Source organism: Microtus oregoni, unplaced genomic scaffold (assembly GCF_018167655.1).
Source record: "Microtus oregoni isolate MIOR12 unplaced genomic scaffold, Mior012 000198F_ref0000285, whole genome shotgun sequence".
NCBI classification, from domain to species: domain Eukaryota; kingdom Metazoa; phylum Chordata; class Mammalia; order Rodentia; family Cricetidae; genus Microtus; species Microtus oregoni.
In genome coordinates this window covers 288,138-411,397 of record NW_024544857.1, presented here as the reverse complement: position 1 = coordinate 411,397, position 123,260 = coordinate 288,138, and the positions used below count along the sequence as shown (strand labels likewise).

At 39.1% G+C, this 123,260-nt stretch overlaps 1 protein-coding gene and 1 non-coding gene across 2 annotated transcripts; both read right to left on the bottom strand.

The window, feature by feature from the left end:
- Positions 1–36,359: 36,359 nt before the first annotated feature.
- On the bottom strand, positions 36,360–101,346 carry LOC121445485 (DNA polymerase alpha catalytic subunit-like). The gene is made up of 26 exons (XM_041647621.1): positions 101,245–101,346; positions 96,100–96,224; positions 92,992–93,088; positions 91,056–91,136; positions 82,444–82,559; positions 81,924–81,986; positions 80,969–81,061; positions 80,470–80,557; positions 80,006–80,207; positions 79,741–79,919; positions 65,692–65,804; positions 64,459–64,575; positions 63,109–63,183; positions 62,170–62,308; positions 60,112–60,266; positions 54,104–54,188; positions 52,927–52,988; positions 51,405–51,494; positions 48,372–48,488; positions 46,968–47,143; positions 44,531–44,660; positions 43,978–44,097; positions 41,987–42,086; positions 40,094–40,218; positions 36,947–37,096; positions 36,360–36,551 (listed from the first exon to the last, which is right to left on the bottom strand). The coding sequence occupies exons 1-26, from the start codon at positions 101,285–101,287 to the stop codon at positions 36,390–36,392; spliced, it is 3,003 nt and encodes a 1,000-aa protein (XP_041503555.1). The 5' UTR covers positions 101,288–101,346; the 3' UTR covers positions 36,360–36,389.
- Positions 40,717–40,845, bottom strand: LOC121445487. The gene has a single exon (XR_005973938.1).
- Positions 101,347–123,260: the final 21,914 nt, after the last annotated feature.

Here is a 123,260-nt window from a genome sequence, read left to right as displayed (position 1 = left end):
ACTTTGAAGCAATAATTTCTGGATTCAAATCCTGGAGCCACTATTACTAGCGTGTGATTTTGGATATGTTATATAGCCTCAGTTTCTTCATCACAAATTGGGTATGGCGTTATCCATTTACCAGGTATGTTCCTCAGAAGCTAAATAATATGCAACCTACAGAACAGTGCTCAACACATAGTTAATAGCTGTGCCCCTGTGAGCTATTATATCATTAATCACAGCTCTAGCTTTTCTCCTTCATGCAAAGACACTACCTGTTTCCCCACAGGGAAGGTATAATGACACTACCTAAAAAGTCAGAAGCAGTTCTATTTTTATAAAACTATGAAAATTATATAATTAGGAAAAACAACAAAAAGTACAAAGCTAACATCCTACAAAATTTTAAGATATATATATATGTGTGTGTGTATATATATATATATACATACATATATATTTCAGTCTTCAAATCTGTGAGTAGTTTTCTATACACTTATATGCTCAAACTCAGTAATATCTATATCTGTTTGTACATATGAATATATACACATATATACAATATAAGTATATATTGTGTTTGATTCTAAAATTTACAAAATGTGTTTCTCCTCCCCCCAAAAATTAAAATTTGAATTAAAAACCACAATACTACAGAGCAGCAAAGATGAGAAAAATTCAATTGTCAATTAATGGATGAATAAATAAAATGTGATATATGCATACAATGGAATACTATTCAGCTTTAAAATGGAAAATATCCTATCACAACTACAAGACACTAAGTGAAGCCAGACAGTCACAGAACACAAGCACTGATTCTATTTACATAAGGTATCTAAAGTAGTCAAAATAAGAGTCAGAAGAAAGAATGGGAGTTTGTAAGGACTAGCGCAAGGAACCTGTTATGCAATGGGTAATAAGATTGTTTTAAGATGAAAATATTGAGATGTTTCAAAACATGAATATAATTTGTAATACTACATATGTATCTTATGGCAGACTTTGTTGTATGTTTTTATTATAGTAAAAAGAGTACTTAAAATGAGAAAATAATAGTAATTTAATATTTCGTTCCATTGTCATAAGACGACACAAACAGAATGCTAAATATTAAACCTCTAACAAAAATTTCCTTACCCCCAGAATTCAAGTAGTTTAAAGCACATACAACAAAAAGAGTTGTTTAAACTACTTTACTGTGACCAAAATATATCCAGATATTGTCCAAGTGAACAAAATATTTCCTAAACATACATACAGCATGAAAGGTTAGAAAGATTTTTTTTCCTGGCCAAACTTTGTATTTCACATAGTACAACAGATGTCCAATTTAGCTGAATTCAAAGAGAAACAACTGTGTGGAACCTATTAGAAGTGTTAATTTGAAAATACGTCTCAAGAAAGCTTAGAATTCAATAAAATGTATGAAAAAGTATTTGTCTTAACCATCAAATCATAACAGTACTATTTATTAGTGACTGACATAATGATCTCCTCTGAATTATTAATTTCCAAGGATTAAACAAGATTTGCCTGAATTTAAAGGAAAAGCAATTATGGTTTGAAAAAAAACAAAAAACAAACAAAACAAAACAGAAAACACAGATCAAGCCTGTCTTAGGTCTAGATCACATTCACTCACAACTTAAAAATCACATTGTTTCTGGTTAAGTTTGTTGTTGTTTATATTTAAGTAGTTTCCAGGCATCACTCGTACTACCAGTTGACACAATTCTCAACTGCAAATTTATTAAATGTCATAAGCACCTGAGAAAATAAGAAATAATCACATAAAACAGTGAGAATAAACCAAAGCACTTTTTCTATCAGAAAATGAGGCCCTACATTCTGTCACAATCATTCTAGGGGAGCTGTTTTGACAGTCATCAACAGCAAATAGAACTCTATCCCCAACCTATATTACAGAAAATTTAAGTACAGTTTTGTAAACTCTAGACTATCCACAGATCTATAACAAGGTTGAAAATAGCACAAACTACTCTCTGTGCATGCTTTCCTATAGTTTATAGGGTGTTTTTCCTGAAGAGTTTTTCAGCTCTTACCTATTTAGGAAAGGAAAAGGGGGGAAAAGCTATACAAACCAGATCCACCCAAAAACAAAGAAGGGAAGAGAAAGAGCCTTTAAAATAACTGTGCATGTAATAATTGTGTTTTCCTACTTTACCCCCTCCCTTCACTGAGCATTACATTGTCAGCATGAGTCTTTCAGATGACTTTTAAGTGGCAATAAGAGAGTAAGCATTTCTGTTTACTGGGTAAAAGGTAGACAAAAAAAATCTGCTCAGACTTTGTGAAGACTATAGATGGAACAGACGAAGTTATTTAAAACAAATGATAAAACCTATTAAGACATATGGACCCAGAAAACTTTCTTTATAGATAGTCATTTTCTATGATGATTTAGTACTTTCCAATTACTACAATAGTGTTTGGAGCACTACCAGATTGGTGAGATCCAAGCAGCTCTCCCTCTGGAAGGAAAACTCCTGGGTTTAATTTCATATCAGTCCTGATTCTGGCTCCATCAGATTCTATGGATTTACTCTTTCTTCATTTGTAAAGTGAGAAGGCTGGATTATAAGGTTCTTTTCATATTAAGTGAGTCTACATGCCTAATATTTATTAATCATTTAAAATATCTTTCACTGCTAGGGATGTAACTGATGGTAGAATTCTTACACAGCATATTCAGGGCCCTGGGTTCAAATCCTAGAAATGCAAAACAAACAAATAAACATCATTCATGTCTATTATTTGAATAATTACTTTTGCAGACTTTTGTATTCTGTACTTCAGTACAAGGACAAGAGAAAACACATTCTGCTGAGAACAGCTTCTCTGTTCTTCAAACTTTGAGGTTCTATTAAAATCCTCCTATTGAACTACAAAGCTGTGGGTTTTTATAAAGTTTGAAGATTAAAAGAGGATGCAAAGCCTTCATAAGACACTAGGCTTAGCACACCAGCTCAAAATACATGCACTACAATCCCAGGCCTTGAAAGTATCAGCCTTTACCACAGTGCCTGTATGTATCAGCATCATGATTCCCATGATGCACCTGTTTGCTCCACATTGAGGCTGAAAAAATACTGAAACTCAAAAGGAGTAAAACTAGAATGACTGCAGCAGAACAGCCAGAATAAGATTCCATGGGTGTTTTGTCTGCAATTTATTAAACCACCTGGTCCACAGATGTTTCTCTGAAACATATTAACCCTTCTTGCTCACAAATCAGTGATTCTTTGGGTAACTCAGTGTACAGCAAGGATGTCAGCTAACGGCTATGTACTATAGTATGTAGATAGGCTGATCACAACGAAAATGCAGCAAGGCCAGTATTTCACTTCAATTATTAATTACCAAACAACACAACTAAGGACAACCTTTAACATTAAAACCATGGGCTAGAGAATTTTCTTAAAAAACTTTTATTTTTCCAAAGTGACCTCTAATAATAGGTTTTATAAACAAAAAATTAAAGGAGGGAAAAGCTATTTCATTTAAAATTTGAGAAGTAAAAATGTGCACTTATCAAACAAGTTAAATAATAGATACGAAGTAAAAATGTGCACTTATCAAACAAGTTAAATAATAGATACGGTATAAATACATCAGGTTAAAATCCCACTAGGTATCTAAAAATAAACAGTTAAACCTCTGGCTTTCAAGATAATATCAAGTTTTGTGAAAGAATCTCAAAGAATTTCATATACGTCATTAATTCCCATAAACCCTTGACAAGTGTGGCAAAAAGCCAATGCTACAAACATTATAAATGAGAGGCTCAGCACAAAACAATTACAAGATATGTCAGAATTATTCAGCAAAAAAAGAAAAAAAAGGATTAAGTTCTCAATTCAGGCTTCTAGCTTCACTATTATGAGGCTACTTTTTATTAGCCAAAGGGCAAAGATTCACAATTCATCATGACAGAAAAGTCATCTCAACTCAGTGTATTTAAGTTCTTATGGCATGTAAAACAATATGGACTCCACTGCTCCTTCACAGATATTTAGAATACTGATAGTAAACCTAGAGAGTGAGGTGCCTGGCACCCAAAAATCCAAAGTAATAGCTAAGAAGTCTATCCTCAGCCCTGGGTAAAATATAAGGCCATATTCAACAGACAAAGCTTGTGTGTGCTTTTTTTCATTTGCTTTTGTTTTTTGAGAAAAAGTTTTAGAACTTGCTTTGTAGTCAGGAATGACCTTGAACTCACACAGATCCACCTGTCTCTGTCTCCCAAGTGCTAGGATTAAAAGTGTGTGCCACCATGTCCAGCTTTTGTGCGTGCTTTCTTAAAAACCAGCCTGAGACACATTTTGTTGACAATAATTTTCTACTTTCTTATAGATTTATGAAGAAAAAAAACATGCACCCTCATTTCAAATCATTACCTACACACCTCCCACTAAGGAATGATCAGTCTAACATACAAGTTATGCTATAAGATTGAATGAAACTGGGGAATGGACTGATGTCAGGCTGACACACAACAGATGAAAGAAACAGGGAACTGGAGGTAGGCAAGGATTAGTAGCAGCAATCCTTCAAAAGATGCACTGAGGCCTTACTGCATGTTCTGTGTTAATCCTGAATATTCCACTTAGAATCACTGAACCAGTCTAGACTTGGAAGTATATTTAGAGGTCACTCAGTCTAAAGGTCTAGTCTATCATACTACTGTAATGAGCTAAGACTTCTACTTGAATTCTTCCACTAGAGCAACTCTACTTCTGAGTAGGGCTAATTGGTGGAAAGTCTCTTATTGTCAGTTCTTGTGGGTTAAACACATTTCTGCTTTCTAGAGCTACACAATAGAAATATCAGTGCTGTCATTAAAGGACAGTTCTAATACTATAAAGCAAATGAGAGGCTTGCTCATTACACTTCATTGGCAGTATGAGCTCATTCTACCTATCTCCAAAGTCTATGAGTCGTTCATTCATTCAAGAAGTGTGCATAATGGATGGAAATAGAAAACACTATCCTGAGTGAGGTGTCCCAGACCCAAAAAGATGAATATGGGATGTACTCACTCATAATTGGTTTCTAGCCATAAATAAGGACCACGGAGTCTACAATAGGTGAACCTAAAGAAGCTAAGGAAGAAGGTGAACCGAAGGAAAAACATATAGTTGTCCTCTTCGCTAAGGGAAGTAGACCAAATTTCCGGGGAGAAAATGGGATCTTGGGGGTGGGTGGGATGGGGGTAAGGGGAGATGGGGAGAGAAAAGGTAGAAGGGAAGGAGGGGGGGACCTGGGAAACGGGAGAATTGGGATAAAGGAAAGGTGGATAGGGGAGCACGGAACCACAATTCTTAGTTAAGGGAGCCACTTTAGGGTAGGCAAGCGACTTGACCCTAGAGGGGCTCCCTAGTGCCCAAGATGAGGTTCCCAGTTGGTTCCTTGGGCAGCTGAGGATTGGGAACCTGAAATGACCCTATCCTAGAGCAATACTGACGAATATCTTGCATATCATCATAGAATCTTCATCTGGTGATGGATAGAGATCGAGACAGTGACCCACACAGGAGCACTGGACTGAGCTCCCAAGGTCCCGAGGAGGAGCAGAAGGAGGGAGAACATGAGCAAAGAAGTCGGGACCACGAGGCGTGCATCCACCCACTGAGACAGAGGAGCTGATCTATGACCGAAAAAGCATGGGATAAAACCGGACTCTCTGAACATGGCGAACAATGAGGGCTGATGAGACACCAAGGACAATGGCAGGGGGTTTTGATCCTACTTAATGTGCTGGCTTTGTGGGAGCCTAGCCAGTTTGGATGTTCACCTTCCTAGATATGGACGGAGAGGACCTAGGACTTAACACAGGGCAGGGAACCCGGACTGCTCTGGGGACTGGAGAGGGAGGGGGAGAGGAGTGGGGGGAGGGGGAGAGGGGTGGGAGGAGGGGGAGAAGGGTGGGAGGAGGGGGAGAAGGGTGGGAGGAGGGGGAGAAGGGTGGGAGGAGGGGAAGGGAAATGGGAGGCTGGGAGGAGGTGGAAACTTGTTTTTTGTTTATGTTTTTTTTTCTTCTTTTCGCAATAAAAAAAAAAGAAGTGTGCATTATTTTCCATCTAAGAGAAAAATTAGCAACTTCTACTGATCACTTACTAAGGATTACATTTACAGTATTTCTTCTCAGTGCTTCACATTTAATAACTTAATCTCCCCCCCCCCAAGAAACACAATGCTTGTATTCTGTTACTTCCCATTTTATTACCAAGGATATTAGTACAGAATAATTAACTTTGTCTAAGTCTATATAATAATAAACAACAGTGTGACCTCCAAAGGAATGTTCTTATATTCAAAGAGTCCAGTCTGATAGGAAAGAACTAGTACCTATCACTCTCTTATTTTGTGGCACATCTAGAAGGCTCCTCATATTTTAAGGTGTTTCTTTATAATCAAAATTTCTACAAACAGTATCCTTCAGGACAGGGTCAAAATTTGCCAAAAAATCATAATATAGGTGTCTCCCTCACTTGATAATTCTTTAATAAATTTTTCAGGGCATAGTTGCTGTGTAAATTAGAGATCTCCAATTATAACTGCATTCAGTGCACACTGATTTGGTAAATTCCAAAGACACCATGAGAAACTCAGATCATTTAACAAAAATCAAATCATATGATCTATTTACTCAATCTATCAAAGGTAGAAAACCAAAATTGGCTGATCCTGTTTTTCTTGTTTGTCTTAGAAGTAACAGTTAATTATGGTGATTGTAACAGCAAAGTTACATATTTCTGGAGAGAGTGTAAATCCAATGTCAAGCAATTTTAAAGAATATTTTAAGACCTCACATGCTTTAACCTAGAAATGGCACTTTTGAAAGTTCACCCCAAGGAAATCATCACTAATGCAAACCAAGATTCATGTTTAAGATGCTAATTGTTGCTCTAGAATAATGTTCTTGTACATTGTAAAGATTTGTCACTCATACTGGTCTAATAAAATGCCAAGTGGCCAGTAGCCATGCAGGAAGTACAGGCCAGGTGACCAGAGTAAAAGATTCTGGGAAAAGGAAAGGCAGAGATGCAGTTGCCAGCCAAATGCAGAGGAAGCAAGATGAGAATGCCTTACTGAGAAAAGGTACCAAGCCACATAGCTAAAGTATAGATAAGAATTATGGATTAGGCCAGGCAGTGGTGGTGCACACCTTTAATCTCAGCACTCAGGAGGCAGAGGCAAGTGGATCTCTGTAAATTTGAGGCCAGCATGGTCTGCAGAACGAGCTTCAGGACAGGCTCCAAAGCTAAACAGAGAAACCATGTCTCAAAAAAAAGAAAGAAAGAAAAGAAAAAATGAACTATGGATTGCTTTAAATTGTAAGAGCTAGTTAGTAATAAGCCTGAGCAACGGGCCAAATGGTTTATAATTAATATAAGCCTTTTTGTGTTTATTTGGGAATAAATGGCTATCGGACCATCTACAAATTGTGGTGCTATTTATATTATAAAAACTACAAACAAAAATGTCTTCAAACAGGCTTATGAATAAATTATGTCTCCTACCTAATAAAATCATGTTAAAAATTGTTTTTAAAAAATTATTAAGTATAAAGCAATATAACTTGTACAGCCACTTTGGAAATCAGTAGAGCAGTGTCTCAGAAAACTGGGAATCAATCTACCTCAACACTCTGCTATACCAATCTTGGACAGATACCCAAAGGATGTTCAATCATGCCAAAAGGACACTTACTCAACTATGTTCATAGCAGCATTATTTGTCATAGCCAGAACCTGGAAACAACCTAGATGCCCCTCAACTGAAGAACAGATAAAGAAAATGTGGTATACTTATACAATGGAGTATTATTCAGCTGTAAAGAAAAATGACAACATGAAATTTGCAGGAATGGATGGCACTAGAAAAACTCTTCCTGAGTTAATGTGGGAATTCCCCTCTGTATCCTGTGAATACCATTGGTTAATAAAAAAACTGTCTTGGGCCTGTGATAGGGTAGAGTAGAACTAGGTGGGGAAAACTAAACTGGACGCTGGAAGAAAGGAGGCAAGAGTCAAAGAGAAGCTATGGAGCTGCCACTAAATACAGACATGCTGGAACTTTGCAGATAGGCCACAAGCCTCTTGGCAAAATATAAAATAAAGGAAATTGGTTAAATTAAGATGTAAAAGCTACCCAGTAAGAAGTTAGAGCTAATAGGCCAAGCAGTGATTTAACTAATTCAATTTCTGTGTGGTTTTTTGGGGAGTCTGGACAGCAGGAAAACTAACAAGCAGCCTCCTACTACACTGAGTGAGGTAATCCAGACCCAGAAACACAAACATGGTATGTACTCGCTCATAAGTGGATACTAGATGTAAAGCAACGGATAACCAGGCTACAATCCACAGCCCCAGAGAAGCTAGGTACCAAGTAGGACCCTAAGAGGGACGTATGAATTGTCCTAGGAAGGGGAAATAGATGAGATCTCCTGGGTAAACTGGGGGTGGGAATAAAGGGGAGGGGATGAGCATTGGTTGAGTAGGAAGAGGGATGGAGAGGGAGAGCACTGAAAGAGTTATCTTGATAGAGGTAGTCATTACAGGGTGAGGGAGGAATCTGGTACAAGGGAAATTCTCAGGAACCCACAAGAATGACCCCAGCTAAGATTTCTAGCAATAGTGGAGAAGGTGCTTGAACTAGGCCTCTTCTGTAATCAGATTGGTGACTCCCCTAATTGTCTTCTCAGAGTCTTCATCCAGTAGCAGATGGAAGCAGATGCAAAAATTCACAGAAAAGCACAGGGCTGAGCTGAAGTTCAGTCAAAGAGGGTATTATATGGGGTGTGGGTAGGGGGGGGGGTCAAGATTAAGACAGGGAAACCCAGAGACAGCTGACCCAAGCTAGCGGGAGCCCAGAGACTCTAAACTGACAGCTGGGGAGCCTGCATGGGACCAAACTAGGCCCTCTGCTGCTAGGTGACAGTTGTGTGGCTTGGTCTGTTTGTGCCCTGGCAGTGGGAGCAGGATCAATCCCTGGTACATGAGCTAGCCTTTGAAGCCCATTTCCTATGGTAGGATGCCTTACTCAGCCCTGATACAGGGTAGAAGGACTTGATCCTGCCTCAACTTGATGTGCCAAGCTTTGGTTGACTCCCCATCTATTCCTAGGATGGATGGGGGTGGAATAGAAAGGACGTCCGGGGAGCAGTAATAAGGGAGGGAGGGGGAACTGAAGTTAGTATGTAAAATGAATAAAAACTTTAAAATAAAAAATAAAATTAACAGCACTCGGGAGGCAGAGGCAGGCGGATCTCTGTGAGTTCGAGGCCAGCCTGGTCTACAAGAGCTAGTTCCAGGACAGGAACCAAAAGCTACGGAGAAACCCTGTCTCGAAAAATCAAAAAAAAAAATTAAAAATTACTAATTATAACGATTGCTTGGTTTAATTTAAATAGCCAGAAATTCTACAAACATGAACTATATTCTACATAGATTCTGGTTGAAAAAATATTCTGGTGAACATTCATATGTGCGCATATATGCAAACATAGGAAAAGTAAGCAAAAATTAAATTTTAGATCATGGGTAACTTTTATTTTCCTTTATTTTTTTCTGTATTTTCTAGCCGTTTCACAATGAACATGTAATAATCCTATGGAGATAACAAGTGGAAACTATGGTGATGAATCATAGGAAGCTGCTAATATTCAACTGTTTTGGATTTTTAAAACTTACAGTTTCATGGAATCCAAACTAATATTAAACTCAAACAGTTCAAAAAAATTAACAACACTGGTTTTGGTTTAGGTAAAGTAATATTAATCCTTGGTGAGTACTGTAAAATGCCACAAAACAATTTAGAATTGTATAACTTACTAGTTGCATTTTTCTATTATTTGCCTTTAAGAAAACAGAATCAACATTCTCTATATTCACTCTTCCAGAAGCAAACCCTAAAATTCTAATATGGTTATATAATTGGTATCTCAAATTACAAATTATGATTGACCCTGCTATTTCTGTCCTGGGAAAAGACAAAAACTGAAACGTCTGTTACCTTTTATTGTACAAGGTGCTAAAGAATCCCATCTTTAGGTCAAACACAATGTCTGAGTGCTGTTTAGTCCTGTTTACTAGAAAACCGACACTGTGAAACACCCTGACTGAGTTTCGCTTCTTGTCATCCTGATCTGAATGTGATCAAAAAGATCTGAAATTATTCTGTTAAGTGAAGAGGGTTTTTTTTTTTTTTTTTCGAGACAGGGTTTCTCGTAGATTTTTTGGTTCCTGTCCTGGAAATAGCTCTTGTAGACCAGGTTGGCCTCGAACTCACAGAGATCAGCCTGCCTCTGCCTCCCGAGTGCTGGGATTAAAGGCGTGCACCACCATCACCCAGCCATGAAGTGGGTTTTAAGTATGGCAAAGCCCAGAACATTTGCTATGCAGAATTCCTTAGAGATTACCTATATCTGTTTCATAGTCCTATTTTTCTTCATAGATTCTATATCAAAGATAAGGCACCACATTAGGAACCACAACTGTCTTGAACATTCTAGTATAAGATGTAATACCTATGAAAAGAAAATGAAATTTGTAAAAGAATACTTCGTTACTTGAAATATTTTCACCTACCTTGGACTCTGATGTCCATTTGACAATCTAGTTATAGTTATCCCTCTTTTCATTATCACTGGGAGGAGATGGCAGTCTTTTATTTAAAAAAAGAGTTATGCCTCTTTTCATTATCACTGGGAGGAGATGGCAGTCTTTTATTTAAAAAAAGAAAAGGAAAAGGAAAAAAAGAAAGAAATTAGTTCCCTTGCAGTCTTTTCCCAAAGGATTGATAGGAGCTTCTGGCAGGAAGATTTCAAATTCTGTTGCCCCATAGCAAAAGACTTTTGGGCAGGAAGCTTCTCAACCTGTCGGTCATGACCCATAGATGGTTGAAAGCCTTTTGCAGTGGCCGCCTAGGACCATCGGAAAACAGATATTTGAACTATGATTAATAATAGTAGCAAAATTACAGTTATGAAGTAGCATACGGTTGGGGGTCACAACAACATGAGGAGTTGTATTAAAGGGTCACAGGAAGGTTGAGAAACACTGCTTTTGAGTGTCAATCATATAAAGAGAACTCTGCAATGTGAATGATTAGTAATCAGATAGCTCCTGAGTAAATGACTGGGGTCAAATTAGGACTTACTCTACTCTTCTTAGTGGAAGAAGGGGCAAAAGAGAGGTATAGCTTGACTTTTAAAGTAAGAAAATAAAAAGTCATAGCTATAGAAACAAGATTTTTTTTCCCTTACCAAAACCCAAAACAAACAAACTACTGTTGTGAATTTAGATTACTAGCTAGAAAAACAGGTCCCCAAACTGTATTCCTAGCTCATGACTCCTCTCAAATTTCACCTGCGATGACACCATATCAAACTTCTCTGAAAAAAAAAAAACTGGCAATAACCTAAGAATTAATAGAAATAAAATTGAGAAGTATTCTATGGACATGTGCATCATTCTGTAGTTCCCGGTAGTGTTTGTCTTTCTCCTTTTCTTTAAATATACTATATCCACACACTATGGAGAGTGTTCACAGGTCAGTACCTTTACTCCCCCCACGACCTCTACTCCTAATGCAGTCTTCAACCAGGGTCTATAGTGCTACTTTTGTATTCTCAGAACTCAATAGTAAATCTAGCATAGGCAAGCCATGAACTGAAGTGAACATGGCCCTTAAAATCTTCAATTTTAACAAAAAGTTCTCTATTAAAATATAGTTAACAAAAAAAAAATCTGATCCAGCCTTTTGGTAACTGTATCAACCAGTAGTTATCAAGTTATCATCAATACAAATATTTTTGTCTATGTTTCTTGTATTTCAGAAGAGTGGTACAGATTGTGAGAGGTCGTGTTCATTTTAGCTACTCAAAATAAAGAGACCTTGGCAATTTACTTAATCCCTTTGAGGCTTTATCCTCATTTGTAAAAAGGGATAATATCCTCTACCACAGGGTTGCAGGGGATTAAATGAAATTGAGTAAGTTCTCTATATGGATAGCAAGTGGGCTCCCAGCCAGAAGCTTCCTGGCATCTACTTCATCCAACCAGAATGTCTTTACCAATCACTGATTGCTCTTGTATGTTTCCAGCTCTTCCACAGATCACACCAGTGCACTTCAACTTACATCTAATCAAAAACTCAACTTTCACCTCCTTCACATCTCCTTCCCTTCTCACTTCAAATCTTGTCATAAGCCACCAATGCCAGAGGATTGCAACTTTGGCTCTTGAGAGATCCAAAGGTCCTGCATTTAGTTCTAACATGACTGCTTAAAAAATATGAGATGAATTGGAAGAAGGTCAAGCTCCTGGTTTTACATTTAGGACTCAGGTGTAAGCAAATTCAGAAAGCAAGAACACTTGTTCCTGGAAGGAAGCTTTATACTTCCCATTGAAGGAGTATTGAGACAATCACAGGCAGAATAGTGAAAACCTGAAAGTGGAAAGATTAACATGAACTGGGAGAACAAAAATTAACCCAGCCAAGCAAGTCTAGTACCAGAACATATTTCACTTAGCCCCCCCCAACCCCCATAAAACTAATTAGTTCCAAGAAAATATGTCACTTGACATGATTAAGAATGAGAAAAGCTAGGCATGAATCTTACACAAAGTAAAGAAACAGTAACAGAAAAGAAAAAGTCTATAAATCCTACCAAATTTAAAAAAGCATGGGATCAAACCAGACTCTGAATGTGGCAGACGATGAGGGCTGACTGAGAAGCCAAGGACAATGGCACTGGGTTTTGATCCTACTGCATGTATGGGCTTTGTGGGAGCCTAGCCAGTTTGGAGGCTCACCTTCCTAGACCTGGATGGAGGGGGGAGGACCTTGGACTTCCCACAGGGCAGGGAACCCTGACTTCTCTTTGGACTGGAGAGGGAGGGGGAGGGGAGTGGGGGAAGGAGAGGGAGAACAGGGAAGGGAGTGGGGGGAGAAGGAGGGAAATGGGAGGTGGCAGAAATTTTCAATAATAAAAAAAAAGAATTTTTTTTTTTTTTTTGGTTTTTCGAGACAGGGTTTCTCTGTGGTTTTGGAGCCTGTCCTGGAACTAGCTCGATTCAAGGCTAGAATTTATGTATTTTTCATGACACTTCTGATAATGTAAATGAAAGTACTTCATTATTTCTTTGTTTTTTCTTTTTTCTTTCAAAATACCTTCTACTATATCAGTGATCACGTGAGTGTAGTTGTAAGTCATTACAAAACGGACCCCATACACTGTTTCTTTTGCCATTTTCAATACATTCTGGCAACATTCCTCCATATTCAATACATCTTTTCTAATAAAAAGGCATATAATTAATCTAAAAAAAACTACTTAGAAAAAACCTGGAACTCTACTATGTAGAACATTAAGAAAAATTAGAATGGCAAAGACAGGAAGGCAACAGGCCCTATTAACAAGAAAGAATATGACTTGGTAGCTTTAACATATTAAGAGGTCAAAGATAGGACAGAGGGATAGATGACAGAGATAGAAACAAATTATCACACAGGTACACTTTATTACACTGCAGTAAAAGAATAAAGCACTATTTCCGGGCAACAAACACTTTAGGAGCTTAATATTCACTGTGTAGAATCCTTAAAAGTCAGTGAGTGTCTTGAAATTTCACCACACAAACTTGCGTCACCACACTCTTTTGTGTCAGACCGTTTAATTATCTTCAAGACTTAGCATAATTGGAGCCTCAGTCTAAAAATAGGCTATTTTTTTCCTTTGCAATCTGATTGGTAAATAAAAGTTAGGGGAGTTTTTATCTCCTTCATTTGTTTTAAACAACTCCTCTTGCTTCTGCTCATCAAGCAAAGATCACATGAATAAATTTTCTGGATACATTTGTTTATTCTGCTTAAGGCAAACAAACTGTGACCTTCACCATTATATTAGCTAAAGCATGCCACAAACAAGCTACAAAAACAAATGTTCCTGAAGCCTTCAAGATTTCAGGTGTCGACATCAATGATGGCATTTAATCCCTGAAGACATAATGTGACAGAAGGAAGCATTCCTCCACTTCCCTCATCTTTTCACCTTTGTATCCTTTTCCAATCTTTGTTCCTGCAAGAATTCCATTTCAAGCCCTCATTAATTATAATCCTTCAGTTTTCCTTATAATTGGCATCAAAGGAAATAAAAACAATCAATCTCGGGGGGGGAGAGGATCTATAAAGTAATAGTAAATACTAACTGATCGAGGATGACACGTGCTAATACAACCCACACCCTTTTAAAAAACAACAACAAAAATGGCTGCCAGCACTGTGAATACATGACACTATTTCTTCCAACATTCTAACACCTCTGACATAGATAAACTCTAAGAAAACACAACCAATAAAGCATGGCAGTTAAGAATGAACCAACTGCCTGGGCAGTGGTGGCACATGCATTTAATCCCAGCACTTGGAAGGCAGAGACAGGTAGATTTCTGTAAACTCTAGGTCAGCCTGGTCTAGTGAGTTCCAGGATAGCCAAGGCAGCACAGAGAAATGCTGTCTCAAATAAATTAAACCATAGTTCCATTATTCACTAGCACTGGGACTTTGGACAAAACACCTACACTTTCAGGTTTCCTCCTCTTTAAAATGGTGTTAGGGCCAGAGAGATAACTCAGCAGGTAAAATCACATGCTGTGGAAACTTGATGGCCTGAGTTTGATCCCTGGAAGCCATGGTAGACCTCTACAAGCGCACCATGGCACATGGGTTCTATGTGTGTCTCTCTCTCAATAATAAAATAATTAAAAATAAAAAATAAAAGAGTTAATAGCACAAAGCCCCAATTAAATGGTATCATAATCAAATCCAGATATAACACAATTAAGAACTGGTTTCTATCATTAGGATCAGGATAAAGCTTTCATGAAAGGGGCAGGTAAAAACATCCTATACCCATACAGATTGTCTCAGTTCAGTGCAATTCACTTAATAAGTGAAACATTTCCTCCACCTCCACAAGCTTCAGTGAATAGAAACCACATTTTTTAAATAAAAAAAAAAACCTATTTTTCATCAATCTCACAATGAAATGACTTCTACATTTTGTACAAATAGAGAAGGGATTCCGGACTCGGTTTATTTATCTTAGTAGTGTTTTATTGTTAGTGTAAAACACTTAACATGGTATCAGATAAAGATCAAATGCTAAAGTTATTTCAGTTATTATTATTCTTAATTTAACTATTAAAATACTATTATAAATGGAGGGGGAGACCAGATCTTAATTCTATTTTTGAGTTTATCATAACTGCCACCAAATATAAGTCAAGGGCCACATTGAGGTGAGGGGGAGAACTACTACATTCCAAAAATAAAAAAAAAAATCAAGGAAGCAATAGCATAATACCTGATTATTACTCTATTTTTTACCTGCTAATACCACCTCCACATAACTACAGTGGTTCAAATTAGTAACTAATAAATGGCTTACACACTTCTCAAAGAATAAACAACATATCATGTGCTAGCAAAGATGACCAAAGTATGATTACAACAACAACACTAATTTGAAGAAGTTTCCCACTACTACTCTTTTGTTGGCACATGTAAATTCAAACAGACAAACATGAAGACAGTGATAGTCAAGTATGGTGGCATATACCCAGTATTTGAGAGTTTGAAGCAGGAAGATCATGACTTTGGGGAAACCTGGGCTACTTAGCCAGATCTATAATAGAAAAAAATAACAGCCAAAAGCTTCAAAGAAGACCCAGAAAGCAAAGAATCTCTATCAATAATCTCTATTAAGTGAAATTTTAAAATACTAATTGATTTAAGCAGCCTTGTCTCAAAGATCAGATGACTTTCCTCTATGTCTAGTTGACAGTCTATGCCTAACAAAAGTAAAAGCCAAAAACTAGGTGGCATTTACACATTAAATCATCCACCTCTAAAGTTCTATAATATACAGTAATGCTGCTATAGGTATGGAAAGAGACCATAATTAATCAACTCAGCTCCTTTAATAAGCACAGTTAGTTCCTGTCATCCTTTGATCCATAGTCCAAGTTATAAAAGAGCCTAATAAAAAAATCTTTTTTTCTTCAGCTCCTTTTCATGAAGATTGATGTGGGAGTACCTAGCTGACTGGGTGCTACCACCTTTGAATGGTCCTGGGCTGTCTAAGAAAGCAAGCTAAGCAAGACATGAGGAAGCAAGCCATTAAAGCAGTCAATACTCCTCCATAGTCTCTCAAATTGTTCCTGCCTCTAGGTTCCTGATCTGTCTTCCCTCTTAACAGACAACAATTATAAGGTGAAACAAACCCTTTCTTCCCTAAACTGTTTTTGGTCATGGTGTTTTATCATAGTAATAGAACCCTAAGGCATTAACTCATTTAATTCTTCAACAACCCCAATGGGTATTAAGTTACCCTTATTAAAAATGGAAGTTGAGGCTCAGAGAGGTTAAATAGTTCATCAGTAGTTCTAAACCAACCCAGGAAGAAGCAGAGCCTGGACAGAGAAGGTGTTGAGTAAAAGAGGAGGGTGTCTGAGGCCTGTGGGGCAGAGCCTGGATTTCGACTCAGCCCAACAGTTAATTTGCTCTACAACTTTCCCTCACTCAAACTTCTTAGGCATAAGCCAAAACTTCTAATCTCTTAGTACAGCAATTCAGCTTCACTGTCATGACTCCCATCAAACTGAAGCACTAACAAGAAGATATCTATCATAGTCCTGTCTCTAATTTGGTGGACATTTTTCAAAGCAATCAACGCTGCTTCTCTGTGACAACTAATCACTACCTACCCCCATGAAACATTCTTCCTTGACTTACTTTAACCCTTCTCTGGCTGTATTTTTATATACAGCTTAATTCTAAGCCCTCCCTCCAACACCACCAAGTTGTGGACCCTTATGCCTAAGTTCTATACCCACTTTCCTTTTTTTTCCCCCCAAAAATAACTTTATCAATCATTTCTTTCTAAATATCTTATGTAGGATTCTCCTCTGTATGCTGTGAATATATTTTATTACTACTGGTTAATAAAGAATCTGTTTTGGCCTATCGCAGGGCAGAATAAAGCTAGACGGAAAATCCAAACAGAGATGTATAGAGAGTAGGCAGAGTAAAAGGGACACCATGTAGCTGCCGAAGGAGAACACCAGAACCTTACTGGTAGGTCACAGCCTCACAGTGATATACAGATTAAGAGAAATGAGTTCATTTACAATGTAAGAGCTAGTTAGGAATAAGGCTAAGCTATTGGCCAAACCATGTTGTAATTAATATAATTTCTGTGTGATTATTTGGGTCTGCGTGGCTGGGAAACAGAAAAGCAGTCTCAGTTTACACATATCCCTGAGTCCCAAACTTATACCTTGACACTGCAAATTAACACGTCCATTACAGAATACAATTGGTCAGGTGAAATAAATTCTAACATTCTATAGCACAGTAGGGTAACATGGTTGACAAGAATTAATTGAATGTCCCAAACTACCTAGTAAAGAATTTGGAATGTCGACAACACAAATAATAAATATCTACAGTACTGAGAATGCCAACAGTCTTGCCCTGGTTGTTATATATTATATTGAAATGTCATATTGTACTCAAAAAGTATATATAATTATGTCAATTAAAATAACAATATTTCTTGAAATTTAACATGTTCAAAGTCAAACTGTTCATTGTTCCTTTGTCATGTCCTAAACTTGATCATCAGTACTTCAGTCCTACCAATTACCTGCAAAAAGCCAGGAGCTGACCTTAATAATCTATTCTACCCTAAACTCTATATTTCAGTCACCAAGCCTTTGACATTTATATTTTAGTTTTGAAATTATAATTGATATCATTTCTTCATTTTCTTTCCCTCCCCCTACTCCTCCTAATATCCCCTTGGTCTCAAAAATCTGTGGACTCTTTTTGTTTGTTGTTACATGTACATCCTCAAAGAAGCTTCTCTTAGAATGGAGACAATTACAGAAAACCCCAAGGACTCAAAATACGGAAAACAAGACATCATGTAGTACTCAGTCTCTAATGACATATCTACAACACAATTCCTGCAACTAAAGCTCAAAGGCCATTGCAGAAAGATTGTAAGAGTCAGAAGAACAAGAAGTTTGCTGCAAGATTGTCTCTATAAATGTCAGAGAGGTTGGCTACACCAGGGAAGTCTTATCAACATGGCTGCCTAAACAAGACCTGAACATCATTTTTTTTTACTGGTTGTTTTTCTTATATCCCTCTTATATTCTTTTCCCCACCAACTGTTCTCATTCCAGTGAAGTTACTAATGTATGTTGCATAGAATATTCTGATAACAGTCTACTAATTAGTTTCCCCTCCTTCGGTCTTTTTTAGATTTTTATTTTATGTAGATGTGTGCATTGCCTGCATGTATGTCTGTGAATCAATTACTTGGAGTGCCCACCAAGAAGACATGGTATCCCCAAGAACAGAAGTCAGAGATTGTAGTAAACAACCATATGAGTCCTAGGAATTAGCCTCTTCTCCAAGAGCAGCCAGTGTGCTTAACCACTGAGGCATCTCTCCAGCCCCTTGCTCTACTATTTTTTATTTAAAAATTTTCATAAATATATTTGATCGTGTTGCCTCCTCCTCTAGTTCCTCAGATATCCATGCCACCTCCCTACCCACCCAACTCTCTCTCTTAAAAAAATAAGTCAACACAAAAACTAAAATTAAAAAATGCCAAAAAAACAAACAAAAAGCCCACCACACACACACACACACACACCATGGATTTCATTTTGTGTTATCCAACTACTCCTGGGCATGAGGTTTGTCCTGGAGTGTGGTTGATATACCCAGTATCCCACCATTGGAGAACACTGATTTTCTCTTTCCCAGCGAGTATCATGACCAGTAACTTCTTGGTTAGGGGTGGGACTTTGTGTCTTTTTTCTCTTCTCTGTCCTGGGACTTTGTCTCGTCTCTATGTATGTGCTTACAGTCTCTGTGAGTTCATTATCAGTCCTGGTATATCTGGAAGATGCTATATCCTTGGAGTCATTCACCACCTAACAACCTTTCTGCTTGCTCTTCGACACAGATCCCTAAGCCTTAAGGGGGAAGGCTTTGACAAAACCTATTTAGGGCTCAGTGCTCCAAAGGCTTTCTCTGCACATCACACATTTGTGGGTTCTTGTGTTAATTCCCATCTACTGTAAGAAGAAGCTTCTGATACACCCCTCCACTCTTAACCTTCTAACTCAGCCATACTTCCAATCCACCACAGGATCTTACACATGGTATCTCTCATCCTGTAATGTTTGTTCGTAAAAATTTTCACTTAGTTCACTTTGATCCACACTCTAAATCTCAGCTCAAATTCCCTGGGCTCACAAATTCTTTAAATTTTCATTCAATGCTATGGGTCATTGCCATTAGCATTTATGTTTCTTTTCTTTGCATCTTTTTTCTTCAGTTGCATAAATGTACATTTGGCCATTAATCTTGAATACTTAAAATTTACCACTGTCTTTCCAACACCAACACAAGTCTATCACCTAGTAGGTGTTCAATATCCTGCGTGATTGCTTCCTCTGGGTTTCCATGAGAAACAAGACAATGAACTACACTAAAATAAAATACTTCGCACCTGCAGCCTACTATAAAATAATCATGCTCACCTATCCCCCACTGACAAAAGAAAATGCATAGGCTGAATCACTTGCTCAAAGTCCCACCATGCAAATGAATGGGTTAGTGTAGTACCCTAGATATCTATTCCACGAATGCCTTGAGTACATTTGTTTGGATTTTTGTGCCTATGCAAATAAATAAAAATCCTCCTCTTGTTTATTATTAAGTTATTATGAGTCTAGTCTCCGAAGCTTTTGCTCTTGTTTTATTTCATGCCTGTGGGTCACAAGTAATGTCATTTGTCTCCATTTCTCAAGTGATATGCATTCAGTAAATATTACTTCAAGAATTTCTGACTATAAGGCAATAACAAGCAACTGAATTAAATATATCCATCTACTCTAAGTCCTCCTTCTAAAAATAAATTATTTCCCCAGTCAGAACACTATTAAAAAAGAAATATCAAGACTTTTTCCTATGATGAAATTACCATCTGTCCATTGTATTGTGCCACAAAGTCCAGCAGAAATAGAACATGTGCTCTACCCTGTATAACAGTACTTAAAAGTATGACATATGGCCTCAAGAACAATGTACATTATTAATAGACTATGCACATATTCCTCACAGCAACTATCACTCTTTCCCATGGGAAAACACACTACCTTCCTACAGGGGGCTGAAAATGTAACTTGTTTCTATGTTGGCAGTAGCAAAGGGCCCCTGAAATAAATATAGACAAATGTCTGACACTTCAAACTATGAAAGAAACTTAATATCCTTGCTCGAGTTCTATCCTCAGTCAGCATTTAGCATTAAGGCACATAAATTCCATCACTAGCCTGAAAATACAAACCTTATTTTAAGTATTAAAAAAGGCAATAAAATAGGTAATTGCCACCCCTAAATATATAAAAACCTAGCAATGAGAAGAATTCCAAAGACAGCAAATAAGCCATTTCTGGAAAGCACTTGTGCTTTGCTGTTCTTTAAAAAATATGAACAGGGATTCACATTACTATTACAGTCTACTTCATATTGCTTTTTAAAAGAGGAGGGAACTCTCTAAGGGAAATTTCAGATTTAGAGATTCTACCACATTTAAGTTTAAAAGGCATTCAAGTCAATTCAACCACAAGAATAAAAAGGAAACAAGGACAGCTGTACAAATCAATGTTAGCACTGAATGTGAAAGGAAGTATAAAATTACGAAAAGAATGATTATATAGGCCCAGGGATCTCTGGCTTAAATTCAAACCACTTACACACACACACACACACACAACAACAACAACAACAACAACAACAAAACTCTCACTGCTTTCTAAAACACTATTTATGATCTGGCAAAACAGCACAGGCTTATACTGCCCAGGGAAAAAAATAGTCTGGTAGTATCTGCTCAATCAGCCAGTCATGAGTTATAAGCACAATAAGTTTGTTTTGTTAACATGGAGATACCTTAAGTGGGTCTGATTACACTATTGCGAAAAAGCAGTTAAAGTCATCAGACAGTACAGGCTGCCTAAAGTAAGTTCTTCCAATTAGTAATAAACATACTCTGTGTGGCAGAAGTAGAGTGTAAGGATATCATTTACATTATAGTTGCAAATAATCTCTCATGTGAAATCCTTAAGGTTATTGGGTGTTATCATGTCATTCATAAATCTTACATGACAAATAAGGAAAGAAAAGCCTATGTGGAATCAAAGATCAATACTGCGGATTTTCAGAAATTTTTTTATTTTGATTTAAATAAACTTGTGAAAAGAAGATAGGGTATGGGAGAGAAAAACATCTATGTCACTCCCTCTTTTCTAAATAATATTAGTCAGGAAATAGCCTATACAGACTGACTATAGAAACAGACAATTAACTCTACTCCAGTTTCCATGCCACTGGTGAACAGTGGTTAATAACTTCACACTTTTCTTTTTGTCTGTTAACAAGGAGGGAACAGCACTTTTGAAATCATTACTGCTCTGTCATCTTGGTTTGCTGCCAAAGTAAGGAGCTTTAGAACACCTGTCAAATAACACACAGCTTGTGAAAAAGAAACATAGACCAAAATAGGCTGAAATAAAATGTTCACATATGCAGAAAATGGGATGAATTTAAGTTAACAGAGAGTCATTCATTCTAAAGAAGATTGGAGAAGAAAGAAAGAGATTTCCACGGTCATGATCTATGTGATTCGAGTCAATGTAACAAAATTTAATCTCAGGGATCAGTAACAATGACATGCAGCCAGTCTGATACTATTTCTCTCTTACCCATATTCACAGTCCAAATGTTTTCTGTAATTCTAAGGTCAAAATATCATAGCAAAAGTATTCCATTTGTGCCTTCTCAAATAAAACTACTTACTACAAATGTACAAGGTACCCATTTTCTTGTACTGAGTATCCTGGCTATTCTTATATACTCAAAACAGGCTTAAATATCAAGACTCTACATAAAAAAGTATCACCTCCATATCAACCCATCTATAATTGCAGAAGCACAAAGATGAACATGACCTAAGAGTGAGGACAAACAAGGATCCCTGCATGGGACGTGGAATAGGTAAGACACAAACACATGTAGACTGAAATCTAATAATAGAAAATCCAATATATAGTTGGGAAAGGGCACAGTTTCAACTGAGAATATATAAAATTCATGAATGAAAGCCTGGAGAGGCCAAACACAACTAGAAAGCTGAGACCATGCATTAATACATTAGAGTCAGTTGATAGTAGAAGAAGAATCCGCCTTTTCTGATAAAGATACTGGCATATGGGCCCATGCCTGAATTCTTCAAAGCTCAGGTCAGACAATTATGTAGAAATTATGAAAAACTTAACTAAATGCAAAAGAAATATATGAGAAAGTTCCTAAGTGGTCTTCTTGATGAAGCCTTCTTACGTTCACAAAAACAGCTCTATTTGCACAGGTGACCTCAGTCAGATAAGGTTTCAAACCAGTCTTTCTCTTCCCACATGTGTGCAGCTTGTAATCTCCTAGACTTGATCTTTAAAATTAATGAATAACTAGAGGTGCTGATTTCTAACTATTACTAACAAAAAAAAAGTCATGCTACATTTGTATTGACTCATTTTTTTTCTTTATTGGGCTACTTTGAAAGAAGTACTCAGTGTTTTAAATTATAGGGATTGTTTTAAATGAAGCCTAAGTGTAGTCCACTTATTTATTTCTATAAACGCAATGTTGTGTTATATCAGAGACTAATATATATGTATTAGTTATGTTTAAGTGTATACTGTTTATTGCAATAAGTTTATATAAAAATGCAATGGCTTTGTTTTGTTTGCAGTTATGGGGGTTGAAGGAAGGGACTTGAATAAGCAAGGTAAACATACAACCACTGAGCTACAACCAGACAGATTTACTCTAATTTTTGTCACTAAATTTCTCACAAATTATTAAAAATCTACGTTGTCATAATCTGTACTAGGCTCTCAGGGAGTGTTTTCAAAGAGCTTCCTCTTCTCAACTTGACATTTAGCAACATTACTTTCACCAAATTTTTGGAAAGGATTCAGCAAGGGAAAAAGCAAAGGTTTAGAACAATATACCAATACAAACGACCCGCAGTGAAGACAGCACTTATTTGATGTCAGACGATTATTTCTACAAAATTGAACTGTACATAAGAACCTAGACAAGTTTATGCTAAGGACACTTGCACTGCATTTCATATAGATTACCACAGATTCTGAACTAACTAGTAGAGTAAAAAGAAAAAAGTCCCGACAATATATATCATCAGTTCTAGAGAACTACAAACAATATAGAACCTAACATCCCTAAAATATGCCAAAAACAAATTTCTCTGTCTTTGAATTTTAGAATGCAAACAACTTCAAACATGAAGAGTAACCTATACTCATCAAAAAATACTATTTTTCTAACATGAATTATAATCTACAAAAGTGCACTAAGCCTTCATTTTAGCTCTCAAAGAAATTCTCATATTAACCTAATAGTTTTGTTTTTGTTTTGTTTTGTATTGATTTTGTTTTTCAAGACAGGGTTTCTCTGTAGCTTTGAAACTCACTCTGTAGACAAGGCTGGCCTCAAACTCACAGAGATCTACCTGCCTCTGCCTCCCAAGTGCTGGGATTAAAGGCTTGTGCCATCACCACCCGGCTTGTTTTGTCCTTTTTAAAATCAAGAACTAGGCACAGTGCCATGTATCTGTTAATACTTAACCCTGGGGAGGCACTATAAGGCGGCCTGGGATACATACCAAATCTCAGACGAGCACGTGCTAATTATAAGACTGTCCTAAAATAAAATGAAAATGGGGACTGGCTCGGCAGTTAAGAGTTGATACTACTCTTGAAGAGGACCTCAGTTTGGTTCCAGTACCCACGTCAAGTGACTCACAACTACCTATTAATCCCAGACATTGCCTGCATTGGAACCTGTGCAAATGAGCCTCTCCTCCTCACACACACACACACACACACACACACACAATTACAAATAAATCTTTAAAAAGTCAAAATGTTAACAAGAATGTCAAAAGGACTCTTAACAGTAGCTATTACAATTCTGAAGACAGAATAAGAACTCTTCCTTCTACCACCTTTAGCTTCCATGGGTCTGGTCCAGCAAGAAAATGCCCCAATCTGCTGTATTATAGGTGACAAAACATACATTTTTAAGGCTATAATTTCACTTCAGGCTATATTTAAAGAGCCTACAACATCTGTAATTTCTTATGACCAAAAGATTGATTTTCTTCCTTTTTAATACCTTCAGTATAATTTCCTATATTTTCACCAATCATGCCTGACTATGTTTGAAATGAGTCACTCTTATATTACAAAAAAATTATCTTTTGCCACAGAAGATGGCAAAATTTTTCTGTACAATGGTAAATAATATATATTTTAGGCTTTGTGGCAATTATTCAACTCCAAAGTTTGATATAAATACAGTTAAAGATAAATGGGTATGATTGTGCCCCAATAAAATTTTATTTTTTTAAAAAATAGGCAAATAGGTCTGCCAATCCCTGGCCACAGAAATAAGTTCAATAGAGCCACAAAGAATAAACCAGACAAATATAATTAGATCACTAAGTTATCCTCAAAACAATCTCCAGCAAGACTAAAGATCTAAATAAAAAGGCCAAGTTTTGCAATATTTAGAAAAAATTAGGGCAATATTTGTCTTTGGAGGAGAAAAATGTATTTTCAGAATAAGCTTAGAAAGTGAAAAGAAAAATATCAAATATATAGTGTTAAAAAAAGATGTTTCTTCACAGTGAAAGACCATAAAAAAGCAGCAAGAACAAGCCAGACTAATTTTAATACAAATAACCAAATGTGATTCGGTTTTTGAATACCTAAGAAACAGTAAGAGACCTACAATGAAACAAAATAAGACATCTGTGTTCATATAGGCAATTCAATAAAAAAAAGAATTAATAAACATGAAAAGAGATCCAACTTTTAATTAAGGAAACAAAAATTAAAATCACATGATAACACTTAACACTAATGAGACTGGCTTAAAATAAAAATTTGGCCAGGCCGTGGTGGCGCACGCCTTTAATCTCGGCATTTGCGAGGCTGAGGCAGGTGGATCTCTGTGAGTTTGAGGCCAGCCTGGTCTACAAGGGCTAGTTCCAGAAGAGCCAGGGCTACACAGAGAAACCCTGCCTTGAAAAACCCCCCAAAATATTCTATCTAGGTATGGTAGCACAAGTTTGTAATTCTAGTGCTTAAGGGACTAAGGTTAAGAGGATGGCTATTTCAAGATTGCCCTGGGAAAAACAGCAGTGTGGGGTACCCAGAGAGACCCAGTAACAAAACCAAGTAAACAAAGCCCAAATAATAACAAGTGTTGACAAAAACATCGAATAATAAGAATTATGTGAGTATATTTATAAATACATGATAAGTGCAAAATCCTTGAAAAATAAACAACAAATTTCAAAGACAAAACTGCATATCAATCTCTAGATTACCATCTGAACCTGTGACTGAGAAGGAATTGTGTTGTGGATCTTGTCAAACATGTGAACTTAGTTAGCTATTTGATAGAATTTAGCTTATTATGGTAAATAAAATCTTATACATGTCACATTATCCACTATAATCCTGCTTGTAACAAAAAATAAAAGAAATGAGAACTTGGGAATTCGATATCTTGGATAAAGTTAAGACAATGATAGTATCACATACTTTTAATCCCAATAGCAAGAAAGCAGAGACAGGAGATAGTCAATATAGGCTGAAGAATAAGTTCGGCTTGCTTAACATATTAAGATCCTATCTCAAAGAACATGGCGAACAATGAGGGCTGATGAGAAGCCAAGGACAATGGCACGGGGTTTTGATCCTACTTAATGTGCTGGCTTTGTGGGAGCCTAGCCAGTTTGGATGTTCACCTTCCTAGATATGGACGGAGGGGGGAGGACCTTGGACTTTCCACAGGGCAGGTAACCCTGACTGCTCTTTGGACTGGAGAGGGAGGGGGAAAGGAGTGGGGGGAGGGGGAGAAGGGTGGGAGGAGGGGGAGAAGGGTGGGAGGAGGGGGAGGGAAATGGGAGGCTGGGAGGAGGCGGAAACTTGTTTTTTTTTTCCTTTTCTCAATAAAAAAAAAGAAAAAAATAGTACAGAAAGCTAAAAAAAAAATATAATAAAATTAGCCACCTTACCAAAAGTAATCTACAGATTCAATGCAATCCACATCAAAATTACAATACAATTCTTCACATAACTAAGAGGGGCAATTCTCAGATTCATACAAAAAAACAAAAAACCCTTAATAGCTAAAAAAATACTGAGCAATTAAAGAATTGCTGGAAGTATCACCAACTCCAACCTCAAAAACTGCTTCAGAGCCACGCAATAAAAACTGCATGGTATTGGCACAAAAGCAGACACATTGATCCACAGAATTGAACTGAAGACCCAGACATAAATCCACACACCTATAGAGTCCTAATTTTTATAAAGAAGGCAAAAGTTCACACTGGAAAAATAACAGCATCTTCAGTAAATTGTACTCGTCAAATTGGATGTTTAAATGTAGAAGAATGTACATAGACCCATATTTATCACCTTGCACAAAACTCAAGTACAAGTAGATCAAAGACCTCAACATGAAACCAGATACACTGGACCTAGTAGAAGTAGGGAATAGCCTTGAACTCAGTGACAAGAAAAGACTTTCAGAACAGAAGACTATTAACACAGGCAATGATATCAACAATTAACAAATGGAACCTCATGAAACTGAGAAGCTTCTGTACCACAAAAGTCACTGTCTTTCTGACAATACAACAGTCTACAGAATGGAAAAATATTTTTACCAAGTACCTATCCTATAAAGGGCTAATATCCAAAATACATAAAGAACTCCAAAATCTAGGTAGTAAGAAAAGAAATTACCACATTAAAAAAATAGGGTATAAAAAAGGAAAGGAAACTCAAATGTCTGAGAAACACTTAAAGAAATACTCAACATCCTTAATAACCAGGTAAATAGAAATAAAAGTACTTTGAGATTTCATCTTACACCACTGGGAACGGCCAAACTCAATAACATAAGTGACAGCTCACATTAGTGAGGATATGCAAGTAAAGGGAATACTTATTCATTGCCGATGGAAATGCAAACTTATACAGCCACTACAAAAATCAGTGTGGTGGTTCCTCAGTAAGATAGGAATTGGTCTACTTCAAGACCCAGCTATACAACTCTTTGGCATATACACAAAGGAAGCTTCATTCTGCCACAGAGACACTTACTCAACCATGGTCATTGCTGCTCAATTTGTAACAGCTAGAAACTGGAAACAATCTAGATGTCCCTCAACAGAAGAATAGGTAAAGAAAATCAATGGAGTATTATTTGGCCATTAAAAATGAAATTTGCAGGAAAATGGATGGAACTAGAAAAAAAAATCACCAAGTAAAGTAACCCAGATCCAGAAAGACAAATAGGATATGCAATGATGAATAACCAAGCTACAACCTGTAGAACTAGAGGCTAGGTATAGAGTAAGGGTCCAGGCAGGGCGAGGGAGAAAGAGATCTCCCTTAAAAAAAAAAAGGAAAATAGAATAAATGGTTATGGATGAATGGGGAGGGGAGCCGGAAGTAGAGGATCAAATGGAAGAGGGGGAGAGATGAGGAAGACGAGAGAGAAAATACAGAGAGGGCCAACTAAAATTACGGGCCATTTAATAGATTGTATAGAAATATAATGCAGAAGTTTCTAAAATATAAACATATATGAAGGTGATCTAAATTAAATCACCAAATAATGGAGAAGAGCTCCAAATGGCTAGCACTTGTCATTAAATGAAGCCTCCAGTATGGAACTGAGTTACATCTAATTGAATTTTTGGCCAAACGGGTCCCATTGAAATACCAAACAACCCAGGCTATTGTCAAGACTATAAGTTGCTCTCTATAAGCGGATGGGAAGGCCCCCACTGCTGAAGATAACGCCTATACAACTCATTGAATGTGGAGAAGTTGAACCCATAGAATATGGGGAAGTGAAATAGTGCCTACACAGAGCTTTCACTCACAGATGCTAGCATCTTTGGTACAGGAAGGTACTCTGGACACTAACAAAAGAGAAATCCAACCCAGTCACAAACCCTTTGATCTACAATGGTGTCCTGCCTGCAAGATAAGCTAGTGCAACGATGGCACAAAGACTGTGGAAGTAGCCAACCAATATCTGATTTGCCTTAAGGCCCACTCCAAAAGATAGAACCTATACCTGACACTGACAGCCTAGGACCTAGGGTAAAACCAAATACTACTGTTCTAAAAGAAGGTAGCAGTAAAGTAACTCCTGACAACATACTGCTATACGCATTGATCAGTGCCTTGCTTAGCCATCATAAGAGAAGGTGCCTCCTAACAACATCCTTCTATACGTGGAGAGCAGTGCCTTCCTCAACCACCATCAAAGAAGCTTCTTCCTATAGCAGATGGGAACAAACACAAAGACCCACAGCCAGACATTATGCAGAGAGTGAGAGACCATGGAACCTATAAGGGATTATCTCATTAAATTCCTCCCCTCAGGTCTCAGGAAACCCTGGGAAACAGGAGGTAGAGACAGGGTAAGAAGCAGAGGGGATGGAAGACAGGTGAGGGTAGAAAAAAACAACAAAGAAAACAAGGCCCTCTAAATCAACATAAGCAACACACATGAACTCACAGAGCCTGTGGCAGATGGGGTACAAGGGCTGAAAGAAGTGGACACATGGCCCCATCCTTAACCCAGAAGCTATCTCCATAGATAAGCACTCCTGTCTCAGAAAGCACTGTCTCGAAAAAAAATAAAAAACAGGTATTTTTAATGAAAAATATTCGAAAACTGAAATATTCACTTATTTCCAAGTAAAGGCAAAGAACTCTTAATAATTAAAAGATCCTCTTTCATCACAAACAGCAACAAAGGCAAAAGCCTTGGCCAGTGCCGTTCTCAAGGACTCCTCACTAGCACTCCTTCAATCACGGGAATTCAGACAGCCCAGCCTAAATAGTCTCTCTAGTGATTGGCTGCTTTGTTTTTCTGATCTTCAGGTTGAACCCAAATATCTGTCTCTGGGTTTTTATTATTCATCCTACAATGGTAATGTTTGCATACAATGATTTGGATACATGTTCTAAATTGCACAGACTTCAGTTCTGAATACAAGTGAAAACAAGATCTTCTACAACTGGCTGGGAAAACAGGCTGGCAATGACTCAACCTGCAGGAGAGTAAAATAAAAATGCACGGTCAACTCCTGAACACACTATTTGAAATTGCAATCAGAAATCCAGACCGAAAGTTGTTTCCTCAAGAACACAAATATAAAAGAAGGCAGAAACAAATTAATGAGTAAGTACTGATTATTTTATAAGGACAAATATCTCTGTTATGTTTACAATTACACAATGAGTTTGCTTAGAAATCATTTAAAAATGTTTTAAATTCCTCAATTTAAGAAAAAAAGTATTTAGAGAGGCAAAATCACATATCATAACATTTCCAATTTTCTTTCAAGTTACCTATGGTACTATTACTCAGAAAGTTATGTGTCTCCGTGATCAGAGATATGATTTATTCACCTAATGGAAAAATTACCTAATATAAATTAAATGATTGTTCTTATCAATAAAACTTACAATGTAAAAATCATCATTTTAAACACTAAATCTATTAGACTATTACAATCCTTTGGATCTCTTTTAGCCTTTATTTAGTATTTTCAAAAGTAGTAAGAATCTAAAATGTGAAGATATTTAAGACACTAAATGGCCTTTACATTATTGTTCACAGAATATCTTTAATTGATTAATGATCTTAGGGTGTCTATCGCCATCTAGTGAACAATCACTTCAATTACTACAGCAGATATTTGACATTTGATAGTTGTCTTCATGGTTTAAATATTTGTGCCCACTCAGTGTTACCACTCAGGTTTATCCAATTTCTCTTTTTATGCCTCTTCATACACACATTGAGAATAAGAACGAATACAGATGGTATTGTTTCATATTAACATCTAAGTGTCTATAAATGAAGTTTCTATATTTCTTCCCTGGAAATGCTCACTTAATTATTTTTAAATAACTAGTATACTGTGAGGTTCCTAAGTAAAATTCTTTCAACAGCAACTAATTCCTCTAATATCAAGCAATTAAAAATTATGGGATAGTTGAAGTGAGAAGGGATGAAGTATGAAAGATAAAACATGTAAAAAGACAATATTGATGCCCATTTGACATAAATACTTTTATTATAAACCTGTTTTTAAAAGTACAATTAGAAATTACTTAAGTATTATAGCAACCATATTACATAACAGAAATTAACAGGCCACCAAAGGCAAATCTGCATGATTCCAACAAAACTCAGCACACACAAAATCTACTTAAAAATAATACAGGAGGGAGGACATCAAGGCCATACCAAAACACAAAATTTTATGACTCCCTAGACTGTGCATTAATCCATATCGAAATGAAAACCCTTATAATCTTTTCAAAGGCATGTGACCAGGATCCCTTCTCATTTCTATATGAACGTTAATTTAAACAGGAAGCTTAGATGCAAAAACCTTGCAAGATCTTCAGGTTATTGCATTACTTTCTCCCTCTCTACCTTATGACCAAAACACCAGTTTATTAAGATGCAAAAGTATTCTAAAATCTCAAATTCACCACTCCTACCTCTTTAACAATTAAGAAATGCTTGACAGGTATATGCCTGCAATTATAGCACTTAAAAATCTTGGGTTCAAGGTCAGCCTATGGTATGTGGTCATATTCTGTTTCAAAACATGAATGAAAATCTTTAAAAACAAAAGACTCCACAGTATATAGGAAAATGATGGCAAAATAAAACAGATTTTTCACTAGACTATTTATCTGTCAGTGTTACTAACTACTACCAATATTTTAACAATCATTATTATTTTAGTAAATAACTTCTACAGAGATCTTCGGATCTTCCAAACTAAGAATTGGCAGAGAATAGGTGTATTCTATACTTATTGCTTCTCATTAAATTCACAGTAAGGACATAACTACAACTGTAGAAGGTATTGTATATAGGAAAGAAGACAGATGAAAACAAAAAGGGAGAAAACAGAAACTAAGACTTTGAATCCATGATTTATTTCTAAATTTTTCTGAAATTCTTTTTTAGTGAAGTAAGCTCGGAAGTTTTATATTTTACTTATTATATATAATTGCTATATTTTATAAAACAAAAAGTAAAAATTTAGCTTAGTTCTGTTGTTGAACAACAAAAAGTAAAATTTGAGTTTTAAATTCCCTATTAAAAATCTAGCTAAAAGAAAATACTGCCCCTAAAATACAATGGATTAGGGGAGTTGGAGAGATCATTGGACAAATTTGGGGCTTATCATTATCAACGGTGCCCTTTTAAGCTTGTGGATTTCTGAGCCAATGCAGAAAATGTAACAACAGGGATTTCTCAACAGCAAGAGGCACACTCCAAGGGAGTAAATTGTCAACTATTGCCTCTCGTGAGAAACTTAAGAGTAACCTTGATCCAATCTCAATAGTCAACCTATGTATTATCACCCAGTTGGGGCATAGTGAGTGCATTTCCTAATACAAAAATAAGATGGTATTCTATCAGAAGCCACTGGATATATATACAGAAACAAAATTTACATAATTTTGAGGTAAACTTAGCCTAAGAATCCAAAACATCTTTCTTTCATTTCAACTAGCCCCTAAAAATACCTATATATTTCTTATGTAAAAAAGAAAATAAAAGGTCCATGTTATGCAATAATTGATATTGGAAAGAATGACTGTCTAGGAATAAGGATGAAGACAAAGCAGAACTACACTTGCAAAAACTATCCTTTAAAGGTGAACACAAATACAGTAAAAGACTTAGAATCAGGAAAACGCGGATTCAATTCAAGGTAGCCTCATCTACAAAACAGAATGCTATTATATGCTAAAGGACTCTGAAGTGTTTTTGATATAATAATGCACAAAACAGCTCTTAACACACCATCATTATTCAATACATGCCTTGTTCTTTTCCTCTGTGTCCTAACCCACATCTCTGAGACAAAACAACAAGAGCAAAATGACTTGAAATATCATGATGTGTGCTTCATGTCACAACTGGATATTTACTTTTCAATATGGTAGTCACTCTCCACATGTTACCTATTCACGTTTAAATTCATTTTAATTACAACTAAATAAATGTAAAAATCCAGTTCCTCGTCTAATCAGGAATAACCAAATAAAAAATGTTTACCAGCACATGTGTTTAGAGGCTATTATATATGGATAGCACACATAAAAATCATTTCCCTCTTAAGTTGTCCTGGAAGTACCAAGTAACAAGCATTTTAAGCTTTTCAGGCCACAGAAGACTTCATCCTGACTACTCAACTGTACAACATAAATGAATGGACTTGGCTCCATTTCAATAAAACCTTAGTTATAAAACACAGATAACAGGTTGGGATTTGCCAATATGATACCTTGACAATCATGACTCTAGAGTTTGAGTCCAGATGCTCAGTATGAGCACTGTGAACTATGTTTCAACTAAGAAACCTTAAATTCAATGCAAGAAATCAGTATCTTAATGTACTTGAATTAAATGTTTAATATAACCATGTTTTTACAGATTATACTGGTGGGAATGCAATCTTGTGCAACCACTTTGGAAATCGGTGTTTCGGTTTCTCAGGAAATTCGGGATCAACTTACCCCTGGACCCAGCAATACCACTCCTGGGAATATACCCAAGAGATGCCCTATCACATGACAAGAGCATTTGTTCAACTATGTTCATAGCAGTTTTATTTGTAATAGCCAGAACCTGGAAACAACCTAGATGCCCTTCAATGGAAGAATGGATGAAGAAAAGTGTGGAATATCTACACATTAGAGTACTATGCTGCGTTAAAAAACAATGACTTCTCAAATTTTGCATGCAAATGGATGGAAATAGAAAACACTATCCTGAGTGAGGTATCCCAGACCCAAAAAGATGAACATGGGATGTACTCACTCATAATTGGTTTCTAGCCATAAACAAGGGTCACGGAGTCTACAATTGGTGATCCCAAAGAAGCTAAGTAAGAAGGTGAACCAAAGGAAAAGCATATAGTTGTCCTCTTGGCTATGGGAAGTAGACAAAATTGCCGGGGAGAAAATTGAGATCTTGGGGGTGGGGTGGGATGGGGGTAAGGGGAGATGGGGAGAGAGGGGGGAGAGGGGGAGAATGGGAGGAGCTTGGGGAAGGGGGAGGATTGGGATGAAGGAAGGTTGGATGGGGGAGCACGGAAGCACGGTTCTTAGTTAAGGGAGCCACCTTAGGGTTGGCAAGAGACTTGAACCTAGAGTGGCTCCCAGATACCCAAGCCGAGGTCCCCAGTTAGTTCCTTGGGCAGCTGAGAATGGGGAACCTGAAATGACCCTATCCTAGAGCAATACTGACGAATATCTTGCATATCATCATAGAACCTTCATCTGGTGATGGATGGAGACAGAGACAGAGACCCACACTGGAGCACTGGACTGAGCTCCCAAGGTCCCAATGAGGAGCAGAAGGAGGGAGAACATGAGCAAAGAAGTCGGGACCACGAGGGGAGCACCCACCCACTGAGACAGTGGAGCTGATCTATTGGGAGCTCACCAAGGCCAGCTGAACTGTGACTGAAAAAGCATGGGATAAAACTGGACTCTCTGAACGTGGCGGACAATGAGGGCTGATGAGAAGCCAAGGACAATGGCACAGGGTTTTGAACCTACGTAATGTGCTGGCTTTGTGGGAGCCTAGCCAGTTTGGATGTTCACCTTCCTAGAAATGCACGGAGGGGGGAGGACCTAGGACTTATCACAGGGCAGGGAAATCTGACTGCTCTTTGGGCTGGAGAGGGAGGGGGAGAGGAGTGGGGGGAGGGGGAGAAGGGTGGGAGGAGGGGGAGGGAAATGGGAGGCTGGGAGGAGGAGGAAATTTGTTGTTTTTTTTTCTTTTCTCAATAAAAAAAAAGTTAAAAAAAAAACCTCTACACAAAGCATTAAAGCAGATTAACTTAAAATGTTTATAAAGTGAAAAGTATTTAATGGTAATTGTGATATAGATATGAATAATTTGTATTAGTATAGATTTTGCTTTATTGATAGAGATTTAAGGTCAATTTTGTTATATGTATATGCATATTTCTGCTATTGATTAAGATATTGTGATTGTGTATTCATTTAAAAATGTAATGTATAATTAGAAATATAGATTGTTAATAGATAATCATAATAGTCAAGTTTGTAGTGATTTAAATTTAAGGTCAATTTTGTTATATGTATATGTGTTTCTGATCTTGATTAAGGTATTGTGATTGTGTAGTTCATTTAAAAATGTAATGTATATAGATTGTTAATGGATAATCATTAATAATAGTCAAGTTTGTAGTCATGTTAGTTAAGATTTTCTAGATGTACATAGATATATTTTAGATAGGCATTCTTCATATTTTTCAAAGATTATAGAATATGGCATTTTAAATGTTTTAATAATTTAGGGCTTTTCATGACAATGAGACACGTCTGCTCCTGGCAGCACCAATCTACTTCAAGAAGAAGATGGGCATTGAAGAGGCACCTTATGGAGTTTTGATAGCCATTTGGGCAAGAAACTGCTCTTGCCTGGACTATTGCATAAACTGGACACAGAGAACCCGCAGAGAGAGGACTGCTGAACTTGCCTAAAGGTGAGATGATCTTTCGGGGTTCCTGATTCATGAAAGAGTCTGCAAGACATTCTTCAGGACACAACAGATAGTGACTGAACTGACTTTGAAATGTCCTGCTTCATGGAAATGTCTCTGGATACCATGGGCCTGTAGGCCAAAGATGGATGCCCCAACGGTACAGAGGAACTTTGGGTGACTGTCCAGGCAGCAAAATGTCTCTGTCATTTCTAGAGTTTGAAAGTTGCTTATTTCTTGTTTGCTTAGGTAATATTATATCCTTCTGGAGTCTTTGATGGAGTTAAAGAATATATAGATAGTTATAGTTTTCCTTAGTTATGAAAAAAGATAAAATAGATGTAAATATTGTAACTTTTACTTGATAACTGTTTTGTTATATGTAATTTTGCTATGTTAAAGTTAAAGCCTTTTTTTTGTTTAAACAGAAAAAGGGGAAGTGATGTGGGAGTGTCATCTATCAATCTGTTGATTTCATTGGTTAAGTAATAAACAAACTGCTTGGGCTCATAGCTTAGAACATAGGTGGGTGGAGTAAACAGAACAGAATGCTGGGAGGAAGAGGAAGTGAGGTAAGACGCCTCAGACAGAGACGCCATGCTCCCAGCTCCCAGACAGACACGATTCAGCTCCAACCCAGGATGGACGTAGGCTAGAATCTTCCCAGTAAGCGCACCTTGGGTGCAACACAGATGATTAGAAATGGGCTAAATTAATATGTGAGAATTAGCCTAGAAGAGGCTAGATAGAAATGGGCCAAGCAGTGTTTAAAAGAATACAGTGTCCGTGTAATTATTTCGGGTAAAGCTAGCCGTGCAGGCGGCCGGGGTGCTGGGGATGCAGCCCCGCCGCTCTTATTACTACAGTAATTGGTCTATCATCTGTCATCCTCAAGTCAGTATGTAACTCCAGCTGTGACATAGACCTAGAATTCTGGATTCATATGCCCAATAACTTATTGAAAATGCCTAGAGATTTATTACTCAAAGACAACACGCAAAAGACAGAGTTTTTGATCCTGTTCTTTGTTTTCTCCCTCTTAGTAAAAAAATATAAGGATCTACTGCTATTCTCCTGAATTCTAAATTGCTCTCATATTACACAGTAAACTACCCATTAAAACAATAAAAATTAGCTCCTATGTTAGCATGACTAATCCAATCTAAATCTAAGCTAGCCTCCAGGCATTCTCAAGGTTGCCACCATCTGAATTATCAGAAGAATGTTACTTCTATTATACTCATCCTAAATAGTTCTATACTTATTCAGTTGTTTTCCCAAACTATCCTCTCTTCAACTCAGGTACTCTACTTTCGTCCCATTCCCCCCACAAGTCTGGGTCAAATACAAGCTTTACATAATGTTTCACACTCAATCTTTATTGCCTAGAGGAGGCCTGGCATATAGACATTCAATAACTGCATACACACGTGCAGAACTGACAAATTCTTAATCAAGTGCCTATTTGTCTCAAACTTGTTCTAAACAAGAAATATTTCAAGCTGTAAAAAAACAGGTAACAAACTTAGTTCTCCCATATTGCAGCATATATTTACACATTTATTAATGTGAATTTTATTTTGCCATTTACCTCCCTTCCTTTGCAAGTCACCAAGGCAGCCAGTGGTTTGGCATAAAATCTGCTGTAGGAAAATCCCAGACAACCATACATACTGTTTGCCGTGAGCTTCAAAGCCTTCTGTCGGATGTCATACTGCAGACCAACAAAATGACAAAAGATAAACAACAGTATCTGTAGATGCTTAAGCATCACATTGGATATTTTTCTAGATCACAATAAGAGGGAGAAACTTTCAATATCCAGGGGTAAGGGGAATACTTAATACTCAATCTGTCTCCCCAGATTCATCTTGCCCTACCCTCTTAGAAGGAAGTACATAGACTACTGATTTCCCAAGATTCTGTAAGATCTTGCTCAGATATGGCCTTAGCAGCTAGAGAAGACTTCAATTCTGAGGCAGTCTAGTGCCTCTGAATGATTATTATCCAAAATAAAACAAGCACACCATACTATTAATCCCACTCCTCAATAACCAAGTGATAAAAAGTGAAACTGTCAAGCAAACATGCTGCAGTGAAAAGATTTACCTGAAGAACAAGGTCTGAATTTAAATCGTGCTGTTTCATTAGCTGTTTGACTTGTTTTCTCCGCTCTACCAGTTTCCGGATCTCTCTGGGCAAAATGCCCATATCTAAGTTTGGATCTGGCAACTCAGGGATCTGTTCTTGTTCCTCATCCTTAAAAACACACAATAGAAACTTCAGACAAGTTAAACATTAATAAAAAATAAATTCTAAAGTAATATTTGACAATTGCTTTATCCCATTACCACACCTTAGAAATCTTTCCTGTATGAGGAAATCAATAATTTAGATTTACTGTAAAAGGATGGAGTTTTACAAATGTGGAGCAACATGATTGGGAAAATTGGTTTTAAAATACAGCTGTTAAGAAAAATTCCTAAGAATAAAAAAAACAGCTAGACTCTTTGTTTTTTAACATTTGTACAACCAAACAAAATGCTATAGAATGTTTCACAACAATCACTATAAATGCTTTTGCTGTTAAAAATAAAGAGGTTATATACTAAATCAGCAAATCTCTTTTTAAGATTTGGATCACATTTAAATAGGTCATGACATTTCTAAAATTAATTCACATATACACACATATATATTACACATATTCCTTAGTGTTTATGGAGTACCTTTTACCTATAAATTGCTTTGCAATCACCAGAAGAATGGCAACATTTTAGAAAGGCAATCAGTAGTCTTCTTATATTAAAATTTACAGCAGGAAAAAGCAGGGAAAGCATTAGGGCTTTTTTCTCAAGCCTCCATTAATCCTATTAACAGGCTGCAAAGAACAGCCAGGCACAGTTACCCTTTGAAAGGCTCAAAATTAAAAATAAACCTTTTGGCTTAAAGCATGTCAAGTCAATGCCATTTGATAACCCAGTCTTTTAAAAAGTATGTGATTTTATAAAGATCAATATCATAAAATAAGTAGCCTTACAATACTAATAAGGACCTATTGTTTTCCAATATAGCACATGATGATAGCAAACCTATGAAAGAGACCTTGGTATATATTCCACTGTATTTCAGCAACTAGAGTCATATAAAAAGTAATTGAAAAGATTCTTGGGACAGAAAATTTATAATTCATCTGAAGCCCTACCACCACCTACAGGGTGAAACTACCTGCTCTGAAAACCAAATGAGGTGCTGCACATGAAAATGATAAAGAATTCATAAATTAATACACATATAGTGTTTCTGAAGATGACCTCTTGGATCCTTCCACTCTATTATATATCCAGAAACCAAAATGAAAAGTTCAAATAAGCAAAACATTGGTAGGCATCAGTTGTGAAAGCAGCAAGAATAACTGTCACATTTCTTAGAAAATATCAGGACACAGCAAAAGAGTATCAGCAGCAGTTGCTAATTTGGGGGGTTTGTATGTCCAATACTTTCTTTGTAAAATTATCCTCTAATCCCACAGAGAGGTCCACTTTTAACAGTCAGATTTATAGAGAAAGAATCCATTCCTGTGGAGAAAAGTGATAGAACTAGGGGTGATGACTGACTCAAGCAAGTCTATCAGATACTCTCTTCTAGGAATATGGAACTAGAACTAAAAAAAACAATACCAGACAGTTTGAAACTAAAGGATATATAAATTCAGAACCTGGAGGACAAATGGGGAGAAAGCAGGGAGAAAAAGAAGGGAGGGACAGATGGTGAAATGGATAAATGTGATGAGTAATAATCCTATGCTGCACTGAGACAGGATTATTCTAGAAATACGGACAAATAAATCTCAGAAACAGTATGCTAAGTGAAACAAGCCAAACACATGAAAAATCACACCCTTTATGATTCCATTTACATAGAATTCCAAAGTAGGCAATTTTACAATCAGAAAGATTCGTGGTTGCTGCTGAGAAGACAAATCTCCAATAGACGATTCCAAACTCATGATCGCACACATGGCCTAGGTTAAGTTCATTAAGTCAAAAAATAAAACAAAAAGACATGAATGTGGGAAGAGGGGCTTGTAGAGAAAAAGGATATAGGAGAGGGTGTGGATGAGAGCAAACAGAATGCATTATATATATTCACAAAACTGGCAAAGAACAAATTAATAAAAATCTACAGTGAAAAAAATTAATGACAGACTAGAGCTGGGATGGATAGAGGAACTTGTTAGAAGTGACAGCTACATGGATTTTGTGGAATAATCGAGCTGAATGAAGCAATGGTTTACAAACTCTATGAAGACACTAAGAACTAACACTGCACACTATAAATAAGCAGACTGTTTAGAAAGTGAATTATATCTCTACAACATTGTTTTTTTAACAAAGACACAGACCAGTCTAAATCTCTTTTTGGTTGGTCCTCCTTTTTGATGACAATGAAAGAATTTAATTAGGGCTGGAGAGAGAGTTCAATCAGCAAAATACTTACTGAAAAAGCATGAAGACCCAAATTTGTATCACCACAATCGAGGAAAGAGCAAGCACGGGGCCAGTAGGAAGGTAAAAGATTTTTTTTTGTGGGGGGGGGGGGGAGCGGGTTCAAGACCGGTTTTTCTATGTAGCCCTGGCTGTCCTGGAATTCTCTATAGACCATGCTGGCCCCAAACTCAGAGATCTACTTGCTTCTGCCTTCCAAGTGCTGGTGTTAAAGGCGTGTGTCACCACCTTTTAATGTACAAGCCTCACAGACTAGTTTGATCCCCAGAAACCAGTGAAAAAAGGGATAAGTCCTAAAAGTTATTTTCTAACCGCCACATCAACATTTACATTGACGCACAAACAAAAGTAATGAATAATAATGAATATTTTGTAAGGTCAACATGGTGCTACACCCCTATAAACCAGTTAGGGGATGTGAGACTGACACAGGTAGATCCCAGGACCTCACTAGCTAGCCAGTCTAGTAAAAACGATTAGCTCCAGGTTTAGTGAGAGACCCTGTCGCAAAAATTTAAGGTGAAGATTGACAGAGGAAGACACTGGCTGGCAGTCAACATCGAGCATTCGCGCATAACACATTTGCATGGAAACACACATGGACACATGAACATATCCAAGAAAGAATGTTGTTAATACAACCATTCAAAGGAAAGAGAAATAACTATGATACTAAGCCCTTTGGCTCTTTTACTTCTATAAGGAATACCTTTAAAATTGACTTCAAGAGCCCCAGCTGAATACAAACCTCTGCAGCTTTTTGCACCTCTGAAGCAACTCTTTGTACTGTTGTAAAACAAATGTTAAATTCCTGAATGATGGAAGGATATAAACTGTTGAAATCCAGGAGCAAAATGAACTTGTCATAAAAACCTAAAACAAAAAAGCCACATAATATCACATAAAAGTCAAAAGAAAAGTGCCATAAAAATACCTCACTATATAGAAACTGTATAACATCCAGCACTGTAAAGCAGATAAAATGGGGGGGGGGGTTAACTACAAATCTATAAAATGACTTAGATTACAGTAAAATACACATCACAAAAGAAAGAGTGAAAAGACTGCCTTTCTTGAGAACCAGTGACAGTGACAACCAGCCTGCTCTCAGGCAGTTCCAAAACATGTCATTATTATGTTCAAAAACCTTCCCTTGTCAATTGTTTTAGAAATTATCATGTTTGAGTCCAAAAAACAAACACAGTTAAGTTTAAGTATTCTTTCCCACTATTCTCACCCCACCATAAAAAAAAATGCAGTAAGTGGTTATACTGCATATATATCTTTTACAACCTCACCTTCAAGGAATAAAATTGTCAGCACATTTACCTCTACAAAAACTGTTTCAAATCAATCAAGAAATGGATATATAAATGTCAGTAGTGGGACGATCGACCCTTTCTTCTCGTAAAAGGATGAAAAGACAACTACTATATTTCTCTAGGACATTTATAAAAAGTTATCTTCACCTTGAGAAGAAACTGACGATATAAATGTCCACTGAAACAGAACTGCAAACTTGCATTGGTAGTAGACAGGGTTTCTCTTTGGAGCCCATCCTGAAACTAGCTCTTGTAGCTCAGGCTAACCTTGAACTCACAGAGATCTACCTGTCTCTTTCTCCCGTCTCTGTCTCCCGAGTGCTGGGATTAAAGGCATGTGCCATCACCAGCCAACTTTACTCCTCATCTCAGTCCCACTTACTCCCTCTGCTCTTCTGTGGTAGATACCATCATCTCCTTTTCATAGAAAAAGAGACTGGGGTAAAAGAAATTAAATAGGCAGCACCCAAACCAATATCTAACACCAAAAGTATCATTCCTTGTCATCACAACTAATAAAATTGTTTGTAAAAAATGTCTTCTCCTGAGTTACTTGATAAAATTCACACTAAATGTGAATATACATAATTATACTATTGAGTATACACACTTGCAAACAACTAAGATGGTCTGAAAAACAGGAAAGATGAACCTCTAAACATCACAAACCTTATCTTTCCCTTCTGCACAACAAAGAAAAGGCACTTTCCTATTAAATTTTAACTCAGTGGTTATTTTACTTTCATAAACATTGTTTTCCAAATTACCTGGCACACTGGGCAAAGATGAGGACATTCTCACATAAAGAAGGAAAATTAGGTAATTCTACTACAGGCTGAACAGCAATCTCTATATTAGAGCAGAGACTGAAACTTGAGTAAAGACCAAATTTGAGATATTGCGTATATTTTTCTAACACCTATAAACTAACAGCATTCTAAATAGCTAGAAAAGTAATATATATATACATATAAAAGATAAGTGAAATTTAAGTTTCAAGGTATATAAGTAAAGCTGTGTTGACATATGGCAAAGAATTCATACTAATTCCATGTTAAGTAACTAGTAAACTAGATTTCACATGTGTAAAGATAAAAGATAAAACTAAAGTCATTAAGAAACCAGTTTGCTTACCTCCAATATAAAAACAGATATTTACATTACAATTCATGGCAGTAGCAAAATTATAGTTATAAAGTAGCAATGAAATAATTTTATGGTTGGGGTCACCACAACATGAGGAACTGTATTAAAGGGTCACAGCATTGAGAACCATTATCTTAATACCAGGGGCAAACCAAACTGCTACCAAGTCTTACCAACTTTGGGGTCCAAAACCAAGCCTCCAGCATAAGCCGCTTTCTTACGTCCTTTCTTATATTTATTGGTATCTCCATCAATTTCTTCATCTTCATCTCCCTATTTCAAATGGAAATAAAACATCACCAGCTAGCAACTAGCTAATGAATTATAATACTGGGTTACAAAAAATATTTACTTTTACTTAATGGTCCTACCTATGCAGGGGAAATCTATTATCATATTACATTTATGGATCCAAATGAATGCCAAGCATGGTAGTTTCTTAAGTAAATAACCAGTTTTCTGAATTCTCTATTTAACTGTCTCTGGAATCCTAGAAATTTCATTTGAGGGCTAGGGATATAGCTCAGCTAACATAGTGCCCTCCTAGCACTTACAAAACCCTAGTCCCATTACCAGTACCACATAAAACCAGGTGTGATGACACATACCTGTAAGCCTGGCTTGGAAGGTACAGCCAGGAGGGTAGTAAATTCAAAGGCATCCTCAGATATACAAGAAGCTAGAGGACAGCCTGAGCTAAAGTAGAACATGTTTAAAATATATGTATTTTTTAAAAATGAGCAAAAAGAAGAAAATTTTATTTTAAAATCAATAGGTATTAAAATGTTTCGTGTTACATAAATGTTGAGATTGTAAAGGAGTTTTACTAAATTCACTACTCTGGCTGGGCAGTGGTGGCATGTGCCTTTAATCCTACTATTCGGAACAGAGGCAGGTGAATCTCTGAGTTTGAGGTCAGCCTAGTCTACAGAGTGAATACTGGGATGGCCAGTGCTATACAGAGAAACTCTGTCTCAACCCCCCCACCCCCCAAAAAAACACTAATCTTATATTTATGATGAAAAAGGGATAAAAATTCTTCTGATTCATTATCATTATTCTAATTATTATTACTTTTATGATATGGGGTCTTGGTGTGTTGTTCTGGGCTCAAACAATCCTCTTGTCTCAATCTCCCAACTCTAGCAAGTACCATCATGCATGGCTGATTGCCATTATTAGTAGGAATTTCTTAAAATAACTATGCCCACAAAATGAAAAATCCACTTTCAAGCAGTTTATTAACAGTCAACATTCAATACCTCTGCAGAAGTTAAATAGATCTAAATTAGTATTTGCTGTACGATTTTCAATAATGTGCCTAAAAATAAATGAAACTGAGTCACACGCTAACACTCAATTCCCATTCTTAATTCCTATCAGTACTGATAAAATGGAAAATAGAGTAAGTTTTAGTTCCAAAGTCATAGAATCTACTTCAGAAACCTGACTGGTGTCATAATCGCACTAGTAGCAGGTTGTGTGACCCCAATCCGAAAATCTAAAGTTCAAAATCTGAAGATTCTTAAGTGAAAATTAATGACTCTACGAGCAGAAATTAGCACATCATCACATGTACCAGGAAGTTTAAATATTATAAAATCACTTTCAGTTAATACAAGCACTCATACACACAACACACACACACACACACACACACACACACACACACGTGAATCCCCAAATTAATTTTGTGTTTAGAGATATATTCCCATCCTAGGGTTTCTCATCACATATATACAAATGTTCCAAAATAAAATAAATAAATAAATCTAAAACACTTCAATCCCAAGCATTTTGAATTAGGGATACTCAACATATCTATAAACTACAACACAAAAACCAAACCTCAAAGGCTAAAGCAACAAAAGGTTTAACTGATATTTAGTTCTGGGTAAGTCTTAGTGAGAGCAAATATTTTCTATATCAAAAAGTCTAACAAAGTCCTCCAAGACATTTCACAAACAATTTTGCCTTTACAGAGAAAAGTAGAGAGGGAAACAACCACACAGACACAACAGAACAAGCTCAAGAATAATCCTAATTTACAGAAAATTAATTATAATTTTAGAAGCAGATGCCAAAGCAATTTTTTAAAAGGTTACCTAGGCAATAAAAAAGGAAGGAAAAGAAAAGGCAAAGTACTATACAATCTTGTACCCACCAGTTTTTGCTGAGGTTTTCTGAAAATCTGCTTGTCAGGCACAATATAGTTGTTTTCATAAAATGCATGAAGCAACAAGAACTCATTTCGTTCAGATCGTCCACCCATCAGTGTTCTGGACTATTAAACAGAATTTTTAAACCATTGAGCTTAAAACCATCACAAACAAAAGCAATGTTGAGTCAGTTTATTTAATCATGGAACCTCCTTCAGCTTCTCAGCAACAAAGGTTACTTTTTCTAAACTATCTAGCTTTCTCTTTAAACATTAAGGGAGATAAAGTGAGCTTAAAATACTGTCAGTGTATCACTCCACTAAAAACATCCAGATGTTAGAGATAAGATCCTTATGTTCACTCAAATCTCTACATACTGCACCTGGCATTCCTCCCCTTTTCCCAACCAGTTGTTGCTTTTACAAAAGCTCAGCTTTCAAAATCCCAGCTCCTCATTTTATAAGCATACATTTAGGTTCATTATCATATAACAACTATCCCAAGAAAACACTGAATCCAACAGGAAATGCTTTTTCCCCCTTTCTAAGTTAAATTTACCATAATGTTCCCAGCGATGTTAGTGATCTGCAATGCTAATGGAAGAACATTTAGCTCACACATGATCTGCAAAATGAATCTGGCATCTTTCCAGACTTGTTCCAACAGGTACAACAGATGAGAAGATTCACTGTACAGAAAAGTAAGAATGAAACAGAATCAAGCAATTAAAAGATACAATGACTGTAATCAGAACTTAAAATATTACAAGGAATTTTTGGTGTATGTAACTTCAAAGCAATGGAACCTTGGCTTCGGAAACTATTTAAAATAAAGAGGCTAAATAATTAGAAATGCATTTATACCACCAATCCCAGTATCCTTCTCTCAACAAAAAAAAAAGAGCGAAATTATGTGTTAACTATAGCTTAAAATTTATCTAGTGTTAATCATAACCTAAAAACTATCTAAATTCTTTTGTTCATTCAATCAGTAAGTATATATTACAAGCCAACTATGTATCAGGCACTGGGTATGGCCAAAGGCACAAATTCCTGTCCTGGTGGGGGAAACACAGTATAAAAAAAGAAAAATAAATAGATAATATTCATACAATGGTAAATAAGTGTTAAAGACAAACAAAAGGGTAAGAAACAAAGAAAATTTAAACTTTCAGGAGCAAAAGCTGAATTTTTACATAGAGAGCTAGGGAAAAAGTCATTGAAAAGAAAGACCAAGAAGTGACAGGACAAGCCATTATAATAGATGGGTATTTTAAAGAACAGCATTCCAAATAAAAGCACAAGACTCTGAGTGAAGTTGATATGGCTGGATCAGGGAATAATAGATAGAAATAGCAGTAAAATAACTTCAAATCAACACCACAAAGACACAGTGTACAGGAACTAGTAAGCTAAAGTAAAGACTTTAAGTAAAAGTAATATCACTAAGAAACTTTGATTAGACTTAATTTGAGCAGGATTACTTTGGTCCTGGATTAATTATGAAGAAAACTGAAGAGGGCAACAAAATTAGTACATAAACCCACTACTATGATTTGATATTATTTGGTTCATTTGAAACTGGGGAGTGGCGTTTAATCCCCATGATAAAGTACTATGGGACATACAAGGATAGACCCTCAGACCTTGATGTTATTAGTACCATCAGCTACCCATGAAGTGCTATGAGGATGAACACACATATACTAAAGATGAAGCTATTGAGTCTCCATGACTGAACACTGGTAACTTTATAAGAAAGATTAAAGGTTATAGACATGTATGTACTTTTCACCAAATGATACCCTAAACAATTACACAACTCTATCAGAGGAGATCCATCTATCTTGGACCTCCAGAATCATATATCAAAACAAACCCTTCTTTTTCATATCATCCAAAATGTGGTATTATCAACAGAAAATGGACTAAGACATTCAGTGATTCGGAGGAAAAAAAGGAATATGGTAGCTTAGGGTAGGGTAGGTTCAGTGAAAGTTAAAGAAGTACTAGGAGCTTTATTTAAAAAACACGGCTGAAAAAGTCCATTGATGGATCTATTGTGGGATGTAAGACAGAGGAATCATTATTGTGGGATGTAAGACAGAGGAATCAAGGATGTCTAAGAGGTCTGAGGTAGAAGATGACTTTGAAGACTTTCAGAAAGTTGTAACATTCATAACTGTCACTGACACAGTTATGAAAGACTAAAAACAGAATCTAGGAAGAGAAAAAAACAGTTCAGTTTTTAACAAGCTGAAGATTCATACTAGATATCAGGTAGGTAGATGAATCTAGAATTTGGTAGGATGTTTAAAACAAAGATATACAGGTAGGAGGCAGTAACCCCAGTATCTAAGCTACACATCAGCCAGCCTAGAGAGGAAAAATAGTAAGAAGTAGATGAAGAACTCAGGAGAAATAGCTTAGAAAAGGGCTCAAGAAGCAGAAACTATGCTTTGCCTACGGGTTTTTTACCTTTCTTTATCTGTATCTTTCTTTACTTCTTACTCCATGACTGGCATCCTCCTCTCCTTTTCTCACTCCTCCCTCCTCACATTCTTCCCTAGATTTCTAACCTCTATTTATTCTCTCTGCCAGCCAGTAGCACCTATTTGTCTCTCCTGCCTAGATATTCAGCTCTTTATTACACCAATCAGGTGTTTTAGGCAGGAAAAGTAACAGTTTTACAGTTAAACAAATGCAACATAAAAAAGGTAACACATTTTTGCGTCATTAAATATTTCACAGCATAAATGAATGTAACATATCTTAAAATAATATTCTACAATACAGGTCAACTGGTTCCATTAGAATAATTCAAGAGATAAACTAATTTAAAATATGAAAATAATGGATATGATGGAATTGGTATAAAGATATTAATTTTCTGCTCCATGGCGACTAGCTGGTGTACCTCCAGTCTTAAGACAGTAGTAGCACCTTACTGTTGCTCAATTCAAGAAAGATGAATTCTAAGTAATACAGGGTCATACCTATACATGTTTCGTATATTTTCTGTTGGAATTACAATCCTTTCAGTTTTCAGAATCTGTTGGACAAGTTCAGATAAATGGTAGCTTTTACAATGAATCAATTCTTTTGCTGAAATTTCCACATCACATATCATTCGGCCACAGGTAGCGTTTCTTTCACCAAATCCACTCCGGCTCTACAAGGCAAAAAAAAAAAAAAGAAAAAGAAACAGAAATCAAAACAAATCTCAAGAAGAGGCAAATACTGAGAACAATCTGTTCTAACCTATTTTGGAAGTGTCCCCAAAATAACAATATTAAAATTCTCCTTCCACTCATAAATCAGGTGCTTTTGAACACCTACTGTATATCTGATGATGCAATAGGTACTTAGTATATCACTGTGAATAAAACAACAATTCCTAGTTATATAATTAAAAATTATACAATGTAATCAAGAAGTCAAATGGTTTTAGAAGGCAATAAGTACATGGCAAAGAAGATATCAAAGAAGGGTGAGGGACAGAGAATTTGGAGGGACTGTATCTTAGAGTGATCGGGGAAGACCTTACCAAGAAGATGCCATATAAAGAAAAACTTGGGCTTCACATGATGGTTTATGCCTTCAATGCCAACACTTGGAAGCCAATGCTTGGGGATTGCCATGAGTTCAAAGTCAGCTGTGTAGTAAGCTGCAGCCACCGACTCCCCTCCCATCTCAAAATAACAAATACCCAAACAAACAAAAATTTCAAAGGGGGCAGAGAAGCAGCAGCTAAACAAGTATTTGAATAAATGCTAAAAATGACCTTATTACCTTAAAGATATAAGCAGAGGTAAAAAGAGGTGTAGCCCCAACTCTTGATTCCTAAGAATAGAGTTCTCTAGAAACCCTTGGCATTATAAAAGGTACCGATTCCTAAATTCTCTGCTGAAGCAACATGTTCACTTTAGTTGTAACCTTTAGGTAAAATAAGATTTCAAGCATAAGCACTATCACACTTAGTAAGAAAATGCTTCATTCAAGAAAGTACCAAAGCCCATACATGCAAGCATAGCAAGATCTTGTCTCAAAAAGAAAAAAAAATATTAAGAGGCTAGCCTGAGCTACAGGAAACTCTTAAAAAGCAAACAAACAAATAAGAATAAGTGAAAAGGGAGGAGAGAGGGAAAAGGAATATAAACTTTCCATCATTAACCAGCAGTATTTGGTTATGCTGTAAAAATTTAGAGGAAAGACAGGGTAAATACTAACTTCCTTCTTCACACTGCCATTGTAGGAGGTTGAGAACCATGACATGCAGTGCCAAGCAATGTTTTATTTATTCAGTTCTGGTATTAAATCAATTCCTATTCAAAAGACAGTGCATTCCCCAGTCGCTACCTCATATTTAAAAACCAAATAAAGTGAAATTTTGAAATTACCCCAAGTTTTGGCATGTTGGATCGCCTCAGTCGACCTATCTTGGACCAGTAAGGAACTTTGCCAACATTAATTCTTTGCAGAAGCACTTCCATTTCAAAACCACAAATATTATGACCCTAGTCAAAAAAAGACAGCCAATCACATAACAAATACAAATTAGATAATTTGTCTTCAAATGCAGAATTTCTTTAGCCTTTCCTTCTCTGGTCTCTTAACTCAAGAGCTTACCTCCAATTGGGGTCCTTTCTCCTTCAGTATCAGCAGTATTCATTAGTCTTGACATTAACTAGGCTGCTAAGCAGATTGCTGATACAAGGTTCATATGGTGTCTTTTAATTTACTGCTCAAGTCTTACAATGTTGGAGGCAAATGCAAATTGTAATGTCCCATACCTTTTACATGATCAATAAGAATTTAAAAACAACAAAAAAACTGTGTTGTATACATTTACATAGGACTTCTAAGGAACTCAAACTAATTTCATTAAAAACTGAGCATGAACACAACTGTGCTGGACCTTTAATCAGTGCACAACAAAATATAAATACTAGTAAATACTAGGAAACAAAATTAAACAGTAGATAAGTTATGGGACTATGGCAGGTGGTGGTGGCGCAGGCCTTTAATCCCAGCACTCGGGAAGCAGAGGCAGGCGGATCTCTGTGAGTTCGAGACCAGCCTGGTCAACAAGAGCTAGTTCCAGGACAGGCTCCAAAGCTACAGAGAAACCCTGTCTCAAAAAACAAAACAAAACAAAAAGTTTATGGAACCAGAGACATGGTTTAGCATTTAAGAGCTCTGGCAGCCCTTCCACAGGTCATGAGTTCAATTCCCAGCAACCACTTGGTGGCTCACAACCATCTGTAGTGGGATCTATACCCTCTTCTGACATAAAGTCAAGAGCACTCATATACATAAAGTAAATAAATAAATCTTTAAAAAAGAAATAATAAGTTATTTAATACAACCTGAGTTTTCTATAATTTCCAATTTATATCATTTGAATAACATTTCTAACATAACTAGGTTTACTAAAAAATCAGGATGTTTCAAATAATTCAGATCAATAAAACAACATTTTATTGGAGAATGAACGAACTAGTAGTTGTGAGGGTCTGGAGAAATGGGGAAATAATGCTCTAAAGTAGTGGTTCTCAACTGTCCTAATGCTGGGACACTTTAATACAGCTCCTTATTGTGGTGACTCCATGCTACTTCATAACTGTAATTTTGCTACTGTGATAAATTGTAACGTAAATATCTGTGCTTTCCAACTGTCTTAAGCAATCCCTGTGAAGGGGTCATTCAACCCCTCCAGGGGGTCGCAAACCACAGGCTGAGAACCACTGGTCTAGAGTTTTAATTTTAAAAGATAAAGAGCAACAGAGATAGCAATATTGGAGGTGGTGACAAATGCATATTATGAATGCATATAGTACCAATGAATCTACATTTAAAGGTGGTTAAAATGACTAATTTTAGGTTATAAAAAGCTTACCACTACATGAATGTACATATACTGTACATATTTATGTACTGCCATAATATATAGATATATAAAACATATATATCTTATGTACTGCCGTAATATATAATATAGATATGTATACATATATCTACATATTTATGGCAGTTTATTTATTAATAAAGGAACAGAGGGACAGGACAAAAACTTATTTCCAAATTATTATGGCTAGGGTCTCATCTTGCATCTGGATCTGTCATGTACTTCTCTCTAATACCTTAGGCTGGGTATCCCAGGCTCATAACATCTACTTGTCATTCAAAAGACTGTTTTTAAAGGGTGGTATGGGTCTACTGCTAAGTCACAGCACTGTATATAAAATCTTTCTGGCACTTTAAAGAAAGGTCCTGAAATAATATAAGGTTATACAGACTTTGGCAACATTCCATATACAGATATAAGCTACACCACTACCAGCTAAGGTGTCCAACAGGAAAAATGAGGTTGAAGACACAGTAAACAATCTTTTTTTTCTCTCCAGAATGGATTATAGAACCTTGGATCTGGGCTTTCCACACAGGAAGCACTCTACCACTGAGCAATAACCCCAGCCTCTCCATATTTTTTTCTCAAATATCTACTTACCTCTATTCTTACATCACAAGTTGTTGATGCAACCAAATTAATAATATCACATTTAAAATATATAGGAATTGGTAGCCTACCCACTGCTTTAAAAAATATAAAATCAGATTGATCCAGTAACTCAGACAAAAGAAAAGAATTAGGATCAAGAAGCCTCTTAAACTAAGGAAGGTCAGAGAATACACAAAAGGAAAATGGGCTTTACTACAAGGAAAAGGTACGAATCAACAATAAATTACTACCTTACAGTCCAATGAGAATACAGTAAATTGCCAAGATGAAAAACAAATCTCTACCCCTGAGCTCTCAAAGGAATCATAAAGATCCACTGAGATCTTAAAATATTTACTTTTGTATTTGTAATTTATCCCAAACCAAGAAAATCAATTAGAACCATGAAGATATTGGCAATTTACACATATTCACTTATCAGTGTGCTACAAGAACTAGCAATTTAAGCCAGGCGGTGGTGGCGCACACCTTTAATCCCAGCACTTGGGAGGCAGAGGCAGGCAGATCTCTGTGAGTTCCCAGCCTGGTCTACCAGAGCTAGTTCCAGGACAGTTAGGACTGTTACACAGTAAAAACCTGTCTCAAAAAAAAAAAAATCACGAATCTAGCAATTTATACATATTCGTTTACTGAAGTGCTACTTTGTTAATGGAGGTAACTAAATATCCTGAGCTGACTTCTAATTCAAGAACTGCTCTTACACCAGGAAAAACTATCTAGCATGGGTTAGGATTATTCCTCCTTAGATAGATGAGCAAATCTCACCAATCCAAAGGGTCATTTAATTCTAAAACATCCTTTGATACTCAAAAGTAAATAATCAATAAAAAGCAAATCACCAAGAAAGTTGTACAGAAAAGAATGAAGGAATGAAAACACTTCCCCATGACATGATCAAATATCTACTCACCACAAGAATATCAGGATCAATTTTGTGAACTTTTGCAAGGAAAAATCCTAGCAAAGTTCTTTCTGTTGCAGCAATCTCAACCTTCATATTCTGTTAAGATACCAATCAAGACTTTAAAATATCACAAGCCTTATTTTCTTGCCCAACCAGGGTAAGATTTCTTAGTGTTAAATGTAATCATTCACTTCTAAACAAGATATAGCAATAAAATTTCTGATCCAGGTTTTGCATAATAATAACTGCACAAAATCTCTGAGGACCTCATTCTAGTAATATGCATGTAAATCATGCAAAAATTTAAGTGCTAAGCAACATCAAGAGCAGAAATGTCCTTCCACAGAGACATGTTTGTACACTGGACACATTTAAAGCGTATAAATCAGAGTGTCTTTCCAAAACATTGCTTTTTTTGCTATATAATCCCTGGAAGACTTTGTTGTTTATGTATTTATCAAAGAAATCCCAAGGATTCTATAAACTAATCTCAAATAGCAGGGTGAGAAACAATAAATAAGAAACTAAAACAAACATGTACTGAAGAATTGCAATATATTACATTTTCGGTTGTGAGGCTAGCCTTAAATGGCTGAGCAATCTCTCCAGCCCAGGAATTGCAATGTCTTAAATAGAAATACCAACCCTCACACAAAAAAAACCTCAACTTGGATTAGTGAATATCTATCAGGTACTCAAAGCTGCTCATATTAAAACGCTTTTTAAAACAAAGGTTGATTACTATTATGTTTTCTATAGCTCAGTTTTTAAAAATGTCACTTTGACTTTACGGGAATTTTCCTAGGTCATTTTATTTGAATAGATAATTCAGGACAGATCACAAATGACAGTAATACAATAGTAACCCCTACCTCTAAGAAGACAACTGAAACAGCTTTAGAGTGGAACCTTACAAATTGCACCATCTAATTTTGTCACATGAAAATATTAACAAACAAAATAAACCTACAACCTTTTCAACACTATCATTTCACAAAACAAATAATGTACTATTCAAAAACTGCATCCTTTAGAGTAAATATATTTATTTTTATAAAGAACTCAGTTCATTATAATGCTTCCACTGCCATTTTATTAAAGGTTTATGATACCAACTTCACACAACATACTTGAGTTCAGAAATCACTGATGGGCTTGGGTCAGCAAATATAAACCCTGTCAGTACATGGTCTTTTAATACCTACAGTATTCCCAACACTACAGGGATTCCCTCAATTTGGAGAGGGGCTCTATCCAACATGGTTCCAAAATATGTGATCACTTTAGAAAAGCCTCCATATATGCTAACTGATGGTAGGTTTGAATGTATCCATATCATAATTCCATCATCATCCAAAACTAATTTAAGAATTATTAAACATGTTTAGTCTTATATTCATAATGTATTTTATCAAGTTAGTACCATAGTTCAATACACCAAGAAGAGATCTAATAAAGTAAAACATAGAATAGATGTTATTCTCTTTCCAAACAGATATTCTACACTTAAAAGAAATGAGTAATTTACCTTTTTCTTAATGACTTCTTTGAAAGCACATGGGAAAATACAGTCCTTTGGCTTAGAGACAACTATAGGAAGAAAAACACAAAATTTTGTCACTCATTTTAGGCCAATATCAGCTAGTACATGTTTCTAAACGGAAATTGCTTTAATATAAATTTCACATGAGCCCTAAAGAGTTAAGAAAGTCAAGATCTCCAGTTAGTCATATTGTTGGACCTCAAAACAACAACCAAGGGACCCTTATGTCTGTATAACTGTACAAAATGCTTTGATCAAACGTTTGTTTTCCATCCAAGTTAGAATGGAGGATTAGAACAATCTTTCCCAAAGGAAATCCAATTACCATAAAAGCTTCAAAGAAAAACTTATCTCAACTTTCTTAAAACTGAGAGGTACTATGGACCAAGGCTTCTGCTACTACACAAAAGGCTTCTTCCATACAAAGCAGGCACTCAAACAGTGAAATACGCAGAGATAAAGAAATGCATGCTAACATGAAGCAACAACTATTCTCTTCCAAGTATTTCCTAGACTCTTATCAGTATTCCTAATACTCAAAAAGCCAGACACAAGAGGTTGTTGAAAAGAATCCAAAAATATAAAACACTGAATCTTAATTCTTACTTTCTTTTTAAACAAAATGCTTACTTAATCAACCAACCTCTGAACATGGAATGTCAGACTCCTTAAAGATCAACTCACAAAACACACACATACCCCATTCTATGAAACAATTGCACCTACTGAATTTTATGCATAACACAACTCAATTCCAGTTAGGCATACTATAATGTCTCACAAATAGGTAAAGATTCATTTATTCCTTAACATTTTGCCTCATCACAGATTTTATTCAATAAAACTCAAGTTTCCACAGCTGAAAGCAAACATCTTTACTAAAATGTCCTAATTAGGCCAGGCAGTGGTGATGCACACCTTTAATCCCAGCACTCGGGAGGCAGAGGCAGGTGGATCTCTGTGAGTTCGAGGCCAGCCTGGTCTACAAGAGCTAGTTCCAGGACAGGCTCCAAAGCTACAGAGAAACCCTGTCTCAGAACCCCGCTCCAAAAAAATGCCCTAACTACTCTCCAAAGCAAGTTTCAAAATACAAAGTTACTTATCCAACAGACAAAGAAAAATAAAATCAAAAAAGAAAAATCAAACTCTTAAAAATACATACCACAGAAATGCGTCTGAAAGGGAGGCTTTGGAGGTGCTTTATCTAATGCAAAACTGTGATGGACGAGAGCTGCAATAGCAATAATCTGCAAAGAAAGGAGCGGGGAAGATCAGATACCTACTATATGTTTTACCTTACCACAAGAACTACTAGGAATAATAAAACATATTTTAATATATATAAATTCCTTTCACTTTTTAAAGAAAGTGTTTAAAGCTCTGACAAAGGGTTAGTATCTACAATATAGATAGAACTAAGCATCAAGAAAACTATTACCAAACTAAAAACTGGGGCATGGAACTAAACGAAATTCTTAGAAGAAATGCAAAATGGCTGAGAAGTATGTTTTCAAATATTCAACATCCTTAGCTGTCTGGGAAATGCAAATTAAAACTGTGATGCCCACCAACTGATGAATGAATACTGAAAATGTACACATATACACAATGGCATATTATAAAATTCTCAAGCAATGGGCATAGCTGGAAACCAGAATTCTAAGTGGGGTAACCCAAACCCAGAAAGACAAATACCGTATGTTTTCTCTCATATGTGGATGCTAGCTGACTCTTTAGAATGTGTGTTTAAACTGGAGGAGCCATAGAAGGTAGGAAACTAGTAAGCAGTCATGGGTGGGGGGGATTTCAAGAAAAGTGGGATAGAACTCAAGGTTCTTTACGGGTACCAATCACATGCAAACAACCACAGGCTCTTACACTCCTTCCCCCTCTTCTGCAATGATCCCTGAGCCTTGAGGAATAAAGTATGAAACAGATGCCCATTTAGAGGCGAGCACTCCATAGCCTCTTATTCTCTGCACCTTGACTAGTTTTGGATTTCTGTACTAATTACCATCTATTGTGAAAAGAATCTTCTCTGATGAAGGATACACTACTCTATGGGCATTAAGATAAAAACTTATCTAATACTGTTTCCATTTATCAGATTCTTTCCTAGGGCCTATGACCTAGCTAATCAGGGAGTCACAGCCCAGTCAATGGACAGTTCCAGTCTTGAGGTCTGTCTTATGGAACAAGCTTAAAGTAAAATCAGAAAGTGGTTGGTTACTCCTGTAACATTCATATATGTGCTGGCTAGTTCTTGACATTTTTCGTTCTTGTTGTTTCTGTTTTTGTTGTTTTTTTGTTTTCCAACTTGAAACAAGATAGAGTTAACAGGGAAGAGGAACCTCAGTTGGGAAAATACCTCCATCCACATTGTCTGTAGGCAAGTCTGTAGGGCATTTCTTGATTATTGATTTATGTGGGTGAGCCTAGGCTGGGGTGGAGGGATGGTGGTGGGGAAGGGATATACCTCCCCTGGGCAAATGGACTCCTGATTAGGTGATCCTGAGCTATATAAGAAAGCAGGAGCGGTGGTGCTTTAATCCCAGCACTCAGGAGGCAGAGGCAGGTGGATCTCTGTGAGTTCAAGGCCAGCCTGGTCTACAAGAGCTAGTGCCAGGACAGGCTCCAAAGCTACAGAGAAACCCTGTCTCGAAAATCTTAAAAAAAAAAAAAAAAAAAAAAAAAAGAAAGCAGGCTGAGCAAGCAATGATAGCAAGCAGGTAAGTAGCATTCTTCCATGGCTTCTGCTTCAGTTCTTGCCTTTAGGTTCCTGCTTTTATTTCCTACCCTCACTGATAGACTCTTATCTGGAAATGTAAACTGAAATAAACTCCTTCCTCCCCATGTGGTTTTTGGTTCTGGTGTTTGATCACAGCAATAGAAACCCTAAGTAAGATAATGTCACTATTGTACCAGTGGACAAATCTTGCCAGGCTGATTATTGTAACTTTTAGGATTCACAACTAGGTAAGAGTGTTCAATACTTTCTTCCCCAGTAGCAAAAGTAGAACCTTCTGGCATTATTAAAGCTAGGCTGGCTAGGTGGTGGTGCTGCCTCCCAGCAGTCGGGAGGCAGAGGCAGGTGGATCTCTGAGTTTGAGCCCAGCCTGGTCTACAAGAGCTAGTTACAGGAGAGGCTCCAAATCTACAGAGAAACCCTGTCTCCAAAACCCCAAAAGCTAGCCTGTATGGATGAAACTTAAAACTTATAGGCTGGTACCAGCTTGATTTCTTTATATTCCGTGACTCAGGTATGTGCTGTCATTTGTAATAGTGTATAACTGTCAAGGGACACTCATAGGGAGTGACACTATTAGGAGGTGTAGCTTTGTTGGAGTGGTTATGGCCTTGTTGGAGGAAGTTGAGAGGGAAACATGGTGAGGAGATAGAAGATAACTGGAACAGAATGCGGAGGTGGATTTGATAAAAACACATATGCAAAGTGATTCCCACTGAAAAGATTTATTTATATGTGTACACACACACATACACACACATCTGTGTATGTCACATATGTGCAGGTACCCATGGAGACTAGAAGAGGATATTAGATACTCTGGAGCAGGAGTTACAGGTAGCTGTGAGCTGCCTGACATGAATGCTAGAAAGTGAACTCAGGTTCTCTTCAAGAGCCGCATGGATTGTTAGCTACTAGGCCATCTATCTGGGCTCTTTTAACTCTACTTGTAAAAATATTTAAGCAGATTTAAAATTGAGTAAAAATTAATAAAACTAATTCCCATACACTCATAGTTGGGTTTCAATTATCATTTTTCCTAGGTCTATTTCAGTAAGAGTCTTCAAAAGTGTTTTTCAATCTCAGTACCACTGGTATTTCATGTCAAACAATTCTTTATGAGACCAAGCTTTCATAATTAATAGTAAGTCCTCAGGCCATTACTTGTTGGCTAGTGGTCCAAATATAGTTTGACAAGAAAGCTTGTTACACCCAACCATAAAATTATTTTGTTGCTACTTCAGAAATGTAATTTTGCTACTATTATGAATCACAACGTAAATATTTAATATGTAGGATGTTTGATATGTAACTCCCAAAGGGGTCACAATCAATAGGGTGAGAACCAACTTAGACCCATTTCACTAGGGATTACAAATTGGTCGTTTTTTTTCCTCATCATGTACTGAAAACTTCTAAGTAGAGCAATTTCACATTTCAATTACCTGGCATCAAGAAGTACTTATCCCAGAAAAGTCAGGACAAACACTTGATTTGTTTTTTTTTTCTTTTTTATGTTTTCAAATGAGTTAGTTCCCTAGTTTCCCTCATGAAGTGATTAATGTGGTGGTATTGTTTGACATTTATGTGTTTATTATAACTTAGGAACTTGTATATCTGATATTTCCATCTGTAGCAGTTATTCTTCTGATGCTCATAGTGCCCCATATTTTGCATAGGAGACTTTTCAACTTGTTTCCTGAGTCACCTGTATCTTCAGAAAATTTTAATAATGCCCTTGCTTTCTGATATAACAAAATGTTCCAGGCTTACCTTATATATTTCCTGCTCTGAATCAGCCTTTTCTCCACAAATTCCTATTCCCTTTGTTAAGAAATGGTATCACTCTAGGAACGGGCATCTCTCTTAATTCGAACCAAGTACTAATTAATTAAATCTTTCCTCAATACTTAATTATTAACACTGGCTATCTACTATGTTAACTTATTTGAAAAATCAAGGGCATGGAGCATCACTCAGTGGTATAATGAGCTTATCAAGTGCAGTCTTGAGTGAATCCTCAGTACTTCCAAAAATCAGTAAGAAAATGAATAAGTAAAATCTCAGATTAGAAAACATTTGTCAAATGTTATTTTTTAAATCCTAAGTATCAAAAAGACTTAGAAGAAAACATAGAGAAGCTTTGATTAACCAAAGTAAGACAAATATACCCATGAAAAACAACAAGCTAGGTGGGGCAGCAGTCCTGTAGTGAAAGCCATTTGGGAGACTGAGCTGGAAGGAATTCATTAACACATACGTTCAAGACCTGGGCAATAGAGTAAAACCCCAATTCAATAGTAATAATAGTAATGATGAATGCCATAGATTAAAACTACCAAATAGCCCACAAGTAACAGGACAGAGATTGTTGAGCAGGCAAAGATGCTTGCCACCAAGCCTAACAACCAAAATTCAATCCCTAGGACATGGAGGAAAAAGAGAACTATTGCCTATAAATTGTGCTCTGACCTCCACACACATATTGTGACATGTATGTGTCTACGCACCACACTGACACATGAACAAAATATAATTTAAAAATTTGGAATTTAAAAAAATTAATAATATAAAATACAGGGACATCATGAACACATAAAATCTATGTACAAAAAAAGTCAAAGCAGAAACAAAGATAACTGATGCTCAAGTTCCCAACCCCCTACTCTGAAAATCTGAAATTAAAGTATTTAGCCTGTTGTTCCTATACAATGTAATCAAGTAATTGCCAGTTAATGAAGGTAACTTTACAGAAAAATTTAACTCATAAACATGGACATAATTAGAAAGCCACCACTCCTACAGTGCCTCTCTAGTGGGGTAAATTTATCTCCTTTTCCCTCTGAATAATATCTAGTAATGGCAATAGGAATTTTTCAGTTGTCACAACTAGGAGGAAGTGGTGCTACTTGCATCTAGTAGATAGAGGCTAGAGATATTATTAAACACAGAACAGTGCTTCAGAACAAAGAACCACCCAGCCCAAAACATTTGTAGTTGCCAAGGTTAATAAACTTTATGAAGAGCTCATAGAAAAATTTATGATGACCACTAATTGATCACATTAACCAATCCCAGCCTGAACAGTTTGACTAGGCATTATCTGCTTTCTGAAATATCCAATATTAAGTATATTGGTCACCTACCCATGAATTATTTTGTATAAAAAGCTAAATTTTAATCTAATTAACTTTAGCGTTAATGTGACACACTGCAGAACAAAGGACAGAATTGAGTGTGGCACACTGTCAGAAATATTTTAGGCTCTTCAGACCATATAACCTGTCATTACAATCTGATTGTTATTGTAGTACAAATCTGAAAACCTACTGTATCTCAATAAAATTTTATTTACAAAAACAGGTGGTAGGTTGAATTTAGCTCACAGGCTACTCTGTGTCAGCATCGGGTATAGAAGATTCCTAATGGTATCCTAACAAACATACACAAAAAATGGGGCTTCCTATGTGATCAGTGGTTTTGTAATTATTCCTTAGCATTGAGAAAAACTGAAAGGCTATGGGTAGGAGCTATTGTCTTTAAAAAGAGATTCAAGAAGCATAAAAGTGAAATGTTAACCTATGAATCTAATGTGCAAATCTGGATCCAAACAAATCAACTTTGAAAATCATGAGAAACAGATTCTTCCAAATAGACTGTATCAAGGAATCATAATGTTAAGTATTCTAATAGTCTAATGTAAGAAAAGTGTGCATTAAGTAAAGATGCGAAATGGCAGTCAGTTAAGTGCCTGCCAGGCTAGCATGAGAACTTAAGCTTTGATCCCAAACATAAAAAGTCAGGTGTGGCAGCATGTATTTGTAACCTCAGTGCTAGGAGATAGGCAAATCCCTGAAGCTCCTTGATCAGCCCAGGTAACATGATTGATGAGCGTCAGGTTCAGTAACAGACTCTGTCTCAACAAATAAAGGTAAAAAAAGCAATCAAGTAAAAGCACCCACTATTCACCTCTGACATTCACATGCACAAACGTGTGTGCACACTTGTACACACTCTTACTAACAAATACATAGACTACAAACACACATAAGAAAATATGCATATAGTGAGAGACGTATACCAAAGCATGCTGGGGTAAAATGACAGTACCTTTTAAATACTTAGGAAGGAAAAGGGAAAGGATACAAACATGTGTCACAAAACATTGTTAACTGCTAAACATGTGTGACTGACATAGGAGCTCATATTATTTTCTCTGTGTCTACTTAAAAAATAAAAAAAACAAAATATTTCCAGCAATTTAATCCTTTAAAAACTGTGTAATACCAGGCAAATTCAATCCATTCTCTAAAACACGGCCTAGTGCCAAGTTTGCACCCTTTCCCCTCTAAAAGGAAAGCAGATCAAATTCAGGCAAGTATTGTATCTGAGGCGTAAGTACAAACTCTGCCATTTTACTTTACCTCATGCTCATGGCTCTTTACATTTTGCATTGTCTTCATGCTGAAAGACATTACCACAAGTGGAGGAGGACTGACATCTTTAATCACATTCACCAGGTCTGGTTTCAAAGCCACCACCTCAAATTTACACCAACTGATTGGCTGGTTCAAGAGCTCTGAGAAAGAATAGATACAACATATCAATAACTTACTGAAAAAGAAAAAGTACTATAATTATGACATTTTTATTAACAGATAGTCTTCAAAGCTATTGTCTACTAAGAATGACATAATATGACATCTACCTAAATATAAGCACATTAGTGGGCAGTATGCCAATCCTTGCGTGTCTGTGAATAATACACCTGTGCTCATTTGGGATGAGTAAAGGAGGAGCAATACCTTTTATAATTTTTTTCAAGGAATCCAAGATCAGCTTTTAAAATAACAGCTGTCTTAGAGGAATTTAAAACATTTTAAAGAGATGAAGACAAAATAGTAGCTTAGATACAAGTGCTAAGATACAAGTAACAAGCCAGAGAATTCTGTCCACGTTAAGTTGTGCTTCTCTCCCCTCCAAAGGTCAGCAGTGCACTCTGGAGAACAGTTGTACCCTATCAGTCAGGTTAAAAGAACACTCAAAAAAAACATAATGACCCACACAACTGCCTACACTAAGATCTCCCTCAGACTAAATTGTCAGATATTGGAAATTGATTCCAAGTGTATCACCTATAATCACTCAAGGAAAACATTCAAAAGACAAACACAAAAAAGAAGTAGAAACATTAAATAGACCAATTCTTTAACTTCCCTTAAAAAATCTAAAGAGGCCGGGCGGTGGTGGCACACGCCTTTAATCCCAGCACTTGGGAGGCAAAGGCAGGTGGATCTCTGTGAGTTCGAGACCAGCCTGGTCTACAGAGCTAGTTCCAGGACAGGCTCCAAAGCCACAGAGAAACCCTGTCTTGAAAAACAAAACAAAAAAAAAATCTAAAGAGATCCCATGGAAATTCCTAAACAACTCAGGCTGTTGCTGAAACAAAGGGTTACTCTCTGCAAACTGATAGCAGGGCCCTAATGCCAAAGACAATACTCATACAATTCACTGTAGTGTCTTTGGTGTAGGAAGGTACTCTACAGGTTACCGAAAAAGAAATGTGAACACCAACCCAACCACAAAACCTTTGACCTACAATCTGCCCTGCCTTCAAAATCAAGCTAGGGTAATGGTGACACAGAACTTGGAGTAGCCAGCCAATATCTGATTTTACCTAAGGTGCACTCCACAAGATAGAACCTATACCTGACACTGTTTGAGTAACCAAGAACCAGAGATTAGATAGCCCAGAGACCGATGGTAAAACCAAACACTACTGATCAAAACAGAAGTATCAGTAAAATGACTCCTAATGATATTCTGCTATATTCTTAGATCAGTGCCTTATCCAGTCACCATATGGCTTCCTATGGAAGAAAGGAGCAGCAACAGCCAGACATTATGCAGAAAGAAAGTCTAAATAGGAGATCTCCATCAAATCCCTCCTCGAACCTGTGATTATATAACAGCCAGAGGGGATAGAGAACACCAGGAGAACAAGACCCTCTGAATCAAGTAAGCAAGGAGCCTATGAGCTCACAGAGACAGAAGTAGCAAGTGCAGCGCCTTCAAGAGTCTACACCAGGTCCTCTGTATAAAAACTATAGCCATTAGCTTAGTATTTTTATGGGACTGCTAACTATGAGAATGAGGGAGTCTCTGATTCTTTCTTGTGCCTACTCTTGGAACTTTTTCCCTCCTGTTAAGTTGTCTTGTCCAACTTCAATATGATAGTTTTTGTTTCATCTTATATTTTATTTTATCATGTTTGGTTGTTATCTCTTAGAAGCCTGTTGTTTTCTAATAAGAGACAGAAGGGAAGTGACTCCAAAGGAGACAGGAGGCAGGAAAGAACTCGAAGGAGTAGATGGAGGAGAAACTATAATCAAGATATACTGTATAAGAAAAAATCTATTTTCAATAAAAGGAAAGAAAAGTGAAAAAAAAATCTCAGGAATCTACTTAGCATTTTTCCTTACGTGGATTTTTTACTTCAAGCCAACAAGGTCCTTTGATCTTTCTGTTCATCAAGAACAATTCCAAGCTAGACGTGTTGGTTCCAAATACATGAGAAAATGTTTCACCTTTCAAATGCTGTGGAAGCTGTGGCATTTCCGCCTGAAGAAGAAAAAACTTCATTTTGTTTAAAACTATTACTTCGCATTTTCCCGTTGATATTTGAAATAAACAAAACTTCTATGGAGCAACAGAAGAACCCCTTTGATATATAGGAAATGTAATCTACTACAAATGAATCTAAAACAATTCACAATGGAAAACAAAAACAATTCACTATGACAAAATAATGCATCTTAATGACACCTGTTAGAAGAAAAATAGGCCAAGAAGCTCCCTCAAAAGAGAATGTCTGTCCAGAGTTGTCGTGTCTCACTAATAAATAGCCAACTAAGTACCACTCCATTAGAAGAATGAAAGCAATAGAATGGGACTCACTAAAATTGTTTTCACGTTATTTTTCATCATCATCACTGTCAAAAAAATTCCTTTTCCAACAGCAGGATCAAAACACTAGAACAGAGGTAAAAAGGTAACAGTCCAGCTAATACCCAAAGCAACTACTTTGCCTCTCAGAGGAGCAGGAACAGCACTGTAGCAAATCCTCTCTCACCTTTCCTCTGCTCACCAGACATTTCTGTAGACTGATGAAGTCCAACTCCATCATGCAGCATATCTGTTCCACCTGACAAATGGTTGTGCTATTTCAACTTTCTTATTTGAAGATGTGTACTTGAAAGGCAGCATAACTTATGCTCTATTACTTAATTTTATCTATTTCAATTATTAATGAACTGTGGGCTTCAAGAATCCTGCCAATACTCCTAACTAAAAGCCAGATGAAGATTCAAAGATAAAAAAGTCATTCAAAACTAAGCCCCAGTTTTCTTTGTCTGACTTACCGAGTATCTAACTTCCAAGTACTCAGATGTTTCTGGAACATCAGGTATCTCAAAAGCATAGTTCTTTTCCACTGTCTGGGTAAGCAGATATTTAAAAAATTATCAGGACAAGGTCTTTGCAAAAATTAAATCAGCCAGTATAATATACACATAATACATGTTTGCATATTTAATCATAAGAAATCTAGCATCCTAACAGAACACCAAAATAAACAAAAAAGATAGTTTTTCTCCTTTCAACTAATACTAGAAACACTTACTGACAAAAATATTAAAGAACATCTCTTGAACACTAGAGAACTTATGAAATAAATGCATACAAGGGGAACAATAAAAGACTGATTTCTTAAAATGATAATGCACTAAATCATTGCTACTATTTGAAATTAAACTGCACCTTGCTGTAAAAACTGACATTATAAATTCACTTCATATGCAGTATCAGCTATGTGTTAAAAATTACTATAGTATAAATTATCACCTAATATGAATTAAGTGATTTAACTCTGCAACTTTTGCAATACGGCTCCTTTTTAAGCACAGAAAACTGACTGCACTTTCCATAGTTCCACAGTAGTACACACAGGGCAAAGTTTGAATACACAAGCAATCCAGCCCCAGCACCTACATTCTTTACTATCATACATAATATACTGTTTCCAAAATTTTTGGTTTTGAAGTTTTTTTGTTGCTGTCTGTCTGTAGTGACGGTGATCAAACTTGGGGTTCTTTGTACTGTTTCTGGAATTTTGAAGATGTGACTCTCAATTTCAAGCTCAAATAATTAAGAGTGTTAGCCTATCTTTAGCAACTCAATCCTCCCTTTACTGAAACCATTTATATAGCCAGTATTTTCAAATGGGCTACAGTTCCCACATTCATAGCCAAAGGCATCAATAGCTTAGCAAAATCAAGACAATACACCACACAGATCACACAAAGAGAACATTTTCATTCTGTCAGAAACAGTATCATAGGCATGGATTTTTAAAGACAAAGCCTTACCCATGCTCTTAAGCAAAATTGCACTGGCAATAACTAGTATAAACAAATCAGAATAGTTTCTTCATTTCAGAAAAAAAATACATGATATATTGTAGGAACTGGGGGCAACTAATTTGCTTCAAATCATTTTTCTATTCAAATTCATGACCATTATTTTGTAAGTGATTTTAAAAGAAACAAAGTAGTTTTGCAAATTTAGCATACTGTTTTTACATTTACACCTATGAAATTTCCATTTAATGAGTTACAACTATGCAGAAGGCATTCTACATGAATATGCAGTTAACTATCTGGTAAATAAGAAAATAAACAAGAACCATAAAAAATACAGTATTGAATACAAACCTTGGACTTGAACTTCATTATTTTATATTTTGCTGCAATTTTTGAGTCAAATTCTTCATAAACATCCTTCATTGTAACTGGAGTTGTTGTTTCTTTCCCTGTGTTTAGGTCAATTTTCTGTTATCCCATGGAAAGAATAATGAAGGGAAAAGAGTATAAGTCTTCTCATCCATGAAAAACAGAAGCCTAAATCAATTTTCACCTCTATTCATTTAAACATTGACTAGCACAGTCTTACAAATGAGTGTGAAGGCAAAGACTTAAAAAGTATACTAAACCCAATGTCAAATCCCTCCAGTGCATTATAAAAGCCAATCAGAAATAAAGATGACCAATCCTAAAAAATGGGAAAACAAGTTTTAAATCCTGGCCCAGAAGTTCCACAGTTAAACTAAGATGGAAAGGGGAAAGGACTGGGGTTTAAAGGGATTCGAGATGTTAAAGATAAAGAAGGGAAAGGATTCTCCAAATAAAGGGGTGTCGTGCTGTGTCCGCAGGTATCACTGGTCCTCTCACAGCCTGTAGATGCTGAAATAAAAGCTGCTGTTTGGTAACTGTCAAAAAAAAAAAAGGGAAAGGAAATGGAAATGATTTTGTTAATTAGTCATGAAGATGATGTTACTGCTACCTAGAGAGCAAAAGCATGAAAACTGAATCAAATGCCATTGCAGAGACTTAGTTACAAGTCCATAGTGCTAGGCAAAGGGGAAATAGAAAAAAAGTAAGCATTCCATATATTTTAAAATTTATTATTTTTTAAACTATGTCTATGAAGCCTGGCCCAGTGACACATCTTTAATCCTGACACTCAGGAGGCAGAGGCTCGTGGATCTCCATGAGTTCAAGGCCAGCATGGCCTATATAGTGAGTTCCAGGCCAGCCAGAGTTTATGCATTAAGACCCTGTGTCAAAAATAAACAAACAAAAATTTTGTCTACGTGTGTGTATATGTATATGAAGGTGCCAGTGGAATCTAGAAAGAATGTCAGATCTCCTAAAGTTCAAGGGGGTTCTAAGCTACCTGATGTGGGTGCCAGGAACTCAACTTGGGTTCTCTGGAAAAACAGTACCAGCTCTTAACCTCTAAGCCATCTTTCCAGCCTCCAGCAATATATATTTTAAGTTTTTATTATAAAAATAGAAAAACTCAGTTATACTTTATTTTTATACTTTTTAAATTAAAATTGTGTCATTCACAATTACTGAGATTAAAAGGTAATCACTAATGTTTACCATTTCACGGGGAAGGAAGTAAAGTGTTCGCTCGATGTTTTTCACCATAACACAACAGCTCACATGGATTTGGGCAGATTTGATCCACACTTTGCCAAACAGAAAAACCACACCTGAAGAAACAAAGGAAAACAAAAGGAAATAAAACTTTCAAGTAAATAGAATTAAAGGGGCAAGTCAAAGGCCCAATGAATTGTGTTCACATATTATACCTAGTTCATATTTGTATTCCCTTATATTCTTCTAAGATCACTAGGTAATAAATACTGTAGCATTAAAATGTGGCTTTGCAAACATCGAGTCACTATTCATAAAAACTGGCTGTCAAGTAAGAACTCCAAAGATTTGATAGCCAACTCAAGAGATGGTCAACTTTGCAAAATCCTGGGCTTCGTGAATTATGAGTAATCAGTACAGCCACTCAAAACAGCCACTGATCTTAAGACACTAAGAAAATTCTGACACATGCAAAGGTTACTGTTCACAAGGCCAATTACTCTAGTTTCCAAGACAGCTCATCAGTGTTTTCTTTTGTCACTCATCCTGGCAGAAAGAAATAAGACCACCCAAGGATTTTCATTTCTGCAGATGATTAAAACTCTTACAAAGATTGTATAATTTTCAACAAGGAGGTAGGGTGTATAAGTGGGGAATATAAAGAGAAGGAAAGGGAATACAGAGAATAATTTTAAAAAAATCTTCAGAGTAGCACAGAAAATTAAGTCATCCTTACAACAGTTAAAAATGAAAAAACAAAATTTCATGCAAAGAAAAAATGAAGACCCTAATATTGGATTCAAAGATTCAAATAGCTCATTTTACAGTCAAACTAATATCACACTTCATGCAACACATTTGACACTGTTTATGCCTCATTTGCCACAAAAAGATCATGGTAAACAAAGATTACATTCCTCCCCCCAAAGTTACTAGCTGAAACCAGGTGCAGTCAGGATTATTCAACCTTGAAAAAGTCATAATGAAGACAGGATATGTTCCGATATGCAAAGAGTAAGATTCTTTTCATAATTATGGTTCATTCAGCAATAACTGACTGACTTAGAATCTGGAAGAAAGTGAGCAACAATAACGGGGTCTTTAAGCATACTCCGTTCTTATTAGCAGCACTGACTTCACCAAAGCTTAGTGATCATTAGCAACCATCATGATGAAACTGTTCAACCCCTTAAGATTACAGCTTTTAAAAGCTATTTTATTTAACCCATTGGCATCAGAAACAGAAACATATGCCACTGCAGAGAATGCAACTTGAGAAGTGCCACAGAAAAGGGAAGTGGACTTAGAGAGGGAAGCAGAGACTTACGACAGGAAAGGGCCAAGGGTACATTTTTCAGTCATGCTGGAGATTGAACTCAGGACCTTATGTATTTTAAGCACATGCTCTGCCACTGAGCTATATTGCATGAAACGTATTTTACATTTATTTACTTTTTTATATCAGTATTGCTCAGGTTGCCCTCAAACTTCTCAGCTGAAGAGACCCTTCCACCTCACCTGGGTAACACAAGAGAGCCAACCCTGTTGGCAGAGGTATGGGTGAGCCAGTCTTAAGTTGTTTGTGTGGAAGAGCTGACCCCACTACTCATCTGTCGTTCAGAGGTGGAGGAAAGATGTCCCCCGCTACCTGCAACAGACTAATGCGATCACCCGCCCCCTTGCCAACTGCAGCACTCAGGAAAGCAGGCCCTGCTCCTCGCCTAGACATTACAGCAGAGTTGGCCCTGTTGCCTGAAGTATGACCCACGTCATGTTGCGAGCAAATGAGAGCTGTCCCCATTACTCATCTGACATGAGGTCACATGGGTAGAGAAATACCATCCATTCCCACACCCCCCCCCCATCAATGTCTGAGACAGGTGGAAGAGCTGGTTCTGGAGTCGGGGCTGTCCCTGACAGCTCACTAGCTGCAGCACTTGGGAGAATGGCCTCTGCACCTCACCTGAGCAACATAGTAGAGCTGACTCTGATAGCGTAGGTGCTTGAGAGACAACCCTGAGGGCATGAGAACAGGAGAACTGGTTCCATTCCTTATTCACTGCTGCAGGGGCAAAGTTGGAGAGTTCACCCTGGTGGCAAGGACAGGGGAGAACTGGCAGGCTGACCAACCCTGCAGCTGCCCAAGCCCAGAACCAGGATTAGGAATTGGTCCACCCCAATATCCAACCCATTTATGTTCTTCTAGAGCACATGAAGTGGTCTGACTCTGACTCAGAGCTGCAGGATCTCCAAACCACAGGGCAAAAACAGGATATCCAAGAATCTCAGTGAGGGCCCAACAATGATGATGTAACAGAAACCAAGGCCTTGAACCAGACCAATGACGCTTTGCAAAGAATACTTGCAAGTAATGATATATAGACAAAGGGGTTTACTATGTGATTCACTGTGTCACACTGTAGCTTCTGTGATAGAGATTTTTAATTTTTCCCTTTTTTCTTTCTTTCTCTTAAATTTTGTTTTATTGGGGGGATTACAGGAGTAGAGGGCAGATGCAAAGGGGCAGGGAAATAAATGGAATCAAGATGCATGATGTGGCTGCACCAAGCGGGGTAGGCGCTTTGTCTGCGAGCTGCCCAACCAGCACGGAGGCCTGATCTTTCGGCGCCAGGAGACCCAGCATTGGGGTGAGTTTCTGGCCCACGGCGCCAGCCTGGGACGGGGAGCTCGGGGGTTTCTTGGCCCCCTGTCCTGCTTGGGCTCTCTGCAGGGCCTCTACTCCCCGGGTGCTGCCTCTTTCTTCCTGGCCCACCCAGCTTCCGTCCAGAGCCCTCCCCACTTCGCCCCCACTACCCTCTTTTGGCGCGTGGCATCGCCCAGCGCAGCCTATCTGGGCGCTGGGTCCGAGTACCCGGGGCTCCCGGGCGGGCAGCAGTTCCTTTGTTTCTGTGGCCTGCCTGCACCAAGCGGGGTAGGCGCTTTGTCTGCGAGCTGCCCAACCAGCACGGAGGCCTGATCTTTCGGCGCCAGGAGACCCAGCATTGGGGTGAGTTTCTGGCCCACGGCGCCAGCCTGGGACGGGGAGCTCGGGGGTTTCTTGGCCCCCTGTCCTGCCTGGGCTCTCTGCAGGGCCTCTACTCCCCGGGTGCTGCCTCTTTCTTCCTGGCCCACCCAGCTTCCGTCCAGAGCCCTCCCCACTTCGCCCCCACTACCCTCTTTTGGCGCGTGGCATCGCCCAGCGCAGCCTATCTGGGCGCTGGGTCCGAGTACCCGGGGCTCCCGGGCGGGCAGCAGTTCCTTTGTTTCTGTGGCCTGCCTGCACCAAGCGGGGTAGGCGCTTTGTCTGCGTGCTGCCCAACCAGCACGGAGGCCTGATCTTTCGGCGCCAGGAGACCCAGCATTGGGGTGAGTTTCTGGCCCACGGCGCCAGCCTGGGACGGGGAGCTCGGGGGTTTCTTGGCCCCCTGTCCTGCTTGGGCTCTCTGCAGGGCCTCTACTCCCCGGGTGCTGCCTCTTTCTTCCTGGCCCACCCAGCTTCCGTCCAGAGCCCTCCCCACTTCGCCCCCACTACCCTCTTTTGGCGCGTGGCATCGCCCAGCGCAGCCTATCTGGGCGCTGGGTCCGAGTACCCGGGGCTCCCGGGCGGGCAGCAGTTCCTTTGTTTCTGTGGCCTGCCTGCACCAAGCGGGGTAGGCGCTTTGTCTGCGAGCTGCCCAACCAGCACGGAGGCCTGATCTTTCGGCGCCAGGAGACCCAGCATTGGGGTGAGTTTCTGGCCCACGGCGCCAGCCTGGGACGGGGAGCTCGGGGGTTTCTTGGCCCCCTGTCCTGCTTGGGCTCTCTGCAGGGCCTCTACTCCCCGGGTGCTGCCTCTTTCTTCCTGGCCCACCCAGCTTCCGTCCAGAGCCCTCCGCACTTCACCCCCACTACCCTCTTTTGGCGCGTGGCATCGCCCAGCGCAGCCTATCTGGGCGCTGGGTCCGAGTACCCGGGGCTCCCGGGCGGGCAGCAGTTCCTTTGTTTCTGTGGCCTGCCTGCACCAAGCGGGGTAGGCGCTTTGTCTGCGAGCTGCCCAACCAGCACGGAGGCCTGATCTTTCGGCGCCAGGAGACCCAGCATTGGGGTGAGTTTCTGGCCCACGGCGCCAGCCTGGGACGGGGAGCTCGGGGGTTTCTTGGCCCCCTGTCCTGCTTGGGCTCTCTGCAGGGCCTCTACTCCCCGGGTGCTGCCTCTTTCTTCCTGGCCCACCCAGCTTCCGTCCAGAGCCCTCCCCACTTCACCCCCACTACCCTCTTTTGGCGCGTGGCATCGCCCAGCGCAGCCTATCTGGGCGCTGGGTCCGAGTACCCGGGGCTCCCGGGCGGGCAGCAGTTCCTTTGTTTCTGTGGCCTGCCTGCACCAAGCGGGGTAGGCGCTTTGTCTGCGAGCTGCCCAACCAGCACGGAGGCCTGATCTTTCGGCGCCAGGAGACCCAGCATTGGGGTGAGTTTCTGGCCCACGGCGCCAGCCTGGGACGGGGAGCTCGGGGGTTTCTTGGCCCCCTGTCCTGCTTGGGCTCTCTGCAGGGCCTCTACTCCCCGGGTGCTGCCTCTTTCTTCCTGGCCCACCCAGCTTCCGTCCAGAGCCCTCCCCACTTCGCCCCCACTGCCCTCTTTTGGCGCGTGGCATCGCCCAGCCCAGCCTATCTGGGCGCTGAGTCCGAGTACCCGGGGCTCCCGGGCGGGCAGCAGTTCCTTTGTTTCTGTGGCCTGCCTGCACCAAGCGGGGTAGGCGCTTTGTCTGCGAGCTGCCCAACCAGCACGGAGGCCTGATCTTTCGGCGCCAGGAGACCCAGCATTGGGAGAGCCAACATTGGGGAGAGACAGCGTTTGGTAGGCAAGGAGACCTAATCCGGTAAAAGAAGATCCATAGGGAGCATTTGGAAGAAGAGATGGGCCGATGTCAAGGCAAGAATTCGCCCAACAAGCTGAAAAGCAACATGAAGCTACCAGAAACAAGCGACCTCACAACGGGAGGACAAGAACCCCTTAATCAAGAGGAAGGAGAAAAGATTGACTTCATGAAAGTGATTGACACCCTTAAACAGCATGTAAAAAACGCCCTTATAGAAATGGATGAGAAATATAACAGAAAGTTTGAAGAATTGAATAAATCAGTGAATGATACCCTAGAAAACCAAGGAAAAACAATCAAACAGATAATGGAAACAGTTCAAGACCTGAAAACTGAAATGGAGGCAAAGAAGAAAACACAAACAGAGGGCCGTCTGGACATGGAAAATCTAGGTAAACGAATAGAGACTACAGAAACAAGCATAACCAGCAGAATACAAGAGATAGAAGAAAGACTCTCGGATTCTGAAGATACCATAGAGAAAATAAACACACTGATCAAAGAAAACAGCAAGTCCAACAAACTCTCATCACAAAACATTCAGGAAATATGGGACACAATAAAGAGACCAAACCTAAGAATAATAGGAGTAGAAGAAGGAGAAGAAGGGCAGCTCAATGGTCCAGAAAATCTATTTAATAAAATTATAGAAGAAAACTTTCCCAACCTAAGGAAAGATTTTCCTATGAAGGTGCAAGAAGCATACAGAACACCGAATAGGCTGGATCAAAAAAAAACATCCCCTCGCCATATAATTATCAAAACACAAAGCATACAGAATAAGGAAAGAATATTAAGAGCTGCAAAGGAAAAAGGCCAAATTACTTATAAAGGTAAACCTATCAGACTTACACCTGACTTCTCCATGGAAACCATGAAAGCCAGAAGGTCCTGGATAGATGTACTGCAGAAACTGAGAGACCATGGGTGCAAGCCCAGATTACTATACCCAGCCAAGCTTTCATTCACTATAAATGGAGAAAATAAAATTTTCCAGGATAAAAACAAATTTAAACAATACGCAGCCACAAATCCAGCCTTACAGAAAGTAATTGAAGGAAAATCACTAACCAAGGAGTCCAACAATGACCACAATAACTCAGACATCTAGAGACCCTTCACCAACACAAAACAAAGAAGGGAAACACACAAACTCTACGACTAAAAAAAAATGACCGGAGTTAACAACCACTGGTCATTAATATCACTTAATGTCAATGGACTCAACTCACCTATAAAAAGGCACAGGCTAAGAGATTGGATAAGAAAACAGGATCCAACATTCTGCTGTTTACAAGAAACACACCTCAACCACAAAGACAGGCACCTACTCAGAGTAAAGGGCTGGGAAAAGGCCTATCAAGCAAATGGACCTAAGAAACAGGCAGGTGTGGCCATACTAATCTCTAACAAAGTTGACTTTAAACTTAAATCAATCAGAAGAGATGGAGAGGGGCATTTTATACTCATAACAGGAACAGTTCATCAGGATGAAGTCTCAATCCTGAACATCTATGCCCCTAATATAAAAGCACCCACGTACATAAAAGAAACATTGCTAAAATTCAAGGCCGCCATCAAACCGCACACACTAATAGTAGGAGACTTCAACACTCCTCTCTCACCAATGGACAGGTCAATCAGACAGGAACCTAACAGAGAAATAAGAGAATTAGTGGAGGTAATGAATCAAATGGACTTAACAGACATCTATAGAACATTCCATCCAAATAGGAAAGAATATACCTTCTTCTCTGCAGCTCATGGAACCTTCTCGAAAATCGACCACATAGTCGGTAACAAAGCAAACATCCACAGTTACAAAAAAATATTAGTAACCACCTGTGTCTTATCAGATCACCATGGATTAAAGTTAGAATTCAACAATAATGCTACCCCCAGAAAGCATACAAAGTCATGGAAACTGAACAGTCAACTATTGAACCATAGCTGGATTAAGGAAGAAATAAAGAAAGAAATTAAAGTCTTCCTGGAATTCAATGAAAATAAAGAAACAACATACTCAAACTTATGGGACACTATGAAAGCAGTCCTAAGAGGAAAGTTCATAGCACTAAGTGCCCACTTAAAGAAAACAGAGAAAGCTCACATTGGAGACTTAACAGCCCACCTGAAAGCTCTAGAAAAAAAAGAAGCAGACTCACCTAGGAGGAGTAGAAGACTGGAAATAATCAAAATGAGGGCTGAAATCAACAAAATAGAAACACAGAAAATAATACAAAAAATCAATGAAACAAAAAGCTGGTTCCTGGAGAAAATCAACAAGATTGACAAACCACTATCCAAGCTAATCAAACGGCAAAGAGAGAATTTGCAAATTAATAAGATCAGAAATGAAAAGGGGGACATAACCACAGACACAGAGGAAATTCAGAGAATCATTAGATCTTACTACAAAAGCCTATATGCCACAAAATTGGAAAATGTAAAGGAAATGGATACTTTTTTAGATAAATATCATATACCAAAGTTAAATCAGGACCTGGTGAACAATCTAAATAGACCTGTTAGTCGCGAAGAATTAGAAGAGGTTATCAAAAACCTCCCTACCAAAAAAAGCCCAGGTCCAGATGGTTTCATTGCGGAATTCTACCAGATCTTCCAAGAAGATCTAATACCTATACTCCTTAATGTATTCCACAAGATAGAAACAGAAGGGTCATTACCAAACTCCTTTTATGAAGCCACAATTACTCTGATACCAAAACCACTCAAAGACTCAACCAGGAAAGAGAACTACAGGCCAATCTCACTCATGAATATCGACGCAAAAATCCTCAACAAAATACTGGCAAATCGAATCCAAGAACACATCCGAAAAATTATCCATTATGATCAAGTAGGCTTCATTCCTGAGATGCAGGGCTGGTTCAACATACGAAAATCTATCAATGTAATCCAGCATATAAATAAACTGAAAGAAAAAAACCATATGATCATTTCATTAGATGCTGAAAAAGCATTTGACAAAATTCAACATCCATTTATGTTAAAAGTCTTGGAGAGATTAGGGATACAAGGGTCATACCTAAATATAATAAAAGCTATATACAGCAAGCCGACAGCTATCATCAAATTAAACGGAGAGAAACTCAAAGCCATCCCACTTAACTCAGGAACACGACAAGGCTGTCCACTCTCCCCATACCTCTTCAATATAGTGCTTGAAGTTCTAGCAATAGCAATAAGACAACATAATGGAATCAAGGGGATTCGAATTGGTAAGGAAGAAGTTAAACTTTCGTTATTTGCAGATGATATGATAGTGTACATAAGCGACCCCCAAAACTCCACCAAAGAACTCCTACAGCTGATAAACAGCTTTAGTAATGTGGCAGGATACAAGATCAACTCCAAAAAATCAGTCGCCCTCTTATACACAAAGGATATGGAAGCAGAGAGGGAAATCAGAGAAGCTTCACCATTCACAATAGCCAAAAACAGCATAAAATATCTTGGGGTACATCTAACCAAGGAAGTGAAAGATCTATTTGACAAGAACTTTAAGGCATTGAAGAAAGAAATTGAAGAGGATACCAAAAAATGGATGGACCTCCCTTGCTCTTGGATTGGTAGGATCAACATAGTAAAAATGGCAATTCTACCAAAGGCTATTTATAGATTCAATGCAATCCCCATCAAGATCCCATCAAAATTCTTCACAGATCTGGAGAGGACAATAATCAACTTTATATGGAAAAACAAAAAACCCAGGATAGCCAAAACAATCCTATACAATAAAGGATCTTCTGGAGGCATTACCATCCCTGACTTCAAACTCTATTACAGAGCTACAGTAATGAAAACAGTGTGGTACTGGCATAAAAACAGAGAAGTCGACCAATGGAATCGTATAGAAGACCCGGATTTTATCCCACAAACCTATGAACACCTCATTTTCGATAAAGGAGCTAAAAGTATAAAATGGAAGAAAGAAAGCATCTTCAACAAATGGTGCTGGCACAACTGGATGTCATCTTGTAGAAGAATGAAAATAGACCCTTATCTATCACCGTGCACAAAACTCAAGTCCAAATGGATTAAAGACCTCAATATCAGCCCGAACACACTGAACCTGATAGAAGAGAAAGTGGGAAGTACCCTACAGGAGCTGGGCACAGGAGATCGCTTCCTATGTATAACCCCAGAAGCACAGACATTAAGGGCAACATTGAATAAATGGGACCTACTTAAACTGAGAAGCTTCTGTAAAGCAAAGGACATAGTCAATAAGACACAAAGGCAACCTACTGATTGGGAGAAGATCTTCACCAACCCCACAACAGACAAAGGTCTGATCTCCAAAATATATAAGGAACTCAAGAAACTAGACTTTAAAATGCTAATTAACCCAATTAAAAAATGGGGCACTGAACTGAACAGAGAATTCTCAGCAGAGGAAGTTCAAATGGCCAAAAGACACTTAAAGTCGTGCTCAACTTCCTTAGCAATCAGGGAAATGCAAATCAAAACAACTTTGAGATATCATCTTACACCTGTCAGAATGGCTAAAGTCAAAAACACCAAGGATAACCTTTGCTGGAGAGGCTGTGGAGGAACGGGTACCCTCATCCATTGCTGGTGGGAATGCCATCTTGTGCAACCACTGTGGAAGTCAGTGTTTCGGTTTCTCAGGAAATTCGGGATCAACTTACCCCTGGACCCAGCAATACCACTCCTGGGAATATACCCAAGAGATGCTCTATCATATGACAAAAGCATTTGTTCAACTATGTTCATAGCAGTATTATTTGTAATAGCCAGAACCTGGAAACAACCTAGATGCCCTTCAATGGAAGAATGGATGAAGAAAGTATGGAATATATACACGCTAGAGTACTACGCTGCGGTAAAAAACAATGACTTCTCGAATTTTGCAGGCAAATGGATGGAAATAGAAAACACTATCCTGAGTGAGGTGTCCCAGACCCAAAAAGATGAACATGGGATGTACTCGCTCATAATTGGTTTCTAGCCATAAATTAGGGCCACGGAGTCTACAATAGGTGAACCTAAAGAAGCTAAGTAAGAAGGTGAACCCAAGGAAAAACATATAGTTATCCTCTTGGCTAAGGGAAGTAGACCCAATTGCCGGGGAGAAAATTAGGATCTTGGGGGTGGGGTGGGATGGGGGTAAGGGGAGATGGGGAGAGAAAAGGTAGAAGGGAAGGAGGGGGGATTTGGGGAATCAGGAGAATTGGGATAAAGGAAAGGTGGATAGGGGAGCACGGAACCACAATTCTTAGTTAAGGGAACCACTTTAGGGTGAGCAAGAGATTTGACCCTAGAGGGGCTCCCAAGTGCCCAACATGAGGTTCCCAGTTAGTTCCTTGGGTAGCTGAGGATTGGGAACCTGAAATGACCCTATCCGAGAGCAATACTGACGAATATCTTGCATATCATCATAGAACCTTCATCTGGTGATGGATGGAGACAGAGACAGAGACCCACACTGGAGCACTGGACTGAGCTCCCAAGGTCCCAATGAGGAGCAGAAGGAGGGAGAACATGAGCAAAGAAGTCGGGACCACGAGGCGTGCACCCACCCACTGAGACAGTGGAGCTGATCTACTGGGAGCTCACCAAGGCCAGCTGGACTGTGACCGAAAAAGCATGGGATAAAACCGGACTCTCTGAACATGGCGAACAATGAGGGCTGATGAGACGCCAAGGACAATGGCACGGGGTTTTGATCCTACTTAATGTGCTGGCTTTGTGGAAGCCTAGCCAGTTTGGATGTTCACCTTCCTAGATATGGACGGAGGGGGGAGGACCTAGGACTTACCACAGGGCAGGGAACCTGGACTGCTCTGTGGACTGGAGAGGGAGGGGGAGAGGAGTGGGGGGAGGGGTAGAAGGGTGGGAGGAGGGGGAGAAGGGTGGGAGGAGGGGGAGGGAAATGGGAGGCTGGGAGGAGGTGGAAACTTGTTTTTTGTTTATGTTTTTTTTCTTCTTTTCTTAATAAAAAAAATTATTTAAAAAAAAAAATAAAAAAAAAAAGATGCATGATGTGAAAGATACATTGAATAAATAAAAATTTTAAAAAAGCAAGAATCCATAACAACATCATCATGCCCTAGCTAAAGTGGAGTTGGTTAAGATACCATTTCTGAGCTTGACTATAACTGCCTAAGAAACTAAGATAAGGCCACATGCTACCTAAGTGGTTATGAGAGAACATATAAATATTTGCTAAGAGGAAGTATATTAATGATCTGACAATTCCTCTAGAAACCATTAACATTTTTCTAGGTAATATCCAGTTAGCTTTATTTAAATCAGGTCTCCAAGTCAAACAGTTAGTCATCCTTCTTACATACTTGCTTTACTAATATACAGTTATTCCCTCAAGTTTCAGTAAATGCAGTCTCCAGGAAATCATTCTGAAAAATACCACTTATATCCACCACAGATCCCAAGATATCTAAATGCAGACAATTCTACTTCAGGTGTATATGGTATTTTATACTAATCAAACAGACCATGGTGATTCTGACTATATTGACTCTGATCCTTTAACAAAGATTCCTACACTATACTGGGCCCACAGGAAATTCTCCTCATCTCTTAATTTAATCAAATCTATAAAGTCTGCCTCACAAGTTATAAACATACATAAGAATGCAGATGTCAGTATACAAATACCTGAGGTTTTAGCACTTATATATTGGGAGGGGGAGTGTCAAAGTCAGAGGATAACCTGCAAGAATCAACTCTCTCCTTCACCATGTAGGTTCTGAGGGCAGAACTCAGGTCACCAAGCTAATTAGCCTTTACCTGCTAAACCACTTCCAGCTCCTATTGTAAAAAGACTAACTTTGAGGAAAGGGTCCTTATGCTGCTTATAACACTTTAATTCTACAAAACTAAATTTTTCCATAGGTCTTAACAGAAAACAATACAGAAGACATGAACCCCAAGGCTAACAAAGGCAGCTAGCTACTCAAATGCAGTTGTAATACCCACAGCTAAGTCCTTCTGAATCCCAGAATTCATTTAATGAATCACGGTAAGTGAAACGTAGTTTTCCCTTCTGTTGATGAGCAAAGAGGCTAAAGACAAAAACGCACACACACATACACACATACATTTCCACTACTTCACTTGGGAGTACTTTTTAATTTCTTAAAAACTTAACCTGAAGAACATAAAACAAGTTCAATCTGGTAGCAGAGACACAGACCCAGAAACAGCCATAGAAAAGACATCTGTTCAGTTCAAGGAGTGGTGTGGGAGGTCCTTCTGTATATGTGTTGTTTTTATTGGTTAATGAATATTGACAGGGCAGAGTAGAGCTAGGTGGGGAAAATTAAACTAAATACTGGGGAAAGAAGGCAGAGCCAGGGAGAAGACATGTAACCCCACTGGAGACAGATGCCAGATCTAGACAAAACTTTACCCAGTAAGCCACAGTCACATGGTGATACACAGATTAATAGAAATGAGTTAAGCAAAAATATAAGAACTAGCTAGCAATATGCTTAAGCGATTTGCCAAGCAGTGATTTAAATAACATAGTTTCTGAGTGGTTATTTCGAGTCTGGGCAGCCAGGAACAAACAAGTGGCTCCTACTACTAAGGACTTTCTCAGACAGGTATTTGTGTTCAAAATGGAGTAATATACCTTTGACATCACAATGGTGTTCTGAGTTTAGGTGATTTTTCCCCTACAAGAGGGAATAACAATATCCTCAATGGATGCTCAGCCCTACAAATTCATAAAGAATATTCTCTTTGTTCTATTATTGGACAGCCATTTTAGTCAACCCACTACTAGCATTTTGTGAGTCAAGAATTCACAGAATTAGCTCATTAGAATGACCAGGGAGAAACCCAGTGTGAAACCTGGTGGTGACACACACCTTTACTCCTAACACTTGAGAGGCAGATCATGTGAGTTTGAGGCCAGCATGGTCTACAGTCCTAGTTCCAGGACAGTCAGGGCTACAAAGAAGAACCCTATCTCAGAAAGCAAACAAAGAAAAAAAGAAGAATAACCAGGGTCAGTCTTGACTCCTATTTCCTGGCCCCATACAATCTACAAAATGTTTACATCAAAATATAGTTAAAATCTCTTTACTTTTCTATTTCTTTCTTTCTTTCTTTTTTTTGGTTTTTTGAGACAGGGTTTCTCAGTAGCTTTGGAGCCTGTCCTGGAACTAGCTCTTCTAGACCAGGCTGGACTCGAACTCACAGACATCCGCCTGCCTCTGCCTCCCGAGTGCTGGGATTAAAGGCGTGCGCCACCACCGCCTGGCTACTTTTCTATTTCTTCACAGTAATCAGGTTCCAATTATCTAACACTTCTACCCTAAACTGACTGGTCTTCAGGGCTTCCACAATTCCCTACTACCCCACTCCAGGCTCCTTGAGTGCTTACACACACACACACACACACACACACACACACACACACTTCTCCACACATGTCAGTGCATTCCTGTTAAAATGTAAAGCCAATTATGAGATCATAACACACTACAATTAAACCTTCTGACTGACACATTCTTCGAGTAAGATTGAAATTCCTTGAGAAGGCTTTTAAGGCCTTCAGTATCTAGCTGTACTAGCTAGTTTTGTTTTGTTTTGTTTATCAAGTTGACACAAGGTAGAGTCATTTGAAAAAAGGGAACCTCAATTGAGAAAATGCCCCCACAATATTGGCCTGTGGTCAAGCCTGTGGTACACTTAGTTGATTAATAATTTATGTGTAGGGCTTCCAGTTCACTGGAGACAGTGGCACCCCTGAGCTGGTGGTCCTGGGTACTAAAGAAAGCAGGCTGAACAAGCCACAAGGACCAAAAAGCCAGAAAGCAGTACTCTTTCATGGCCTCTACATCAGTTCCTGCCTCCAGGTCCTGCCTTGAATTCCTGCTCTCCACCTCAGTGTGTATTTATTCTCTGTTGAATAAAAAGACAAATTAGGCCAAGTGTGGTAGCGCATGTCTTTAATCCCAGCACTGGGGAGGCAGAGCCAGGTGGATCTCGTGAATTCAAGACCAGCCTGGTCTACATATGGAGTTCTAGGACAGCCAAAGCGAGATAAAAAAAAAAAAATCAGTTAATTTAAAGAGACAAATTACAATCTGATTCCATTAGAACAAAGCCAATAAGAATCACGAAACTATTTAAAGGAAATGGTATTACAGTGTGTACTAAAAGTCTAAGTATAATTACCTGGTTGATTGTATGGATCTTCATAAGCATCCAGCCAATAAAATTGAAATACTTGTTCATCATCTGCCCCTTTTACTAATGGGAGGTGACTGGAATCCACTTGAACTTCCTGAGCTAAGAAACTGCTTTCATCGTCCTGATCCATTTCCCAACAAGACACATCTGGGAGAAAACTTTTTCTGCAGAAATCACATTTTCAAAAACTTTATAATCCAACAGAATAATTAGAGTACTATTTTTCTGAAGTATTATAAAATTTACTTACAAGAAAGATGTGGTTCCTTTTGTAGGATCTGCCTCATGTTTCACCCTCTCTACTGGCTCATTCTCTTGGTCACAAGTCTTGGCAGTCACAGGCTCCCCATCTACCTCCATAGCTTCCATGGGCTCATCAAAGTCACCATCTTCAAACTCCATTATTCCTGATTCCTGCTCATCTTCTGGACACTCTGTTTGGGCCAGCTCTCCTGTAAACATCACCATATGTTCCCATCACATGCTAGTGTCATGGGCCACAAAGCTTACTCTACATTGAAATAACAGCCTTTCCCTATGTTATATTTCTCTTTAATCTTCAGGTTGGATGCTTTTAATTTTTACTACTATAAATTCAACCTTTCATGATTAGATGTGCCACCTTCAAAATTACCTCCACCCCTGTATCACCAAGCCTCTATGTGTTGCAGTTACTGTTCAACAACTTGTACTTTTGCCTGACATGAGACTTACCAGCAAATTCAGCACATTTAAGAGGAATGGGAGTTAACAGAGGTTCCTTCTTAAGGACAGGGGAAGCAGGTTTTCCTGAAGGAATTGCCTGTAAATGTTTTTAAGTGTTTAGTCAGTTAGAACTGCATACTAAAAATATGCAACTGTCCTACCCTGACCAAAGATAATGACAGTTCCCATTTATAAAAAGATTTGTGTATTATTAATGTAATGGCTTCAATTATTTTACTGTTACCTGGATTTGCACACAAAAAAATACTTGTTTCCAGGAAGAAAATTATTGCATTTAACACAGTTGTAATACCTATAATAAACATGTACTAGTTACTACAAAATTTACTACAAAAATGCAGGCACATGCTATTTTTGAAATACATGAAACTATATACTGAATGGAAGTTCTAATTTAAAAGAAACAAAACAAATTCAAAATCATCATCTCCTTTATATAGGCAAATAAAACAAATTTAAAGCAGAACAATATTCCTCCAGAGTTTACCTTAGGGGTATGCACTGAGAAAGGATTGAGTAAAGCTCCAGTGGATCTTTTTTTCTTTGGTATCAATACAGGTGGTGGAGATGTTTGAGATATCTAAAAGGAAAGAGAAGACAGACATTTCATTGTCATGCCTGATTTACCACATAACAGAAAAAGTACATCTTTGCTTATGCCTAATAAGTAAAGTGTTTTTCCTTCCCTGCCCCCCAAACAGGATCCATGCTCATGTACTGCAGTTACTATAGCAACAATACTACAGAAATCACTAGAAAACCAGAATAGATATTTAATCAATCCCTAACTACTTTTCTTTCAAAAATTTAACATACTCTCTTCACTTACTCTTTCAGGTATTATATTTAACATCAAACAAAATAGAACTAAATAGTGTTGGTATTAGTCAATCAGTAGTCACTTAGAAAGAAGTACACCTCTAAATAAAAGCTTAGTCTTTATGAGATATGGCTAAATCACAAAATTCACAGTGTAAAAGAGCCTGTTTGAGTTCTACCAAAGGCATCTCACTTGCTCTTCCTTCCCTCCCACTCAGAATTCAGAAAGGGGCTCTCATGCCTAAGTGTGCTGATTGACAGGCTTCAATCTATTCATGGAACATACACTATAGCAACAAAATACAAGCAATGAAAATTCACAGAACCAACTATTGGGTGGATTCTTACTACTTCCAACACACACCCACACAGCCCATCTACAGAATCCTAGAGCAGTAACAGTTGGAAACTCGTCACCTAAAATGGTGAGAAGAAACCTAAAACAGTGAGAAAAAACTAATTTGGGGGCTTTTGTTTTCTTTTTTGTATGGGGGGATTTTGTATGTGCATGTTTGGTGGTATCCTGGCACATTTCTTTCTAGTGATAGTTTGTTTTGTATAATTACTGAACTGTTTCTTCAGTCTATGCCCCTGTATCTTATAACTCCAGGAAATTCACTTACCTCACTGTTCAGATCCTGTAGAATGTCACCTAGCAGATCATCCTTGGACAAGTCTACTGCTTTCTGTATAGTATATAAAAATTTTTTTAAAGTGCAAATGAGATTCTGGATTGAACTTTTTCATGCAGACCACACATACATTTCTGAGAGGAAGAATCTGATCCCATCAGTACTTCACTGCTCACTCTCATCTGCTATTCAGATTTCAACAATCACCTGTGCATATCTAATTACATTTATACTCCCAGCCTCTATTTCCATCTTCACTCTGTAACTCTTGCTTGACAATAAAATTAAAGAAATTGTCATTTCAGCATTTCTATTTAATTTTCTTTTGTCTCCTAAGTTGAAACCACTGAAGTACCTATATTCACATAAAACCTAAATTCGTCTTACTAAGTGAAATTCATAGAACGTTACTCAAACATGTATTGAGCACATACAATTTGGGCAATGAAAAATTAATTTCATTTCATTTCATACAAGGGGAAAAAACAATATAAGGAAACCTGAAACTCACATCTGCAGTTTTCTTCCCAGCACTAGCAATGAACATTGCCTTGATATTGTTTGGTTTTGTCACTGAAGGTTTCTTTACATCCTTCCTGTCCTTTCTGTGTGCTCTGCCATCACTTCCTATTGAAATAAAATGTATTCAGAAACACAAGCTATGTAAAGCAAAGGACACTGTCACTAAGACAAAAAGGCAACCCACTGACTGGGAGAAGATCTTCACCAACCCTGCAACTGACAAAGGTCTGATCTCCAAAATATATAAAGAACTCAAGAAACTAGACGGTAAAAATCAACCCAATTATAAAATGGGGCACTGAGCTGAACAGAGAATTCTCAACAGAAGAAGTTCAAATGGCCAAAAGACACTTAAGGTCATGCTCAACTTCCTTAGCGATCAGGGAAATGCAAATCAAAACAACTTTGAGATACCATCTTACACCTGTCAGAATGCCTAAAATCAAAAACACCAATGATAGCCTTTGCTGGAGAGGTTGTGGAGAAAGGGGTACCCTCATCCATTGCTGGTGAGAATGCAAACTTGTGCAACCACTCTGGAAAGCAGTGTGGCGGTTTCTCACGAAATTCAGGATCAACCTACCCCTGGACCCAGCAATACCACTCTTGGGAATATACCCAAGAGATGCCCTATCATACAACAAAAGTATATGCTCAACTATGTTCATAGCAGCACTGTTTGTAATAGCCAGAACCTGGAAACAACCTAGATGCCCTTCAATGGAAGAATGGATGAAGAAAGTATGGAATATATACATATTAGAGTACTACTCAGCAGTAAAAAACAATGACATCTTGAATTGTGCATGCAAATGGATGGAAATAGAAAACACTATCCTGAGTGAGGTAAGCCAGACCCAAAAAGAGGAACATGGGATTTACTCACTCATATTTGGTTTCTAGCCATAAATAAAGGACATTGAGCCTATAATTCGCAATCCTAGAGAAGCTAAATAAGAAGGAGAACCCAAAGAAAAACATATAGGCATCCTCCTGAATATTAACCTTCATCAGGCGATCAAAGGAGACAGAGACAGAGACCCACATTGGAGCACAGGAAAGAAATCTCAAGGTTCAAATCAGGAGCAGGAGAGAGAGCACGAGCAAGGAACTCAGGACCGCGAGGGGTGCACCCACACACTGAGACAATGGGGATGTTCTATTGGGAACTCACCAAGGCCAGCTGGCCTGGGTCTGAAAAAGCACGGGATAAAACCGGACTTGCTGAACATAGCGGACAATGAGGACTACTGAGAACTCAAGAACAATGGCAATGGGTTTTTGATCCTACTGCACATACTGGCTTTGGGGGAGCCTAGGCAGTTTGGAGGTTCACCTTACTAGACCTGGAGGGAGGTGGGTGGTCCTTGGACTTCCCACAGGTCAGGGAACCCTGATTGCTCTTCGAGCTGATGAGGGAGGGGAACTTGATCGGGGGAGGGGGAGGGAAATGGGAGGTGGTGGCGGGGAGGAGGCAGAAATCTTTAATAAATAAATAAATTATAAAAAAAATTAAAAAAAAGAAACACGAGCTAGATGGAAAACTAAAGCCTAGTTGTAGTCACTCATTGTCTGTATATGAGAACTTAAGAAGAAAATAAACTAAGAATTCAAAATACAAAATTGGGAAATTCTGCAGAAGGTACACAGGAAAGTCTTTTAAATGAGATAAACTGGAGAAAAATGAAGACTAAATTATGAGAAGCAACGGAATACAATGAGTTAAATATCAGGGGGAGGGGTAGGTGACTAGTTGTTGAAGAAGACTGCTCTTTCGTTTCCCGAACACTCAGACCCAAATAATCACAGAGAAACTATATTAACTGCAATACTGTTTGGGCAATAGCTTAAGCATATTTCTAGGTAGCTCTTAATTCTTAAATTAACCCATGTCTATTAATCTGTGTATCACACAAGGCTGTGGCCTACCAGTAAGGTTCCAGCCAGCGTGTCCTTCTCCTTAGGCAGCTACATGTTGTCTGACTCTGCCTACTCTCTATATATATCTCTGTTTGGACTTCCCAACTGGCTTTGCTCTGCTAAGTCACTGGCCAATAAGCAACACATACAGAAGGACACCTCACATCAGTTGGTAGAAATGCAAAGCTTTTGCAAAGGGGTTAATTTGCTGTCTTCCTTCCCACAAAAAAAAAAAGGCAATAAAGATAATCTGGAACTAACAGCAACTGGACACATGCTCTATGCTGTATCAAAACTGAGTGGCACAAGTGTACTTGCTCATTCAAAGAGGACTTTTGTCATCTGTCTTTCTTTGTGGGCATGACTAAATCACCTGAGAACTTTTCTAATACTGTCCATTTTAATATCATTTTCCAATTCATTCCAAAAAATATAAAACTAAAAAGAAACTAGAATAACCAATTAAAACAGTGCAGTAGCAATATACACAGACTACATGACGTAAAAAAAAGTCTAAAGAAATGTGACATTCATATAAAAAAACAATAAACACACTTATGTCTCACTCTTTCCAAGTACCACTCTTAATATTAACCCATTCAATTCTATTAAGAAAAATATCATTTAATAAATTTCAACTCTGTTTCATAAAAAAGAAGTCTAGAAAACAACACAATTACTTACAAAAATTTACTTTATAAGTTGGCAACTCACATACTTGAGTTTTCAATAAGCCATGTTGACTAACCATTTCTAAAGCAGTAAATCAGTATTAACACCAAAATGACAAATTTAAAAATAAACAACACAAGTATCTTGGGGGTGCTCAAAATTTTTAATAATCTATTTCTTTGATTTTTTTTTTTGTTTTTCTAGACAGGTTTTCTCTGTGTAACCTTGGCTATCTATAGACCAAGCTGGCTGGGAATTCTGGAACTCAGAGATCCGCCTGCCTCTGCCTCCCCAGTGGTAGGATTAAGGCATGTGGCACCACACCTGGTTGAAATTTTTATATATATACACAATATATCTAAATGATATCTAACCTACAATTCTCTTGCCCCAACTTACCCCGAGACCCTCCAACATATCACTCTCCCAATTTCATGTCCTTTTCTACTATAACCCATTGAGTTCAATTAATGTTGCCCATATCTACATCAGTGTGATATCAAAATTCAGGCTTTATTCTCCCCCACAAAGATTTCTAGTGTCCTTCCTCTGGCAACATTCAACTGTCTTTTTTGTTTGTTTGTTGTTGTTTGGTTTGTTTTTTTATTTTTATTGAAAACAGATTCTTCTCTATACATACATTCCGAATACAGTTTCCTCCTCCTTCACTCCTCCCAGCTCCTCTCCATATCCCCTCTCTCCCAGACGCACTATCCCTCCTCTCCTTTTCAGAAAAGAGCAGGTCTCCAAGAGATGACAGCCAAAAAGAATGAAACAAGATACAATAAGACAAGGCAAAGCCCTCCTATCTCAAAAGCTTGACAATACATTGTTAGTAAGGCTTTGGGAAAACAGATACTTGTATACTGTTTATAAAAATGCATAATTCCTACAAAGAACATGAATGGGCACAATAGTTCAGGGTTGTAATACTAGCATTCAATAACCTGGGTCAGGAGAACTCAAGCTGAAACTGAAAGAGCTTGAGTTCAAAAATAACCTGTGCTATGTAATGAGCCCCTAAGTGGCAGCTCACACCTGTCTAATTCCAGTTCCAGGGCTTCTGACACCCTCATACATTTGTACAGGTAGAACATGATGAACATGCAATAATAATAAGCCTAAAAATAGAGAGAGATGGGTTAAGGGCACTGCTATTCTTCCAAAGGACCCAAATTAAATTCCCAGCATCTACATGACCACAACCACCTGTAAAACTCTAGTTCTGGGGGATCCTATGATCCCTTCTGGCCACTATGGGCACCAGGCATGCATTTGGTGCAGACATACATATAAACAAAACATGAACAAACATTAAAAATAGATAGGGGCTAGAAAGATGGTTTAGAAGTTAAGAACACTTGTTGCTCTTGAAAGTTCAGTTCCCAGCTTCCACACAGTGGCTCACAACCATCCATAACTCTAGTTAAAAGTTCCAGGGGATGTGATGCCTGCTTCTGACTTCCATGGGCATCATGCACACAAGTAGTACACATTCATACATGCAAGTAAAATACTCATATACACTTAAAATAAATAAATCTTTTTTAAAAACTTTTAAGATAATTTTAAAAAGTTTTCATGTACACTTACTCTATAAGCCAGCAACTTCATTTCTAGGAATTTTCCAGGAGGAAGGCACAGAGTTACCAGACATGGTACTATTTATAATAACAAATTATTGAGTCCTTCCAAGGAGTTCATTGAAAGTAGTGAATACTTACACCAAGAAGCATCTGCATGCTGCTTTGCAGCTACAGACACATAAACATGAAGGAAAGATTTCTACATACTCTACATATGTCACTAGAGTGATTTTCAGGGTACCTTGCTATGTGAAATAAAACATGGAAAGTAACTATGTAGACATTATCTTTTATGTAACAAAAATAAATCAAAACAATACACAAAATTCTTGGTATATAGCCTTCCAAACAAAAAGTACTCAAGCAAAAAGTTGAACACAATGTCCAGAGTGCAATAAGGACAATAAACAAAAGATAGAAAAAACACAGATGCCCATCAACTAATGAAGATATAAACAATATGTAATATATATATATATACACATATATATCACATAATAGTATATTATTCATTTATAAAAAGAAATAAAGTACTAGCACATGCTAGAACATGAATGAAATAAATTAGCAATATTATGCTGTCAAAGAAGCCAGACCCAAAAGGTCAATTATTTTATAATTCCATTTATATGAAATGCCCTAATAGAATAAGCAAACCCAGAGACATAAAGTACATCAATAGCTGCCAAGCACTGAAGGAATATAGGGGGGTAACTTCTTAATGAGAATTGGGCATGCATCTAACGTGAAGCTACTCTGGAATCAGATAGTGGAAATGGCTGCATACATTACAAATTTACTAAAAGTCATGAATAATATATTTTTTATATGCCTGGACTGTGAAAACTGTAGGATATTTGTGAAACTTTAATACAAGAGAATTATACAAAGGTCTTTAGATTTTCATTGACATCATTTGGAACAATGTTTAAATGCCAATAAACAAAACTCGGGCTTTAAGAGTGAGTACAGAGAGGTCAATAGAAGTTTGAAACAAACAAAAAAGACTTCATGAGAAGGCTTTAATCTCACCACTGTAGGTTAGTAGGATTTATTCAGAAATACAGGGGAAAAAAGTATAAGTAAATATTGACGTGGAGTTCTTTAGTGCTAGCTTGATTTTACTGTGCTTTCTCATTGATTTCTCTTCACTGCGACGTAGTTGATATACTTTTCTACCGCTATGGTGTGCAGTCAATACATGATGAGGTGATTTCAAATACAGTTGACCTTTTACTTCTAGGCAAAATTCTGTGACTTTTCTGTAAATTTTAAAGTAAATTGTTGGATCCTGTTTCCCTTCCTAAGCTCTTCTGATCTTACCAGGCTTCTGGCAAAGGATACTGTAATACTGATGAGCTGTAGGTATATGGTGGCACAAAACAAGAAGTAAAAATTTCTAAGACTGTTTTCTAGAATCTCAAAACTTCTTTTCACTGATATCTAATCAAGAAGAAAGAATAATACAATCACGGAAACACAATGATAACTCCTTCAACTCAAGAAATACTGTGTACTTTCTTTGTACTGGCTACAGTGATCAAAACTGGGACAACTGGGACATAGGTCCTTTCTCTGAGATACTTCCTGTCCATTCCAACTTCCTACTACACAGCTGGCAAAATTAAAATTTAGACGTGATAAGATCAGGTCAAAATGATACAATTAACAACACTGCCATAATTCAAGCATAACCTCTTTACCTCAGTAGCAATTAGTACATCCATTGCCCAGATTTGAATACAATCCCCACTTAAAAAGAATCAAGATTCTAGGGAGAAACAGTCAATTCCAGGTTTATGACAGAAGTATACAAGATAGGGACTGAAAAATCATCTTTGCTCTAAAAGCTGGGTGCTCAAAGACTAGCAGGACCCTGTCAAAATGATGATTAAAAGGACTCCGTTAAAATGTGAACCTCAAAAGGAAAAATGAAAGACCACTTGCTATGAAAGCAAGATGACCCAAGTTCAAATCTCCAGCACACTCATAATAACCAGGTATAGCCTTTCATGCCTATAACCCCAGTGCTGATAGGAAAATGAATAGATTCAGAGAGTTCACTGGACAGCCAGCATGGCCAAAAACAGCAGACTTCAGACCCTGTCTAAAAGAATTAGATGAAGGGTAAAAAGGGAAGATACCCCAGGGTCTTTCTCTGACCACCGGCATACTCACTCATACTTAAGCTCAACAGCAAACACACACAAAAGGAAACTAATGGATACTGAACTTTAATAGTATATTTCTTAGAAATGTCCAATTTCAAAGTCATAAAATAAAAGAACAGAGAAGCAGGGTGCAGTGATACCCAAAATGCTTAATGAACACATGAGGCTTAGGCAAAAGGATCACTAGAGTTCAAGAGTTTGATAGCCAGAGTAACATGGCAAACAAGAGCTTATCTCAAAAAGCAATTAAATAAATAATTTAAAAATAGAGAGAATCACCAATAGCTACTCAAAGCATTTGGTGAAGTTTTGTGAGGAAATAGACTATATACAATATATATGGCTTAAAATCATCCAGTACCTGCATGACTACAAAAGGGAGAAAGTTTTGTAAGTAATCTGACATTATCAGTTTAACCAAGAAATCAAACTTAGCAGTAATAATGGAGCAAATGATATCTGATCAAAGGGAAGGTCTCTACTGCTATAGGTGTTGTCACATTTACTCTCAAGTATTTCTTTACTGTTGCCAAAATATCTAACCTGAACTTAAGAACAAAGAAACAATCAGGCAGGGCGGTGGTGGCGTACACTTTTAATCCCAGCACTTGGGAGGCAGAGGCAGGCAGATCTCTGTGAGTTCGAGGCCAGCCTTATGTACAAATTGAGTTCCAGGACAGCTAGAACTGTTACACAGAGAAACCCTGTCTTGAAAAAACTTTTAAAAATTAGGGGAGCCTGTTGCGGGAGGTCCTCCCACTCCTCCAGCCTATCACCGCTGAGGTAACAGCCCATTGGGGCGAGGTTTCTCTCCCTTTAAAAAAGCGGCCACTTCCCTCTCCTCTCTCTGTTCACTTCCTGCTCCGCGGGCGACTAGACTCCTTTCCTGGTTGCGTAGAGGGCTGTTGCCTGGGACAGTGATCTGCAAGTTTTTTCCCCTTTAAATAAATACCACCCTAATAATCATAACCCCAAACTGGTGTGGCATTGTTTATGACTTACGCCTTCAGGAGCCAAGGAGATGGCTCATCAGGTGTGAGCACTTGCTGAGCAAGCCTGACACCCTGAGTTCAGTTCCCAGAACCCAGGTTTAAAATATCTGGGATAGGGTAGCATGCATCTGTAATTGTAGCACTCCTCTATAATTCTAGCACTCCTACAGTCAAATGAGAAGCTATGGTAGAAAAATCAGCTAGGATGGGGTTCAGCTAACCTGGAAGTCATAGCAGGAAATCAACAGATTGAGATGCTGCCTCCAAGCAAGGTGGAGGGAAAGAACCAATTCCCAAAACGTCCTTTGATCTTCAAATGGACACTGTGGTACAGACATACCAGTGCATGTATATGCCCCCTCCCTCTGTCCCTTTCTCTCTCTCTCTCTCTCTCTCTCTCTCTCTCTCTCTCTCTCTCTCTCTCTCTCTCTCTCATACACACACACACACAAATAAATGTCAATAAATTTTTTTAATTATAAAAATATTTTTGAGCTAATTAGAAATTTTTCCTATAGACATCATATTAGATAATACCATGAAAATGGTGCTATGGTTAAACAGACAAGCATCCTTACTCTTGGAAAGCCACTGCTGAAGTTTAAAAAACTCACCACAAAAGTCTTTGTATATGTGATTAGGAAAAGGGAAAGGAAGCAAATGTATAAAATGTTAATCAAAAATGAGGATCATTTAAAATTTCAACTAAAGCAAGTTGATTCCCCAACAGACTCATACATCCTTTTGATATGGCAACATATTATCATCTACTTGAAGTTTTTATCTACTAAATTCACCACTGATTAACATCACACTTTACAAGTTAACTACAACAAATGCATCATGTTTTAAGGGAGTTTACAGTTTTGTGTTGGGTTGCCTTCATAATTACCTTGGTATATAAACCCTTTTTTCTAAGAAACTATACTATATTAAAGAGCAAATATTCTAAATACATCACTTCAATAGGAATTAAAAGACATTACTTATTGTTGCATCCTTTAAAATCTACAATTCAAAAATTACTAAAGAACTAAAAATCTTAAAATAAGAAAAACATCAAAGTATTTGGATAATGAGAATATAATACGTTTATTTCCTCCTAGAATTTTTGCTTCTTACATGTAATTTTTCTACCCAACTGTTGCTCTATTAGAACATACTCTCAAAGCCAGACTGTATCAGAATACCAACTCACTCCAAATTTTAGACAATTCTTCAAATCTCAAAATGACATCTTTCAAAACAGAACATAGGTACCTTTCCCAGAGGTGTTAAGTGCATCATCCTCAAGGTCATCATCAAAAATTTCTCGGCCATCTTCCACATAGCCTATACCATCTGAAAGAATAAAATTTAATTTTGAAATTAATTTCTAAAAGTGGTCCAAAGCTGGGCATGTGGTGCATCTCTGTAATCTCGGCACTTAGGGAGCTAAGGCAGGGAGACTGCAAGTTTGAGGCCAGCTGGAGTTACAAAACGAGCTGAAGGCCAACCAGGGCTACAGAATGAAAGCCTGCCTCAAAGTAACAAAAAATAAAAAGTGAACAATAATATTTTATTCATGGCTCAAAAAATTAAAACCCAAACACTTACTTACTCACTTTTTCTGGTATGTTCCAATTTGTTTGGTAGAATTCTGTTCGAATGGGTATTAGAAAAGATATAGTAGCATCCACACAGCAGATACAAAGTCAAACCCTAAAGATACATAGCATATCTAGCTAGGTGAGCTAAAGAAACGATCTGACACACAGGACCAAAATAAGGCTGCTTTATAGTCATTTTGTTCTATGAAAGAAAAGGAAGTATCACAAGCCCTGAAAAGCACCCTAATTTCCATGGGAAGACTAGTCACGTAGTTGACCAATTACAGAAATAGGAGTCATGAATATAGTCTTCATCTCTTTCCTCTGATCAATATTCTCATGCCAGAAAATCAGAACCTACGCCAGGCAGTGGTGATGCCACCTTTAATTCCAGCACTCGGGAAGCAGAAGCAGGTGGATTTCTGTGAGTCTGAGGACAGCCTTCTCTACATGGCTAGTTCCAAGACAGCCAGAGATACATAGAGAAACCCTGTTTCCAAAAAAGAAAAGAAAAGAGAAAAAAAAGAAAGGGAGGGAGGGAGGGAGGGAGGGAGGGAGGGAGGGAGGGAGGGAGGGAGGGAGGCAGGAAGGAAGGAAGGAAGGAAGGAAGGAAGGAAGGAAGGAAGGAAGGAAGGAAGGAAGGAAGGAAGGAAGGAAGGAAATCAGAACCTAGAACCTATAAGCAGGAACCAGTGACCTTTATACAAAAACAAAAAGACCACTCTTCAAGATACTTTCTGTGGCTCAAATTATACCTACAACCTGCTGTATTCTTCACAGCAACTCTAGAAGATAGTCTCTTATCTCTATACCACAGTCAGAAAACTTGTGGCTTAGGTGATATTAACTGACTTACCCAAGACTAGATGGAAAGTGTATACCTTAATTCCACGGGCTATGGGGCCGTGTGTTGGATCCACAGATTGGTAGTTCTTCATTATTCCTTTTTGTAAAGGAAGACACTGATGATTGAACCCAGTGACCCAAGCATTCCCTCTCAATTCCTACATGGTCAGTCATGTCCTGGGGGGTGGGGGGGATTCTTCGGTATGTTCCTATTATTTTCTAAATGGCTCTTAAGTAGACTTCCTATTTTCATGCTTCCTCATTTTCAAAGCACTATGGAAAATCTAAACAAAAAATATGTAGCAATGCTGTGACAGCATATATTGACTGTCAGCCAAACTGACATGCTACAGAAGCACCTAGCAGCTAAGCCTCTGAGCATGCCTGTGGGAGCTTATCTAGATTAAGGTTAACTAAGGTGGGCAGACCCATCAAGTGTGGGCAGCACCATTCCATAGAGACCCTGGACTTAAACAGAAGGAAGCAAACAGAACACAAAGCATTGCCCCCTCTCCTTCATGACTGCAGGTACAATGTCACTTCTGCCACCATGCCTTCCCAAGAACGATGGACTATAGCCTCAAACTGTGACCTAAATGAACCTTACCTTCCTTAAGTTGTTTTCATCAAGTATTTTATCATAGTAAAGAAAAAGATAACTAATGAAACTGCCCCACATCTCCTCAGGCACAGCAACTGCCCCACATGACAATCAAGAAGTAACGAACACAGTGCCTAGCAGGCAATTTCCTCCCACATACCATCATCCACGATCCAGTCATCATCCTGCCGTGCCTGAACCAGTTTCGAATACTGCTCTTCATCAACTTCTTCATAAACACTTGTGAGGTCCTCAACCTGCCATTACAAAGTTTATGGAAAAGCTTCAAATGGAGTGAAAGTGTTAAACAATTCTGATGAAAAGAAATTGTCAAATTGAAACTGGAATGGAAGGCTGATAGAGTAGCTGCAACCAAATCATGAGTTCTGACATTCAACACCACTGCAGGGTTTTCCTTAAATAGACATCAATTAACTTAGTATTCCTTTTAGGTGGGTGTTAACATAAGATATTAAATGATTCCATTAGCATAATACACTTGTCACACCATCAATTACTCATCTACTCCGTAAAAAACAAACTGAATTATAGCCAATTCTTTATTAGCTGCTTTGGGGATTGTTCACATAATTTCTAGACTACTTTTTCCTATACTTAAATGCATAAGGCATAGTGTACCCTTTCACACTAACTGGTAAATGCCCTGCAAAGATACTAATTTTAGTAACAGTTCAATTAACTAAATAAAATACCTTATTCGTGCCCTCCAAAAATGAGCAAACAAATTCACTCTATATTCTGTAGGCAAAGAAGAAATGGTTTTTGAATGATCTGTTTGTCCTACCAATAATCCTCCCTGATTTCAGGCCTTGAAAGTGAATGAGAATCTAAGTGGGAAGTCCAGTGAAAGTAGTGAATTCTCAAATCATACTAGCCCACAAATATAAAAATATCAGACCACCTCTGCACAGTTAAAGCAATAAAAGCACAGGTGCACACCACTACTACAGCTACCCATGGTGATAGGCCACTACCTGCCTGACTGGGAATATGGCAAACCTCTTTTAAAATTGCCTCCTCCTGGCTTGGTGGTGGTGGCAACGCCTGTAATCCCAGTACTGGGGAGGCAGAGGCAGGCAGATCTCTGTGAGTTGAGGCCAGCCTGGTCTACAGAGTGAGTTTCAGGACAGCCAAAACTGTTACACAAAGAAACCATGTCTTGAAAAAAAACTGCCCCCTCCTTAGGAGTCTGTCTTTTTGTAAGGGGAAACATACCAAACATACTAGAAAAGCTAAGATCTTAGGAAAAAAGTTGGAACACAGAGTCTTGAAAGCCTAACGGTTAACAGCTAACTAGATTTCCATTATACGGAATAACAAGCAAGATGGGACTAAAAAAGACGGATCAGTGCTTAAGAGGGTCTGAGTTTTAGTTCCTAGCACCCACATAAGATGGTTTAGAACCACCTATAACTCCAGTTCCAAGAAATCCAACACCTTCTGGCCTCCAGGGGTACCTGCAGGCACATGTGCAAACACAAAGGCAGAAACACACATATACATAAATAAAAATACATGTCTTTAAAAGACACAAGGAAACTTTCTCATTCTATCTTCTGCATGTGTATTACTGAGGATAAAACCCGAGGCTTTGTTCTTGTTAGGCAAGTACTCCACCACTGAGCCATATTCTGAGTCCAGCAGACTATCTTTAAAAAGCACACTGCTATTGCCCATCATGAACTCTTTTTAGAACGATACATGTATAAAGGGACTCAGCCACATAACACCAACATCTGAAATACCCCAGAGAACTCCTTTACAGAAATTCCTACGTTTAAAAATGCTTTACTCACAGGACAGTGGTGGCACCCACCTTTAATCCCAGGACTCAAGAAGCAGCAGCAGGAAGAACTCTCAGTTCAAAGTCAGCCTGGTCTACAGAGCAAGTTTCAGGACAGCCAGAACGACACAGAGAAATCCTGTCTCAAAAGCCTAACCTCCCCTGCCAAAAAAAATTTACTCCTGCTTCACCATAACCCTTTTAGCAATTCTTTATGATACCATAGCCTCACTTAACTTGAATGGTGTCAAATGGCAAAATCTTTTCTATTTGGCTAATACCCCAATACAATATAGGCCAGAGTTAAATGTGAATATTCCCAAGACAGATCACCTAGGTTCAAATAAAGACCCTTCAACTAGGCTCTCACTAAGCTTCCTGTGCCCAGTTACCCCACCTGAAAAGTTTGTTAATCATACTATCTATTTTGTATGATCACTGAGAAGATTTAATGAAAAGCATATCGGTAAAAGCACTTCGAATATGTGTTAACACAGAAAATATATTAGTTGCTATTATTTTCTAGTATTTGTTTATCTCTTCTCAACTGTTGGCAGTTAAGATGTTCAAGAGTATGGAAGGTGAGGCTAGACAATGTTATGCATTCTGATTTTGACCTACAGGTTATAAACAATGGTTAAAAAAACAAAACAGTCAAAAGTATCCCATTCAATCTTACCAACAATAAGGTCCAAATCTCCAATGCTGATCCCCAGCAAATGAGCTTAAGAACAATTCTGAGAAAATGCTTAGCTAGACAACTTAATATAATAAAATTAAAAGCACTTCTCATGTCCCTTAAGGGACATACACAGTATGTGAAATAAGAGTAAAACACAGGTGTAACTACGTTTACTTTAAAAATGGCATGCAAAACTCCAGACAACAACTTTAAAGGGTCTAGTACTCTTTATAATCTGTAAATCTACCTAATGCCCACATATGTCCACTATGTTATAAGAAACATGAGCCAGACCTAGTGATACAGGCCCATAATTCTACTTACTAGAAAAACTCTATGGCATTAGGATTACAAATTCAATGTCAGGCAGTAGTAACACATGCGTTTAGTCCCAGCACTTGGGAAGTAGAGGCAGGTAAATCACTATGAGCTTGAGGCCAGTCTCATCTACAGAGTGAGTTCCAGTACGGCCAGGATTGTTACACAGAGAAACCCTGTAACACTGTCTCAAAAACAAAAAAAAAGGGGAAAAAGGGTTTAAGTTCAAGACCACCATGAGCCATGTAGTGAACTCCAATCTCAAAACCCAAAGTGAAAAAAGGTCTAGGAACACAGCTCAGTAGTAGAATGCTTGCCCAGCATGTAAGAGGTCCTAGGTTCTATCTTTGGCCTCCCTACTCTGAAAAAATATTTTAAATATATTAATATTTCTAAAGAGGTATAAGTGACACAGGACTGCCTGAAGGCTGTGAAATGAAAGACAGGATTAAAACATTACTTACTTCATATTTATACTTCTCACCAGCTTTAGCCTTTTTCAGTCTCTCTAAAGCTTCTTGGCGTCCTTTCTTTGATTTTTTTTCTCGACGAGCTCGAGAAGCTACAAAACTCGCTGAATCTGATACAGCTGAAAAAAAGCCAAGTTTTATGAGATGTTATAAAATTACCAACCATATTCCCTCAAAACCAAAGGATTGTTTCTGGACAATCATAACCAAGTGAGTATGTTTAGAACGCAAAATAATTTACAAAGCTCATTCATGGTCAAATATGAAGATCCTGTGACTCTCCAAAAATTTCCTCCAATTTCCAGTTAGAACAGCTGAATCCAGTTATCTTGTTCACTTCTCTGTAGCTGTGATAAAATACTGACTACAAGGCCCGGCATGGTGGCACACTCTTTTGATCCCAGCACCCAAGAGGCAAGGGCAAGTGGATCTCTGAGTTTGAGGCCAGCCTGGTCTACAAAGTGAGTTCCAGGACAGCTAGGGCTAGCGGTCAGTGATACCCTGTCTCAAAACCCAAAATAATAGTAGTAGTAATTATAATAAAGCCACTAATCACAAGCAACTTCGGAAAGAAAAGGTCTATTTTTTTTTATTTCATGTTAAGTCAGGGAAGGAACCTTGAGTCAGGAACAGAAAAAAAATTAAAGGAATGCTGCTGATTTACTCTCAAAACCACAATCAACTATATCTCCCAGGACCACCTACTCTGGGTTGGCACCTCCCACAGTGGGCTGGGCCCTCCCACAGTAATCAATCAAGAAAAGGCCTCCATGGACTTTGCCTACAGGCCAACCTGATGGAGGCATTTTCTCAACTGAGGTTCCCTTTTCCCAAATGATCCTACTTTGTGTTAAAACTAAGCAGCACACTAACTAGTTCTAGTCTTCTGCTAAGAGGAAAATCTCAAAATCATGTAGAGAAACATTAAAGATGGATATCAGACTTAATATTTCCATCAGACCATGAGCAACTCAGTGAGTCGTAAAGGATAATTTACTTGGTGTTCCATTAGTCAAAACAAAAGGAGTTAAAAAGCACCTATTCTTTGCAAAGTACAAGATGCTATGAGAGATGAAAAAGATATAGTTCCTAAATGCATAGAAATGTACAATCTAACATGGAAGATGAGTAGCGAGGGGCTCTAAAACAATGTTAAGTAGCATATGCCCTGATGGAAGTATAAAGAAAGCACCTGGAATATCAGAGAAACAAACTGGCTGAAGGAATTTCAAAAGAGCACTCAGAGATTATGACAATATAGGACTGTAGTAAAAATTTACAATGGTTGGAATGCCCTTTGTACAATTAGTGAAATATCAAAAGACCTTGGTGTTCAATCATTCAATTTTTGACCATGTACGCTTTGGATCATCACAAACTGGCCAATACATACATACACACATACACATACAATCACACACACTTCATCCACAGAATTAAGACTTTTATACACATGACAAATGATCAAATCAACAGTGCTGCCTGGCAGCCATGAGTTTAGGCTCAGCATGACTGCCAAATATGTCTGTAAAATGGCTTTATTTTATTTGATACTGATTGATTTACTAAAAAGAGTAATGGCAGAAAAAAAGACATTGATAAGAGGCATCCTAAAAACATCCATGCTGGAACATTTGTGACATTAAGTTGTTTGACTAAGTGTCTGACTGAATCGTAAAATAAGACCTAAAGAATATGTATTCAATGTTGGCTATAAACTGTTGAAAACTGTATCTTTAAGGTAAAGTATAATTAGAGATCTTGTTTTCTCCCTAGCTTTCTGGAAATGGAATCTCTGTAGCATCTCAGGCTATTGTCTGACATTCACATTTGACTTTTAAATATATTTTCAGAACGGTATTAATTGAAAATTAAAGAATGCAGATACTTGATGACAGTCACAAAATCTTGGGTGTCATTCAACTAATTTAAAAAAATTTTGAGCAGGCCTACATGAAAAAGGTCCAGAGATTATTGGGCATAGCTATTAAGGATGAATTCAGTGTATTAAATTCAAGATTTTGACATCCACCCCAAACTCTCTAGATCTTAAAACAGATTTACTCCATAGTCAACACTATACCACTGCACAAAGTCTGAAATAAAAATACAAATAAGACAGCTTCCTTGTCCCCAAGGTTCTCACAGTCAAGTAATACAAAAGGACCTAAATGGTGCCATAGAAAAAGTAAGAATGCAGTGGAAATGGAGAGAACCATAACTTCAGGAAATTGAGGAAGGTTTCACAGGAGAGGTCTCCAGCAAGCCTAAAAAGTGGAAAATTTCAACATCACAAAACAGAATAAAACGTGACAGAAACAGAGGAAGAGACCTGAGCCAAATTACAAAGAGAAGAAAATGAATTGTTCCCAGAAACTGAGAGAAAGCCAGTGTGGAAGCTAATTTCCTTGCAAGAATACACAGCAAGTAGGGAAATTAGAGCCTAGATTCTAGAAATAACAGAACAGATGCCCCAGTTCTGCCATTTTTAGTGGGTGACATGCGACCACCAGTAAGCCACTTAAGCAATGAACATCTGTCTTGTTTTATTACATTTCACTTTTTTTCTGTGACAGGGTCTCGCTAGGTAATCAGGCTGTCCTTAAATGAAGATCCTCCAGCCCCAGCCTCCAAACTGGTAGAACTGTAGGTATGTGCCTCAATAACAGGCTCACCTTGTTAAGCTGCCTAGTATCTGAAACTGAGAAATTCTCTCCTATGGCTTGAAGATTCACAGAGCCTTTGACCTGCTATAGTAGGTTTTCCTTCCCAGACGCCTTGGAGCTATGCTATGAACATATAAAATAGTCTCTCCCAGTGACAGATTTTAAATTGAAGGCTAATGTCCCAAGGAAGGAGACATGTATTAAGGAAGTTTGCAAAAAATCACTACTACAGAACTGAAAATGTGAGGCCAGTATATCTCAAGGTATAAATTTCACCATCCGATACCTTTCCATAGTTTGCAATGACCTCTTCTCTGGCCCAGTTTTGTAGCACAATGGTAATCACTGTTTCTGGCTAAGCAGCCCCAGACTGGCTTTCCAGTCCTACAGGATCACTGCAAATAACACAGCAACCTAATAAATTTCTTCAATTTAAAGTAACTAGAGTTGGTTCCAGTAGCTGTAATGCTTCTTGAATGAACGACTATATGGCTTTTTTTAAACCATTAAACTCCCAATCTCTTTTCATACACAGTAAAAGCTACTTATAGATCTTTTAAGACCCTTTCACACTCATGAAAAGGGGGAAACACATCTGCCCCATAAAGCTTAATATTTCTTACATAAAGGTGTAAGAATTAAATAAGTATGGCTATCTTATTTTGTACTTAGCAGTACAGGAGAAATTCAATGTGCACATGTAAATGTCTGGGGGGGGTGTGTTTGTGTGTGTGTCTGTGCATGCATGTATGTATGTAGTTATAGGATAATCAAACACATATACACAAACACTCCACACATCACACCTAGTGAATGCTTTGGTCTAGCTTCAGAAAGCAAAAATAAAGCAAACAGTTTCCTCAGGGGAGACTCAGTGTGGCACTACATATGAATGTTTACTTTCTCCAGTCCATGAAGGCAGAAGCCACACCCATTCTACCCACCATGCTAATGCCAGAGCCTGGCAGAATGCCTATGCCGAGTACCTACATAATAAATATTTGCTCAACAAACCAATATACCACACTTTCTATCATTCAAGTCCCCAGTGGCTTTCTATGTACAACAACAGCTAATTACACACCTTGGTACTTTCTGCTGTCCAGGTGCTCCACCTTCCAACACAAAAAGACTGTGTTCTCTTTTTAAAAAAAACCATGTCTCTAATGCTTCGTGTAAGCAAGTTGGTAAAAAAAGAATAAGAATGGGGAACAACACAAAGATTCAAATATTGTTTCCAAACCACCACTTGGAGAAGCTCAACCCTCCCCCAAAGCAGGCAGAGACAGTAACCTACAGCAGTCTTTCACATAACAACCTTCTGGTCTGCTCTAAAGGAAAAATCCCAGTCACAAGTCCCCCAGCAAATACTTAATCAACACTATGACTTAAGAGGGGTCTCAAGATTGCACAGTATCCTCCAAAGCATGATTTCTTGATGTTCACAGATGGAGTATAGTTTTTTAGGGTGAAGAATGGGCTTGAGACAAATCACTGATGGGGGGGGGGGGCTGAAAGCTGTTCACGCACCCACATTCCATTTGTAATCCTGACTAGTCGACTCTCCAAAAACAATTGTGTCTTCACAAATGGGAAAGGCTAAGAAAATCTGAAACCTGTGATTTAAAAGTGATTAGGAAGCAAGAGCTCATTAATGGCGATGCACGGTGAGTGACAGGCCATGTGACGTGGGGCTAAGAAAGTACCTGATTTGAAGTTCGAACTGAAGTTCAGTTACACTTCAGTTGAACGCCGCTGCGAATCAGAAATCAAGCAAGGCCGTCTGCATTTGCGAGTTCTACTTTGGGAAATAACTTCAGGAAATTAAAGATTGCTGCTCACAAACTGCCTGATAGCCAGGGCATCCAAAACGCTACAGATGATTTTTTTTTTTGCAAACTTCGCCCAAAATGACTAGACCTGAACACTATTTCTCTGCAGCACATGAAGCATTTATTTCCCTGTAGGACCTGAAAAGCCCTGACCGTGTAGCGACAAAATGCATCTGTGACAGCACTCGCAATGCTGTCCTCAATATCACTGCTACCGAGCTCGCTGGGACTTCTTAGAAACAGAGGCACACGCATGCTCCATCCCGGCCAGACACCTTGGTCGGAGAGGGCAAAAACCGCCGCCACCGCTTGCCAGGAAGTTGGAACCCGCACGTGCTTGCGACTCATCCAAGGACATGAAAAGAGCCACCAACTGCGGAACCTGTCACACGAGAAGGGACCCTCCCCCGAAAAGCCCTTCAGCCGCCGACCCCAGGAGGAAGCCCTGTCCCAAAGCCCTAGGGTCTCCGCCCAGAAAGATTAAGGTCACCCGCCAAACAGACCCGAGGGGCGGTCCGAAAGCGCGCCACCTTCCGAAGAATCCACAGCGGAGACCCCCCCCCCCCACCGCGCTCCCCTCAACCATGCCGCTACCCCCCACACTCCCAGCCAGATGCCCTGAGCAAGGGCTCCTCGCTCACCGCTTGCGCCCAGGTCGCCGTCGTCGCCGTGGACAGGCGCCATGCTCAGACAATCTCCCGGTTCCCCGCCAAGCAGCCCGAAACTGGCGCGGGGGCCGAGATAGGCGCAAGTAGCAAAGCCAATCAGCAGCTCGGGAGGCTGTGGACTTCCGCCCGGAAGGCCACTGACGTTCAGCGCCCGCCGAGCCGCGTCCCGCCCCCGGCCTTCCCGCGGGAGCGCTTTTGGCGCCCCGTGATGACCCCAAGGGAAAGCGGGAACCAGCAAGGCCTGAGAACTGAGGGAGAAAGCGGTCGGGCGCTGAAAAGAAACCTCCTTAGGACACTGCGCAGGCGCACGCACGCTGTTTTTTTAAAAAAAAAAAAAAAACCCTGCAGGATTCGTGGGAAAAGGGGTTCTCTGGTCATCAGAGATGATTTTCTGGGAAAAGAAATGCGGGCGGGCATAAATGGAAGGGACACTGTCTCCCAGTCGCTGCTCCGTCTCTGTCCTCCCTGCTCCCCCCCTCCTCAAAAGAGACATCCTTGATGCACAATCAGATGGTGATACGCAGTCTGTTTCTTGCCTGGTCTCTCCGAGTGTGATTATCCACAAAAAAACGTGTGTCACAACCTGAAAGTTTGTGCAACATCTTTATTGAGCAAAATACTAAAGTGGCAGCCTCGCAAGAGGAACAATCTGACCTCATGAGTCCTGACGTAATGCACTTGGAAAAAGAACAAAATGACTTATGTGGTTTGTGTTTGGGTATTTGCTTATTTCTTCTTTTCTTTCTTTCTTTCGTTTGTTTGTTGTTTTCTGAGATGGTTTCTCTGTAGCTTGGGGGCCTGTTCTGGAACTCGCTCTGTAGAACAGGCTGACCTCGAACTCACAGAGATCCACCTGCCTCTGACTCCCGAGTGCTGGGATTAAAGGCATGTGCCACCACCACTGCCCGGCTGCTTATTTCTTTTAAGAAACAGTTGTTGATTAAAAAAAAATACAACTCTTACCTGAAAGGAAAAAAACAGTTATCAGTAAACTTTACTCTTGGGAGGCTGAGACAGGAAGATAGCTTTGACCCCAAAATAGACTATTAAGTTTTAGACCAGCATGGGCTACAAGAAAGACCCTGCCTCAAAAAAGAGAGGTGGATAGAGGAAAAACAAGACGGAAGGTTTAATGGTCGAACATCAAATAATAATAATAATAATTGTGAAAACAAGAAAATGGGAAGTGCTTAATGATATTTCATATTTAAAAGAGCAAAGGGTAAATTGATGTGTACATACTTAATTGCAACAATCTATCAAATGCTTAGATATATGAAATCCATAAGCAAAACGTGTATTTTGCCAAGATGGTTGAATTATAAATACTTTCTGTTTCTAATGTTGGGAGAATGCAAAGCTCAGGTAGGCTTGGGCTTTGAGTCATACACTTCTATATAACCTTGGACTGGTTTCAGAGACCAAAGTTTTTTCTTTTATAAATTGTTTCTACTTATCTAAGGAATTACTGTGAAATTTAATTGAAATAATTGAAAATATGTGGGGGGTGGCATATGCCTTTAATTGAAATAATGTCTGTACAGAGCTTTTAAGGTCCCATCATCTGGAGCAGTGAAATAGCCCATGGGTAAAGGTGCTTGCTGCCCATGCTGACTGAGTCTGCTCCTCTGAACCTACATGGTGGAAGGTAGCAGGAGAGAACTGATTTCCACAAGTTTTCCTCAGTCTTAACAGACACACAAACACACATACATGAGCACAAAATATGTAAATGAAATACTTTTTTTCTAAAATAAAAATAAATACTTTTTTTTTCTAAATTAAAGATCCCACCATCTGAGCTGGGTGCAAAGGCACATGCCTATAATCTTAGCACTCAAGGTGCTGAGGCAGGAGGACAGCAGGCCATTCTAAGCTACATAGTAAGATCTTGTCTCAAGAAAAAAAAAACAGTACCTAAAAGACAAGTAATAATTTTATGTGGGTGTTATCAATATAAACATGTAACCGAAAGGATATAACAGTGAAAATGATGACAGCAAGTGTTTCAGCTAGCAGAAACTTCGATCAGTAAATACATCTGATTACGATATACTTTTTTGATTATGTTGATGCTTTACACACGCTAACCCACACTGGCCTTCCTAATTAACCACGTGAGAAGGACAAGCAAGACATCTATGTTCTTTCTTCGTCTTAGTAATGGAACATGAATTTTCAGCTAGATGCATTGACCAAAATGAAATTGTATTTCTTTATCAAAAAAAAGGCTTATCTTTTAACAAATTTCTATACCACAAAAATGTGGTTTCAATACAGAGTGCTGGGAAAGATGGGTACTTAAAGATATTTGAAATTAAAGAACATTTGAAATTAAAATTCTTTTTTTTTCTATTTCTTCTCCTTTATTGGTCTCTTCCTGCAACACAGATTTGATGGGTCATGGAATGACTGGAAAGGAAAGTCACAAGCTGAAAACGTAGAACAGAATTTTAAGAATATGGTTCCCTAGATAGGGGCCACCGTAACATCCTTAAGCTAACTCCAGATTTCTACATGAAAGAGAAGTAACTATCAAACCTACTAAAAGGCACTATTTTTGAGTTTTCTTTCATATTTAGCAGAACCTATTTCTATAAAATATACTTCTTTTTTACTTTCATCTTTTTCTTACTCATTGAAACTTAATAAAATTAGTACTAGATGAGAGATACAGCCTCTTAATTTGTGTAAAAAAAAAAGCTGACACCTTTTTTCCATTGTACAATGTCTCTGGTGACTGTCTGTCAATTTCATCTAAATGGCAGTAACAGTTAAGAGCAGACAAATAACTCCCATAGCATCCACTCATTCACCAAATGTTCAAGTGCCTACTGTCCTTCTGGTATTGCTCAAGGCTCTTGAGATATGTTGGGCAAGGATAACTTTTCTGGAAATTATTTTCTCCTTCTCCAGCAACCTTTTTTATAAACTAGATTTTTTTTCTTTGAGAGAGAAGAAAGAAATAGGAGCAGGGAGAGACCAGGGGAGAAAAGAAAGGAAGTTAGGGGGCAACAACTACACTAGTGTTGTTTTGTCTTTGGCACAGTGACTATGCCTTAATCTACTGTCACTCAACAGTTGGCAACGCATTTCTCTAGCAGTAGCTGGGCCGCAGCCTGGCAGGAATTTTTGTTCTCACAACCACTGGTTCAGCCGCTGCTGCTAAAGGTAGCTTTAACCAGATCTCTATTGTAGTAATATTTTTATTTTAATAAATAAAGTTTGCCTGGAGATCAGAGAGCAAAGCTAAGCCACTAGAGCCCAGGGATTGGTGGCACACACCTTTAATCCCAGGACTCAGGAGACAGAGCCACTTGGAATCTCTGTGAGTTCAAGGCTACCCTGGGATACACCAGAGCGACCCAGAAACAGATCCAAGTGATGATGGTTCACACCTTTAATCCTAGTGTTTGGGAGTCACACACCTTTAATCCCAGCAGTAGGGAGGTGGAGACAGGAGCAATATGGCTAGTCAGAGAGAGGAATATAAACGGGAAGAGATGGGAACTCACTGGAGTGTGAAGTCTGAGGCAGCCTGAGAATCGCCCCTTCTATCTGAGCATTGGTAGAGGTAAAAGGTCTCTCTAGTGGCTGCTTCTCTGATCTTCAGATTTAACCCCTATATGTCTCTGAATTTTTATTATCCGCGCTACACCTTATCATTCTATTTATAAATAAAATTCGAGATTCAAAGGCTGGGGTGAAAACCTGCTAGCTCAGACAGGTTGAATAGCAACTAGCTAACCCTCTCTCCTTGTTGGCATCTCCCAAAAAATAAGTGTTCTTCCCCTCCACCAAACAAACAAACAAAACCCACGCCACTCCAAATCACTTCCCACTCCTTCTGGTGCGCCTTTCTATCTCTTTGAGACGCTCTCTTATGCTCTATGATTGCTTTTTGTTAACTAGATGCTACTCAGCCTCCTGATTCAGCTGAGTTTTATTAAATAAATGCCAGTGCAAACTCGGGGTTCACAGTGTCATCGAATATCCCCCAATACACTAGCCAGTGAGATTATATTCTGACACGCTTCCTAGGTATGCTCCCATGGAAAATCACCAAATGAGCACTTTGGTTTCAATATTTACGTGAGTTTGTTCACATGAATCTAGACCCCGTGCTTACTTTTCTTTAGGTATATTGGCAAAATCGGCTTTAAGGTCATACGAAGATTCTAAGCTCAACTAGGCAAAATTATAAATTCGTGGCTGTGAAAAGAGGATCATCTGCTAGGGGGAATAATAAGCGAACAGTAACAGAACTTGCATAATATGCTCTTAATGGCCCACAAAGAGTCTGGGTGATAGGAGAGATATACAACTGTGCCCTAGGGCAAACCATTTCCTCTTCTGCATAAAATGTTAAGAGTCCTCTTTTGTCTTACCTACCTAAAAAGATGCATGGCACTGGTGACTATCGAAGGGCCTCTCCTCCTACTCGTGGACAAAGCATACTACTCTGGATGTCATTTGCCACCCTGTGCCCATGAGGTGCTGTAGTGGCTGATCCTAATGGAGTTTGGTTAAGTGCTTGACCTAAGAGCAAATACTCTGAAACTGAGACCAACTGAGTTAACACCCAATAAAGATAGTTTAGTTCAAAGTGAAATCCATGTCACATCTAAAACAAGAATGGTTGAGAGCATCAAAAACCAGGGACCTGACAGATTAAAATTAACGAATCTAGCACGGGAAAGAGACAAACAGGTGCACCACCAGTGTTTCCAGAGCTTTAACACAAATACTCCCTTAATTAATTCACAATGGATTTGTGTTATTATTCTGGTTGCATAGTACTTAAATTCCTTCTGGTGTATGTCAGTCACTTCCCATATTCTGGATTTTGGAAAACACAAACTATCAGCCTACAAACTGAAAATGTTTCTGTCATAGCAATGCTGTTAGCTACAGCATGAACAGGTCTCATGGGCCATTTCCACAAGGGATTTTGATTTTGGAGTTAGTGGCACGCATGCATGCACACACACATGCACGTGCACGCGCACACAAGTTGAACAGTATAAAGAACCACTGCAAATGCCAGTATCCAGGCCAAATTCAGAAATAGCCACGATGCCCTTTACCAGAAAGCTCAAAAGTGTGAGCTTACTAGAGATTTCCTTTTAATGGTTTCCTTTTGTCCCTGCCCACTTCAGCTGGGTTCTCCTAGACAGTCTGTGAGCTACGTGATATTCTCTTTTATTCACTCATGGTTTCCCTTGTCTTCATTGACATCACCATAGCTGCCTGCCTGCCTGCCCTCCCTCCTTCCTTCTTTCCACTGAAAATCGGTTTCTGCTGCTATTTCGAATATCCCTACTGACACTCCATTGATGGAGGAAGGTCATTGGTTAAATAAAAAGAAACTGCTTGGCTCTCATTGGTTAGAGATAGGTGGGAGGAGTAAACAGAACAGAACGCTGGGAGGAAGAGGAAGTGAGCTCAGACTCCACAGCTCTCCTCTCGGGAGCAGACGCCTCAGAGAGATGCCATGCTCTGCTCTCTCGGGCAGACGCAAGCCGCCAGGTTAGACATGCTGAACCTTTCCCCGTAAGACCGGTGCTCACAGATTATTAAGAGATGGGTTGATCGGAATGTGAGAATTAGCCTGTAAGGGCTAGAGCTAAAGGGCCAAGCAGTGTTTAAATGAATACAGTTTGTGTGTTGTTATTTCGGAGCATAAGCTAGCCAGGCTGCCGGGGTGCTGGGGATGCAACCCCGCCACTCTTATTACTACACTCCATTGTGATATTTTTGCTTTACGTTTACTTCACATGAACTAAAACATATCCTGGTTAATATCTCAGACACTTATGTTCAAAGAATAATACTGGACAGAGGATAAAAGCATTCTTCAATTGAAAAGTGACAATTCATACAATCAACTAATAGGTTATTGTTCTAGTTAACAAATATCTTTTATGAGTTTAAGAAAAGTAGGACTGTCCCCAAGGGAATATCCTTGAGTGTTCAAAGAGAATCTAACCAATATTTACAACACTAAGGACAAAAATCTGGGCTGTAAAGACTCAGAAGGGTAACCCTAAGAATCCTTCCCCACAGAAGGCCAGCACTAGGCACTCTCAGGCCATAGTCCAGAGGCACACTCTCACTAACCAGAGAGTCTCTCTATGAGGCTTGACCTTCTTAAATACCTCTGTCTTGTCTCTCACTGTATTCGGTCATTAAAGAGTAAATTCAACATCTTTTCTCATTCATTCCTTGAAGGCAAAATAATTTGGTAAGATCTGGCTTTCCAGTTCTACTAAGTTGAGAGGAGGGGGAAGAGATACTAAAATTAGACATTAATTGTTCCATTTCATAACTGTTCCATGTCATATTGTTAGTAACAATTGAGCAACTATTAGCTAAGTCTAGAAAAATGAACAGTAACTTAAATGTGTGTTGATTTTGTAGATATGTTACTATGTTTTACAGCCTATAAGAGTTAATCTTGAAGACCAGAATATAATAAGGCTATCGCCTTGAATGACTTGAATCCTAATCCCTAGAGCCCTAGGAACTTCTGGACAGAAAATTCCATATTATGGGGATGATTATAAAACTTCATTAATCATATATTTGCCTGTAAATAGCTTTGTGAGAAAGATTTTCTTTCTTCTTTTTTAGTTTTTTGTTTTGTTTGTTTTATAGCCCAGACTGGCATTGAACTCCTGATAACTTGCCTCTATCTCCCAAGTGGCAAGGATTACCTACAAGTACATCATATACATCTTAATTAAACAGCATTAATGTAACCAGAAATATAGAATGAAAATTAACTGTCTTTGAGAAACACTTTTGTACAGTCAATTTTAGCCATTTAGCCAATGAATAATGTCCTTGTCCCTGCTCTCTTACAGAACCTTGTTAACTATAAGTCCTTAAAATGAATTATTGGCCAGTCAAAAAAATCTTCGGTGATAACAGGGCCTTGGATCATTGTGTGAATATGCAATGTCACTCTGAATAAAACTTCCTCCATGTAGCACTACTCTGTTTTAAGACCTTCTAAAACATCAGGGAAAACTACCACTCTGGAATGGAAAACTTGAACTCATCTAGCAAGTATTAAAGTTACTGGATAGGGCAATAAGATGACTGAACAGATAAGAAAGCATGCAGCTAATACTGACGAATATCTTGCATATAATCATAGAACCTTCATCTGGTGATGGATGGAGATAGAGACAGAGACCCACACTGGAGCACTGGACTGAGCTCCCAAGGTCCCAATGAGGAGCAGAAGGAGGGAGAACATGAGCAAAGAAGTCGGGACCACGAGGGGTGCACCCACCCACTGAGACAGTGGAGTTGATCTATTGGGAGCTCACCAAGGCCAGCTGGACTGTGACTGAAAAAGCATGGGATAAAACTGGACTCTCGGAGCATGGCGAACAATGAGGGCTGATGAGAAGCCAAGGACAATGGCATGGGGTTTTGAACCTACGTAATGTGCCGGCTTTGTGGGAGCCTAGCCAGTTTGGATGTTCACCTTCCTAGAAATGGACGGAGAGGGGAGGACCTAGGACTTACCACAGGGCAGGGAACCATGACTGCTCTTTGGACTGGAGAGGGAGAGGGAGAGGAGTGGGGGGAGGGGGAGAAGGGTGGGAGGAGGGGGAGGGAAATGGGAGGCTGGGAGGAGGTGGAAACTTGTTTTTTTTTCTCCTTTTATCAATAAAAAATGGGGAAAAAAATAAAATATGCATAGAGAGTCTAAACTATGTATATTATTATGTTTTCTTTAAATTTTTTTACGGCAGAGAGACATTTGATTCTCGGGGTTGCTAAGTTAAAGCAACATAAAGGTATTTTGACTTCAAAAAAAAAAAAAAGAAAGCATGCAGCTAAGCTTGGCAACCTGAATTTCATCCCCAGGACCCACATAGCAGAAGAACCCCCAGAGAACTGATTCCCACAAGTTGCCTTTTGACTACCATACATGTACTGTGGAACATTCACACACACCACATCACACACACTAAGTAAATATGTAAATGCAATTTAAAAAATCTAATACGAAATTTAAACAAGGTTAGCAAAGATAGTCAATATGAATTTCAGAAGAAAAAGGCAGCATGAGGATTTCATAAATTACATCTGGCCAGTATTCTATAACACAGTGGTTCTCAGCCTGGCTGCAGATTTGAATCATCTGAGTGGTTCTTCCAAATGCCAGACCTTTAGAGGACGAGATTCCAATATGCAGCCAAAACTGGGAACAAGGATCCTTACTGGAGCATTGCTGAACATCAGTGGGATGGGTAACCTGTAAGGAAACATTCAACCAAACAATATGTAGCAGAAGTGCTTGGGTCCAGCTCCTACCATAAGGAAGAAGGGCTCCTCCTTTACCTGTATCTCATGTTATTCAGTCCTATGGCTTCCTGTAAACTGAAAGATAAATAGGTTTATGGAAGGATTTTATGCAAGGTCAGCAGTAACTTTACTAGAAATATTACAAAAGATCTTACTCTTGTCATTAAGCATCTTTCATCAAAAGAATTGAATCTGCTAGAATCTCTGTAGTCTAAAATTTGGAAATAGAAAATTGATGTGGGAGTGTCATATATCAATCTGTTGATTTCATTGGTTAAGCAATAAAGAAACTGCTTGACCCTGTTAGGTTAAAACATAGGTGGGAGGAGTAAACAGAACAGAATGCTGGGAGGAAGAGGAAGTGAGCTCAGAGACGCCATGCTCCCCTCTCCCGGGCAGACGCCATTCAGCTCCAACCCAGGATGGACATAGGCTAGAATCTTCCCGGTAAGCACACCTTGGGGTGCTACACACATGATTGGAAATGGGCTAGTCCAGGTGCGAGAGTTAGCCGAGAAGAGGCTAGATATAATGGGCCAAGCAGTGTTTAAAAGAATACAGTTTGTGTGTTGTTATTTCGGGGCATAAGCTAGCAGGCGGCCGGGGTGCTGGGGACGCAGCCCCGCCGCTCCTAATACTACAGAAAATTACTTTCGGTGCAGTTATATCACTGGTTCCTTCCTTGTGTTACCCTTGGGCTTTCAGCAGTAAAGACAATTTATATTCCACTTTCCTTAGTCCTTAAATACTCACTGACTAATTCCCGCTACGACAACAAACTGACCCAAACTGTCATGGGACAGTCAAGAGTTTGTTTTATAACCATTTGCTTTAAACGATCATCCTGGAAACAGAAAACAAAAGGTACTGAAAGCAGGGGGAAGGATGTATGTCAAACATTACTTTGAAGGCAAATATGCTGAAAAGTTTATATATATAAAATAACATGTAGTTTATGTTATATAAATACATAATATAATATATGCTAGATATGTTTATATGATATATTATATAGAAATATATAGAATTCCCTTCAGAACATATATAAGTTATCCTTAGATCCAAAGAAAACATTACCTCTTGATTGACATTTAATCTCATTCTCCTCTGTTGCCATAAATCATGTCTAGCTGCACTTACTGATGCCTGTACTCAGGATATCTGTACCTTCTTGACTCAGTGGACACATTCCTCATGCAGCCTCTTAATCCTTACTTGAATTTTTCAGGTTGTACATTTTCTTAAATTTTTAATGAAACGTCTTAATTCTAGATTATTGTAAATTCACATGCAGTTGTAAAAAGCAATACAGAAAGAGCCCACATACTCTTTACCCAGTACACAAATAATCAGCCAAACTCTATGCGGCCACAGATGTGTGGACAATTTACCCAGTACCTCCCAATGGTAGCATCTCGATTTAACCATGGACAAATACTAACCTGTGTATGCACTATTTTTTTATAATCATTTATACAGACATGTTTTATTTCTCTTGGATAAATACTTACAGCATGGGATTTCTGGTAAATACATGGTAAACAAACTGCAAATTTTAAGGTGGCTGAGGCACTTTGCATTCTCCCAGCAATGTGAGATCCAGGCATTGTGCATCCTCATCAGTACTGTCAGATCCTATTTTAAATTCCTTCCTACTGCTGCATATTAATATGCTGTTGTGAATCTTAGCAGGAGGGACTTCTCGGGTGACTACTGATAGGGAGAGTTTTTACATGTGTTGTTAGCCACTCATAACCTTTTCTCCCTCACTGCATATATTGTTTCATTTTCTGCTTCAATGGAGCAGTTCATATGTCTCTTTTTTATTTCCTCTTTTGGTATAGGATTTAATGTATTTTTAACTTATTAGTGAGTGCCCTGAGATTTACAAGTATACATATTAAAATTACATAAGTCCACTTCCAAACTATACTGAAATGCAGGTAATTTTTCTTCTTAATTTCCTTTTTTTTTTAGATATACCCATTGGGACTGGGCTCCACAACTCTGCATTTTAATTGGCTATGGTTTTCTATAGTAATCTCTATCCGTTGCAAAGAGATGTGTGCTTGATAAGGGGTAAAGCGTTTTATTACCATTCCTAGCCCTAACTGAGGAGCTTCTGAGGGAAAGAATCAGTTTTCTTTAAAAGTATGACCACTGGTAGCTCAACAATTCTCTAGAGGATGACTCCTACACCCAGGAATATATGGGTCACCAAACTGGACTTAGTAGGTTATCAAAAACAAAAAGAGGGCACAAAGTTGCGGAACCAGGGAGATAGTGGTAGATATGGAAGAACGGGAAAAGTTTGGGATGAGTATGATTAAAATACAGTGTATGAAATTCTCAAAATATTAATAAAACTTTTGTCAAATTTTTATTTCATTTATTTAGGAAAGTTAAGAGATGGGGTGGAGATGGGAAACATTAAGGACAGGAGTTGGGTGAATATGATCAAAATACATTGTATGAAATTTGTTAAGAATTAATAAAATATTTTTAATCTTATTTATGTATTTATTGTGTGTTTACATGTGCGTGTGCACTTGTGTGTGTGTGTGTGTGTGTGTGTTGTGTGTGTGTGTGTGTGACATGATATGGTAGTCAGGGAACAACTTAGTAAAGTATTTTCTCCTTTCACCGTATAGATCCCAGGGAATGAATAAATGCAGGTTAGACTTGTCAGAAGGCACCCTTTACCGGATGAGCCAAATGCAAGCTACTTTTATTGGTACCGAAGAGTCGAGAGGCTCTCCCGCCCCAGGTTCCTCTCATGGTATCGAGATCCGGAACTGGGGATTTTCTCCAAAACAACCACGTGTTCCATATGCCTGAGCACGATTTCTCCGAATTGGTGAGTTTCCCCATTCTGGCCAGCTTAATGCCTTCTTCAAACCTGAGGAATTGCCCATTGAGCTCCAGCAACCCTCTGGTGTTCCTAGAAATGGGGGGACTGCCCCCAACCATGGTCTTCAAGGCTACGGTTGCTCCCTTTGCTGGCATTCATCTGTGGATTGCTTCCCTCAGTTGAGATTGTGTTTCAAATGGCCCAGGATGGATCCACCCGTGACTTAGGGCCCAGGGTCCCTAAGATCCTCCTTTCTCTTTTTTTTCCATTTTTCTTTTCTTGCCGTTGAGGCCAATCGGAGCAGCCTCTGGGCTTGCAGGGTTCCAAGTCGCCCCGACCGGATCTAGACAGGCCTAACCGTCCCACCCATGGCAAGGGGATGCCCTCCCACAGGTCTTGTGACACGCTGATTCACACCCCACCCATAGTCAAGAGACATCTCACTGTGGGCCTTGTGGTGTCTCCATTTCGTGAGTTTTCACGGTCTCAACTATGGGAAGCAAGCCATCCAAACCCATCAATCCAGCCTCCCCTCTGGGATGCCTTTTAGAGGCCCTGAAACCCCAGGTCTTAATGCCCTACCTACAGATTCCCACACTTGTCCACCTTTGTTTAAAAAAAAATGGCCTCATTACAATTTAGATAGAAATTTAAAGTGGCCGCCTAACAGCACCTTTGATCCCTATATTTTAAGGGAGTTTTCTAACTACTGTCAGCCTACAGGCAAAGGGAAGAAGTTTCCTTACATCCAAGTCTTTCACTATTTAGGCTCTAAGCCTAAGCCCTCTGTCCTTGCAAGTTGTACACCTGCTCACATGTTCCTGGCTATGCCATCTGTATCAGAAGAACCCTCTACTTCTGCTCTGGACCCAGCTAATGAACCTCTGCCTTTTCAACCTCAGTGGGCAGCTACCCCCATCTCCTCAGTTTCTACTCCTGTCGCTTCAGCCCCTGCTATTGCTCCTTCAACCCCAGTTCCTACTCCTGTCCCTTCAGCCCCAGCTTCTACCCCTGTCTCTTTAGCTCCTGAAGCCCCAACTTCTACCCTTGTCCCTTTAGCTCCTTCTCCTGTTTCTACACAGGTTCCTTTACCCACTGCTCCCGACCACACCAAGGAATCTGTATCTTCCCAACCTCAACAGGCTTCTGCTCCTTTACCTCCCTCTACATTGCCACCTCCCTTTGCTTGTTCTTCAGCTCTCTCTCCCCCACCACTACCTGCTCCAGTAGCCCCGCTGAATCATTCTTTTTCTCCAGTGCCTGGCCAAAGCAGCCGCCCTGCTCTGTCACCCACCTTTACCCCTCCTCTCACACACTCATGTGCTGCTATGGAAGCTAACCCTAACCAAGCCAAGCCAGCTGCAGTTCTCCTGTTGTGAGAGGTGCCCAATGTAGATGGATTGATTAGGGTACATGTTCCTTTCTCACTCTCAGAACTCTCCCATATAAAACAAAAACTGGGGTCCTATACATCTAATTCTATCACTTTCATAAAACAATTCCAATATCTTACCCAGTCTTATAATCTTACCTTTCATGACATCTAAATGATCTTATCTAATAACCTACTTCCTGAGAGTGTAGGTGAGTTTGGGAGCAGGCCAGACTACATGCAGATGAGATTCACCAAACTCTTGCCTCCCACCCTCCCAGAGCAGAGACGGTCCCAGAGGAAGACCCACACTGGGATTATAATACTCTGGGTGGGATTTTAGCTAGGGACTGGTTTTTGACTTGCCTTCATAAACCTGCCCTCAAGCTAGTAAACTATACTAAGCTCTCAGAGATCATTCAAGATACAAAGAAAAATCCTTCCACATTTTTGGAATGCCTCACAAAAGCTCTGTTACAGCAGATCTTAGATCCAGATCTTAGATCCAGAAACCATGGAAGACAGAGAGTTACTCATAATTCATTTTTTTTAATCAGTGGTACTCTGACATTAGGGCTAAACTTAAACATTTAGAGAAAGGCCCCTTGACCCTGCAGGCAAAAGTCTTAGAGTTGGCTTTTAAAGTGTACCATGCAAGAAATGACAAAGCCCACAATCATTGTCACGTGGTAGCCATGGCATCCCAACCAGCCGAGGTGACAGACCGCCCAATCCGTGTTGTCAGTGCTGCTCCTATTATGGTTTTGGCCCCTGGTCCCTTTAAGAGACAAGCCACGCCCACTCCCTCCCCATCCCCTGAGGCAGGCTGATCCTCAGCTTCCAGCCTGAGCTCGCTCTCTTTTCCATCTTCCTCTAGGAGAGGCAGTTTTGCTCCACTTCCCCCCTTCTCTGTCTCTTTCTCCTCTTCTCTCTCTCTCTCTGCCCCCTTCCCCCTGTATAACCCCCTGAATAAATATTCAACCTCACTCTGCAAGTCGTGTCTATCCATGTTTCTGTCTTCTGCCTGCCCGCCATGTGTCTCCCTGCCTGGAACCAGCCATTGCTCAGGGACCAGCAGCCATTTCTGCCTGAGGCCCGCTGCCTGCTGCCACATGGCCTGCCACCACTGCTCTGAGACCAGCAGCCGTCTCTGCCTGGGACTGGCTGCTCCCAGGGCCCACTGTCTGCCCCCACATGGTCTGCTACTACCGTTTGGGACCAACAGCATTTCTGCTGCCTACTGCCACCTGGGATCTTGCAGCATTTTTTTAAAAATTATAAAATTGATGCCGTGATTCAGATAGGCTCTCCCACTCCAGTTCCTCTCCAGAGATTGGGATCCTGAACCAGGTGTTTTCCTACTCTCGCCACCAGCTTCCATTTGGTAAGTTTTCCCCATTCTGCTATGGCTGCTTCCCGCAGCTTAAATTGTGTTTGGAATGGCTGGGGCCAATCCACCCGTGACTGAGGGCCCAGGGTCCCTCAGATCCTTCTTTCTCTTTTTTTCCATTTCTTTTCTTTTCCTTTCTTTCCCTCATCATGAAAGGCTGCTCGGAGTAGCCTCTGGCCTCTCTGGCTTTTGAGTCACCCCAACTGGATCCAGCCAGGCCATAACACCCCACCTAGAGTCAGGGGATGCCCGGATCACGGGTCCTGGGTGTTCGTGCCGATTTACACCCTGCCTATATGGGGAGACGTCCCGTTATAGGCCTTGGGTGTTGCCGTTTCACGGGTTTTCACAATTTCAGCTGTGGATAGCAACCAACCATGTCTTTCCCCCATCTTTTATCAATTCCAGCCATAGCATGGTCCGGTTTTTTCAATCCCAGTCTTTTGTTCCCTGCCACGGCCAGTGGTATGGCGACTCAGCGACAGGGTGGATCACGCTTCTAGGTCTCTCTTATTATTAAGCTTAAAATACCTGCAGCTCAAAATTTGTGGCTTTTCTATCTCTTATTGAGCTTAAAACCCCTACAGGTCAAAAATTATGGCTTTTTTTCACAGAACATGTGACTGCTGTCATTTTGACTAAGGTCATGTGACCTTACCACCATCTTAACTAAAGTCAGGTGACTTCACTTCCATTTTAACTGAGTAGCTTTTTCATGTAGCATGTGACTGCTGCCATTTTGACTGAGGTCAAGTGACCTCACCACCATCTTAACTGAGGTCAAGTGACTTCACCACCATCTTAACTGAGTGACTTCTCCATACAACATGTGGCTGCCGCCATTTTGATTGGGGTCAGGTGACTTTGTTGCCACCTTGGCTGCTTCAATTGGTGAGTCTCTCCCCGTTCTGCTAGGGTTGCTTTCCTTTACCAGAATCATATTTGGACTGATCCTGGGGGTCAGTCCGCCTGCGTGTTAGCACTGTACACTCCACATACAGTGCATTCAACCCAGGGTCCTCAGTTTATCTTTTTTTTCATTTCTTCTCCTTTTTCTCTTCTCTCATCGTAATTGCCGCTCAGAGCCCCCCCCCCCCCAGCCTCCCTGGTTTCTGGGTCATCCGACCAGATCCAGCTAGGCCATAGCACCCCACCTGTGGACAGAGGATGCTCTTCCATGTGGTCTTGGGTGTTCCTGCTGTTTCATGGGTTTTCACGATTTTGGCTCTGGCTAGCAACTGGCTCCCCGGCTCTTTTAAATTCCAGCCAGCCTTTTCAATTCCAGCCATGGCATGGTGCAGTTTTTTTGGTTCCAGCCTTTTGCGCCCCCCCCCCCCCCCCGCGGCTTACAGCAACTGAGCAGATCACGCCTTTAGGTCCCTCTTATTATACTTAAAATCCTTACAGCTCAAAATTGTGACTTTTTTCATACAACACGTGGATGCCGCCATTTTGACTGGGGTCAGGTGACTTTTTCACCATCTTGGCTGAGGGCCAGGTCAGGTGATCAAGATCTCCCAGGTTTACTTATGTATACCCTGCCTTTTTCCCCGGGTTTTCACTAAAATACTCTTGTTAACTCTGTTACATGTGTTTTGTGCAATGGCATGCCTTTGATAGGGTTCATCAAAAGCATTCATGTTGCCCAATTCCTGTTCACTCTTTCTACATATAATAATTGTTCATTACATCTCATTTCAGACTACAAAATCATAAGTCTCATATTTTAAACTGGTATGTACTTTTAAGTCTCTTAAAAATATATTAAACTGTTCTCTACCATGTCAATTCTGTCATTAATCTTATATTACAAGCAGTTTTTTTTCCTTCTTGATTTTACAAGTGTAAATCTTACCTGTTAAGAGCCAGTACAGTCAAGCTCAGACCCAACTTTCCAGACATATTCTATACTGCAGCTATACATAATAAACAGCCCTCAACTGCTCAGAGATCTGGGGAATGTGATATTTAAGTATTTCATTATTAAAAACCTTTTCATAACAAAAAGAGACAGGTTGGCTCCTAGCAGCAGACTCTTATTTCCTCCAAAGAAGACAGAAGACAAATGGGCACACAGAACAACGCCCTTCTACAGTTCGCTTCGACTGTCGAGCACTGACCATTGGGAAAAACTGCCTTTCATCTAAACTAAAGACCTCTAGATGTGGACGGAATTGCTGGACTCGACAGCCTAGCTGCTCAGGTCAAGCTAGGCCTGTCTTCCTACAGATTTCTTAGTCCACAGGGTCTTCTGGAGCCTGGCAGGCCTGGCACTAACCAGCAAAGGTGAAGTGCAACCTTCAGCGACCATGGAGGACCCAAAAGAGTAGCTCTGGGTGCCAACCAAGTAAGTTCTCTGTTATTTTTTTAATCAGTAACTCAAGTAAAATCTTATCCTTCTCAAAGATCTCTGACAGTTTGATAGCTGAGAGGTTTTGCCAGGTTACCTCAGCAAACGAATTTCAAATCAAATTTCTCTCTTATGTTGCTTTTCATAGTCTTAAAAAATATTTTTCATTATATAAAAATATACTACAGTCATTATGTGTCTAAAACTTCTGTCTTCACAAACCCAAGGAGTTTTTGTGAGTTCCAGGGAGCCGAATTAAAGAATCCATCTTAAACATGTCAGATACCACCTCAATTCCCTAGTCCTAAAATTTTTTTTCCTTAATTTAACGTTGTTCTTTGTTCTACCAATACCCTAAACAGGATAAGAGATACCAGACATTTCCATGCCACAGACACCGGTCAGAAGCAAAGAGACCAGCTATGCCAGGATGTGGCCAGCACACAGCCTTCTCAGATTCCCAGCACACATCCTTCTCAGGCTCAACCCCACAAAGATGATGCCCACAAATCAGCAGGAAGCAGTTTTGAGACTTCGCCACCCCAATTCCTTCAAACTGTGGTGTCTAATCTCCTGCTTTTTATTATAAGGAAGACCTGGGAATGTTATGGTTTTAGCCCTTGGTCCCTTTAAGAGACAAGCCACGCCCACTCCCTCCCCATCCCCTGAGGCAGGCTGATCTTCAGCTTCCAGCCTGAGCTCGCTCTCTTTTCCATCTTCCTCTCAGAGAGGCAGCTTCGCTTCTGCCTCTCTCCCCACTTCTCTGCTTCCCCCTTCTCTCTCTCCCCCTTCTTCCTTCCCCCTTCATAACCCCCTGAATAAATATTCAACCTCACTCTGCAAGTCGTGTCTATCCATGTTTCTGTCTTTTGTCCGCCTACCACGTGTCTCCCTGCCTGAGACCAGCCATTGTTCAGCCATTGTTCAGGGACCAGCAGCTGTCTCTGCCTGGGGCCTGCTGCCTGCTGCCACATGGCCTGCCACCACTGCTCAGGCCACCGCTCTGGGACCGGCAGCCGTCTCTGCCTAGGACTGGCTGCTCCCAGGGCGCATTGTCTGCCACCACATGGCCTGGTACCACCATTTGGGACCTACATCATTTCTACTGCCGCCGGGGATCTTGCAGCATTTTTTAAAAAAATTATAAAAGTTCCCTTGCTCCACCAGGGCTCAAGAACCACCAAGCCCATGTTTCAAATGTGGTAGGAATTGGTCACTGGGTCCAAGCATGCCCTAATCCTCATCTTGGTCCCATGAGACCTTGGGCAGTAGATTGTCCTCGTGCATGTAGTGGCATGGAGACATCAAACCCAAAAAATTCCCAAGTTGACTTTCTAGGTCTGACTATGCACGAGTGAGACTGCCCGGACTCCTTTGACCCAACCACAACCGTCATCTGTAACAGGGAGCCATGGGTAAACATCACAGTATCAGGACGGTCCATCTTCTTTCTCTTGGACACAGGAGCCACATACTCGATACTGAGGGAATTCTGGGGGCTACCTCTCCTTCTAGTTTCCTTATTGTCGGGATATAGGGACAGCCTTATCTACCTCAGCAGACCCCACCACTTAACTGTTTTTAAGGGTATTTATCTCACTCATTCATTTTTAGTCATGCCAACCTGTCCAGTACCTCTTATGGGAAGAGATATTTTTAGCAAAAGTAGGAGCTTCCATTTCATTTGCTCCTCTCATTTACCCAAGACTCGCCAGTACCTCCACTCCTCCTTCTCCTAGCCTCTCAACCTTTCAACCCTAATGTGTTTTTTCCTCTACCAGCCTCCCAGGTGGACTCCCAAATCTTGGACACCCAAAACCCCTCCATTGATAAACACCATTCCCCAATCATTACCCAATTACAAGATCCTACTAAGTACATTATCCGAGCTCAGTACCCCCTCTCTCTCCAGAGCCTTAAGGGACTTAAGCCTATCATTTCTAACCTTTTAAGAAAAAACCTACTTTGCCCCACCTCTTCTCCCTTTAACATCTCTATATTTGCTGTTAAAAAACCTAATGGAACCTATTGCCTGGCTCAAGACCTCCGGATCATTACCTCCACAGTGGTCCCTCTTCATCCTGTAGTGCCTAATCCTTACACACTTCTTCCCACTAATTTCTCTAGGAACCTCCCACTCCTCAGTTCTAGACCTCAAGGATGCTTTTTCTCTATTCCCCTTAGCTCTCAATCTCAAAACATCTTTGCCTTCACCTGGACTGATCCTGACACTCACCTCTCCATACAGCTCACCTCGACTGTCCTTCCCCAGGGATTCAGGGACAGCCCACACCTATTTGGTCAGGCTTTAGCTTCTGACCTGCTCTCACTGTCTCTCTCTAGATCTAAACTCATACAGTATGGGGATGACATTTTACTTTGCAGTCCATCATTGGAGATCAGCAAAACTGATACCCCCACTCTTTTAAATTTCCTGTCCAAAGGGGCTATAGAACCTCACCTTCTAAGGCCCAACTGTCTACCCCTCAGGTCATTTATTTGGGATGAACTATAACCCCAACACAAAAGGCTATTTCCCTAGACAGAAAGAAACTAATTCAGTCCCTTGCAGTTCCTTCCATAAAAGAAGAGGTTTTATCATTCCTAGGAATACCTGGCTTCCTGCATTCCTGGATCCCCTCTTTTTTTTCTCCTTGCCTGTCCCTCATAGAAGGCAGCTCTCGGCTCTCTGTATGAGCCCCTTCTCCATCTCATTACTAAACTTTTCCAGAGACTCCAGCAAGCCCTTATCCAGGCCCCTGATGGAGGAAGGTCATTGGCTAATAAAGGCACTGCCCTGGCCCATTTTATTGGTTAGAGGATAGGTGGGAGGAGAAAACAGGACAGAACACTGGGAGGAAGAGGAAGTGAGGTCAGAGTCTCGACAGCTTTCCTCTCAGGAGCAGACGCCTGAGAGAGACGCCATGCCCCGCTCCCGGCATGAAGCTCCGACCCAGGATGGACTAGGCTAGAATCTTCCCGGTAAGACCGGTTCTCACAGATTATTAGAGATGGGTTGATCAGGATGTGAGAATTAGCCAGTAAGGGCTAGGGCTAAAGGGCCAAGCAGTGATTAAAAGAATACAGTGTCTGTGTAATTATTTTGGGCATAAGCTAGCCGGGCAGGCGGCCAGGGGTGCTGAGAACGCAGCCCTGCCGCCCTTATTACTTCAGGCCCCAGCTCTTCATTTCCCAGATTTAACTAGTTTCTTATCACTCTATGTAACAGAGAAGGAGGGATATGCCCTTTGAGTCCTAGGACATCAGCTGGGACCTTCCTTTGTACCTGTAGCATACCTGTCAAAGAAGATGGACCTCACCACTCAGAGCTGGGCACCCTTCATATGTGCTTTATCAGCCTTTGAGCTTCTTATTCATGAGTCAGAGAAACCAACCTTTGGGTCACCCACCACTGTCTTCTCCCACCACAATCTGTCCCATCTCTTAACTTACAAAGGCTTACAAACCTTACCCCCTTCACAAGTTCTTTCCTTCCAGGTGGCACTAGTAGAAGATGCCACGCTCACTTTCCAATGCTGCCCATCCCTTATTATCTCAAATCTCCTACCTCAACATTAATTACTCCTCATCTCACTCCTGCATAGAGATCTTAGAGGATCTACTGCCCCACCCTTCACATATACAGGAGGGCAAACTGTCCCAGGCCACTTATACCTAGTACACAGATGGTAGCTTCTTTTTGTGTGATGGGACCCATAGATGAGGGTATGCCATAGTCTTGGATACTGGGGTAGTGGAGGCACAGACACTCCCTGCCCATACCACTAATCAGCAGGCTGAGTTGATAGCTCTTACCAGTGCCTTCCAGTTAGCAAAGGGACAATCTTTAAATGTTTACACAGACTCCATATATGCCTTTCATATCCTCCTGTCCCACGCAGCTATCTGGAAGGAACATGGGCTTCTTATAACAAAAGGAGGATCCATAACTAACTCAGTTTACATTATGGACCTGTTGAAAGCCTCCCATCTCCCCAAAGCTATAGGAATTATTCAATGTCGGTCTCATCAGACTGACAGTTCCATTATTTCCAAGGGAAATAACCGGGCTGACCGAGCACCTAGAACAGCAGCATTCCAAAGCCCAAACCTACCTCAATCACCTCAGGGGGTTCATACAGTACAGCCCACATTCTCACAGACACCCCCTGACACCCAGTAAATTCTGTCCTACCTACATCAGCTCCTTCATCCTAATAGCAAAGCTCTGTTTTATTTTGTCAAGGCTCACCTCCAACCCACCCGTGAGGACTTAGAGTTCTTAAAAGCTATCACTGCCTCTTGTCAAATCTGTCAAAAGTCAGATCCCAAGACCAAATACTGTAGCTTCCCTTTTCCCATCCACCAGGCCAGGGCTCCCTTCCAGGAACTGACTGGCAGCTGGATTTTACTCATATGCCAATGGTCAGAATGTCTGGGTGGATTGAAGCACTACTCATCACTAATAAGAGGGCCCAGACAGTTTCCCATCTTCTCCGAGAAATCATCCCCCAGTCTGGAACCTCAAATAATGGCCCAGAGTTCACTTCCCAGATTTCCCAAAATTTGTCCAAGGCTCTTAACATCTCTTGGCATTTTCATATCCCATACCACCTTCAGTCTTCAGGGAGGGTAGAATGAACTAACCGTTCTTTAAAAATTGTTCTTGTTAAAATATTACAGGAGCTTCACCTCGACTGGGTAAAACTTTTGCCTCTGGCCCTACTAAGGCTTAGGGCTCTCCCCAAAGGCCCCCTTTTCATCTCGCCCTTTGAACTCATGTATGGTTGGCCAGTTTTAACTCCCGGCCTCTCACCTAAAACCTCTCCCCTTCCTGATCTCCTGCTTACTCCACTGTTATCACATCTATGCTCCCTATTATGGGATTTTACTAACTACTCATCACCTCAACCATGTGTTAATTCATGCCCACCGCCAATTAAAATAGGGGATCAGGTACTATTCTCTCTCCCAGACCAACACCCCTCACCCCTTTCACCTAAATGGCAGAGCCCCTTTAAAGTGATTCTTGTAACTCCCACAGATGCCAAGCTCGAGGGACTTCCTCATTGGATTCACCTGTTGCATCTTAAACCTTTTACTCTTCCAGCTCAAGATACTCCCTCGTGTACGGTAACTCAAACTGGAGCCTGTTCCCTTAAGTTCCAGAGGACACCAAGATCAGCCACTCTCTCTCCAGTTCCAGAAAAATAAAAGCCTCATCCTTACTCAACTCTCCTGTGCCAAAAACTCCATATACTCTCCCTCTCCCTCTTTCTCCTATCTGCTTTACCAACTTCTCCACATCTTCAATATCATGCTTAAATTTCCAGTTAACCCCTCAGCTGTTATTACAGGGACTACATTAAACATAGAGCTGGAGGTACAAATACTGTCAAAAGCCCAGATAGTAAAAAAAAAAAAAAAAAAAAAAAAAAAAACAATAACGTAATACCATGATGCAAAAGGAAAACCAGTGCCTTAGGATTTACTTCAGGTAAAACATTAAAGGATCTAATAATTATGCTTTTGAATAATTTCCTCCTTCTTCACCATTTTCCAACCTTTAGACTTTTAGACTTTTAATATGTCTAAAATTTATTTCTTCTAAAACATTTTTAAAATAAGCTCCAGGGAGTCAATTGAACCTACCTAAACAGACCAGACTCACCCAGAATAAGTATCATTTAATTCTTCCCTT

Bases quoted from the DNA above. Each gene is read 5' to 3' on its own strand.
- LOC121445485 (XM_041647621.1), bottom strand. From the start codon at position 101,287: ATGGCGCCTGTCCACGGCGACGACGGCGACCTGGGCGCAAGCG. The intron at 63,184-64,458 runs GTTTGTATTCAA...CTGCTTACCCAG, and splicing joins TAATGAAGTTCAAGTCCAAG to ACAGTGGAAAAGAACTATGC. The intron at 62,309-63,108 runs GTAAGTCAGACA...TTTCTTCTTCAG, and splicing joins ACTTGGAAGTTAGATACTCG to GCGGAAATGCCACAGCTTCC.